The 144,179-nt window shown below is 36.9% G+C and overlaps 1 protein-coding gene across 1 annotated transcript; it reads left to right on the top strand.

The window, feature by feature from the left end:
• Window positions 1-49,025: 49,025 nt before the first annotated feature.
• On the top strand, window positions 49,026-106,736 carry LOC111178213 (sodium/hydrogen exchanger 2-like). The gene is given in 6 exon segments (XM_022580734.2): window positions 49,026-49,389; window positions 80,479-80,742; window positions 83,788-84,251; window positions 84,778-85,032; window positions 103,722-103,808; window positions 106,662-106,736. Coding segments are annotated over 6 exon segments (1,509 nt in total).
• The last annotated feature ends 37,443 nt before the right edge of the window (window positions 106,737-144,179 follow it).

Genomic DNA, 144,179 nt, shown 5'->3' with positions numbered 1-144,179 from the left:
ACTGAATCATTGCTATGGGCAGCTAATTCTTTGAATTGTTCTGCTATTTCTATTTAAAGCTGAGAAATTTCTAGCTTACAAAATTGCAGTATAGTTCTGGTTTTTACTTCCCCAAATGAATAGAGGCAGTTTATCATGGGAAACATAAATTGTCATAAGACGTTGGTTTAGCTGAGAGTGACTGAAGTTCAAAAGTAGGCTCTTTCCTGAAATTTATTTCTCTCTATCGTTGTAAACTGGACCCATATTTGCTAGATAGACTTTTGAGTGGAATTGAAAATGTTTAAGAAATAGGTCAGGATCCCAGTGACTTGTTGGGTTCTGCCCCTCTCCTTTAAATGTTCAGCTCTGCTTTAGGGAAGCCAGGTAATTGTAGAGCACCCTTGTATTCTTCTCCTTTGGTGAGGCTTAGGAATTGATATCCAAGAGTTCAAATGATAGGGACCAGTGTATGTCTTGAGCAGACCTCCAAGTCCAGTTCAAGATCAGAATTAATTCTCAGAGCTTTTCATCCTTTAGAACGATCTATCCCCAGGACACGACAGGCACTAGGAGAAGCTGACTGGCTCTTTATTCATTAAACAAATATTTATTAAGCACTGTGATAGGCAATCCTGACAAATGATGAACAAAATGATACCATTACTACTTTACAGATCAGTTGATATAGAACCAAAGAACAAAAGTAAGCCACCACAATCCAAATTTAGGGTCATGAACGTTATAACATATAGCTCTAGATAATCTCTGCTCATAGTTCTGCCTGCTTGGCCTATTCATACTCTAGTTTGAATCTTGTATCCAGGGCTGCTATTTGGTTGTCATCCAACAGTGTACCTCTGCTGATTATTAAACATGTTGAAATATTTCTGTACCAACTGGTATGAAGCTGCTACCCCTCCAAGTCCTACCGCCCCCATAATTACCTTAGTGACTCTGACTCTTCCCTCTGGACGCTTGTATCTCCTTATGATTCAGCAACTAAACAGACAAATGAAAGGCCTTTAATACTCAGCTCTAATACTGCCTACTACACTTCCTATTCATATGAGTTATTAAATATTTTGACCTTCACTTCTGCTTGTACCTACTTCAATATTGAGATTCCTGTTACAAAACCCACTCAGTAACACTATTATTCCTAGACTTGGGCTCTGCTTTTTTCTTGCAACTCTTAAGTAAGTGATGATATATTCATGAACACCGAATCTTTTGACTGGGCCTTCCTTACTGTTAGTCATTTTATTTGATTCTCTCTTGCCTTGCTTTGAATCTTTATTGTTGTGTTCTTCTCTAAGGTCATTTGCTTCTTCATATACTAACCAGATAGAGGGTGACTTATGAAATTATTGCTTGCCATCTGTTGACCAAATCAAGTGACTCAAGACACAAAAGAGAGGACCATGTCTTGGGTGTCAGATGTTGATTACCTTGAATATTCTACTTTCTATTACCCCAGTTTTATATGTTGTCTCAGACCTAAAAGCTACTGATACTGCATTGTGCGTCATAACAAAACAGCCATTTTTGTTTCAGACACGGAGGAGGTGTACTTTAAAGCTTAAATATAAAAAAGGTCTATGCCTTGAGAAGACTGGCTGTCTATGTGAAGTTCTCTAAATTTCTACTATAGAGCTTTATCCATGTAACTGAAGATTTTATTACCTGTTAAATGTCCATCTACCTAACAGGAAGAATGCTATTATTAGTTATTGTCATTTAGTAATATCAATGGCTACCATTTTGAGTATCTATTATATGATAGGCACTCTACTAAGAACTTTACTCACATATCTTATTTATTTCAACAATCTTATTAGATAAGTAATATCATTATCCTCATTTTAGACAGGAGGAAATTAAAGTTAAGAGATTTAAAACTTTTTTGCCTAAAATCCTACAGCTATTCAGAGTAAGAGTCATTATTCAAATCAAGTCATTCTGACATCAGAAACTCTTTTGTTAACCTATTGTTGCCAGATTTAGCATATAAAAAAATGTAAATGTCTAGTTAAATTTGAATTTCAGGAAAACAGCAAATTACTTTTTAGCATAAATATATTCCCGTGCAATATTTGGGACACACTTATATTAAAAACATTATTAATTTATCTGAAATCCAAATTTAGTTGGGCATCCTGGCATTCTGTATTTTACATGGCAACCCTACCTTAAACACTACCCTTTGCTTTTTCCAGGGTGATTAAAACAGCAGAGTGAAACGTTGAAAGTGGAGGGAGAGCAGTGGTGCAGAACATGATGGCAGCGGGAGAGAAGTGAGGGACACAAATAAGGGGGAAAAGACCAAGAATTCTGGAGGCTGTAAATGGAAGGTACCATTTTATAAAGTCATTACTTGAAGAAGAGCTGGGGAGAAAGTTTTGTCTCCTGAGGACTTTAAAAGGATTTTTCATTTATTGTAATTGTGTCGAGATAAAACTGTTTTAATTCTGTTACATGAGCAACTCATTCAGTAAAACAGGAAGAAAGAGAGCTAGAAAGAGCAGAGGATTTGCAATGAGAAGATTTGTGTTTTAATAAAGTTCCAACTCATCCACTCACTAAATGCCTGGCAAGGCACTTTGCTTCTCCGAGTATCAATGTCCTTACCTAGAAAATGAGGATAGCAACACTTGCTCCAACTATACCAGAGGACTGTTATGAGGATTAAAAGGAGGTGAAAAGATTTGGTAAGTAGTTAAAGACTCTACTATTATATGTCCTTTTTATTAAAAAATCAGCACAATTGTAAAAAATCAATCATCACGTATAACGTTGGGGTGGGGTAAAGATTTATTTTTTGCCAATATAGTTAACACTTGTAATAAATCCCTTCTGATTACTTAACAGGACCATTTAAATGTAAAATAAGAGATGAGAGTCCACACACACTGTTAGTGCTTACTGCTGGGAGGGGACAGTTTCGTGTTCTACATGGACATATTAAAAGAAGAAAAAGATTTGCCTGACTTTTTCCAAGTGCCTGAGAAACATTACAGCATTTTGATTTAATTTTTTATTTCTGATGGAGGAAATTATAGTAAATGCTTTTTAAAGACAAATCATGCTATAAATGTTGGATGAGAGAAACAGAAACTTTTTAAGCTTAATGCACAGTATCTCCTACTACAATGAAGTGTAGTGAGACCAGTGGGAGCTTTTGTGGAAGAGTCACTGAAGCGGTGTTAGGTTTCAACAGCAAATGCTGTAGATACAGTAGTTTCCCACCCCCACCCAAGAGAGTGTAATATTGGCAGAGAATAGGGTACTACCTGAAAGAGAGAGGTGACTCTATGCCGTTAAGGAAGTGTGACAGCAGGACTGTGCAGTAGGTGAAATTTGTTTCTCTAGTTTCCCCATTCTAGTCCCTTTCAATAATAATATTTGTAATGGTAATGAGAATAAGTTAGAAATAATGGAGTCCTTATAATTGCAATAGGTAATTCACCTACCTTATAAGATTGTTGTGAGAAAGAAATGAGGTAGCATAAGTCAAGTGTCACCTCAAACGGATCAGAATGGCCATCATCAAAAAATCTACACACAGTAAATGCTGGAAAGGGTGTGGAGAAAAGGGAACACTCTTGCACTGTTGGTGGGATGTAAATTGATACAGCCGCTATGGATAACAGTATGGAGGTTCCTTAAAAACGTAAAATTAGAACTACCATATGACCCAACAATCCCACTGCTGGGCATATACCCGGAGAAAACCATAATTCAAAAAGATACATGCACTCCAATGTTCGTTGCAGCACTATTTACAATAGCCAGGACATAGAAGCCACCCAGATGTCCATCAAGAGAGGAATGGATAAAGAAGATGTGGTACATATATACAATGGAATATTACTCAGCCATAAAAAAGAACAAAATAATGCCATTTGCAGCAACATGGATGTACCTAGAGATTGTCATACTGAGTAAAGTAAGTCAGACAGAGAAAGACAAATACCATATGATATCACTTATATGTGGAATCTAAAAAAAAGGTACAAATGAACTTATTTACAAAAGTAGAGTCATGGATGAAGAAAATAAACTTATGATTACCAGGGGATGGGGGGAGGGATAAATTGGGAGATTGGGATAGATATATACACACTACTATATATAAAATAGATAACTAATAAGAACCTGCTGTATAGCACAGGGAACTCTACTCAGTGCACTGTAATGGCCTATATTAGAAAAGAATCTTTAAAAAAAGAATGGATATATGTATATGTATAACTGATTCACTTTGCTATACATCTGAAACTAACACATTGTAAATTAATTATACTCCAATAAAATTTTTTAAAAAGCTTGATCTCAGACAAGTCTTTTCTTTCTTTTTTTCTTCCAGTTTTATTGAGATATAGTTGACAAAACTGTATTAAGATTAAAGCATACAGCATAATGATTTTATTTACATATATCATGAAGTGATTATCACAAGTTTAGTGAACATCCATCATCTCATATAGTTATAAAATTAAATAAATAGAAAAACTTTTTCCTTTTGCTAAGAACTCAGGATTTACTCTTTTAACAACTTTCATATATAACATGTTGTACAAGAGTCATTTCTAACTGACTGCAAATATGTCAGTGTTCGTTCTTCCATAGGGGTCAGCACGATAAGCCTAAATTCCCAGTGTGGAACAACAGGTTCTATTCTCTGGAAAAAAAAGACATTCAAGCTTCATCCATATACCTATGGGACAAGGATTTGACCCTCCTATCCTAGTTCCTCAAAATTTTACTACCTAGGCATCCCTGGATCTGTTTAGGTCTAAAGTAAGTCCTGTGGGGGCATCAGGGCCAATTTACAAATAGGAGCCAGTGCTCCTACCTTAGGCAATGTCTTAAGACTTCAGGCTCAGGAAGATGGAAATGGAGGGCTTTTAGAAGTATATGACAACAATAGCAACAAATGTGATAGAGGAAAAATAAGGGAGGATGCATTGTGAGCTCTTGGAAGGTCTTTGCTTTCTAAGTTTAGGTATTGTAGAATTCTAGGACATCATAAAATTCCACAGAGATAATCTAGATGGATTATCTAAAAACTCCAGAAAACTAAATACATATCTCCCTACTGTCTGTGCTGTCTCGCTCACACACACACACACACAAACACACACACACACTTACAATAGCTCAATATGTAAAACAAATATTTGAAGAGTTGCTCTGATTGAAAGAGGAAGAATAAAGATTCTCACCTTTTGCCCACATTAAGGCAACCCTTGAGGGGGCTTCTCATAATAGCTTGAAAATTCTTGATCTAATCCAGCACTCTTATTTTAAAGATTACAAATGATACCCAAAGACATGGAAAAATTGTTCAAGCAGTTAGTGAATGACAAACTTGGCACTGACACCTAGATATTCTGATTCCCAGTTAAGTTTACTTTCCTTTCCTTTTTTTTTAAACATCTTTATTGGAGTATAATTGCTTTACAATGCTGTGTTAGTTTCTGCTATATAACAAAGTGAATCAGTAATACATATACATATGTTCCCATATCTCTTCCCTCTTGTGTTTCCCTCCCTCACACCCTCCCTATCCCACCACTCTAGGTGGTCACAAAGCACCGAGCTGATCTGCCTGTGCTATGCGGCTGCTTTCCAATAGCTATATATTTTACGTTTGGTAGTGTATATATGTCCATGCCTCTCTCTGGCTTTGTCACAGTTTACCCTTCCCCCTCCCCATATCCTCAAGTCCATTCTCTAGTAGGTCTGTGTCTTTATTCCTGTCTTACCCCTAGGTTCTTCATGACATATTTTTATCTTAAATTCCATATATAAGTGTTAGGATACGGTATTTGTCTTTCTCTTTCTGACTTACTTCACTCTGTATGACAGACTCTAGGTCTATCCACCTCATTACAAATAGTTCAATTTCGTTTCCTTTTTATGGCGGAGTAATATTCCATGGTATATATGTGCCACATCTTCTTTATCCATTCATCCGATGATGGACACTTAGGTTGTTTCCATCTCCTGCCTATTGTAAATAGAGTTGCAGTGAACATTTTAGTACATGACTCTTTTTGAATTATGGCTTTCTCAAGGTATATGCTGAGTAGTGGGATTGCTGGGTCATATGGTATTTCTATTTGTACTTTTTTAAGGAACCTCCATACTGCTCTCCATAGAGGCTGTACCAATTCACATTCCCACCAGCAGTGCAACAGTGTTCCCTTTTCTCCACACCCTCTCCAGCATTTATTGTTTCTAGATTTTTTAACGATGGCCATCCTGACTGGTGTGAGATGATATCTCATTGTAGTTTTGATTTTCATTTCTCTAATGATTAATGATGTTGAACATTCTTTCACATGTTTGTTGGTTGTCTGTATATCTTTTTTGGAGAGATGTCTATTTAGGTCTTCTGTGCATTTTTGGATTGGGTTGTTGTTTTATTGTTTTTGAGCTGCATGAGCTGCTTATAAATTTTGGAGATAACTGCTTTGTCCGTTGCTTCATTTGCAAATATTTTCTCCCATTCTGAGGGTTGTCTTTTGGTCTTCTTTATGGTTTCCTTTGCTGTGCAAAAGCTTTGAAGTTTCATTAGATCCCCTTTGTTTATTTTGTTTTTATTTCCATTTCTCTAGGAGGTGGGTCAAAAAGGATCTTGCTGTGATTTATGTCATAGAGTGTTCTGCCTATGTTTTCCTCTAAGAGTTTGCTAGTTTCTGGACTTACATTTAGATATTAAATACATTTTGAGCTTATTTTTGTGTATGATGTTAAGGAGTGATCTAATCTCATACTTTTTCATGTAGCTGTCCACTTTTCTCAGCACAAATTATTGAAGATGGTGTCTTTTCTCCACTGTACATTCCTGCCTCCTTTCCCAAAGATAAGGTGACCATATATGTGTGAGTTTATCTCTGGGCTTTCTATCCTGTTCCATTGATCTATCTTTCTGTTTTTGTGCCAGTACCATACTGTCTTGATTACTGTAGCTTTGTAGTATAGTTTGAAGTCAGGGAGCCTGATTCCTCCAGCTCCGTTTTTCGTTCTCAAGATTGCTTTGGCTATTCGGGGTCTTTTGTGTTTCCATACAAATTGTGAAATTTTTTATTCTAGTCCTGTGAAAAATGCCAGTGGTAGTTTGACAGGGATTGCACTGAATGTGTAGATTGCTTTGGGTAGTAGAGTCATTTTCACAATATTGATTCTTCCAATCCAAGGACATGATATATGTCTCCATTTATTTGTATCATCTTTAAATTCTTTCATCAGTGTCTTATAATTTTCTGCACACAGGTCTTTTGTCTCCTTAGGTAGGTTTATTCCCAGATATTTTATTCTTTTTGTTGCAATGGTAAAAGGGAGTGTTTTCTTGATTTCACTTTCAGATTTTTCAACATTAGTGTATAGGAATGCAAGAGGTTTCTGTGCATTAATTTTGTATCCTGCTACTTTACCAAATTCATTCATTAGCTCTAGTAGTTTTCTGGTAGCATCGTTAGAATTCTCTATGTATAATATCATGTCATCTGCAAACAGTGACAGCTTTACGTCTTCTTTTCCAATTTGGATTCTTTTATTTCCTTTTCTTCTCTGATTGCTGTGGCTAAAACTTCCAAAACTATGCTGAATAAGAGTGGCAAGACTGGGCAACCTTGTCTTGTCCCCGATCTTAGTGGAAATGCTTTCAGTTTTTCACCATTGAGGATGAGGTTGGGTGTGGGTTTGTCATATATGGCCTTTATTATGTTGAGGAAAGTTCCCTTTATGCCTACTTTCTGCAGGGTTTTTATCATAAATTGGTGTTGAATGTTGTCGAAAGATTTCTCTGCATCGATTCAGATGGTCATATGGTTTTTCTCCTTCAATTTATTAATATGGTGTATCACGTTGATTAATTTGCGTATATTGAAGAATCCTTGCATTCCTTGAATAAAACCCACTTGATCATGGTGTATGATCCTTTTAATGTACTGTTGGATTCTGTTTGCTAGTAGTTTGTTGAGGATTTTTGCATCTATGTTCATCACTGATATTGGCCTGTAGTTTTCTTTCTTTGTGGCATCTTTGTCTGGTTTTGGTATCAGGGTGATGGTGGCCTCATAGAATGAGTTTGGGAGTGTTCCTCCCTCTGCTATATTTTGGAAGAGTTTGAAAAGGATAGGTGTTAGCTCTTCTCTAAATGTTTAATAGAATTACCCTGTGAAGCCATCTGGTCCTGGGCTTTTGTTTGTTGGAAGATTTTTTTTTTTTTAAACATCTTTATTGGGGTATAATTGCTTTACAATGGTGTGTTAGTTTCTGCTTTATAACAAAGTGAATCAGTTATACATATACATATGTTCCCATATGTCTTCCCTCTTGCGTCTCCCTCCCTCCCACTCTCCCTATCCCACCCCTCCAGGCTGTCACAAAGCACCGAGCTAATATCCCTGTGCCTTGCGGCTGCTTCCCCCTAGCTATCTACCTTACTACGTTTGTTAGTGTGTATATGTCCATGACTCTCTCTCGCCCTGTCAAAGCTCACCCTTCCCCCTCCCCATATCCTCAAGTCCGTTCTCCAGTCGGCCTGCGCCTTTATTCCTGTCTTAACCCTAGGTTCTTCATGACATTTTTTTTCCCCTTAAATTCCATATATATGTGTTAGCATACGGTATTTGTCTTTTTCTTTCTGACTTACTTCACTCTGTATGACAGACTCTAGGTCTATCCATCTCATTACAAATAGCTCAATTTCATTTCTTTTTAAGGCTGAGTAATATTCCATTGTATATATGTGCCACATCTTCTTTATCCATTCATCCTATGATGGGCGCTTAGGTTGTTTCCATCTCCGGGCTATTGTAAATAGAGCTGCAATGAATATTTTGGTACATGACTCTTTTTGAATTTTGGTTTTCTCAGGGTATATGCCCAGTGGTGGGATTGCTGGGTCATATGGTAATTCTATTTGTAGTTTTTTAAGGAACCTCCATACTGTTCTCCATAGTGGCTGAACCAATTCACATTCCCACCAGCAGTGCAACAGTGTTCCCTTTTCTCCACACCCTCTCCAGCATTTATTGTTTCTAGATTTTTTGATGATGGCCATTCTGACTGGTGTGAGATGATATCTCATTGTAGTTTTGATTTGCATTTCTCTAATGATTAATGATGTTGAGCATTCTTTCATGTGTTTGTTGGCATTCTGTATATCTTCTTTGGAGAAATGTCTATTTAGGTCTTCTGCCCATTTTTGGATTGGGTTGTTTGTTTTTTTGTTATTGAGCTGCATGAGCTGCTTGTAAATTTTGGAGATTAATCCTTTGTCAGTTGCTTCATTTGCAAATATTTTCTCCCATTCTGAGGGTTGTCTTTTGGTCTTGATTATGGTTTCCTTTGCTGTGCAAAAGCTTTGAAGTTTCATTAGGTCCCATTTGTTTATTTTTGTTTTTATTTCCATTACTCTAGGAGGTGGGTCAGAAAGGATCTTGCTGTGATTTATGTCATAGAGTGTTCTGCCTATGTTTTCCTCTAAGAGTTTGATAGTTTCTGGCCTTACATTTAGGTCTTTAATCCATTTTGAGCTTATTTTTGTGTATGGTGTTAGGGAGTGATCTAATCTCATACTTTTACATGTACCTGTCCAGTTTTCCCAGCACCATTTATTGAAGAGGCTGTCCTTTCTCCACTGTACATTCCTGCCACCTTTATCAAAGATAAGGTGTCCATATGTGCGTGGGTTTATCTCTGGGCTTTCTATCCTGTTCCATTGATCTATCTTTCTGTTTTTGTGCCAGTACCATACTGTCTTGATTACTGTAGCTTTGTAGTATAGTCTGAAGTCAGGGAGCCTGATTCCTCCAGCTCCTTTTTTCGTTCTCAAGATTGCTTTGGCTATTCGGGGTCTTTTGTGTTTCCATACAAATTGCTAAATTTTTGTTCTAGTTCTGTGAAAAATGCCAGTGGTAGTTTGATAGGGATTGCATTGAATCTGTAGATTGCTTTGGGTAGTAGAGTCATTTTCACAATGTTGATTCTTCCCATCCAAGAACATGGTATATCTCTCCATCTATTTGTATCATCTTTAATTTCTTTCATCAGTGTCTTATAATTTTCTGCATACAGGTCTTTCGTCTCCTTAGGTAGGTTTATTCTTAGATATTTTATTCTTTTTGTTGCAATGGTAAATGGGAGTGTTTTCTTGATTTCACTTTCAGATTTTTCATCATTAGTATATAGGAATGCCAGAGATTTCTGTGCATTAACTTTGTATCCCGCTACTTTACCAAATTCATTGATTAGCTCTAGTAGTTTTCTGGTAGCATCTTTAGGATTCTCTATGTATAGTATCATGTCATCTGCAAACAGTGACAGCTTTACTTCTTCTTTTCCGATTTGGATTCCTTTTATTTCCTTTTCTTCTCTGATTGCTGTGGCTAAAACTTCCAAAACTATGTTGAATAAGAGTGGTGAGAGTGGGCAACCTTGTCTTGTTCCTGATCTTAGTGGAAATGCTTTCAGTTTTTCACCATTGAGGATGATGTTTGCTGTGGGCTTGTCATATATGGCCTTTATTATGTTGAGGAAAGTTCCCTCTATGCCTACTTTCTGCAGGGTTTTTATCATAAATGGGTGTTGAATTTTGTCAAAAGCTTTCTCTGCATCTATTGAGATGATCGTATGGTTTTTCTCCTTCAATTTGTTAATATGGTGTATCACGTTGATTGATTTACATATATTGAAGAATCCTTGCAGTCCTGGAATAAACCCCACGTGATCATGGTGTATGATCCTTTTAATGTGTTGTTGGATTCTGTTTGCTAGTATTTTATTGAGGATTTTTGCATCTATGTTCATCACTGATATTGGCCTGTAGTTTTCTTTCTTTGTGACATCCTTGTCTGGTTTTGGTATCAAGGTGATGGTGGCCTCGTAGAAGGAATTTGGGAGTGTTCCTCCCTCTGCTATATTTTGGAAGAGTTTGAGAAGGATAGGTGTTAGCTCTTCTCTAAATGTTTGATAGAATTCGCCTGTGAAGCCATCTGGTCCTGGGCTTTTGTTTGTTGGAAGATTTTTAATCACAGTTTCAATTTCAGTGCTTGTGATTGGTCTGTTCATATTTTCTATTTCTTCCTGATTCAGTCTTGGCAGGTTGTGCATTTCTAAGAATTTGTCCATTTCTTCCAGATTGTCCATTTTATTGGCATAGAGTTGCTTGTAGTAATCTCTCATGATTTTTTTTATTTCTGCAGTGTCAGTTGTTACTTCTCCTTTTTCATTTCTAATTCTATTGATTTGAGTCTTCTCCCTTTTTTTCTTGATGAGTCTGGCTAGTGGTTTATCTATTTTGTTTATCTTCTCAAAGAACCAGCTTTTAGTTTTATTGATCTTTGCTACCGTTTCCTTCATTTCTTTTTCATTTATTTCTGATCTGATTTTTATGATTTCTTTCCTTCTGCTAGCTTTGGGGTTTTTTTGTTCTTCTTTCTCTAATTGCTTGGGGTGCAAGGTTAGGTTGTTTATTGGAGATGTTTCCTGCTCCTTAAGGTGGGCTTGTATTGCTATAAACTTCCCCCTTAGAACTGCTTTTGCTGCATCCCATAGGTTTTGGGTCGTTGTGTCTCCATTGTCATTTGTTTCTAGGTATTTTTTTATTTCCTCTTTGATTTCTTCAGTGATCACTTCATTATTAAGAAGTGTATTGTTTAGCCTCCATGTGTTTGTATTTTTTACAGATCTTTTCCTGTAATTGATATCTAGTCTCATGGCATTGTGGTCAGAAAAGATACTTGATACAATTTCAATTTTCTTAAATTTACCAAGGCTTGATTTGTGACCCAAGATATGATCTATCCTGGAGAATGTTCCATGAGCACTTGAGAAAAATGTGTATTCTGTTGTTTTTGGATGGAGTGTCCTATAAATATCAATTAAGTCCATCGTGTTTAATGTATCATTTAAAGCTTGTGTTTCCTTATTTATTTTCATTTTGGATGATCTGTCCATGGGTGAAAGTGGGGTGTTAAAGTCCCCTACTATGAATGTGTTACTGTCGATCTCCCCTTTTATGGCTGTTAGTATTTGCCTTATGAATTGAGGTGCTCCTATGTTGGGTGCATAAATATTTACAATTGTTATATCTTCTTCTTGGATCGATCCCTTGATCATTATGTAGTGTCCTTCTTTGTCTCTTGTAATAGTCCTTATTTTAAAGTCTATTTTGTCTGATATGAGAATTGCTACTCCAGCTTTCTTTTGGTTTCCATTTGCATGGAATATCTTTTTCCATCCCCTTATTTTCAGTCTGTATGTGTCTCTAGGTCTGAAGTGGGTCTCTTGTAGACAGCATATATAAGGATCTTGTTTTTGTATCCATTCAGCCAATCTGTGTCTTTTGGTGGGAGCATTTAGTCCATTTACATTTAAGGTAATTATCGATATGTATGTTCCTATTCCCATTTTCTATATTGTTTTGGGTTCGTTATTATAGGTCTTTTCCTTCTCTTGTGTTCCTTGTCTAGAGAAGTTCCTTTAGCATTTGTTGTAAAGCTGGTTTGGTGGTGCTGAACTGTCTCAGCTTTTGCTTGTCTGTAAAGATTTTAATTTCTCCATCAAATCTGAATGAGATCCTTGCTGGGTAGAGTAGTCTTGGTTGCAGGTTTTTCTCCTTCATCACTTTCAGTATGTCCTGCCACTCCCTTCTGGCTTGTAGGGTTTCTGCTGAGAGATCAGCTGTTAACCTTATGGGGATTCCCTTGTGTGTTATTTGTTGTTTTTCCCTTGCTGCTTTTAATATGCTTTCTTTGTATTTAATTTTTGACAGTTTGATTAATATGTGTCTTGGCGTATTTCTCCTTGTATTTATCCTGTATGGGACTCTCTGTGCTTCCTGGACTTGATTAACTATTTCCTTTCCCATATTAGGGAAGTTTTCAACTATAATCTCTTCAAATATTTTCTCAGTCCCTTTCTTTTTCTCTTCTTCTTCTGGAACCCCTATAATTCGAATGTTCTTGCGTTTAATGTTGTCCCAGAGGTCTCTGAGACTGTCCTCAGTTCTTTTCATTCTTTTTTCTTTATTCTGCTCTTCAGTAGTTATTTCCACTATTTTATCTTCCAGGTCACTTATCCGTTCTTCTGCCTCAGTTATTCTGTTATTGATCCCATCTAGAGTACTTTTAATTTCATTTATTGCGTTGTTCATCATTGCTTGTTTCATCTTTATTTCTTCTAGGTCCTTGTTAACTGTTTCTTGCATTTTGTCCATTCTACTTCCAAGATTTCGGATCATCCTTACTATCATTATCCTGAATTCTTTTTCAGGTAGGCTGCCTATTTCCTCTTCATTTGTTAGGTCTGGTGCATTTTTATCTTGCTCCTTCATCTGCTGTGTGTTTTTCTGTCTTCTCATTTTGCTTATCTTGCTGTGTTTGGGGTCTCCTTTTTGCAGGCTGCACGTTCGTAGTTCCCGTTGTTTTTGATGTCTGTCTCCAGTGGCTAAGGTTGTTTCAGTGGGTTGTGTAGGCTTCCTGGTGGAGGGGATTAGTGCCTGTGTTGAGGTGGATGAGGCTGGATCTTGTCTCTTTAGTGGGCAGGTTCACGTCTGGTGGTGTGTTTTGGGGTGTCTGTGGCCTTATTATGATTTTAGGCAGCCTCTCTGCTAATGGGTGGGGTTGTGTTCCTGTTTTGCTAGTTGTTTGGCATAGGTTGTCTAGCACTGTGGCTTGCTGGTCGTTGAGTGAAGCTGGGTGCTGGTGTTAAGATGGAGGTCACTGGGAGATTTCCGCCGTTTAATATTATGTGGAGCTGGGAGGTCTCTTGTTGACCAGTGTCCTGAAGTTGGCTCTCCTACCTCAGAGGCAGAGCCCTGACTCCTGGCTGGAGCACCAAGAGCCTTTCATCCACACGGCTCAGAATAAAAGGGAGAAAAAGTAGAGAGAATTAGTAGAAGTATGAGGAAAGAAAGAAGGAAAGGAGGAAAGGAAGGAAGGAAGAAAGAAGCAAAGAAGGAAAGAAAGGAGGGAGGGAGGAAGGAAGGAAGGAAGGAGGGAAAGAACTAAAAAAGACAGAAAGAAAGAAGATACAGTAAAAATAAAATAAAGTATAATATAGTTATTGAATTAAAAAATATTTAGAAAAAAAAAAGGGATGGATAGAACCTTAGGACAAATGTTGGAAGCAAAGCTATACAGAGAAAATCTTACACAGAAGCATACACATACACCTTCACAAAAAGAGGTAAAGGGGGAAAAATCATAAATCTTGCTCTCAGAGACCACCTCCTCAATTTGGGGTGATTCGTTGTCTAAAGGAGGGAAGGAAGGAAGGAAAGAAAGAAAGAACGAAGGTAAAGTATAATAAAGTTATTACAATTAAAATTAATTATTGAGAAAAAAAATTTTTTTAAAAAACCATGGACGGATAGAGCCCTAGGACAAATGGTGGAAGCAAGAGTATACAGACAAGATCTCACACAGAGGCATACACGTACACATTCACAAAAAGAGGAAAAGGGAAAAAAAATCATAGATCTCGCTCCTAAATTCAACCTCTTCAATTTGGGATCATTCCTTGTCTATTCAGGTATTCCACAGACGCAGGGTACATCAAGTTGATTGTGGAGCTTTAATCCACTGCTTCTGAGGCTGCTGGGAGAGATTTCCCTTTCTCTTCTTTGTTCTCACAGCTCACAGGAGCTCAGCTTTGGATTTGGCCCTGCCTCTGCGTGTAGGTCGCTGGAGGGCGTCTGTTTTTTGCTCAGACAGGACAGGGTTAAAGGAGCCACTGATTCGGGGGCTCTGGCTCACTCAGGCCGGGGGTGCGGGGGGTGGAAGGAGGGGCACTGCGTGCGGGGCGGGCCTGCGGCGTCAGAGGCGGCGTGACGTTGCGGCAGAGGCCGGCGTGACGTTGCACCAGCCTGAGGCCCGCCGTGCGTTCTCCCTGGGAAGTTGTCCCTGGTTCCCGGGAACCTGGCAGTGGCGGGCTGCACAGGCTCCGTGGAAGAGGGGTGTGGAGAGTGACCTGTGCTCGCACACAGGCCCCTTGGTGGCGGCAGCAGCAGCCTTAGCGTCTCCCGCCCGTCTCTGGAGTCCGCGCTTTTAGCCGCGGCTCGCGCCCGTCTCTGGGGTTCGCGCTTTTAGCCGCGGCTCGCGCCCGTCTCTGGGGTTCGCGCTTTTAGCCGCGGCTCGCGCCCGTCTCTGGAGTTCCTTTAAGCAGCGCTCTTAAACCCCTCTCCTCGCGCACCAGGAAACAAAGGGAAGAAAAAGTCTCTTGCCTCTTCGGCAGGTGCAGGCTTTTCCCCGAACTAACCTCCCGGCTAGTCGTGGTGCACTAACCCCTTCAGGCTATGTTCAAGCCGCCAACCCCAGTCCTCTCCCTGCGCTCCGTCCAAAACCGAAACCCGAGCCTCAGCTCGCAGCCCCACCCGCCCCGGCGGGTGAGCAGACAAGCCTCTCGGGCTGGTGAGTGCTGGTCGCACCGATCCTCAGTGCGGGAATCTCTCCGCTTTGCCCTCCGCACCCGTCTCTGTGCACTACTCCGCGGTCCCGAAGCTCCCCCCTCCTCCTCCCGCAGTCTCCGCCCGCGGAGGGGCTTCCTAGTGTGTGGAAACTTTTCCTCCTTCACAGCTCCCTCCCACTGGTACAGGTTCCGTCCTTATTCTTTTGTCTCTGTTTTTTCTTTTGCCCTACCCAGGTACGTGGGGAGTTTCTTGCCTTTTGGGAGGTCTGAGGTCTTCTGCCAGCCTTCAGTAGGTGTTCTGTAGGAGTTGTTCCACGTATAGATGTATTTCTGATGTATCCGTGGGGAGGAAGGCGATCTCCGCGTCTTACTCTTCCGCCATCTTCAAGGTCCCCCCTGTTGGAAGATTTTTAATCACAGTTTCAATTTCAGTGCTTGTGATTGGTCTGTTCATATTTTCTATTTCTTCTTGATTCAATCTTGGCAGGTTGTGCATTTTTAAGAATTTGTCAATTTTTTCTAGGTTTTCCATTTTATTGGCATAGAGTTGCTTGTAGTAATCTCTCATGATCTTTTGTATTTCTGCAGTGACAGTTGTTACTTCTCCTTATACATTTTAATTCTATTAATTTGAGTCTTCTCCCTTTTTTTCTTGATGACTCTGGCTAATGGTTTATCAATTTTGTTTATCTTCTCAAAGTACCAGCTTTTGGTTTCATTGCTCTTTGCTATTGTTTCCTTCATTTATTTTTCATTTATTTCTGATCTGATTTTTATGATTTCTTTCCTTCTGATAACTTTGGGGGTTTTTGTTCTTCTTTCTCTAATTGCTTTAGTTGCAAGTTTAGGTTCTTTATTTGAGATGTTTCCTGTTCCTTAAAGTAGGATTGTATTGCTATAAACTTCCCTCTTAGAACTGCTTTTGCTGCGTTCCATAGGTTTTGGGTCGTCGTGTCTCCATTGTCATTTGTTTCTAGGTATTTTTTTATTTCCTCTTTGATTTCCTCAGTGATCACTTCGTTATTAAGTAGTGTATTATTTAGCCTCCACGTGTTTGTATTTTTTGCAGATCTTTTCCTGTAGTTGTTATAGTCTCATAGTGTTGTGGTCAGAAAAGACACTTGATACAATTTCAATTTTCTTAAATTTACCAAGGCTTGATTTCTGACCAAAGATATGATCTATCCTGGAGAATGTTCCATGAGCACTTGAGAAAAATGTGTATTCTGTTGTTTTTGGATGGAATTTCCTATAAATATCAATTAAGTCCATCTTGTTTAATGTATAATTTAAGGCTCGTGTCTCCTTATTTATTTTCATTTCGGATGATTTGTCCATTGGTGAAAGTGGGGTGTTAAAGTCCCCTACTATGAATGTGTTACTGTCAATTTCCCCTTTTATGGCTGTTAGCATTTACCTTATGTATTGAGGTGCTCCTATGTTGGGTGGATAAATATTTACAATTGTTATATCTTCTTTTTGGATTGATCCCTTGATGATTATGTAGTGTCCTTCTTTGTCTCTTGGAATAGTCTTTATTTTAAAGTCTATTTTGTCTGATATGAGAATTGCTTCTCCAGCTTTCTCCTGATTTCCATTTGCATGGAATATCTTTTTCCATCCCCTCACTTTCAGTCTGTATGTGTCTCTAAGTCTGAAGTGGGTCTCTTGTAGACAGCATATATATGGGTTTTGTTTTTGTATCCATTGAGCCAGTCTGAGTCTTTTGGTGGGAGCATTTAATCCATTTACATTTAAGGTAATTATCGATATGTATGTTCCTATTCCCATTTTCTTAATTGTTCTGGGTTTGTTATTGTAGGTCTTTTCCTTCTCTTGTGTTTCTTGTCTAGAGAAGTTCCTTTAGCATTTGTTGTAAAGAGGGTTTGGTGGTGCTGAACTCTCTCATCTTTTGCTTGACTGTAAAGATTTTCATTTCTCCATCAAATCTGAATGAGATCCTTGCTGGGTAGAGTAATCTTGGTTGCAGGTTTTTCTCCTTCATCACTCTAAATATGTCCTGCAAATCCCTTATGGCTTTCAGAGTTTCTGCTGAAAGATCAGCTGTTAACCTTATAGGCATTCCCTTGTGTGTTATTTATTGTTTTTCCTTTGCTGCTTTAATATGTTTTCTTTGTATTTAATTTTTGATAGTTTGATTAATATTTGTCTTGGCGTTTTTCTCCTTGGATTTATCCTGTATGGGACTCTCTGTGCTTCCTAGACTTGATTAACTGCTTCCGATCCCATATTAAGGAAGCTTTCAACTCTAATCTCTTCACATATTTTCTCAGTCCCTTTCTTTTTCTCTTCTTCTTCTGGAATCCCTATAATTCGAATGTTGGTGCATTTAATGTTGCCCCAGAGGTCTCTGAGACTGTCCTCATTTCTTTTCTTTCTTTTTCTTTATTCTGCTCTGCAGTAGTTATTTCCACTATTTTATCTTCCAAGTCACTTATCCGTTCTTCTTCCTCAGTTATTCCGCTATTGATCGCTTCTAGAGTAATTTTTTTTTAAATTTTATTTATTTTATTTATTTATTTTTGGCTGTGTTGGGTCTTCGTTGCTGCACACGGGCTTTCTCTAGTTGTGTCAATGGGCTTCTCATTGCACTGGCTTCTCTTGTTGTGGAGCACGGGCTCTAGGTGCGCAGGCTTTAGTAGTTGTGGTGCATGGGCTCAGTAGGTGTGGCTTGCAGGCCCTAGAGCGCAAGCTCAGTAGTTGTAGTGCCTGGGCTTAGTTGCTCTGCAGCATGTGGGATCTTCCCGGACCAGGGCTCGAACCCGTGTCCCCTGCATTGGCAGGCGGATTCTTAAACACTGTACCACCAGGGAAGCCCTAGAGTAATTTTAATTTCGTTTATTGTGTTGTTCATCATTGCTTGTTTCCTCTTTAGTTCTTCTAGGTCCTTGTTAAATGTTTCTTGCACTTTCTCTATTCTATTTCCAGCATTTTAGATCATCTTTACTATCATTATTCTGAATTCTTTTTCAGGTAGACTGACTATTTCCTCTTCATTTGTTAGGTCTGGTGGGGTTTTACCTTGCTCCTTCATCTGCTTTGTGTTTTTCTGTCTTCTCATTTTGCTTATCTTACTGTGTTTGGGGTCTCCATTTTTCAGGCTGCAGGTTTGTAGTTCCCATTGTTTTTGGTGTCTGTCCCCAGTGGCAAAGGTTGGTTCAGTGGGTTGTGTAGGCTTCGTGCTGGAGGGGACTAGTGCCTGTGTTCTGGTGGATGAGGCTGGATCTTGTCTTTCTGGTGGGCAGATCCACGTCTGGTGGTGTGTTTTGGGGTGTCTGTGGCCTTATTATGATTTTAGGCAGCCTCTCTGCTAATGGTTGGGGCAGTGTTCCTGTCTTGCTAATTGTTTGGCATAGGGTGTCCAGCACTGTAGCTTGCTGGTCATTGAGTGAAGCTAGGCCTTGGTGTTGAGATGGAGATCTCTGGGATATTTTCACTGTTTGATATTATGTGGAGCTGGGAGGTCTCTTGTGGACCAGTGTCCTGACGTTGGCTCTCCCACCTCAGAGGCACAGCACTGACTCCTGGCTGGAGCACCAAAAGCCTTTCATCCAAATGGCTCAGAATAAACGGGAAAAATAATAGAAAGAAAGAAAGAAAGAAAGAGGATAAAATAAAATAACATTATTGAAATAAAAAAGAAAAAATAATTATTAAGAAAAAAAAGAAAACAAAATACGGACGGACAGAACCCTAGGACAAATGGTGAAAGCAAAGCTATACAGACAAAATCTCACACTGAAGCATACACATCCTCACTCACAAAAAGAGGAAAAGCAGAAAAAATAATATATCTTGCTCCCAAAGTACACCTCCTCATTTTGGGATGATTTGTTGTCTATTCAGGTATTCCACAGATGCAGGGTACATCAAGTTGATTGTGGAGATTTAGTTCGCTGCTCCTGAGGTTGCTGGGAGAAGTTTCCCTTTCTCTTCTTTGTTCTCACAGCTCCGGTGGTTCAGTTTTGGATTTGGCCCCGCCTCTGCATGTAGGTCACCTGAGGGCGTCTGTTCTTTGCTTAGACAGTACGGGGTTAAAGGAGCAGCTGATTCAGGGGCTCTGGCTCAGTCAGGCCAGGGGGAGGGAGGGGCGCGGATGCCCGGCCAGCCTGCAGCAGCAGAGGCCAGCGTGATGTTGCACTAGCCTGAGGTGCGCCGTGCGCTCTCCCGGGGAAGTTGTCCCTGGACCCCGGGACTCTGGCAGTGGCTGGCTGCACAGGCTCCCCGGAAGAGAGGTGTGGAGAGTGACCTGTGCTCGCACACAGGCTTCTTTGTGGCGGCAGCAGCAGGCTTAGCATCCTATGCCCGTATGTGGGGTCCGCGTTGACAGCCGCGTCTCATTCCTGTCTCTGGTGCTCCTTTAAGCAGCACTCTTAATCCCCTCTCGTCGTGCACCAGGAAACAAAGAGGCAAGAAATAGTCTCTTGTCTCTTCGGCAGCTGCAGACTTTTCCCAGACTCCCTCCCGGCTAGCCGTGGTGCACTAACCCATCAGGCTGTGTTCACACCGCCAACCCCAGTCCTCTCCCTGCGCTCCTACCGAAGCCCGAGCCTCAGCTCCCAGCCCCTGCCCGCCCCGGCAGGTGAGCAGACAAGCCTCGCGAGGTGGTGAGTGCTGGTCGGCACCGGTCCTCTGGGCGGGAATCTCTCCACTTTGCCCTGTGCACCCCTGTGGCTGCACTCTCCTCTGCGGCTCCGAAGCTTCCCCCCTCTGCCACTTACAGTCTCTGCCCATGAAGCGGCTTCCTAGTGTTTGGAAACCTTTCCTGCTTCACAGCTCCCTCGCACTGGTGCAGGTCCCGTCCCTATCCTTTTGTCTCTGCTTATTCTTTTGCCCTACCGAGGTACGTGGGGGAGTTTCTTGCCTTTTGGGAAGTCTGAGGTCTTCAGCCAGCATTCAGTAGGTGTTCTATAGGAGCAGTTCCACGTGTAGATGTACTTCTGATGTATCTGTGGGGAGGAAGGTGATCTCCGCATGTTACTCTTCCGCCATCTTCCTCTGCTTCTCCCTCCTTTTCTTAAATAAGTCAAAATACCAGTATTCTATATGCTGGGACCAGAATGTCATCATCATCATCATCATTCCTATTATCAACAACAACTATGAGAAATTTTACCAAGTGGCATGTGCTCCCATATAGTGGCATAAGGTCTTATTGCTGCTTCCAAATACTCCTCTCAAAGATGACATAAACTGCTGCTTCTGTACTGAATCCACAGCAGCAGTTGTTTGTCACACAGCCATTGGCAGTCACACATCATTTCTCATCCCCTACCCCCAGATCCACTAAGATTTAGGGATGATACACCATGTATTTTGTAAGCTTATTCTATTTTTTGAACGTCCTTTCAAAGAGAAATAACAGCATTGAATGTGACAATTTCCCCACTTGTTTAGTTTTGCTCCCTGGGCACTGGTGAGGAAATAATCAAATGAGCAATAGAGTATTCATAAAGTGGAAAGGATTTTAAAATGAAGTGACTGTATTTTCCTAAGAGGAAAGCAAATCCATTAAAAATGAGTCAAGCCACCATTATTTGTTTGAAAAAGCAGGAAAATATATTTGCTTTCTTCTCTGCTGCCATTGCAGGATATTAAAACTGCTCTTTAATATATAATTATATAAAGGACACATTATTCAGTGGTGCGAGTGTCCAGACAAAGTAGGACAAGATAAATTTCATTACTTTTTACCTTTAGGGATCTGGATAGACCAGGCTGTGAAAAGTAATAGCTGGCTGATGAAGTGCAGTTGCTGAACTAACCATTGTGAAGAGTCCTAGACTCAAAAAAAATCTCAAGAATTGTTAGAAAATATTTTCATGTGGTCTACAGAGAAATAATATATTTGTAGAATGGTACATTTCTTACAGCTTATTTCTCAACTTGGAGTATTCATCAAAACCATCTGAGGAACTTCTCTGAGATAAATTTTCTTGGCTTTCACCACTTATCTACCAAATCTGAATCTGAGGTTTGGGCTTGAAAATATTATCTAGGTTCTGATACAAACATTTGGTGAAGAACCTCTCATCTAGATTTAGATCAACTCCTTCACTGTAAAGATAAACCTAGAGTTAGAAAGGGTAAATGACTTGCTGAAGGTCACGTTTTTCTTTTCATCTCTATTTATGAACAGTGAATGTTGGGGGAGGGGGAAGTAAGTGATACCAAAGGGTGCCCCTATCTCAGAGAGGTTTACATATTCAGGGGTAAGAAAGGGTTAAGACACATTAAACAACTAGAGAACAATTCAATACAGCTTATATTTTTTTCCAGAAGAGGTTGGGGACAGTGAGAAATTCGTATACACACCCAATACTGAAAGATACAGATGGATACAGGGTGCTATATTTATTTCCCATGTAATACTGTATGAAGGGTCTTTGCAGAATCAGTCATATAGAATTTCATGGGAAAGACCAGAATCTGTTTAAGTGTGATTCCGAAATGCAGGTGCAATTTATAATGTTATTTACTTAGTTTGTTTACTGTTTTTCATTCCTTGGATATGGTCTACATAGTTCAGTTTATTGTAATAAAGAAGTCACAGTTGTAAGGCCACCTTCACTGGGAACATCTAACTTTAGTCATATGGGTTGCTGCTGCTTAATCATTAGTTTTTCAATTAGGAATATTCCTTTGTACTTGTACCTTGAGACTACTGTGATAATATCAATGGAGCACATTATATTCAGGGTATTAATATTATTTACTTGGGTTACATCATAGAGTAATTACACCAAAAAGAAAAAAGATGTTAGGTCATAATTTTCAGTATATTACTTTCAAGCTGCTGAAGATCTATCAATAAATCTTTCATCCAAGATAGTAGCTATTTTATCGTATTATTATTTAGAAAGTTATTGAGGAACAAACTTTCAGTTGTGCATTTTGGTATTCATCATTTAACTAGTGAAAAATTTTCCTCATAGACCTATTGCTTTTATAATTCTCCACCTAAGAATGACTATTCAGAGTGTCCTCTTAAAAGTCTTTTTTATCTTAGCCACAGCAGAAGAGTGATTTTTTAGCTTCATATTTAGCATTAATTAGATACAATGCAAGTGATATAAAATTTCAGATGATCCAAGGAATATCACATACCTAATACACTTAGAACACATTAGACAAAAATGTACCTAATTTTAATGGATTTTCTCTAAAATGGTACAAGACTTGGTGTTAAAGGAGCATAGTAGAAGACTGAAGATAGTATGTATTCTTTAAAGAGCAAGAAAGAGTTTTCTTCTCAAAGGGAGATGTTTCTGTTGCATAAAAGGAAGAACGGGATGTTGGGGTCTCATGTGTGGAAGGAACAACTGATCACAGGAGTAGCTCCTCAGATGAAAGGGACAGTAAGAACAGTTCTGAGGAACAGGTACAGAAAACAGTAGGTAAGCCAGGGAGAAGTCTTCCTTCCCTGAGGGAATTTTACAGAGTCATGAAGAAAGTAACAATAAGGTTCTGAATAATGATTTTAGACTTCCTGCTTTTCATTTTAACTTAGACTGTATGGAACCAATTCACTTTTTAAGGTTTCTTTATCAGTTCTATTAATATCAAGGGAGACAGTAGCAAATAGAGTACGAGACTTGAGGTGAGATGACTCAGGCTCACATCATAGCTTGCCTCTTATCAGAGCTTTTAGAAGTCACTTACTTCCCCATTCATAAAATCAGATTTGTACCTGTGCTACTTATACCTCACAGGAATACTGTAAAAATTAAAAAATAGATGTATATATAAAAACATGTTTGGGAGTGCTTTGTAAACTAACTATTAAGTCTATACAAATGTTAATAAAGTATTCATACAGTTTTTCCTAGCTTACAGTGATCCTTCCCCTCCAAAATTCTCAACGTTTTTTATGGTTCTTGTGACTCATTTCAGAGATTGAAATAAAGATAATAATAATAGTAATAATAATAGCAATAGTAATATATATTGAGTGTTTATTATGTGACAGGCAATGTTTTTAAGTGATTTACCAGAAATAACTCATTTATTCCTCACAACTATATAAAAGGTGGAAAAACAATATTTGAAGCTGTGTTTTTCACTGTAGATAAGAATATAGCTTCTAGGCTGGAAATGAATCTGTTAGATCAAGTTGCAATAATGACTAACTCTAGAGATGGTATTACTAAAGAGACATGCATACCCCCCAAAAAACATGTCAGCAGATCACAGAAGAGTGATAATAATTTTCTGCTATAAATTAGTGGAAATTCTTGTTGAAAACTATATAGCAGAAAATTATATAGCAGCAAAAATTTATTTTTTCCCTGGAATATGGATTTCATTTGTCCATTATCTACACCAGCTTCAGTAAAATAAATAAAATATATATTGACAAATAAATACTGGTTTACAGTGAAGATGTATCTCTCTTTTTTAAACTCAGCTCCATTGCATAAGAGGTGTGCAGACATACATTATTGTAAGTCATGGATGCTGCAACTGCCATTGCTGAGCAAACAATCACCTCAAGCTTGGAAGTCACTAAGCTCAGTGCTCATGCTCCTCATGAAAATTTTTGGGACTAATTTTTCATGCCTCTGATCTCTGTTTTAACATTCAGGACGTAAAGTAGTAATTCTGACCAGAAATTCTATATGAAAGTAGTTTTCAAAACAGTAAAAAAATAATTGAATATGAATGAACAATATAAATAGAAGCTCTAATAGTTTCTTTCCACACCTTAATGGATTGTATTATGTAGCTGCTTACCTCTCACCAAGCCCCCATCCTCTGGTTATGCAGACTCTACTTTGATGCCCAGTGTTCTAAGGCACCATCAAACTTATATTGTGCTGCATTTCTTTGCTTTTGATCAAGGTGCTTCTCTTCACCCAGCTTCCTATCACTGTACTCTCAGGAAATTTTACCCCATAATTGGCAAATTTACCCATATATTCAGCTCCTCTGGGAATGTTCCAGTCATCTCCTTGTCTTAACATTGTCTGAGTTCTCCTTTGAGAGCATTGCTTCTTCAGTATCAGGTGGGTTTTTTACTCACCTGTTCCCCATTGTCCCTTCCAGCCCAGTAGTTTCTCACTGTCTTAAAGAAATCCTCTGCTCCTTTGAGCCACATGGCATTCTTCTATACCACTCTCTCCTATGCCTTGGCTACTTCCCTCTTTTATAGAAGACTATGATACATGGCTCAAAGTCTTTCTACCCCAAATGCTCTCACTTTTTTTCTCCAGTGGCTTATTCTACATCAGCCATGGTCATTACCTCAAAATGCTCTAATCCACGTGAACATCCGATTTTCTCATTACAGTCTGCTATCTACCTTCCCAGATTGCTTGTTAACCACTCCCACTATAATTGTTTTTTTTTTAATTCTGGTCCATTGATATCTCTAACTTGCTCTTATCTAAATAACTTGCTCTTATCTAAGTAACCTCCTCCTATTTCTTACTTTCCTCCCCATCCATCTTTGATTCCATGAACCATTTCAATAGCTATTTTGACACTAGGTACTACCTATGAAAATGTTATCTGTTGTATTTGCTTTCTCCTGCATTCCTTTATAAACCAATGGCTTCATAGAAGCCAGGAAAAATCAGGGTGCTTGATCCATGGTTAATGTCTGCCTTACCCACTATACTGTTCCTGTCTTGTTTCCTGTTGCAACACCAGTGCCTAACATGGTCTCCATCACATATTTATTGAGTAAACACATTAATAAGACCAGAATTAAGACTAATTTTCAGACATTAGAGGTAGATTTTGGATCATTAAAAATCATTCTAACAATTAGAATGTCGAAGACAGAATAGGCTTTACAGTAAATTATGAATTTCTATGTCACTGGAGATGTTCCAGGAGGGCCTAGGTATAGTTAAGGAGAGTACAATGGAATAGCTGTTTCTGAAGTCTTATTTAAGTCTAGATTCTGTTATCTGGAAATAAAAATTACATAAGGGGCAGGAAGATCATTCGTGGAAGGAGGAAATATGCCTTTTTTTTTTGCGGTACGTGGGCCTTTCACTGCTGTGGCCTCTCCCATTGCGGAGCACAGGCTCCGGACGCGCAGGCTCAGCAGCCATGGCTCACAGGCCCAGCCACTCCGCGGCATGTGGGATCTTCCCAGACCGTGGCACGAACCCATGTCCCCTGCATCGGCAGGCGGACTCTCAACCACTGTGCCACCAGGGAAGTCCTATGCCTTTGATTATACATTTAAATTTAATAAAGTCTCTTCTGTTTATTTTTTGATCATATATTAGTACACTTTATGCAGCAAGTATGATTTTCATACACAATTTATTCGTGTGTTCCAAAAAGTCATTATTTTTCTATAACCAAACTTCCCTTCAACACTTAGCCTTGATTCCACCTACTGGCAGAAGCTTGCTATTAGTCAATTCTGAGTAAGTTCAGGTCATTTTCAGGTTTTCTCAGTTATTTTAGGGTTCAATTCAGTCTATGCAGAACTTGTCCTCATCTCATTGGTCTCCCCTTGGGGTGGCATATACATTTCCAGCTGCTCAAATATTACCACGGCATCTGGGAGAGGCACTTAGTCCTTAGTGTCTGCCCATGCTAGCATCCACTAAAGCATAGAAATCCTTCTCTCCTTGGTTAATATTTCCCCTCTATGCTGGCTGGCACCTGCTGAGATGGCTTCAGTTACATCTGTCTTTTATTTGTACTTCTTCTCAACCCCCACTCCTTGCTGTGATTACATCTCAAAATAAATCAAAATTACAATTCTTCATAATCCTTCAGGGTATTCTCTCTCTCTCTCTCTCTCTCAGCACACTTCATCATTTTCCTTGGTAGTATTAAAAATTGGAATTTCCCCTGTGTCACTCTGGGCAATGTGAAGTTCCTCCCATCCTTGATAATATATTGGTTCAGGGAATCTCTGTGAAGCTATTGTCTCCTAGGATTCTAAATGTAAAGAAGGACACAAATTCCCCAATTTCTCAGAGGTTCTGTTCTCAGGGCTCCTTCTAAGAAACCATATCTAGAATCAGACTCTATTCTTTTCTCTGATTCTTCTTCTCCCTTATGAAGTTTTTATGAAATATGAGGTAGAAATATGCCTTTTACACCATCTTTCATTATTCTCAAAACTATTATTTATAGCATAATTTTGTCTATTGATGCCTAGAGTACTTTTAATAACAGACTTGAGATATACTTCAAACTATAAATTATACCCATTTAAAATACATAATTCATTTGTTTTTAGCATATTCATAGAGTTTTGTCACCATCACCACTATCTAATTTCAGAATATTTTTGTCACCCCTGAAATAAACTCCATGTCCATTAGCAGTCATTCCTCATTATTCTTTCCCTCAAGTCCCAGACAGCCACTAATCTACTTTCTGTATCTACGAATTTGCCTATATTGGACATTTCACATAAATGGAATCAGATAATGTGTGGCATTTTATGATTGGCTTCTTTCACTTAGTAAAATACTTTCAAGGTTCATTCATGTTGCAGCATGTATTAGTACTTCATTCCTTTTATGGCTAAATAATACTTCATATTATGCACATACAACCTTTTGTTTACCCATTCATCAGTTGATGGACATTTGGATTGTTAACAGTTTTTGGCTATTATGAATAATGCTGCTATGAACATTGTTACACAAGTTTTTGTGTGGATATATGTTTTCATTCCTCTTGTGTATATACCTAGCAGTGGAAATGCTGGGTATTTTTAAAATTGAGATACAACTGAGATACAACGTTATATTAGTTTCAGGTGTACAATATATTGATTTGATACCTGTATATATTGTGAAATGATATATTGTGAAATGATCACCACAATAAGTCTAGTTAACATCCTCACCACAAATATTTACAATTTTTTTCTTATGAGAACTTTCAAGATTTACTCTCTTAGTAACTTTCAAATATGCAGTAGTTTGCTAACTATAGCTACCACTCTGTACATTACTTCTTCAGGACTTGTTTATTTTACAACTGGAAACTTGTCTCTTTTGACTACCTTCACTCTTTTCACTCACTGCACCCCTCAACCCCAGGCTCTGGTAACCACCAATCTGTTCTCTGTATCTATGAGCTTTTATTTTTTTTACACATTCCACGTGTGAGATCACACCATATTTGTCTTTCTCTATCCGAATTATTTCACTTAGCATACTGCTCTCAAGGTTCATCCATGTTGTTGAAAATGGCAAAATTCATTTTATATAGTTTAATAATATACCATTATGCACACACACACACACAAACATATATATATATATATATATATATATATATATCTCACACCTTCTTTATCCATTCATCTGTTGATGGACGCACATAGTTGTTTTTATGTCTTGGTTATTGTAAATAATTCTGCAATGAACATGGGAGTATCTGAACATATAGATATCTTTTCAAAGTTAGTGTTTTCATTTCCTTCAGATAAATACCCAGAAGTGAAATTGTGAGATCATACAGCAGTTGTTTTTATTTTTTTAATTAATTTATTTATTTTGGTGAAAGTTGCCCTCAGGCAGTGCTGGATATTTATTGCCAAACAAGGCAAAACCTACTCTCTGCATGGATAAGAATTGCAGGGATGTGGAAGTGTCCTGTGGATGTATAAGATATGGCGTGGGAGACACAGACTGGCTGTGATCACGCATTGTTACATCCAGCTATTTTTATTTTTTTGAGGAACCTCCACACTGTTTTCCATAGTGACTTTAGTAATTTAAATTCCCACAAACAGTGTACAAGAGTTCTCTCTTCTCCACATACTCTCCTACATTTATTTCTTGTCTTTTTTGATACTAGCCATTGTAACAAATGTGAAGTGATATCTTATTGTGGTGTGGATTCACACTTCCCTGATGATTAGTGTTATTGAGCACCTTTTCATGTACCTGTTGACCATCTGTATATTTAGAATATTGTCTATTCAGATTTTCTGCTCATTTATTAATCAAATTTCCTTTTTTTAAATTTCTCAGTTCTATACATCCTTCATATATTTTGACTATTAGCTTTTTATCAGATATATGATTTGCAAATATTTTTCCCATTTAATAAATTATCTTGGTCTCCCAGCTGCCAACAGAGCAGAAGGACTCTCCTCAGACAAGACCTTCCTCGTGGAGGGGTTGGAGCCATGGCAGATGCAGGCCTGGGCAACCCCTTCTCTGCCGCCTCTTTCCCTTCCTGAGGGCTCCCCAGTCCTCTTGTCCTCCGACGCTACCCAGAGTTTTAGGGCGCAAAAAGGAGACCCCAAACACAGTAAGATAAGCAAAATGAAAAGAGAAAAACACACAGCAGATGAAGGAGAAAGATAAAAACCCACCAAACCTAACAAATGAAGTGGAAATACGCAGTCTACCTGAAAAAGAATTCAGAATAATGATAGTAAAGATGATACAAAATCATGGAAATAGAATAGAGAAAATGCAAGAAACATTTAACAAGAAGAACTAAAGATGAAACAAGCAATGATGAACAACACAATAAATGAAATTAAAAATACTCTAGAAGGGATCAATAGCAGAATAACTGAGGAAGAAGAACGGATAAGTGACCTGGAAGACAAAATAGTGGAAATAACTACAGTAGAGCAGAATAAAGAAAAAGAATTAAAAGAACTGAGGACAGTCTCAGGGACCTCTTGGACAACATTAAAAACATCAACATTTGAATTACAGGGGTTCCAGAAGAAGAAGAGAAAAAGAAAGAGGGACTACAAAAATATTTGAAGAGATTATAGTGGAAAACTTCCCTAATATGGAAAAGGAAATAGTTAATCACATCCAGGAAGCATAGAGAGTCCCATACAGGATAAATCCAAGGAGAAACATGCCGACACATATTAATCAAACTGTCAAAAATTAAACACAAAGAAAACATATTAAAAGAAGGAAGGGAAAAACAACAAATAACACAAGGGAATCCCCATAAGGTAAACAGCTGAGCTTTCAGGAGAAACTCTGCAAGCCAGAAGGGACTGACAGGACATATTTAAAGTGATGAAGGAGAAAAACCTACAACCAAGATTACTCTAAACACCAAGGATCTCATTCGGATTTAATGGAGAAATTAAAACCTTTACAGACAAGCAAAAGCTGAGAGAGTTCGGCACCACCAAAGCAGCTTTACAACAAATGCTAAAGGATCTCCTCTGGGCAAGAAACACAAGAGAAGGAAAAGATCTATAATTACAAACCCAAAACAATTAAGAAAATGGGAATAGGAACATACATATCGATAATTACCTTAAATGTAAATGGATTAAATGCTCCCACCAAAAGACACAGACTGGCTCAATGGATACAAAAACAAAACCCATATATATGCTGTCTACAAGAGACCCACTTCAGACCTAGAGACACATACGGACTGAAAGTGAGGGGATGCAAAAAGATATTCCATGCAAACGGAAACTAAAAGAAAGGTGGAGTAGCAATTCTCATATCAGACAAAATAGACTTTAAAATAAAGACTATTAGAAGAGATAAAGAAGGACACTACGTAATGATCAAGGGATCGATCCAAGAAGAAGATATAACAATTGTAAATATTTATGCACCCAAAATAGCAGCACCTCAAAATATAAGGTAAATACTAACAGCCATAAAAGGGGAAATCGACAGTAACACATTCATAATAGGGGATTTTAACACCCCACTTTCACCAATGGAAAGACCATCCAAAATGAAAATAAATAAGGAAACACAAGCTTTAAATGATACATTAAACAAGATGGACTTAATTGATATTTATAGGACATTCCATCCAAAAACAACACGAAACATATTTTTCTCAAGTGCACATGGAATATTCTCCAGGATAGATCATACCTTGGGTCACAAATCAAGCCTTGGTAAATTTAAGGAAATTGAAATTGTATCAAGTATCTTTTCTGACCACAACGCTATGAGACTAGTTGTCAATTACAGGAAAAAAGCTGTAAAAAATACAAGCACATGGTTACTAAACAATACACTACTTAATAACGAATGGATCACTGAAGAAATCAAAGAGGAAATCAAAACAATACCTAGAAACAAAGGACAATGGAGACACAATGAACCAAAACCTATGGGATGCAGCAAGAGCAGTTCTAAGAGGGAAGTTTATAGCAGTACAATCCTACCTTAAGAAACAGTAATCATCTCGAATAAACAACCTAACGTCACCCCTAAAGCAATTAGAGCAAAAAAAAAAAAAACAAAACAAACCCAAATTTAGCAGAAGGAAAGAAATCATAAAGATCATGTCAGAAATAAATGAAAAAGAAATGAAGGAAACGATAGCAAAGATCAATAAAACTAAAAGCTGGTTCTTTGAGAAGATAAATAAATTGATAAACCATTAGCCAGACTAATCAAGAAAAAAAGGGAGAAGACTCAAATTAATAGAGTTAAAAATGTATAAGGAGAAGTAACAACTGACACTGCAGAAATACAAAAGATCATGAGAGATTACTACAAGCAACTCTATGCCAATAAAATAGAAAACCTGGAAGAAATGGACAAATTCTTAGAAATGTACAACCTGCCAAGACTGAATCAGGAAGAAGTAGAAAATATGAACAGACCAATCACAAGCACTGAAATTGAAACTGTGATTAAAAATCTTCCAACAAACAAAAGCCCAGGACAAGATGCCTTCAGAGACGAATTCTATCAAACATTTAGAGAAGAGCTAACACCTATACTTCTCAAACTCTTCCAATATAACAGAAGGAGGAACACTCCCAAACTCATTCTACAAGGCCACCATCACCCTGATACCAAAACCAGACAGAGATGTCACAAAGAAAGAAAACTGCAGGCCAATATCACTGATGAACAGAGATACAAAAATCCTCTACAAAATACTAGCAAACGGAATTGAACAGCACATTAAAAGGATCATAAACCATGATCAACTGGGGTTTATTCCAGGAATGCAAGGATTCTTCAATATACACAAATCAATCAACATGATACACCATATTAACAAATTGAAGGAGAAAAACCATATGATCATCTCAATAGATGCAGAGAAAGCTTTCAACAAAATTCAACACCATTTTATGATAAAAACCCTGCAGAAAGTAGGCATAGAGGGAAATTTCCTCAACATAATAAAGGCCATATATGACAAACCCACACCCAACATCATCCTCAATGGTGAAAAACTGAAAGCATTTTCACGAAGATCAGGAACAAGACAAGGGTGCCCACTCTCACCACTCTTATTCAACATAGTTTTGGAAGTTTTAGCCACAGCAATCAGAGAAGAAAAGGAAATAAAGTGAATCCAAAACGGAATAGAAGAAGTAAAGCTGTCACTGTTTGCAGGTGACATGATACTGTACATAGAGAATCCTAAGGATGCTACCAGAAAGCTACTAGAGCTAATCAATGAATTTGGTAAAGTAGCAGGACAGAAAATTAATGCACAGAAATCTCTGGCATTCCTATACAGTAATGATGAAAAATCTGAAAGTGAAATCAAGAAAACACTCCCATTTACCATTGCAACAAAAAGAATAAAATATCTAGGAATAAACCTACCTAAGGAGACAAAAGACTTGTGTGCAGAAAATTATAAGACACTGATGAAAGAAATTAAAGATGATACAAATAGATGGAGAGATATACCATGTTCTTGGATTGCAAGAATCAATATTGTGGAACTGACTCTACTACCCAAAGCAATCTACAGATTCAATGCAACCCCTATCAAACTATCACTGGCATTTTTCACAGAACTAGAATAAAAATTTCACAATTTGTATGGAAACACAAAAGACCCCGAATTGCCAAAGCAATCTTGAGAATGAAAAACGGAGCCAGAGGAATCAGACTCCCTGACTTCAGACTATACTACAAAGCTACAGTAATCAAGACAGTATGGTACTGGCACAAAAACAGAAAGATAGATCAATGGAACAGGATAGAAAGCCCAGAGTTAAACCCACACACATATGGTCACCTTATCTTTGATAAAGGAGGCAAAAATGTACAGTGGAGAAAGGACAGCCTCTTCAATAAGTGGTGCTGGGAAAACTGGAAAGGTACGTATAAAAGTATGAGATAAGATCACTCCCTGATACCATACACAAAAATAAGCTCAGAATGGATTAAAGACCTAAATGTAAGGCCAGAAACTATCAAACTCTTAGAGGAAAACATAGGCAGAACACTCTATGACATAAATCACAGCAAGATCCTTTCTGACCCACCTCCTAAAGAAACGGAAATAAAAACAAAAATAAACAAATGGGACCTAATGAAACTTCAAAGCTTTTGCACAGCAAAGGAAACCATAAACAGGAACAAAAGAGAACCCTCAGAATGGGAGAAAATATTTGCAAATGAAGCAACTGACAAAGGATTAATCTCCAAAATTCACAAGCAGCTCATGCAGCTCAATTACCAAAAAACAAACAACCCAATCTAAAAATGGGCAGAAGACGTAAATAGACATTTCTCCAAAGAAGATATACAGACTGCTAACAAACACATGAAAGAATGCTCAACATCATTAATCATTAGAGAAATGCAAATCAAAACTACAATGAGATATCATCTCACACCAGTCAGAATGGCCATCATCAAAATATCTAGAAACAATAAATGCTGGATAGGGTGTGCAGAAAAGGGAACACTCTTGCACTGCTGGTGGGAATATAATTGGTACAGCCACTATGGAGAAAAGCATGGAGGTTCCTTAAAAAACTACAAATTGAACTACCATATGACCCAGCAATCCCACTACTCTGCATGTACACTGAGAAAACCATAATTCAAGAGCCATGTACCAAAATGTTCATTGCTGCTCTATTTACAATAGCCCGGACATGGAAACAACCTAAGTGTCCATCATCAGATGAATGGATAAAGAAGATGTGGCGCATATATACAATGGAGTATTACTCATCCATAAAAAGAAACGAAATTGAGCTATTTGTAATGAGGTGGATGGACCTAGAGTCTGTCATACAGAGTGAAGTATGCCAGAAAGAGAAAGACAAATACCATATGTTAACACATATATATGGAATTTAAAAAATGTCATGAAGAACCTAGTGGTAAGATAGGAATAAAGACACAGACCTACTAGAGAATGGACTTGAGGATATGGGGATGGGGAAGGGTAAGCTGGGACAAAGTGGGAGAGTGGCATGGACTTATGTACACTACCAAACATAGAATAGATAGCTAGTGGGAAGGAGCCGCATAGCACAGGGAGATCAGCTTGGTGCATTGTGACCACCTAGAGGGGTGGGATAGGGAGTGTGGGAGGGAGGGAGATCCAAGTGGAAAGTGGTATCGGAATATATGTATATGTATAACTGAATCACTTTGTTATAAACAGAACCTAACACACCTTTGTAAAGCAATTATACTCCAATAAATATGTAAAAAAATAAATTGTCTTTTCATTTTGTTGATGGTTTCTTTTGCTGTGCACAAGCTTTTCCATTTGAGTAGTCTCACTTGTTTATTTTTGCTTTTGTTACCTTTGCTTTGGGTATCAAATCCAAAAAAATATTGTCAAGACTGATGTCAAGGACTTATTTTTCTTCTAGGGGTTTTATGGTTTCAGATCGTTCATTAAAATCTTTAATTCATTTTGAGTTAATGTTGTATATGGTGTAAGATTGTCGTCCAGTTTCAAACTAGACTAGCTCTCTAGTTTTCTCAACACCATTTATTAAAGAGACTGTTATTTCCCTATTGTATATTCTTGGTTCTTTAGTTGTACATAATTGAACACATATGCATAGGTTTATTTCTGGGCTCTCTATTCTGTTCCACTGATCTATGTGTCTGTTTTTTGTGCCAGTACCATACTGTTTTGATTACTGTAGCTTTTTAGTATAGTTTGAAATCAGGGAGCATGATTCCTCCAGCTGTGTTCTTCTTCCTCAAGATTGTTCTGTCTATTCATTGTATTTTGTGTTTCCATACAAATTTTACAATTATTTGTTTTATTTTTGTAAAAATTGCTGTTGGTATTTTGATAGGGATTGCACTGAATCTATAGGTTGCCTTGGATAGTATGGTAATTTTAACAATGTTAGTTCTTCCAGTCCATGAACATGGTGTATCTTTCCATCTGTTTGTGTTGTCTTCAAATTTTTCCTCAGTGTCTTATAACTTTCCAAGTACAGGTCTTTTACCTTCTTAGGTAAGTTTATTCCTAGGCATTTTATTGCTTTTGATACAATGGTGCATGGAGTCAGGGTCCAGAAGAACTCATGGGCTGTTGCATCCCCACTGGTGAGTGAAGCCAGGTCCTGGTGTTAGTGCCAGCTTACTGACAGGCAGAGCTGGGTCCTGGAGTCTCGTTGCAAGGACCAGGGATCCCAGAGCTGGTGTTGGATCACTGATGGAGGCGCCAGTTCCTGACACATTTGGGTACAGGATTTGGTGTTTCCTGAAGCTTGTGTAGGCTTGCTGGTGTGTAGGCCAGGTCTGCAGGCTGTGGGATTGTGATTTTCTTGTGTCTTGTTTCTGCACCCTGTCAGTTGAGGCTGGTCAGTAATAGTCTTCCTGGAGGGCAGGGTCAGGGCTCAGAAGATTTGGGGGCTGGTACCTGCCCACTGGTGGGTGGATCTGGGTCCTGGGCCCTCTGGTGGGCAGGGCTGTGTCTAGAGGTGGCTGTGGACTCATAGGGTCTTGAGGCAACCTGTCTGCTGATGGTTTGGGCTGTGTCCCCACCCAATTTGTTGCTTTGTCTTAGGCATTCTAACACTGACACATATAGGCTGTTGGGCCAGGGCAATGCTGGGTGCTGGGGCTAGTAAGCTAGAGGGAGGATTCCACAGGGGCGCTTGCTAGCACCAGTGTCCACATTGTAGAAGGAGCTCACATAAATGGTTGCTTCCAGTGTCTATGTCCCCAAGGTCAGCTGCAGTTGCCCCTTCCCTCTCCAGGATACTCTCCTACATAAGCAGATAAGTCTGACCCAGGCTTCTATCAAATTACTACTTCTGCCCTGGGACCTGGAGCTTGTGAGATTTTGTGTGTGCCCTTTGCCCTTTAAGAGTGATGTCTCTATTCCCCCATCTGAGTCTATTACAATGGAATCAGAAATTATCTAAATAACCTCAGCTCTAATATTTTGTAGGGCCTTAAGTGGTGATGTGGCTGGACAGGCTCTAAGTTGGTAAAGGCCGAGTCCTAGACATTCTGTCAACAACCAAATTACAGCATAACCCGTATCCAAGTTTTTCAGTCCATAGAATTGGGGTTTGTTCTGAACCCAACTATGTAATTTGTCTTGTTCAGCATTCTAGTTTTCTTCTAGGAAATGAATCTTTCTTAGGATCCCATCTCTTTGGGGTTTCCTGATACATTGTCTAGCTTGTGCTAATCCTTTCCTTGACTGAGGGGATGAATTCTATTCCTCATCTCTCATGCTACTTATTAGTTGGGAAATTTTCCCATGAGGACATTGGGAACCCTTCGATAACTAGTATATATCCATACTCCCACTGTGTTATTGCGTTACTTACCACATCTCCATTGCTGGACTCTATTCAGCAGAATGGATCCTCTCTGATAAAACACTATTTACATGCTCTTGCTTGGATCAGCCTTTGCAACTAACTTAGTTTCCAAGTTTTTTGCTACACACAGTTTCCACTTTCTCTACTACACTTTTGCCCTCTATATTGTATATATGGTTCCAAATTTCCTCAAGTCTGTATCTGCTCCAGGTACATCAGTAATGAATATTTAATGGTTCCTGATACATATTATCATATTGGTCTGAATAAAAATTGTACATATTTATAGTGCCACCAGCAATGTACCATTGTTACCCCAAACTCATAAAAGGTATTGGGTATTACTGACTTTTAAAAAAATACATCAGCATAATGAGTGTAAAATAACAAGGCATTATTTAAGTGTAAAGCAAAAAAAAATCTGAGAAAATTGTCTTCTTGGCATTTAGAGTCTGACTTATTTTATGTAGTAATCTTTATTATTTTTATGTATAATTGCAATATATTAAGCCTGTAATTTCTCCTCCAAGCACTTATGATAATACTGGAGATGGCTTAAAATGAATGTCACAAACATTGAATGTTACAAAGAAGCTTAAAAGAGATATAACAAAGAAAACAGAAAAAAGGAATGGGGATAGTTACTGCTATTAAATTTTGCTCTGAGCATTCTGGCAGCCAAATGATAAAGAGAAACATTTTAGATTACTAAAGTTTTATTATCTGGTAACATATTTTCAAACATATGTATGAAACACATATTCAAGAAATTTTGAAGTTATGATTTTTGTTGCTGTATGCTCAATTGAAAATCCACAAATACATGCCTAAAATATTTTGATTCCTCTCCTAATCTATATTAAGCAGACATTTTCTACTTTGCTTCTTCAAACTTTGTAGATTCACTAATTTGATTGTACCTTAAAGCTATGCATCTCTCTCTCTCTTTCTCTCTCCTTCTCAGATTTGACCCGATACCAGAAAATAATCTGGATGCACGCCTCACTTTAGGAAATATTGGCAAAATCACCATTCTATTTTACCCGCTAGTGTCATCTAGTGGAAAAAAAAGTGGAAATTGTGGGTTTGTACTTAAAATCCTTAGAAGCTAGTGAGTAATCTTTTATTCTTCTTTGTAAATTATTCATGATAAATATATATTACTTTTTAAATTCAGACAAATAAACCAAATAGGAATATAAATGAAGATAAATATATGACCTATTTTCACCAGTTCTGTTCCCATTAGGGTTTCCATTAACCATATGTTGAAACTGCATTTCATACGATTTATAGTATTCTCTGCTTTTCATAATGAAATCCACTCTTTGTCTCTATGAGTACACAGGGTTATACATGGTACACAATAATAGCTACAATTACTGTGTATTTACAATGCATCATCTTATCTTACCTTGTAAGGTAATACCATATGAAACCAAAGCTCTAAGGTAAGAAGTTGCAGTTCGAACATTTTTTTTTAACATCTTTATTGGAGTATAATTGCTTTACAATGGTGTGTTAGTTTCTGCTTTATAACAAAGTGAATCAGCTATACATATATCTCCATATCTCTGCCCTCTGGCGTCTCCCTCCCACCCTCCCTATCCCACCCCTCTAGGTGGTCACAAAGCACTGAGCTGATTTCCCTGTACTATGCGGCTGCTTCCCACTAGCTATCTATTTTACATTTAGTAGTATGTATAAGTCCATGCCACTCTTTCACTTCATCTCAGCTTACCCTTCCCCCCTCTCTGTGTCCTCAAGTCAATTCTCTACTTCTGCATCTTTATTCCTGCCTGCCCCTAGGTTCTTTATAACTTTTCTTTTAGATTCCACAAACATGTGTTAGCATACGGTATTTATTTTTCTTCTCTTTCTGACTTACTTCACTCTGTATGACAGACTCTAGGTCCATCCACCTCACTAGAAATAACTCAATTTCGTTTCTTTTTATGGCTGAGTAATATTCCATTGTATATATGTGCCACATCTTCTTTATCCATTCATCTGTTGATGGACTCTTAGGTTGCTTCCATGTCCTGGCTACTGTAAATAGAGCTGCAATGAGCATTATGGTACTTGACTCTTTTTGAATTATGGTTTTCGCAGGGTATGTGCCCAGTAGTGGGATTGCTGGGTCGTATGGTAGTTCTATTTTTAGTTTTTTAAGGAACCTCCATACTGTTCTCCATAGTGGCTGTATCAATTTACACTTCCACCAACAGTGCAAGAGGGTTCCCTTTTCTCCACACCCTCTCCAGCATTTATTGTTTGTAGATATTTTGATGACGGCAATTCTGACTGGTGTGAGGTGATACCTCATTGTAGTTTTGATTTGCATTTCTCTTATGGTTAGTGATGTTGAGCATTCTTTCATGTGCTTGTTGGCCATCTGTATACCTTCTTTGGAGAAATGTCTATTTAGGTCTTCTGCCCATTTTTGGATTGGGTTGTTTGTCTTTTTGATATTGAGTTTCATGAGCTGCTTGTAAATTTTGGAGATTAATCCTTTGTCAGTTGCTTCATCTGCAAATATTTTCTCCATATAGATCAAGGGAACAGGATAGAAAGCCTAGAGATAAACCCATGCACATAAGGACACCTTATTTTTGATAAAGGAGGCAAGAATATACAATGGAGAAAAGACAACCTCTTCAATAAGTGGTGCTGGGAAAACTGGACAGCTACATGTAAAAGAATGAAATTAGAACACTCCCTAACACTATAAACAAAAATAAACTCAAAATGGATTAAAGGCCTAAATGTAAGGCCAAAAACTATACAACTCTTAGAGGAAAACATAGGCAGAACACTCTATGACATCAATTCCAGCAAGATCCTTTTGGACCCACCTCCTTGAGAAATGGAAATATAAACAAAAATAAACAAGTGGGACCTAATGAAACTTAAAAACTTTTGCACAGCAAAGGAAACCATAAACAGGACAAAAAGACAATCCTCAGTTTGAACATTTGAATCTCTATCTTCCTGGCTCCAAAACAGATACTCTTAACAAATGGGCTATGCTCATTCCTTTCAGGAGTGTGCAAGGTTAGGGAGATAGAACAGGGGGCAATATCAGTCTTTAAGAGGGTGGAGAAGTAGAATGAAAAACGATATTAAACTTGTCATTTGTTGTAATGGAAATTTTTGGCCAAAAAAATCATGATTTTCAATCTCATTTTTATTTATTTATTATTTATTTATTTATTTGCGGTATGCGGGCCTCTCACTTTTGTGGCCTCTCCTATTGTGGAGCACAGACTCCGGACGCGCAGGCTCAGAGGCCGTGGCTCTCGGGCCCAGCCGCTCCGTGGCATGTGGGATCCTCCTGGACCAGGGCACGAACCTGTGTCCCCTGCATCAGCAGGCGGACTCTCAACCACTGCACCACCAGGGAAGCCCTCAATCTCATTTTTAAATTGAATTTTATTGGAGTATAGTTGCTTTACAATGTTGTTATTTCTGCTGTACAGCAAAGTGTATCAGCTATACATATACATATATCCCCTCTTTTTCGGATATCCTTTCTTTCTTGATCACTGTAGAGCACTGAGTTCCCAGTGCTATACAGTAGGTTCGCATTTAGTTATGTATTTTACACATAGTATCAATAATGTTTACATGTCAAACCCAATCTCTCATATCATCCCAACCCCCTTTCTCCCTGGTATCCATATGTGCATTCCCTGTGTCTGCATCTGTATTCCTGCTTTGAAAATAAGTTCATCTTATCATTTTTGTAGATTCTACATATAAGTGGTATTATATGAATTTTGTTTTTCTCTTTCTGACTTACTTCACTCTGTATGACAGTCTCTACATCCATCCATGTCTCTGCAACTGGCAAAATTTTGTTCGTTTTTATGGCTGAGTAATATTCCATTGTGTATATGTACCACATCTTCTTTATCCATTCTTCTGTTGATGGACATTTAGTTGTTTCCATGTCCTGGCTATGGTAAATAGCACTGCAATAAACATTGGGGTGCATGTATTTTTTGTATTATGGTTTTCTTCAGGTATATATCCAGGAGTGGGATTGCTGGATCAAATGGTAGTTCTATTTTTAGTTTTTTAAGGAAACTCCATACTGTTCTCCATAGTGGCTGTATCAATTTACATTCCCACCATAAGTGTAAGAGGGTTCCCTTTTCTCCACTCCCTCTCCAGCATGTTACTGTTTATAGATTTTTAATGATAGGCATTCTGAAAGGCATGAGGTGATAACTCCTTGTAGCTTTGATCTGCATTTCTCTGATAATTAGTGATGTTGAGCATCTTTTCACGTGTTTTTTGGCCATCTGTATGTCTTCTTTGGAGAAATACATATGTAGGTCTTCCACCCAGTTTTTGGTTGGGTTATTTGTTTGATATTGAGCTGCATGAGTTGTTTATATATTCTGGAGATTAAACCCTTGTCGGCTGCTTTGTTTGCAAATATTTTCTCCCATTCTGAGGGTTGGCTTTTCATCTTTGATTATGGTTTCCTCTTCTGTGAAAAAGCTTTTAAGTTTAATTAGCTCCAATTTTTATATTTTTGTTTTTATTTTCATTACTCTATGATGTTGGTCAAAAAAATCTGATGTGATTTATGTCAAAGAGGGTTCTGCCTATGTTGTCCTCTAAGAGTTTTATAGTATCAGGTCTTACATTTAGGTATTTAATCAATTCTGAGTTTATTTTTGTGTATGGTGTCAGGGAGTCTTCTAATTTCATTCTCTTATATGTAGCTGTCCAGCTTTCTCAGCACCACTTACTGAAGAGAACGTCTTTTCTCCTTTGTATATTCTTGCCTCCTATGTCATAGAGTAGGTGACCATAGGTCCATGGGTTTATCTCTGGGTTTCTATCTTGTTACATTTATCTATATTTCTGTTTTTATGCCAGTACCATTCTGTCCTCATTACTGTAGCTTTATAGAATGGTCTGAAGTCAGGGAGTCTGATTCCTCCAGCTCCATTTTTCCTTCTTAAGATTGTTTTGGCTCTTCAGGGTCTTTTCTGTTCTATACAAATTGTAAAAATCTTTTTTCTAATTCTGTGAAAAATGTCCTTGGTAATTTGATAGGGTTTGCATTAAATCTGTAGATTGCTTTGAGTAGTATAGTCATTTTCACAATGTTGATTCTTCCAATCCAAGAACATGGTATCTATCCATCTGTTTGTGTTGTCTTTGATTTCTTTCATCAGCATCTTATAGTTTTCTGAGTACAGGTCTTTTGTCTCCTTAGGTAGGTTTATTTCTAGGTATTTTTTTCTTTTGGTTGCAACGGTAAATGGGATTGTTTCCTTTTTTCTCTTTCTGAACTTTCTTTGTTAGTGTATAGGAATGCAAGAGATTCTGTGCATTAATTTTGTATCCTGTGACTTTACCAATTTCATTGATTAGCTCTAGTAGTTTTCTGGTGGCATCTTTAGGAGTTTTTATGTATAGTATCATACCATCTGCAAACAGTGGCAGTTTCACTTCTTTTCCAATTTGGATTAATTTTATTTCTTTTTCTTCTCTGATAGCCCAGGCTAGGATTTCCAAAACTATGTTGAATAATAGTGGCAAGAGTGGACATCCTTCCTTGTCTTGTTTCTGAGCGTAGAGGAAATGCCTTCAGTTTTTCACCATTGAGAATGATGTTTGCTCTCGATTGTCATATATGGCCTTTATTATGCTGAGGTCTGTTCCCTCTATGCCCACTTTCTGAAGGGATTTTATCATAAATGCATGTTGAATTTTGTCAAAAGCTTTAACTCCATCTATTGAGATGGTCATATGGTTTTATTCTTCCATTTTTAAATATGGTATATCACATTGACTGATTGGCATATATTGAAAACTCCTTGCAACCCTGGGATAAATCCCACTTGATCATGGTGTATGGTCCTTTAATGTGTTGATGGATTCTGTTTACTAGTATTTTGTTAAGGATTTTTACATCTATGTTCATTAGTGTTACTGGCATGTAATTTTCTTTTTTTGTGATATCTTTGTCTGGTTTTGGTATCAGGGTTGACTTGCAGAATGAACTTGGGAGGGTTTCTCCTTCTGCAATTTTTTGGAAGAGTATGGGAGAATAGGCATTAGCTCTTCTCTAAATGTTTGATACAATTCGCATGTGAAGCCATCTGGTCCTGGTGTTTTGTTTGTAGGAAGATTTTAAATCTCAGTTTCAATTTCATTACTTCTGATTGGTCTGTTCATATTTTTTGTATTTCTTCCTGGTTCAGTCATGGAAGGTTGTACCTTTCTAAGAAGTTGTCCATTTCTTCCAGGTTGTCGAATTTATTGACATATAGTTGTTTTTTGTAGTCTCGTATGATCCTTTGTATTTCTGCAGTACCAGTTTTAACTTGTTTTTAATTTCTAATTTATTGATTTGTGTCCTCTCTTTTTTCTTGATGTTTCTGGATAAAGGTTGGTTAATTTTGTTTTTCTTCTCCAAGAACCAGTTTTTAGTTTCATTGATCTGTGCTTATTGTTTTCTTCATTTCTATTTCATTTATTTATTTATTTATTTATTTGTTTTATATATTTTTTTACATCTTTATTCGAGTATAATTGCTTTACAATGTTGTGCCAGTTTCTGCTTTATAACAAAGTGAATCAGTTACACACATACATATGTTCCCATATCTCTTCCCTCCTGCATCTACCTCCCTCTGATCCTCCGTGTCCCAACCCTCCAGGTGGTCACAAAGCACCAAGCTGATCTGCCTGTGCTATGCGGCTGCTTCCCACTAGCTATCTACCTTACGTTTGGTAGTGTATATACGTCCATGCCTCTCTCTCACTTTGTCACAGCTTACCCGTCCCCTTCCCCATATCCTCAAGTCCATTCTCTAGTAGGTCTGTGTCTTTATTCCTGTCTTATCCCTAGGTTCTTCATGACATTTTTTTCTTAAATTCCATATATATGTGTTAGCATACGGTATTTGTATTTCCCTTTCTGACTTACTTCACTCAGTGTGACAGATTCTATGTCTATCCACCTCATTACAGAGAGCTCAATTTCGTTTATTTTTATGGCTGAGTAATATTCCATTGTATATATGTGCCACATCTTCTTTATCCATTCATCCGATGAAGGACACATAGGTTGTTTCCATCTCCAGGCTATTGCAAATAGAGCTGCAATGAATATTTTGGTACATGACACTTTTTGAATTATGGTTTTCTCAGGATATATGCCCAGTAGTGGGATTGCTGGGTCATATAGTAGTTCTATTTGAAGCTTTTTAAGGAGCTTCCATACTATTCTCCATAGTGGCTGTACCAATTCACATTCCCACCAGCAGTGCAACAGTGTTCCCTTTTCTCCACACCCTCTCCAGCATTTATTGTTTCTAGATTTTTTGATGATGGCCATTCTGACTGGTGTGACATGATATCTCATTGCAGTTTTGATTTGCATTTCTCTAATGATTAATGATGTTGAACATTTTTTCATGTGTTCGTTGGCAGTCTGTATATCTTCTTTGGAGAAGTTTCTATTTAGGTCTTCTGCCCCATTTTTGGATTGGGTTGTTTGTTTTTTTTGTAATTGAGCTGCATGAGCTGCTTGTAAATTTTGGAGATTAATCATCTGTCAGTTGCTTCATTTGTAAATATTTTCTCCCATTCTGAGGGTTGTCTTTAGGTCTTGTTTATGGTTTCCTTTGCTGTGCAAAAGCTTTTAAGTTTCATTAGGTCCCATTTGTTTATTTTTGTTTTTATTTCCATTTCTCTAGGAGGTGGGTCAAAAAGGATCTTGATGTGATTTATGTCATAGAGTGTTCTGCCTATGTTTTCCTCTAAGCGTTTGATAGTTTCTGGCCTTACATTTAGGTCTTTAATCCATTTTGAGCTTATTTTTGTGTATGGTGTTAAGGAGTGATCTGATCTCATACTTTTACATGTACCTGTCCAGTTTTCCGAGGACCATTTATTGAAGAGGCTGTTCTTTCTCCACTGTATATTCCTGCTTCCTTTATCAAAGATAAGGTTACCATATGTGTGTGGGTTTATCTCTGGGCTTTCTATCCTGTTCCATTGATCTATCCTTTATGTTTTTGTGCCAGTACCATACTGTCTTGATTACTGTAGCTTTGTAGTACAGTCTGAAGTCAGGGAGCCTGATTCCTCCGGCTCCATTCTTTGTTCTCAAGATTGCTTTGGCTATTCGGGGTCTTTTGTGTTTCCATACAAATTGTGAAATTTTTTGTTCTAGTTCTGTGAAAAATGCAAGTGGTAGTTTGATAGGGATTGCATTGAATCTGTAGATTGCTTTTTGTTGTAGAGTCATTTTCACACTGCTGATTCTTCCAATCCAAGAACATGGTTTATCTCTCCATCTCTTTGTATCATCTTTAATTTCTTTCAATAGTGTCTTATAATTTTCTGCATACAAGTCTTTTGTCTCCTTAGGTAGGTTTATTCCTAGATATTTTATTCTTTTTGTTGCAATGGTAAATGGGAGTGTTTTCTTGATTCCACTTTCAGATTTTTCATCATTAGTGTATAGGAATGCCAGAGATTTCTGTGCATTAATTTTGTATCCTGCTACTTTACCAAATTCATTGATTAGCTTTAGTAGTTTTCTGGTAGCATCTTTAGGATTCTCTATGTATATTATCATGTCTTGTGCAAACAGTGACAGCTTTACTTATTCTTTTCCAATTTGAATTCCTTTTATTTCCTTTTCTTCTCTGATTGCTGTGGCTAAAACTTCCAAAACTATGTTGAATAAGAGTGGGCAACCTTGTGTTGTTCCTGATCTTAGTGGAAATGTTTTCAGTTTTTCACCATTGAGGATGATGTTGGCTGTGGGTTTGTCATATATGGCCTTTATTATGTTGAGGAAAGTTCCCTCTATGGCTACATTCTGCAGGGTTTTTATCATAAAAGGGTGTTGAATTTTGTCAAAAACTTTCTCTGCATCTATTGAGATGATCATATGGCTTTTCTCCTTTAATTTGTTAATATGGTGTATCACATTGATTGATTTGCATATATTGAAGAATCCTTGTCTTCCTGGAATAAACCCCACTTGATCATGGTGTATGATCCTTTTAATGTGCTGTTGGATTCTGTTTGCTAGTGTTTTGTTGAGGATTTTTGCATCTATGTTTATCTGTGATATTGGCCTGTAGTTTTCTTTCTTTGTGTCATCCTTTTCTGTTTTGCTGTCAAGGTGATGGTGACCTTGTAGAATGAGTTTGGGTGTGTTCCACCCTCTGCTATGTGTTGGAAAAGTTTGAGAAGGATAGGTGATCTTTATGATATCTTTCCCTCTACTAACTTTTTTTTTTTTGGTCTTCTTTGTCTAGTTGCTTTAGGTGTAAGTTAAGTTGTTTCTTTGAGATTTTTCTTGTTCCCTGAAGTAGGATTTTATTGCTATAAACTTCCTTCTTAGAACTGCTGTTGCTGCATCCCATAGGTTTTGGGTCATTTCATGTTTTTGTTGTCCTTTGTTTCTGGGTAATTTTGATTTTCTCTTTGATTTCTTCAGTGACCTCTTGGCTATTTAGTAGCATATTTTTTACCTGCACATGTTTCTATTTTTTACATTTTTTTCCTGTAACTGATTTGTAATCTCATAGCATTGCTGTTGGAAAAGATGCTTGATATTTCAATTTTCTAAAATTTACTAAGGCTTGATTTGTGAGCCAAGATGTGTTCTACCTGGGAGAATGTTCCATCTGCACTTGAGAATAAAGTGTATTCTGCTGCTTTTGGTTGGAATGTCTTAGAAATATAGGTGTACCTGGTCTAATATGTCATTTATGTCTTTTGTTTCCTTATTAATTTTCTGTCTGGATGATCTGTCCGTTGGTGTAAGTGGGATATTAAAGTCCCCCACTCTTATTGTGTTACTATCAATTTCCCTTTTATGTCTATTAGCATTCCCCTTTATGGCTGTTAGTTTTGAAATGCTCCTATGATGGGTCAAAAAATATTTATAATTGTTTTATCTTCTTCTTGGATTGATCCCTTGATCATTATGTAGTGTCCTTCCTTGTTTCTTGTCATAGTCTTTATTTTAAAATCTATTTTGTCTGATATGAGTATTGCTGCTCCAGCTTTATTTTGATTCCCATTTACATGGAACATCTTTTTCCATCCCCTCACTTTCAGTCCATATGTGTCACTGGGTCTGAAGTGAGTCTCTTGTAGACAGCATATATATGTGTGTTGTTTTTGTGTTCATTCAGCCAGTCTGTATCTTTTGGTTGGAGCATTTAACCCTTTTATATTTAAGGTAATTTTTGATATGTATGTTACTATTACCATTTTCTTAATTGTTTTGGGTTTGTTTTGTAAGTCGTTTTCTTTTCCTGTGTTTCCCACTTAAAGAAGTTCCTTTAACATTTGTTGTAGAGCTGATTTGGTGGTGCTGAATTCTCTTAGCTTTTGCTTGTCTGTAAAACTTTTGATTTCTCTGTTGAATCTTAATGAGATCCTTGCTGAGTAGAGTAATCTTGGTTGTAGGATTTTCCCTTTCATGACTTTAAGTATATCATGCCACTCCCTTCTGGCCTGCAGAGTGTCTGCTGAGAAATCAGCTGATAATCTTATGAGAATCCCTTGTATGTTATTTGTTGCTTTTCCCTTGCTGAATTTAATATTTTTTCTTTGAATTTATTATTTTTCTTATTAATATGTGTTTTGGCATGTTTCTCCTTTTGTTTATCCTGTATGGGACTCTGTGCACTTCCTGGAATTGGGTGACTATTTCCTTTCCCATGTTAGGGAAGTTTTTGAATATAATCTCTTCAAATATTTTCCCAGACCCTTTCCCTTTCTCTTCTTCTTCTGGGACCCCTGTAATTTGAATGTTGGTGAGTTTGATGTTGTCCCAGAAGTTTCTGATACTGTCTTAATTTCTTTTCATTCTTTCTTTATTCTGCTCCTTGGCAGTTATTTCCACCTTTATATCTTCCATCTCACTTATTCTTTCTTCTGCCTCAGCTATTCTGCTATTATATCCTTCTACTGTGTTTTTCATTTGAGTTATTGTGTTGTTTATTACTCTTTATTCTTTAGTTTTTCTAGGTCCTTTTTAAACATTTCATGTATCTTCTGGATCCATGCCTCCATTCTATTTCTGAGATCTTGCATCATGTTTTTTGTTGTTGTTTTGTTTTGTTTTGTTTTTTGCAGTATGCGGGCCTCTCATTGCTGTGGCCTCTCCCGTTGTGGAGCATAGGCTCCGGACACGCAGGCTTAGCAGCCACAGCCCATGGGCCCAGCCACTCCGCGACATGTGGGATCCTCCTGGACCGGGGCACGAACCCACGTCCCCTGCATCGGCAGGCGGACTCTCAACCACTGCGCCACCAGGGAAATCCTTGCATCGTGTTTGCTATCATTACTGTGAAGTCTTTTTCAGGTAGATTGCCTATTTTCTCTTCATTTATTTGGTCTTGTGTAAAAACCTTGCTCCTTTGTCTGCAACATATTTCTCTGTCATCTCATTTTGTTTAACTTACTCTCTTCGTGGTCTCCTTTCCACAGGCTACAGGGTTGTAGCTCCTCTTACTTTTGGTGTCTGCCCCCTGGCTGGTGAGGTTTGTCCTGGGCCTTGTTTAGGCTTCCTGGTGGGAGAGACTCGTGCCTGTGCTCTGATGATTGGAACTTAGTCTTCTCCTTTGAATGGACAGGGCTGCATCACGGGGTGTGTTTTGGGGTGTCTGTGAGCTTAGTATGACTTTAGGGAGCCTGTCTGCTGATGGTTTCATTTGTGTTCCTGTCTTGCTTGTTGTTTGTTGTGAAGTGTCCAGCACTGGAGTCTGCAGGCAGTTGGGTGGAACCAGGTCTTGGTGTTGAGATGGAGAACTCTGGGAGAGCTCATGACGATTAATATTCCCTGAGCCCAGGAATTCTCTGGTGGTTCACTCTCCTGGACTGGAGTAGTCCCACCTGAGGCTCAGTCCCAACCCCTGGCTGGGGAACCAAGACCCCAGAAGCTGTGCAGCACAAAAAAAGAAGAAAAAAAAAGGTAAAGAAAACGGACAAAAATGTCAAGACAAATAAAAATTATAAAAACAAACAAACAAACAGCAGGAACAAAAAAAAATGAAAAGAAAACAAACAAACAAAACTCAAGACAAATGACAAAACACAACCAAAAACATACCAAAAAAGATAATAACAAAACAAAACATGGGGCTTCCCTGGTGGCACAGTGGTTGAGAGTCCGTCTGCCAATGCAGGGGACACGGGTTCGTGCCCCAGTCCAGGAAGATCCTACATGCCGCAGAGTGGCTGGGCCCGTGAGCCATGGCCACTGAGCCTGTGTGTCCGGAGCCTGTGCTCCGCAACGGGAGTGGCCACAACAGTGAGAGGCCCGAGTACTGCAAAAACAATCAAACAAACAATACAAAACAAAACAAAACATATCAAAGAACAGAAACAAAAACAATAAAAAACACAAAACAGTAGAAAAGTAGAGTAAAAATAGAAAAATAAAAAATATATTAAAAATTATAAATAGAAAAAATAAATTAAAAAATAATACAAAATAAAGCCACAACAAAACAAAACAAAGCAAAAATAATAGTTATTATAACACTTCCTGGGGCTTCTGTTATCACTGTGCTTACCCCCACAGTGAGCCACAGCCAATCCCTGTGTCCCCAGGAGGCCCTCCAATACCTCTAGGTAGGTCTCTGGACCTGCTATGGGCACTGTGGTTGCAGCTTAGACTCTGATCTGGCCCAACTCCCATGTGTACTTGCCTCCAAATTCCACAGCTGCTAAAGCTAGACCAGTCTCAGTTGTTAGAGCACTCGTCCATTCAGATATTCCACAGATACAGGGTCTACCAAGGTGATCACTGAGATTTAATTTATGTCTCATGCCGCTGCACAGAGAGATTTTCATTCCTCTTCCGTAGTCATAACCCCTGTGGCTCAGCTTTTGTTTTCACCCCACCTCTGCATGTGGGCCACCCACAGGCATCTGTTCTCCACCCAGACGAGAGTGAGTCAAAGCAGCAGCTGATTGGTGCACACTTACTCGTTCAGGCTGGGAAGGTTTAAGGTGGCCACAACTGGGGCATGTGCAAAGTGCCTGTGGTGGCAGGACTGGCAGGAATTTGCAACAGACTGGGGTGTGCTCACTCTGGTGGGAATCCCTCCCAGTGTCCATGGACACAGAAGTTGGCATGTGGGGAGAGAGTCGTGATGGCAGCCCCACCCATTTCATGACAATCAACAATGCTGCTTCTTTTCCAAGGCAGACCATGACTGCTCTAGGAGCATTCCTGGCCATGGAGCCCCTCACTCCCATCTCCTCAGGTTGTCTCCACACAACCAACAGCAGTCCTCTCCCTGGATCTGCTCTCCCAACCCCACACTTTAGCACTCAACCCTTGCCAGCATTGACAGGGTTGATTCCCAAGGAGGCTTTGGCATGGGTGGTGCACACAGGCCCATCGGGGTCTGCATGGCCAAAAGAGGCTTTGGTGGTGGTGGCCCTCATGACACTGGAGCCTGCATGGGTTGAGGAAGGTTTGGCTTGAAGGGTGGGTAAGCCTGCTCAGATGGATGCTCCTCCCAGGGCCTGTGGAATCAGGAGCCAGCGGGTGGGGAAGGGAGTTGCAAAGGCAGCCCCACCCCTTGTGCACTACTCAACAATGACACCTTGCTTCTATGGTGTCCCAGGCTTCTTCCACAAACATTCCTGGTTGCGGAGCTCCTTACTCCTGTTCCTTCAGGCTGTCTCTTCACAGACAATAGCTGTCCCCTCACTGGGTTGGCTCTCCAAATCTCACTTTCCAGCAGACAGGCCCCCTTCTCACCAGGAGACACAGGACTCAGCCTGGGGTGCACAGGGCTGTGGCACAGACCATGGGTGCAGTTCTTACTTTGTCCTGCCTTCCACAGACTGGTTGCTGTGTTCCCCTCCAATCCCCTGAAGGTCCCTTTCTGCCCCACCTGATTTCCCTGCTGTGAGGGGGCGTTTCTGAGTGCAGGAACCACTCCTCACTTTCAGGTCCCCACCAGGGGTGCTGGTTCCTTCCGGTTTCCTCTTTTCTTTTTTTCCTTTCTTTCATCCTACCCAATTGCGTGGGGATTTTTCTTGTTCTTTTAGGTGTCTGAGGTCTTCCACTAGTGTTCAGCTCTGTGAGAATTATTCCATTTGTAGATGTATGCTTGATGTACTTGTGAGGAGAGGCAAATTCTGCATCTTCCTATTCTGCAATCTTGACTCCTCTCCTTCAATCTCATTTTCAAGTGTTCTTTGTATGTTTCAGATAACAATCTTTTGTGAGAGATGTCTTTTGCAAATATTTTATCCCAGTCTGCCGCTTGTCTTATTCTCTTGACAATGTCTTTTGCATAGCAGATGTTCTTAAATTTACTTAAGTTCAGTTTATAAATCTTTTTCTTTCATGGACTGTGCCTTTGGTGTTATATCTAAAAAGTCATCACCATAACCAAAATTGTACAGATTTTATCCTATGTTAGCCTCTAGAAGTTTTATAGTTTTTCATTTTACATTTAGGTCTATGATCAATCTTGAGTTGATTTTTGTGAAGAGTTTAAGGTCTGCATCTGGATTCTTCTTCTTTTTTGTCATGAGTGTCCTGTTGTCCCAATACCTTTTGTTGAAAAAGTTATCTTTTCCCCATTGTATTGCCTTTGCTCCTTTGTCAAAAGATCAGTTGACTATATTTAGGTGGGTCTATATCTGGGCTCTCTATTCTGTTTCATTGATCTATTTGTCTATCCTTTCACCAATACCACAGTGTCTTGATTGCCATAGCTTTATATTAAGTCTAGAAGTCAAGTAGTGTCAGTCTTCCAACTTTACTCTCCTTCAATATTGTATTAACTATTCTGTATCTTTTGTCTCCATATAAACATTGGAATCAATTTCTGATATCAAAAAGCTTGCTGGAATTTTGGTTGGAATTGCTTTGAATCTATCAATCAGATTGGGAAGAGCTTGCAGATTGACAACATTGAGTCTTCCCTATCTATGAACATGAATTATATCTCCATTTATTTGGTTATTCTATGATATCTTTCAACAGACTTTTGTAGTTTTCCTCATATAAAACTTGTACATAATTTGTTATATTTATATGTATTTTTTTCATTTTTTAGGAAAATGGTATTGTGTTTTTAATTTCAAATTCTACTAATTCATTGCTAGAGTAGGAAAGAGATTGTTTTTTGTATATTGATCTTGTATCCTGCAACCTTGCTATGATCACTCATAGTTCCAGTAGTTTTTTCATCAATTCTTTTAGATTTTCTACACAGACAATTATGGCATCTGTGAACTGAAACAGTTTTATTTCTTCTTTCTCAATCTGTATACCTTTTATTTCCTCTTCTTGTCATATTGCATTAGATAGAAGTTCCAATAGAGTGTTGAAGAAAAGTGATGAGAGGAATATGCTTGCTTTGCTCCTGATCTTAGTGGGAAAGATTTGAGTTTCTCATGATTAAGTAGGATGTTAACTAGGTTTTTTGTAGATATTCTTTATTAAGTTAGGAAAGTTGCCCTCTATTCCTTGATTTCTGAGAGTTTTTATATGAATGGATGTTGGATTTGGCCAAATGAATTCTCCACATCTGCATTTTGTCAAATGATCATATCATTTGATTTTTCTTCTATTACCTGTTGACATGATGGATTACAGGCATACCTTGGAGATATGGTAAGTTTGGTTCCAGACCAGCACAATAAAGTAAATACTGCAATAAAGTGAGTCACATGAATTTTTTGGTTTCCTAGTGCATAAAAAATTATGATTATACTATACTGTAGTCTATTAAGTGTGCAATAGCATTATGTAGAAAAACAATGTACATCTCAATTAAAACCTACTTTATTGCTTAAAAAGTTAACCATCATATGAGCTTTTAATGAGTCATAATCCTTTTGCTGGTGGAGGATTTGCCTTGATGTTGATGGCTACTGACTGATTAGAGTGATGGTTGCTAAAGATTGGGGTGGCTGTGGCAATTTCTTAAAATAAGACAACAATAAATTTTGCTGCATTGATTGACTCTTCCTTTCATGAATGATTCCTCTGTAGCATGCAATGCTGTTTGGTACCATTTCACCCACAGTAGAATTTCTTTCAAAACTGTAGTCAATCCTCTCAAAACCTGCTGCTGCTTTATTAACTAACTTTATGTAATATTCTAAATCCTTTGCTGTAATTTCAACAATCTTCACAGTATCTTCACCAGGAGTGAATTCCATCTCAAGAAGCCAACTTCTTTGCTCGTCCAAAAGAAGCATCTCCTCATCCACTAAAGTTTTATCATGAGATTGCAGCAGTTCAGTCACATCTTCAAGCTCCACTTCTAATTCTAGTTCTCTTGCTATTTCCACTATATCTGCAGTTATTTCCTCCATTGAAGTCTTGAACCCTTCAAAGTCATCCATGAGGTTTGGAATCAACTTCTTCTAAACTCTGGTTAATGTTGACATTTTGACCACTTCCCATGAATTATGAATGTTCTTAATGACATCTAGAATAGTGAATCCTTTCCAGAAAGTTTTGAACTTGCTTCTCCCAGGCGCCTCAGAGGAATTACTTTATGTCAGCTATAGCCTTATGAAATGTATTTCTTAAAGAATAAGACTTAAAAGTCAAAATTATTCCTGGATCCATGGACTACGGAATGGAAGTTGTGTTTGCAGGAAGGAAAACAACATTAATCTCATTGTACATCTCCATCAGAGCTCTGGGGTGACTAGGTGCATTGTTGGTGAATAGTAATATTTTGAGAGGATTTTCTTTTCTGAGCAGTAGGTCTCAATAATGGGCTTAAAATATTCAGTAAATAAACCATGTTGTAAACAGATGTGCTGCCATCCAGCCTTTGTTGTTCCATTTATAGAACACAGGCAGAGTAGATATAGCATAATTCTTAAGGGCCTCAGGGTTTTTCATAATGGTAAATGAGCATTGGCTTCAACTTAAAGTTCCCAGTTGCATTAGCCCATAGTAAGCGAGTCAGCCTGTGCTCTGAGGCTTTGAAAGCCAGACATTGCCTTCTCTCTAGCTAAGAAAGTCCTAGATGGCATCTTCTTCCAATATAAGTTTGTTTCATCTGCATTTAAAATTTACCTTTGAGAGTAGCCACTTTCAGTAATTATCTTAGCTAGATCTGATGGATACTTGCAACAGCTTCTACATCTGCACTTGCTGCTTCACCTTGCAATTTTATATTTTGGAGATGGGTTATTTCCTTAAACCACATGAACGAACCTCTGTTATCTTCAAACTTTTTCTGCATCTTCCTCACTTCTCTCAGCCTTCATAGAATTGAAAGAGTTATGGCTTTTTAATTTTCTTCAAGAAATTTTTCTTGGCATTCACAACTTGGCTGTTTGTCACAAGAAGCCTAGCTTTCAGCATACCTTGGCTTTTTTTTTTAACATCTTTATTGCAGTATAATTGCTTCACAATGGTGTGTTAGTTTCTGCTTTATAATTAAGTGAATCAGTTATACATACACATATGTCCCTATAACTCTTCCCTCTTGTGTCTCCCTCCCTCCCTCCCTCCCTATCCCACCCCTCTAGGTGGTCACAAGCCACCAAGCTGATCTCCCTGTGCTATGTGGCTGCTTCCATAATAGCTATCTATTTTATGTTTGTTAGTGTATATATGTCCATGCCACTCTCTCACTTTGTCCCAGCTTACCCTTCCCCCTCCCCATATCCTCAAGTCCATTCTCTATTAGGTCTGTGTATTTATTCCCATCTTGCCCATAGGTTCTTCATGACCATTTCTGCAAAGAAGATATACAGATTGCCAAAAAAACACATGAAAGAATGCTCAACATCATTAATCATTAGAGAAATGCAAATCAAAACTATGAGATAACATCTTACACCAGTCAGAATGGCCATCATCAAAAAATCTAGAAACCATAAATGCTGGAGAGGGTGTGGAGAAAAGGGAACCCTCTTGCACTGTTGGTGGGAATGTAAATTGATACAGCCACTATGGAGAACAGTACGGAGGTTCCTTAAAAAACTAAAAATAGAACTACCATATGACCCGACAATCCTACTACTGGACATATACCCTGAGAAAACCATAATTCAAAAAGAGTCATGTACCAAAACATTCATTGCAGCTCTATTTACAGTAGCCAGGACATGGAAGCAACCTAAGTGCTCATCAACAGATGAATGGATAAAGAAGATGTGGCACTTATATACAATGGAATATTACTCAGCCATAAAAAGAAATGAAATTGAGTTATTTGTAGTGAGGTGGATGGACCTAGAGTCTGTCATACAGAGTGATGTAAGTCAGAAAGAGAAAAACAAATACCGTATGCTAACACATATATATGGAATCTGAAAAATAAAACAAAACAAACCGGCTTTTGACATACTTTCCTCACTAAGCTTAATAATTTCTAGTTTTAGATTTAAAGTGAGAGATGTGTGACTCTTCCTTTCACTTGAACACTTAGAGGCCATTGTAGCGTTATTAATTCGCATAATTTCAATATTGTTGTGTCTTAGGGAATGGGGAGGCCTGAGGATAGGAAAAGAGATGGGGGAAAGACTGGCCGGTGGAGCAGTCAGAACACATACCCCATTTATTATGTTTGTCAGCTTATATGGGCATGGTTCATGACACCCCCAAATAACTAAAATAGTAACATCAAAGATTACTGATCACAGATCACCATAACAAATATAAAAATAATGCAAAACTTTGAAATATTTTAAAATTTACCAAAATGTGACACAGAGATACAAAGTGAGCAAATATGTTGGAAAAATGGTATCAATAGACTTGCTTGAAATAGGGCTGCCACATATCTGCAAACACAGTAAAGTGAACACAATAAAAAGTGGTATGCCTGTACATTAACTGATTTTCCAATGCTGAACAAGGCTTGAGTATCTGGAAAAAATCTTGGTATTTTGTACTGTATATTTTTTAATACATTTTTGATTCAATTTGCAAATATTTTATGGAAGATTTTTGCATCTGTGTTTATGATATGTTGATCGCCAGTTTTGTTTTATTATAATGTCTTTTTCTGGTTTTGACATTAAGGTAATACTGGCTTCACAGCATGAATTAGGAGATATTCCCTCTGCTTCTATCCTCTAGAAGAGATTATAGAGAACTGGATATAGTTCCTTCTTTAAATATTTGGTAAAATTCACCTGTGAAGACAATTGGGCTTGGTGGTCTCTGTTTTGAAATCTTATTAATTATTGATTAAATTTATTTATAGATATAGACTTATTCAGATTGTCTCTTTCTTCTTGCATAAATTTTGGCATATTGTGTCTTTCAAGGAACTGGTCCATTTCAACTAGCTTATCAAATTTGTGGGCATAGAGTTGTTCATGTTATTCCATTATTATCCTATCCATAGGATCTGTAATGATGTATTGACTTTCATTTCTATTATTAGTAAGTTGTGTATTTTTTTTCTTAGTCTTTCTAGAGGCTTTTTCAATTTAATAATATTTTCAAAGTACCAGGTTTTTTTAAATTTACTATATTGATTTCTTTTTTTCCAATTTCATTGGCTTCTACTCCAACATTTAAAATTTATATATATATATGTATATTTTACTTTGAATTTAATTTGCTCTTTTATTTCTAGTTTTCTAAGGTAGAAGCTTAGGTTATTGATTTTAGAGCTTTCTAATTTTCTAATATATGCATTTGATGATATGAATTTTTCTCTAAGCACTGCCTTCACTGCATCCCACAAATTTTGGTAAGCTTATTTTCATAGTTATTTATTTCAAAAAATTTAAAAAAATTGCTCTTCAGAGTTCTTCTTTGACTCACATGTCCTTTCTTTCTTTCTTCCTTCCTTCCTTCCTTCCTTCCTTCCTTCCTTCCTTCCTTCCTTCCTTCTTTCCTTCCTTCCTTCCTTCCTTCCTTCCTTCCTTCCTTCCTTCCTTCCTTCCTTCCTTTCTTTCTTTCCTTCTCTTTCTTTTTATTGGGGTATAGTTTCTTTACAATGTCATGTTAGTTTCTGCTGTACAGCAAAGTGAATTAGCTATATGTGTACATATATCCCATCATTTTTGGATTTCCTTCCAATTTAGGTCAGCACAGAGCACAGAGTAGAGTTCCCTGTGCTATACAGCAGTTTTTCATTAGTTATCTACTTTATACATACTAGTGTACATTTAGTCCCAATCTCCCAATTCATCCCAACACCTACTTCCCCACTTGGTACCCATACGTTTGTTCTCTAAATCGGCGTCTCTATTTCTGCTTTGCAAACAGGTTCATCCATACCATTTTTCTAGATTCCACATATATGTGGTAATATACAATATTTGTTTTTCTCTTTCTGACTTACTTCACTCTGTATGACAGTCTCTAGCTCCATCCATGTCTCTACAAATGACCCAATTTTGTTCCTTTTTATCGCTGAGTAATATTCCATTGCATGTATGTACCACATCTTCTTTATCCATTCATCTGTCAACAGATATTCAGATTGCTTCCATGACCTGGTTATTGTAAATAGTGCTGCAATAAATATTAGGGTTCATGTGTCTTTTTAAATTATGGTTTTCTCAGAGTGGATGCCCAGGAGTGGGATTGCAGGATCATAGGGTAACCCTAATTTTAGTTTTTTAAGGAAACTCCATGCTCGTCTACATAGTGGCTATATCAGTTTACATTCCCAGCAGCAGAGTAAGAGGTTTCCCTTTTCTCCACACCCTCTCTAGCATTTATTGTTCATAGATTTTTTGATCATGGCCACTCTGATGGGTGTGAGGTGATACCTCTTTGCAGTTTCCATTTGCATTTCTCTAATAATTAGTTACGTTGAGTATTTTTTCATGTGTTTGTCGGCCAGCTGTATGTCTTCTTTGTAGAAATATCTATTTAAGACTTCTGCCAATTTATTAATGGTATTTTTTGATAGTGAGCTGCATGAGCATTTTGTATATACTTGGAGGTTAATCCCTTGTCAGTTGCTTCATTTGAAATTATTTTCTCCCATTCTGAGGGTTGTCTTTTCATCTTGTTTATGATTTCCTTTGCTGTACAAAATATTTTATGGTTAATTAGGTCCCATTTGTTTATTTTGTTTACATTTCCATTACTCTAGGGGATGGGTTAAAAATGATCTTGCTGCAATTTATGTCAAAGTGTTCTGCCTACATTTTCCTCTAAGAGTTTTATAATGTCCGACCTTACATTTAGGTCTTTAATCCATTTTGAGTTTATTTTTGTGTATGGTATTATGGAGTGTTCTAATTTCATTCTTTTACATGTAGCTGTCCAATTTTCCCAGTACCACCTATTGAAAAGGCTGTGTTTTCTCCATTGTACTTTCCTGCCTCTTCTTTCATAGATTAGGTGACCATACGTGTATGGGTTTATCTCTGGGGTTTCTCTCCTTTTCCATTGATCTATATTTCTGTTTTTGTGCCAGTACCATACTGTCTTGATGACTGTAGCTTTATAGCATAGTCTGAAGTTAGGGAGCCTGATTCCTTCTGCTCTGTTTTCTTTCTCAAGATTACTTTGGATATTCGGGGTCTTTAAATTTTTTGTTCTTATTCTGTGAAAAATTCCCTTGGTAATTTGATAGGGATTGCATTGAATCTGTACATTGCTTTGGGTGGTATAGTCATTTTCACAATATTTATTCTTCTGATCCAAGAACATGGTATATCTCTCCATCTGTTTGTGTCAACTTTGATTTCTTTCATCAGTATGTTATAGTTTTCTGAGTACAGGTCTTTGGCCTCCTTTGGTAGGTTTATTCCTAAGTATTTTATTCTTTTGGTTGCAATGGTAAATGGGATTGATTCCTTAAATTCTCTTTCTGATTTTTTATTGTTAGTATGTAGGAATGCAAGAGATTTCTGTGCATTAATTTCGTATCCTGCAACTTTACCAAATTCATTGAGGAGCTCTAGTAGTTTTCTGGTGATATCTCTAGGATTTTCTATGGATAGTATTATGTCATCTGGAAAGAGTGATGGTTTTACTTCTTCTTTGCCATGTTGGATTACTTTTATTTCTTACTTTTTTTTTGATAGCCTTGGCTAGGGCTTCCAAAACTGTGTTGAATTATAGTGGTAACAGTGGATATCCTTCTCTGGTTGCTGATCTTAGAGGAAATGCTTTTGGATTTTCACCATTGAGTATGATGTTTACTGTGGGTTTTGTCATACATGGCCTTTATTATGTTGAAGTAGATTCCCTCCATGCCCATTTTCTGGAGAGTTTTTATAATAAATGCGTGTTGAAATTTGTCAAAAGCTTTCCTGCATCTATTAACATAATCATATGGTTTTATTTTTCCATTTGTTAATATGGTGTATCACATTGACTGATTTGCACATATTGAAAAATCCTTGCCTCCCTGGGATAAATCTCACTTGATAATGGTGTATGATCCTTTTAATGTGTTAATGGATTCTGTTTGCTAGTACATTTTTGAGGATTTTTGCACCTATGTTCATCAGTGATATTGGTCTATAATTTCATTTTTTTGTGATATATTTGTCTGGTTTTGCTGTCAGGGTGATGGTGGTCTCATGATAAGCTTGGGAGTGTTCCTCCATCTGCAATTTTTTGGAAGAATTTGAGAAGGATAGGTGTTAGTTCTTCTCTAAATGTTTGGTAGAATTTGCCTGTGAAGTCATCTTGTCCTGGACTTTTGTATTTTGCAAGATTTTTAAAAAATTTTTATTGGAGCATAGCTGCTTTACAATATTGTGTTAGTTTCTACTGTAGAGCAAAGTGAATCAGCTATACATATACATATATCCCATTTTTTGGATTTCCTTCCCATTTAGGTCACCACAGATCATTTTTGTAGAGTTCCCTGAGCTATACAGTAGGTTTCAATTAGTTATCTATTTTATACAAAGTATCAATAGTGAATTGGGAGATTGGGATTGACATATACACACTAATATGTATAAAATAGATAACTAATAAGAACGTGCTGTATAAAAAATATAATAAAATAAAATTCAAAAAAGAAATAGTGTATACATGTCAATCCCAATCTCCCAATTCATTCTACACCCCCCCCTTCATCCTTGGTATCCATATGTTTGTTGTCTATGTCTGTGTCTCTATTTCTGCTTTGTAAATAACAACGTCTATACAATTTTTTTCAGATTCCACATATGTGAATTAATATATGATATTAGTTTTTCTTTTCTGACTAACTTCGCTCTGTATGACAGTCTCTAGGTCCATCCATGTCTCTACAAATGACCCAATTTTGTTCAGTTTAATGGCTGAGTAATATTCCATTGTATATATATATATACCACATCTTCTTTATCCATTCATCTGTCAATGAACATTTAGGTGGCTTCCATGTGCTGGCTATTGTAAGTAGTGCTTCTATGAACATTGGAGTGTATGTATCATTTTGAGTTATGAGTATATGCCCAGCAGTGTGATCACTGGGTCATATGATAGTTCTATTTTTAGCTTTTTAAGGAACCTCCATAGTTTTCCCCATAGTGGCTCTATCAATTTACATTTCCAAAAACAGTGTAAAAGTGTTCCCTTTTCTCCACACCCTCTCCAGCATTTATTTTTGGTAGAAATTTCTATGATGGTCATTTTGATGGGTGTGAGGTGATACCTCATTTTAGTTTTGATTTTCATTTCTTTAATAATTAGTGTTGTTGAGCAGCTTTTCAGTTTGTTGGCCAACTGTATGTCTTCTTTGGAGAAACGTCTGTTTAGGTCTTCTGCCCATTGCTTGATTGGATCACTTATTTTTTTTTTTGATATTGAGCTGCATGAGCTGTTTGTACATTTTGGAGAGTAAACCTCAGTTAGTTGTTTCATTTGAAAATATTTTCTCCCATTCTGAGGGTTGTCTTTTCATCAGATTTATGGTCTCCATTGTTGTACAAAAGCTTTTAAGTTTAATTAGGTCCCATTTTTATTTTTTGTTTTTATTTTCATTACTCTAGGATGTGTGTCAAAAAGGATCTTGCTGTGATTTATATCAAAGTATGTTCTGCCTATGTTTTCCTCTAAGTGTTATAGTTTCTGGCCTTACATTTTGGTTTAATCCATTTTGAGTTTATTTTTGTGTACGGTACTGGGGAGTATTCTAATTTCATTCTTTTATATGTAGCTGTCCAGTTTTCCCAGCACCACTCATTGAAGAGGCTCTCTTTTATCCATTGTATATTCTTCCCTCCTTTATCAAAGATAAGGTGACCATATGTACGTGAGTTTATCTCTGGGCTTTGTATCCTGTTCCATTGATCTATATTTCTGTTTTGGTGCCAATACCTTACTGTCTTGATGACTGTAGCTTTGTAGTATAGTCTGAAGTCTGAGAGCCTGATTCCTCCAGCTCCGTTTTTCTTTCTCAAGATTGCTTTGGCTATTTGGGATCTTTTGTGTTTCCACACAAATTCTGAAAATTTTTGCTCTGGTTCTGTGAAAAATGCCATTAGTAATTTGATGGGAATTGCATTGAATCTGTAGAATGCTTTGGGTAGTAGAGTCTTTTTCACATTACTGATTCTTCCAATCCAGGAACATGATATATCTCTCCACCTGTTGGTGTTCTCTTTGATTTCTTTCATCAGTATCTTTTAGTTTCCTGTGTGCTGATCTTTTGTCTCCTTAGGTAGGTTTTTTCCTATGTAATTTATTCTTTTTGCTGTAATGGTAAATTGGATTGTTTCCTTAAATTCTGTTTCTGATTGTTCATTGTTAGTCTATAAGAATGCAAGAGATTTCTCTGTATTAATTTTGTATCCTGTGACTTTACCAAATTCACTGATTAGCAGTAGTAGTTTTCTGTTGGCACCTTTAGGATTTTCTATGTAGAGTATCATATCATCTGCAAACAGTGACAGTTTCGAAGATTTTTAATCACAGTTTTAATTTCATTACTTGTGATTGGTCTCTTCATATTTTCTATTTCTTCCTGGTTCAGTCTTGGAAGGTTTTGTCTTTCTAAGAATTTGTCCATTTCTTACAAGTTGTCCATTTTATTGACATATAATTACTTGTAGTAGTCTCTTATGATTCTTTGTATTTCTTCAGTGTCTGTTATAATTTCTCCTTTTCATTTCTAATTTTATGATTTGAGTCCTCTCCTTTTTTTTCCTTGCTGAGTGTGGCTAAATGCTTATCAATCTTGCTTAACTTCTCAAGGAACCAAGTTTTAGTTTCATTGATTTTTTTGCTGTTGTTTTCTTTATTTCTATTTTATTTACTTCTGCTCTGAATTTCATAGTTTTATTCCTTCTACTAACTTTGGGTTTTGTTTGTTCTTCTTTCTCTTGTTGCTTTAGGTGTACTGATAGGTGATTTATTTGAGATTTTTCTTGTTTCTTGAGGTAGGATTGTATTGCTATAAACTTCCGTCTTACAACTGCTTTTGCTGCATCCTGTAGGTTTTGGATTGTCGTGTTTTCATTGTCATTTGTATCCATGAACTTTTTTGACTTCCTCTTTGATTTTTCCAGTGAACTCTTGGTTATTTAGTAACATATTGTTTAACCTCCATTTGTTTGTGTTTTTTACAGTTTTTTGCCTATAAATATTTTATAATCTCATAGCTTTCTGGTCAGAAAATATGCTTGATACAATTTCAATTTTCTTAAATTTACTGAGGCTTGATTTGTGACTCAAGATGTGTTCTATCCTGGAGAATGTTCTGAGTGCACTTGAGAAGAAAGCATATTCTGCTGCTTTTGGCTGGAATGTCAGAAATATCAATTAAGTCTATCTGGTCTATTGTGTCATTTAAAGTTTTGTTTCCATATTAATTTTCTGTCTGTCTGGTCTGTCCTTTGGTGTAATTGGGATGTTAAATTCCCACATTATTATTTTGTTACTGTCAATTTCCCCTTTTATGGCTGTTAGCATGTGCCTTAGGTATTCAGGTGCTCATAAATTGGGTGCATAAATATTTACAATTTCTTAGATTGATCCCTTGACCATTATGTAGTGTCCTTCCTTGTCTTTTGTAACAGTCTTTATTTTAAAGTATATTTTATCTGATATGAGTATTGCTACACCAGTTTTCTTCTGATTTACATTTGCATGGAATATTTTTTCCATTTCCTCACTTTCAGACTGTATGTGTCCCTGGGTCTGAAGTAGGTCTCTTGTAGACAGCTTATATATGTGTCTTGTTTTCGTATCCATTCAGCCAGTCTGTGTCTTTTGGTTGGAGAATTTAATCCATTTACATTCAAGGTAATTATCAATATTTGTGTTCTTTTTTTAAAACATCTTTATTGGAGTATAATTGCTTTACAATATGTGTTCTTATTACCATTTTCTTAATTGTTTTGGGTTTGTTTTTGTAGGTCTTTTTCTTCTCTTGTGTTTCCTGCCTAGAGAAGCTCCTTAGCATTTGTTGTAAAGCTAGTTTGGTGGTGCTGAATTCTCTTAGCTTTTGTTTGTCTGTAAAGTTGTTGATTTCTCTGTCTAATCTGAATGAGATCCTTGCTGGGTAGAGTAATCTTGGTTGTAGGTTTTTCCCTTGCATGACTTTAAATATATCATGCCACTCCCTTCTGGCCTTCAGAGTTTCTGCTGAAAAATCAGCTGATACCCTTATGGAAATCCTCTTGTATGTTATTTGTTGCTTTTCCCTTGCTGCATTTAACTTTTATTTTATTTTTTTATTAATATGTGTTTCAGCATGTTTCTCCTTGGGTTTATCCTTTATGGGACTCTCTGTGCTTCCTGGACTTGGGACATTATTTCCTTTCCCATGTTAGGGAAGTTTTCGAATATCATCCTTCACATATTTTCTCAGATCCTGTCTCTGTCTCTTCTTCTTTTGGAACCCATATAATTAGAATGTTAGTGCTTTTAATGTTGTTCCAGAAGTTCCTGAGACTGTCTTCTTTTCTTTTCATTCTTTTTTCTTTGTTCAGCTCCTTGGCAGTTATTTCCACCTTTCTATCTCCCATCTCACTTAATTCTTTCTTCTGCCTCAGTTATTCTGCTATTGATACCTTCTAGTGTATTTTTCATTAGAGGTATTGTGTTGTTTATCACTGTTTGTTCTTTAGTTTTTCTAGGTCCTTGTTAAACATTTCTTTTATCTTCTGGATCCATACCTCCATTCTATTCCTGAGATCTTGGATCATTTTTACTATCATTACTGTGAATTTTTTTCAGGTAAGTTGCCTATTTCCTCTTCATTTATTTGGTCTCATAGGTTCTTACCTTGCTCCTTTGTCTGTAACATAGTTTTTTTGTTGTCTCATTTTTTTTTATGGGTGGGGCCCTGTTCTTGTCTTGCTGGGTTTTTTCCCTGTGGCATCCAGCACTGAAGTTTGCAGGCAGTTGGGTGGAGCCAGGTCTTGGTGCCGAGATGAGGACCTATGGGAGAGCTCAGGCCTATTAATATTCCCTGGGGCCTTAAGTCTCTGTTAGTCCAACAGCTTGGACTCAGCGCTCCCACCACAGGAACTCAGGCCTGACCCCCCAGGGGTCAGGGGAGCTTTTAAAGAGCATAAAATTAACAAAGAATAACAAATAAAATAAATTGGAAAAATAAAAAAATATATTTGAAAAATAATGAAAATTAAATAACAACAACAAAACAAGACAGAACCACAGCAGCAAGAAAATAAAATTAAAAGGTAAGAATAAAAAAATAAAAATTTCCCTGGTGTCTCCAATATCAGTTTCCTTGCCTCCGTGGTGATCCAGTGCCAATCCCCACCTCCCCAGTATGTCCTCCAAGAACTCTAGGTAGGTCTCTGGACCCGCTGTGTCAGCCTCACCTCTGTGCTTGTTCCTCTCACCAGCGTCTGCTGCTGAAGGTGGCCTGGAGCACATGTGACTGTGCAGGCTAGCTGGGGCACATTCCTCCACAGGGATGCCTTCAGGGGCTGGTGTAGCCTGAGGAGGTCTCGGAGGGGGGAAGCACTCTACCCATCTGGCCCTGTGTGGCAGATGAGGCCCTGTCAGGGGCAGCCTTGGGCTGCCCGGACCCCTGCAGCCAGAGCAAGATTTGGCAGATGCAGGGCTCAGGCCCCAGACCTGTGCAGCCCTTGGAGGCATTGGCAGGGTTGGGTTTTATGCCCAGGACCTACGTGGCCAACAGAGGCTTTGGCAGGGCTGGGGCTTAGGTCCAGGAGCTGCAGAGCTAGAGGAGGGCTTGGGGTTGGGGCTCAGGCCCAGGACCTGCATGGCTGGAAGAGATGTTGGCAGGGCCCACGTTCAGGCCCAGGACCTGGGCGGCCAGAGGGGGCATTGGGGGTTTGGCAGGCTTGGGACCTGTGCGGCTGGAAGAGGCCATGGTGGGGGCAGAGCTCAGGCCTGAGGTCTTAGGCCCAGGACCCTAGCAGCCTCGCCAGAGCCCAAGTGGGCAGGGGAGACCCCAGCCATATTCCCTCTGATGCCCTGAAGGCTCCTCTTCATCCCTGCTGATCCCCCCTGCCATGAGTGGGCCCTTCTGAGTGTGGGAAATCCTCTTCTGCCCCAGCCAGCCCTGAGGGTCGCCAGTCTCATCCTGCTTCCACTTTTCACCCCCCACCTTCCCTCCCATGTCTTACCTGGTCACACAGGACTTTCTCTTGTCCCCTTCGGTGTCTGAGGTACCACACAAGTGTCCAGTAGGTGTCCTGTGAGAATTGCTCTGATGCATTCTTGTTGTACTTGTGTGGAGACGTGAACTCCGTGTCTTCCTACTCTGCCATCTTGACTCTGCCCCTGGCTTGTGTTATTTAGAAGTGTGTTGTTGAAATTCCAATTATTTGAGGATTTTCCACCTGTCTTTCTGTTATTGATTTCTAGTTTAACTCCACTGTGATTAAAAGCAGACATTGTATTATATATATTATTTTAAAATATTTAAGGTATGTTTTATGGCTCAGAATGTGGTTTATACTGATTAATGTCCCATATGAGTTTGAGATGAATGTGTATTCTGCTGTTGTTGGATGAAGTAGTCTATAGATGTCAATTATATTCAGTTGATTGATGGTGCTGTGGAGTTCAATTATGTCCATACTGATTTTCAGCCTCCTGGATCAGTTCATTTCTGGTAGAGGGGCGCTGAAGTCTTTAACTATAATAGTGAATTTTGCTATTTCTCCTTTCAGTTCTATCATTTTTTTTTCTTGCATATTTTGATGCTCTGTTGTTTGGTGCATATATCTGGATCTTCATTTTGGCCCACTCTCATAACCTCTATCTTTTATTTGGTGTGTTAGACCATTAACATTAAAATGATTATTGATATATCTGTGTTAATATTTACCATATTTAATATTGTTGTCTATTTATTGTCTTTGTTCTTTATTCTTATTTTTGTCTTTCACTCTTTACTCTTTTTCTGCCTTTTGTGGGTTTTAATTGAAAATTTTGTATGATTCCATTTACTTTCCTTTCTTAACATATTAATTATACTTCCTTTTTCACTTAAAAACATTCCTAATTCCTCCCTCTCATTTTTTGCATCATTGCTATTATTCATTTTACTTATACATAAAATACATAGGTATATAAATATACATAAGCATACAAAATTGAATACATTGTTATTATTATTTTGAACAAACTGTTACCCATTAGATCCATTAAGAATACGAAAAAAGGTTTTCTTTTATTCCTTCTCCAGTTTTCTTTCTTTCTTTATATAGATATGAGTTTCTGACATATATCATTTTATTCTCTCTGAAGAATGTCTTTTAACATTTCTTGCAAGACAGGTGTACTGGCAACAGTTTCTCTCAATTTTTATTTGTGTTAGAAATTATTTCTTCTTCAAATTTCAAGAATAATGTTGCTGGATATAGAATTTTAAGTTTGTGTGTGTGGTTGTTTTTTTTTTTCCTCTCAATACAATATTTTGCTCCACTCTCTTCTTGCTTGCATGTTTTCTGAGGAGAAGTAAGATGTAATACTCCTCTTATTTCTTTGCTCCTATATAGTTAAGATGTTTTATTCCTTTGGCTTCTTCCCAGATTTTTTCTTTATATTTGATTTTATGCAGTTTGAATATTCTATGCCTAGGTTTAGGTTTTGGGCATGTATTCTCCTTTGTATTCCCTGTGCTTCATGGATCTATTGAACTAATGTGTGATATTAATTCTTCATTATTCTTATTTATTCATTATTCATTCTTCTTCATTATTGTTTCAAAAATTCTTATGTTATTTTCTCTATTCTCCTTTTATTCCTGTTATGCATATGATACTTTTTTTTTTGTATCTGTCTTACAGTTCTTGGATATACTGTTCCATTTATTTCAGTTTTTGTACTTTTGCTTTTCAGTTTTGGAAGTTTCTATTGAGGTCATATCGGCAAGCTCAGAGATTCTTTCCTCAGCTGTGCTCATTCTACTAATTAGCCCATTAAATGCATCCTTCATTTCTGTTTTTTATCTCTATCATTTATTTTTGATTGTTTCTTTTAATTTTGATCTCTTTGCTTATACTGTCTAACTCTTCTTGCATGTTGTCTACTTTTTTCTTTAGCCCCCTTAGCAAAATAATAATAGTTGTTTTCAATTCTCAGTCTGATAATTCCAACATCCCTGCCACATCTGAGTTAGGATCTAATGTTTGCTCTGTCTCTTCAAACTGTGTTTTTGGCCTTTTAGTATGTCTTTTAATTTTTTTGAAAGCCAGACATGATATACTAGGGTTAACACATTGTGGTAAATAGGTTTTTGGTGGTACAGTGGTAAGATATGGGGGAAGGGAAGCAGTCTATAGTTCTATGATTAGGTCTCAGTCTTTCAGTGAGTGTGTGTCTCTGGGCTATGCACCTCACAAGTACTTATCAGTTTCTTCTCCTTACGTGGGACAGGATAACTAGCATGGGCAGAAGTTGGGTATTTCTCTTCCCCCTTGAGGAAGACTAGAGAGGACTCGAGTTTCCCCAGGTCAGTTAGTCTCCTAATAGCTTAGGCTTTGGTAAAATAGTTTCTCCTAAGGACAGGCTTTGTTTAAAAGAACAGAATGTTCTGGTGTATTTCAAAATGATTATTTTTCCCTTTCCCCCTGCAGGTAGCACAGGGGGATTTTTCTCTTCTTCCATATTCACTGTGAGAACCTTGTAGATCTTCTGGAGTTAAATCATGGGAACCCCTTTATAACTCCCCCCCAACAAGAGTTTTAAAATTTTAAACATATCCACACTGATCCTCTAGGAATTTGTCAATTGAAGTTTAAATTTTCCTACCCTGGTATTTGCCCCAGGAAAGTTTTCTGCTTGTGAATTTTTGCTCCAGAAGCTTGTGATACTCTGTATTCCAAGTCTAGAATACAGAAAGTAGTTTATCAAGAGTAGAGTACAGTGTATATTGAAAGTGATGGTACAGCATAAGTCTGGAGAGGTAGGTCACTTAACTATTTAGTTCAGTAAATATTGATAAACACTCCTATGTGCCAGGCACAATGCTAAGAACAAGAGATCTATAAATTAATAAGTTATTGCCCTGAATGTCCTCGCAGTATAGTGTAAGGGACAGTAGAGAATAAAAATAATTTCAACATAGCAAATAAAATACAGTGATAGAGGCATGGTGTCATATGGGACATTGAGGTGGGGTACTTAATACAATTTAATTTCCTGGAGAAAATGACATCTGAATTACATCTTGAAGGAGGAATAAAAAATATCCAGAGAAGAAAGGTAGGAATGGCTTTCTGGAAACAAATAACCATATGACCACAGCACAGAGGTGAGGAATACCATATTCTATGAAAGCAACCACAAATATTTTGGTGTCACTAAAGCATGAAATTAGAGAAAGAAATTGGTAGCAAATGAGAGTGGATAGTTGTGTATGAGTGAAGTAATGACCAATATTTTTCATATGTTTGAATTTTATTCTTTTCATTGTTGGGAGTCAGTGATGTGTTTTAGACAGGGATTGACGTTATCAATTTGATATTTTAGAAAGATAATTTTGGCAAGCAATATATTGAATGGTTTGGATGATGATGAGACCAGATATAGGAAGAGCTGTTAAGAGGCCATTACACTGGTCCTGGGAGAGATGTTGAGGTCACAAACTAATACAGTGAAAATAGAGAAGAGGATAAAGATATGAGAAAGGGATAGGAAATGAAATTAACAGGATTTGTAATAGGTTAGATATATAAGGTAAGGGAGAAATAGGTTAGATATATAAGGTAAGGGAGAAATGTAAAGAATAACTCCCAGGTTTCTAGCATGTTTGACATGGTGGTACTGCTAGCTGATATAGAGAATACAGGAAGAAAATCTGGGTTAGAGTAAGAAAATATGAGGTAATATATCCAATTCTGAACAGGTTGAGTTGGAGGGTGGAGTTTATAGACATTGTAGTATGTTTTAAGAAATGAGTATTTTTTTAAGTGATATAGCTCTCTGGATATAAATGTTTCCATTTCAGTCTTGATACTTTTTGAGGGGAACATTTGAATGCATTTAGACTTCTTTTTGGTCCATGTGGAAGGTTGGGACAGATGGGGTGTGTGTGTGTGTGTGTACAGAAGCGTGTTCACATGTTTGTAGAAACAGCATATATAAAGAAGGCCTAAGCCCTGCACTGAGCTAGGAGAGATATATAGCTGTGTGAAATTGCAAATACAGTCTTGGGCATGCCATAAATGTCACACTACTTACTTTAAAAAGTCAAACTAAAGTTGATTTTTGAGGACACATATTAATCAACTGGTGTTTCAATCTCAGTCACTGTGTTTTGCATATATGAATGCGTGTGTGTGTGTGTGTGTGTGTGTGTGTGTGTGTGTTTGAGGACCTTTCCCCCTCTTTAGAATCTCAGAAAATTCTGGAGGTTATATATGGTTCCTGGAAATCTTGTCTTTGCTGCAATGTTGATGTTATTGACTTGTTCATCGTCTGAATCTACATGATACCTTGAAGACCTGTTGCATTTGTGTCAAGATTTGGCCTGACTTTATTTGACAAGTTTGGAAGCTGTCCTGTCTAGGATACAGCTTCCCTAGATTGTTCTATCACACCGCTACTCCCAAGAAGTCGGCATCTTTCTAAGGCATCAGATTCAGGGCATAAGTCCTCTGCTTATAGAACTCCAAACCATAATTCCTTTCTGGTCTTGAGAAATTTTATTCTCTTTCACTGCTTATGCTTCTCTCTCCTCAAATTTATACATTCTATTTTTTGTTTCCAAGCCTACTTACCTCAGGTTACTTAGGCTTCTGGAAAACAAAAACTATGAATGTTATAATTTCTGAAAGCAACTTCTGTGTTTAACACTGAATTCCAACACTTCCCTGAGACTAGAAGGACCAAGAAAGGGAAAAATACAGCAAGAACGAAATACATATGCCTTATCCTGGGTTACCTTGAAAGCTGAGCCTGATTCAAAAGCTTTTTCATGCAGATAGTTTGTTTGGGAAGTGATTCTGGGCAGTGAGAATGAGGAACCAGAGAGAGTAAAACAGGGAAGGAGAAAAATCCAATTATGTGGAATCAAGTTGGTTACTACTGTGGATAGTTGATATTCAATCTAGATAGACCATTCTGAGGAGATATATAGAATGCACCTCAGAATGACCACCTGTCTAAGGGGTATCCTCTTTCCATTGACTCCTGGTCCTAATTTAGTTGAGCATTATGCTATTGAGATGAGTTATTGTCAGCATGAAGTGGGATCAAAGCTTGCAAAACACTTTTTGTCAGTATGTGGCTAGAATCAGACCTGAGGGTGAGATTCTGTGACATAGTGCTCAAGATGTGTCCTATAGAGTCCACCCTTTGCATTCTCTGTCTCTCCCTTAAGTTTTTAATGCAGTGGCCAACTGCATTCTCTAAAAGTGACAATACATGGGGGAGATTAATGGAACATGCTACTACTGTCCATGCCATTACAACTGGTCCCAAGTCTGTATTGATATTTACTGTCTCACTCCTCCACCTGCAGTCTATTTTCCCCTCACTCTCAGTCAGTGTTTTAGTTGGGATAGGTTGCTTGTCTGGTGAGATTATCCAAACTTTCAATCTTAAGAGGTCTGAATCCTTAGTTGACTTGCCCTTGCCTGGCTATAATAACTGTAATTGTCTACTAATCATTATTATGAGGTGTGGAAACACAAAGAGACACCCTAGTAAAATTCCCTGGGTTCTAGAAATTTCTCCCTACCTCACTCATATAAGAGTAACCTTAGCTCTTCATAGTAATATGGTCAATTTCCACCATTAATGTTAAATTCTTCCTTTGCCTGCTGGTCTACTTTTATCAGAAGTCCTAACTGACTAGGTGGGGGTTGTAGTTTCATGTTCAATGGCACCTTACACTCTCCTCTTTTTTAGAAGCATTGTTTCCCAGTTGAAACAAGGGTTTTGAACCTGGCAGAGCCTAAGAATTTAAGAACAGAAAGTCAGCCCACAAGGGTTGGAGAGAGGAGCCAATCCCATTATTCACTGGACCAATTTATTCTAGTATTGAGGATAAGAACCATATATCAGCTATTTGCTCAAGGAATATGCTTTATACTAGAGGATTGTGCCACAACCTTGTGTGGTGTAGTTTCCAAATGGAACATTCATTGAACACCTACTAGGCTTTTTAATTAGGCTGACTGATCTCAGATGATGTGACATACGGTAGAACTAGTAGACCTCAGATGGAAGAAGAATTATGTCATTAACCAACAACAGTGGCTGGCTGGTCTCTTTGAAGGGATCATACTATATCAAGAGTTCAATATCAGTCTCTGCTGCTGGTAGATTGGTTATTCAGAAGTAGAGGTAGCTATATCAGCCTTGGTTAAGAAAAGCCTTTGCCTAGCTCTCAGTGCTACTATTGTAGCCAATTTATTCATGGTTCCATTACAAGAGCACTGGGATAGCCTAGAAGAGAGGTTGGCTGATAGCTATAGGGTGAATTATCCAATTCACTTAAATGTTAAGGACATCCTCAACATTAATGTGTGTTACAAACTTTTTCATGTTTTGCCCATTCCTATGTGTCATTCACATACCTCTACCCTAGACTTCCTTGTCTCCAATATTTTAATCTTTCTATTTCCAGGCCTCTGACCAGCTTGCCAAGCCATTATCACTGCCCAGAAGTCCATGGATATCCATATTTCCATCTAGTTCTCCTTCCACATTGTATCAGTTAGCTATTGTTACATAATAAATCACCCCCAAATTCAACTGTTTAAAACAATAGACATATATTTTTGCTCATGAGATTTTGGTCAGCTGGATGATTCTGTTTTTCTAGATCATGCTTTTTTGATCTCAGCTGGGCTTGTTCATGCATCTGTGGTCAACTACTACATCAGCTGGGAGATGGCTGGTCTAAAAGGGCTTTTCTCACATGTATGGTAATTTGTTGCCTATTGGCTAGGATAATTGGGGGTCACAAACAACTCATCATCCAGCAAACTATCCTGGACTTGTTCATATAGCCATATAAGGGTTTTGAGAGAGAGGGGAAGCATAGAAAGCCTCTTGAGTACTACGCCCTGAATTGTTACTTAATGCTTCATGCAACGGGCCAAACAAATCACAAGGCCAGCCCATTCTCAAGGGATGGAGAAATAGACTTTACCTCTTAATGGGAGGAGTTGAAAAGTCAGGAAGAACAGGGTAAAGAATTGCAGACATTTTTATAATTAATGTATTATACACATCAAATTGATAACCAGGTATACTATATAAAACTTTGCCAAGTTGGAGGATTTTCATTTATTTCTCCCCTTTAAGGACATCTATATATGTGGCTGATAGATGCAGTAACAGGCTACTTTTGGTTTACAACAGTATACTGAGCCTACCATATGTGAACCAGGCCCTGGAATATTCTCTCTGTCTCTGTCTTTTTTTTTTTACAGCTGGTCATATGGTACCCTAGGCAAGGGAGAGACATCAGTGCAACAGAGATAAGTGACAAGAAGTCTAGGCCTTCTGTTTGTGCAACTTATTTTGGGACCAGTCTATTGAATGATGGATTGCTATTGACTTGGTGGATCTGATAATAACCAGCTCATGATGGTCAGCTCTAGTGGTAGTCACTGATGTCCCTTAGTCATGTGTTTAGTCTCTACTAGGGTTTAGTAGCACATCTAGGTCTTCTTTTCAAACATCAAGGAGTTATCTGCTGCAGAAGGCACGACCTTGTTCCATAACCCCTGGAGCCTGTGTTATAACTCTCTAATTGGGGCTATAGAGTGCACACAGCATCCCATCCACTACAGATACCTCTCACACCATCAAATCTGCTAGATCATATGACCTGAGAAAAGGGCTGCTTTCACCTGGATCTTTTTCATAGCTTCTGTGATATAAAGTCTAAAATTAAGGCCCAATATTATATGCTGCCTTGATATCTGAAACCAGAAAGGCCCCTTTGGCTTAAACGCAGAGTTCCCCTCTGTATTCTGCCTTGTGGATAAGGTCTCCTAGTTAGTCCACCCTCCTTATCAAGGGTGCCAGGCACAATTCCTGCTTATCCCTGGGTAGTGGGTTTCAGTTCTTCTCCAGCCTATAGAATTATTCAAACAAGCAAATTTCATCTTCTGACAGGAACTAGGCAGCACCTCACTCTCTTGACACTATAAAGCCTGTTTTCCACAGCCCTTTCTTGTTCACTCCATTCCAGATTGCAACACTCAGGTAGTCTTATGTGGCATATGGTGTCCTCCTCCCCTGGGCTGTGAGTATATATGACTCTTAAACTGCTGTTGATTTCATCTGTCCAGTGTTGGTTGTTGTATTTTTGGTCATTGCCATAACTCTAGGGTGTTTATCACTAATGGGGTGAATGGGAAACAAAACACCCTCTCTTACTGCTCAGAGCCCTACTCAAAACTGTGCCTTTTAAATCTCTTGATAAATGGGTAAGGACAATATTTCTAAGTGTGATATACTACTGCATCCAACGTTCAGTGAGGACCACCGATCACTGCATTGCTTTTATATTGGAAGGGGATCCAATATAAGATTTCTGCCAAATGTTGAATATCCCAACCCAATTATTACCCAGGGACTGGAGAAATAACAACAACGTAGGTCCATAGAACATTTGGACCCATTTTCAGATGGACTTAGGCCAGTACTCCACATATCATTCTGTTCTCCTTAAGCTACTGTCTTATTCAGAGAACAATGACAGTATTTCAGGTCTTTCAATATCAGTGTCATCTCCAGCTTTATATCAAATAGTTTTTTCCTTTAATCTCTTTTGTGAGATATTAATATTGCTATATTTCATTTTTAAAGCAATTTGATTTGTATATTTTCTCTATCTGTTTCTTTGCAACTTTTATTTGAGGTTTATCTCTTGTTAACAACATATAGCTGGATTTAGCAACTCCAATCTGAGAGCATCTGCCATTTAATAATGAGTTTATCCCACTTACATTGCCTATCATTATGATTATATTTAGACCTATTCCTATATGTTATTTTATGTCTTCCTATTTGCAGTTTCTAGAGTTTTTTCCTATCTTTTTTGATCTTTGTTATGTTGACAATCTTCATTAGGTTGACTGAGTTTTCTTTGCTCTATTTTTCTTCCTCTATTTTATTATCCTTATTACTTTTTAACTAAGCTCTCTAGAATATCCATATTCTGCTTATGGTTTATATCTTGGGCATATCTCATTGCTTTACTGGTCACTTTCAGGGAACAACAGTCTAATTTTAAGTATGACAAACATCAATCTAGTCTATTACTATATTTTTAATCTCTCTCTCTCTCTTCCTGTATTTGGGTCTGACTCATGATTGGAAGCCTGCAGTGAGAAGTGGTGGTAGAGAGGAGGTTATGTGTGGGTGGCTTCTTTCCTATTCCTTTAAATTCCTTTTTATGCCTTTCTTCCCTGCTTGTTTGGCTGCCTCTAGCTCATGCAGGAGGGTTGGTGTTTGAAGGGGAGTTGAGGGGAAGAAAATATATCTTACTGGAATGCTCCAGTGTATTTTGGCACCAAATGCCCTCATGATGTGTCATATGTGCAAATGCAAACTTTTTCTCCATGGTTATTCCCCTTTGTGACTTCTTGGGAAAGCTCATCTGCTTTAGAGATATTCCAGTGCCTGTACATTCCTATGTCTGGGATATGCCCCTGTGGGTGACTACTTATCAATTTCCTCTTCTTTTCTATTGCTGTCAGTAATAGATGCTCTATCTTATTTTCTTAGAAAAGAGTCATTTCTCCAGGCAGGAATATCTCTTGGTATAACAAAAGGACTCTGAAAAAGTACAGGCAGGGATTTTCTGATACTGACCTCTTTAATAATGTGGATGTTATCAATAAAAAAGTGTAGTGATTCTGAGTGTGTGTGCGCGTGCACGTGTGTGTGTAAGAGCATTCATCAAAGCTGGGGAGGCACTTCAAACTACACATAACCTCTGGAATACCTAATATTTCCATCTCCACTTCCTTGTTTGCAAATCACTACTCTGCTGAGCCACACATTTTGATGGGATGTGTCATATTCTTAACTGATTGGGTGTAGAAATAAAGATTTCAGTCTATGTGTGGGTACACTCAGGCCTCTCCTATTCAAAGAAGTGAAGAGATTGAAAGTTTTCACTTCTTGTGTGTTCGCTCTTTTTTTGATGTCTTCTCTTCTTTTGTCTCCTTTTTTTTCTCACATGCAGCTGGGATAGTATTAGTATTTGTATTTGTATTTGCATTAGTATATAGTAATTAAAACTGTGTGCCAGTCTTGGACCTGTTTGCTCTCAGATCCATTCCTTGACATTTGCTTGCTTTGCTCTGTTTGCAGAGTGGCAGACTCCTCTAGGTTGTGTTTCTCAGGCTCCTGTGTCAGCTGGCTTCCTGGTGGACTCGTACAATTGTAGGTATTGATGGGAATTTGGAGAGAGAGAAGAGAGAGGCCAGAGTATTTCTCTCTCTCTCTTATTTTCCTTGGGGAGGTCTCTGGCAGCAACTGTTCATGACTCTAGCTCTCGCTGAACATTACTGCTAATGTTTTAGCTTCTGCCAGGTTATTCTGGCCTCTGTGATAAGTTTCCATCTCCTCTCTTTGTCTCTTCAGCCTAGGGGTAGTAGCAGCTTCTTGTTGCTGCTAATCTTTCTAATCTGTTAACTTTATGTTTTCATTGTTGTGTCTCTATTTCAGGTTACTGTCATCTCCTAATCGGTCTCAAAGTCTTTATTCATGCCACTCAATTAAGATGCAGTTACACAATTTTTTTTCATTCCTGGAATTTGCCATGATCTTTCTCTGGTTGTTTATGTCTCTATTTTGCTTTGCTAGTGAAACACATCCCTTTTTGTCAGACTATCTCCAACTTTTCTTCCTTTGAGTCTCAGTTCAGATTTTTTCCAGAACGTTTTCTCTGTCTTCTTTCTTCTTTTAGTCTGGGTTAAGAACCTTGATTCTGTGCTCCCATGTGTTGTGTATTCCCCCAGTATCTAGTTGTACTACATTAGGATTGGATTTTTTAATTTGTATCTCCCATTAGTCTGTACCACAAAGGCCAAACCTATATTGGAAGTATTTAGCATCATATGCCAAATACCTAGCAGGAAATACAAGGTATACACTCAATAGATACCTATTGGTTATATTCTTATTGTTGAATGAACCTCACTTATTATATTCTAATGACCTTTCAGGTCGATGTGTCTATTTCTCCCACTAACTCATAAGCTCCTTGATTGCAGGGAATCAGTGTTACCCCTCATGTCTACAGCATCTAGTTCTATCCCCACATAGCATAATAGGTGCATAGAAGATACAAATGATTTAGAACACTAAACCTTATTTTTGAAGAGGAGTGAATAGAAGTTCACAAAAGTTAAGTAAACTGTCTAAGGTCATAGAACTGAGGTAGGAGATAGATGGGCTCCAGGCTAGGCATTTACAACTGGCCTCCTATTTACATTGACTGGGGTGAGAAAAAGATGGGTTTCAGGCCAGGCACTTACAACTAACCTCCTGTTTGCATTTCCTGAGACAGGAGATAGGTGGGTTCCAGGTTAGGCATTTACAATCAGCCTCCTGTTTGCTCTCTAAAATGGAAGTATCAACAGAAACAGAGTAAATAGCCAGCCTTTGTCTCCTGTGGACACCTTAAGATAACAGTCATGGCAGGGACAGAGAGGGGCTAAACCCCGTTTGAGTAAAGATCAAGAGGTTATATATTTCCCTTCCTTGAGATAAGAGAGACACTGCACATGTGCAGAAGGGGTCCTTGGGGATCAAAAGTCAGGGGACACTGCCAGGCCATGGTGAGTCTTGAATCTCCCAGACCCTTTCACGTCAAGATCCATCTTGGCTGAGAAGTGCGTGCACACCTAAGGGGAGGGTCCTGAGACAAATTAGCCAAGGGGGACAAAACAAGATGATTGGCCAGATGGGAGACAAAACCCCAGCAAACCGCCCCTTTATAAAGAATTTAAACTTCCCGAAGGGGCGACTCTCTCTCTCTGAGTTTGCCCGTGTGTCTTTCCACATGTACTCTACTTTTCCAATAAACTTTTAACTTTTCTCTTTACCTTCTGTCTCCTCGCCCAAATTCTTTCCTGACAAGGCAGGCAAGAACTGGGGGATTCAGGTGCTAGCCACTGGCCTCTGTGGTCTAGCAGTTAGGACTCCTGGCCCGGGAACTAGGATCTTGCTTCCAGCTACTACTCACTGCTGCTTGCTGCAAGCTGCTGCTTCCTGCTGCGTGCGTCCGAAATCAGAACTAGCACCTAATGGTGGCACTAGAATCGAGGTCTTCTAATTCATAGTTTATTGCACTTTTATATTTACCAAGTCCTCTGAGTTCAGTCATCTATCCCATACTATGAATTTTTAAAAATTAATTAATTAATTAATTTGTTTTTGGCTGCATTGGATCTTCATTGCTGTGCACCGGCTTTCCCTAGTTGTGGCAAGCAGAGGCTATTCTTCATTGTGGTGTTGGGGCTTCTCATTGTGGTGGCGTCTCTGGTTGCGGAGCATGGGTTCAGCCATGTGGACTTCAGTAGTTGTGGCGCGCAGGCTCAGTAGTTGTGGCTCACGGGCTCTAGAGTTCAGGCTCAGTAGTTGTGGTGCATGGGTTTATATGCTCCACGGCATGTGGGATCTTCCTGGACCAGGGCTTGAACCCATGTCCCCTGCATTGGCAGGCAGATTCTTAACCACTGCGCCACCAGGAAAGTCCACATATTATGAATTTAAGTTAATAATTATGTTCTTTACAGATTTACATTATATGTCTTGATAACAATGGGTTATAGAATTAAATATTTGTCTTGTATTTTTTAAAAGGAGAGAAATACCTATCAATTACATGCATAAACAATTACCCAAAATATATAAAAACATGTGTTCACACAAAGCTTGTTCAATAATATTCATAGCAGCCTTTTTCACAGTCGCCAAAACTAGTAACAACACAAATGTCCATCAACATAAGAATGGATAAACAAATTGTGGGATATTTGTACAATGGAACAGCACTTGACAGTAAAAAGGATTGAACAACTGATACATATAACAATGTGGATAATTACCACAGATACTATGATGATCAAAAGAAGCCAGACACAAGAGAGTAGATATTTTATGATTCAATTCATATGGAGTTCAATAATAGGTAAAAACTAATCTATTGAAAAAAAATCAGAACAGTGGTTGTCTGTGTGTTAAGGTGGGGATAAGCTGAAAAGGAGCATGAGACAAAGGTTCAATATCTTTCTTTGGGTAGTAGTTATGAAGGTGTATATAAATTGCCAAAACATCAAGTTGAACACTTAAGAACTGTGCATTTTATTAAATATAAATTATAATCAATAAAAAGAGAAAAGAATGGAGAGGTGTTTTTCTTTTCATAGAATAACCTTCCATAGATCCTAAAATCACATTATATGCCTCTTATATAAAAATCTAGACATAGATAATGATGGACACCAATATTGAATATTCCACACCTAATATGATTACTCTAGAACTTGGTCTAACATAAACCTGGAAAATAATTACTGAGAATAGTGGTTAGTGTCAAATTTGCAGTCTCTGATCTAAAAACAAAGTAAATAGCTAAATGCTGTGTACAGGATCATGGTAAATGAAATTGCAAATGGAGAAATTTACAGGGAAATTAAATTTTAAGTTGTCAGATTTTTAACTTATACCCAACTTTAAAAAATTAGATTTATTTTCAAGAAGATTGCTTGTTGACATATCAAAGGCTTATGCATTGGTGAGTTTGTGTCTCCAAATTATTCCTTTTTGTTGAAAAATGGGTCACTGATTTATCTTTAGCTGTTAGGATAGATGGTGTTTAAGCAACTAAGAAAAAAAATGGGTCATCGATTTATCTAATAGCCTAGGGCTCCCGCATTTTAATTACTTGTGTTCTCTGTGAATAGTCAAATATGATAGCAGTCCTACATCCTGTTTTGTGAAGTACTTATTTACTTATTTTGGCCTTCCTTAGTTTCTTCCTTCCTCCCTTTCTATGTGTGTATATGTATATATAGTTTTTGCTTTCTGTCAGAAAGGGAAGGATGATTACTATTAAAAAGAAGAATTTACCAGGAAAATACTTTTCTACTTTTACTGTGTAATTTTGCAGTATTTTGAGCACAAAGAAAACAAGAAAAAATAATTTTCCTTGGTATCACAAATATTTATATTTGCTATAATACTCAAAGTGTACATCATTTTAAAATAGACTTATCACCTTCCCCCATGAATTATTTTTATTGAGTAGCTATTGCAAGCTTTGTTATATAAACATATGTCTTTATATAAGCAATGTCTATAATGCAATGTCTTTACCCTGAGAAAATGGGGATCTATTCTGGTCTATTTAATTTCACAGGCTGAAAGTACAAAATATTTATAATTAAGAAACAATACTAATAAAGGATTTTATAATAATACAGAACAAATACAAAGATGTAGTTAAAAATGCAATAGTAGAGAAAATTCACCATCTTTATCAACTTGTCACAGGATTCATATGTATATTATTCATACTAACAGTTAGTTATATGGACAATGTGATGTGGATGCTTAGCATTGAAAGTTCAGGGAAAGAAATCACATGGAAATTTCAGAAAACTTTTTCTTTTTTTAGATTGGCTCTATTCTTTCTCTGAAACTAATAACACAATATATTTGTTGATGAAAATAATCAATAAGCAATTTATAATAGAAATTGAAAAGAGTTTTATTTGAGCCAAACTGAGGACTATAGCCCGGAAGACAGCCTCTCAGATAACTCTGAGGAAATGCTCCAGAGAAGCATGGTTTTCAGTACAATTTTATATCTTTTCAGAACAAAGAACATTAAACAAGTCAGGGATACATTCCTTCAAAGTTTCACAAAAGCAGATCTACACGTACACAGTGAGTCACTATGGCTTTGACACCTGGGTAGGGAGTCTTATCATCAAAGGAGTACCAGCATTAGTGTTCAGGAAAGGAGGCTAATGTTTATTTCTAACATGGACATTCTTTACTTCTGGTTAATGTGCCCTTTTCTTTAATAATTAAAGCAGATGTACAATGTATGTTTGATAGGCCACAAACAGCCTGTTTTAATTAGCATAAAATTCAAGTTTACTTATGTATAAGACAGAATGACTTCCCCATACCTCAATATGTGAAAATTTATTTCATCACATTTCACTTTTAATTACATTTTTCCCCAATTGCCACAAACAAAATAAATATGTAAGTATTAAATTTTTGATGCTATTCTATTTGGTAATCTATGTAACAAGATGTCCTCTAAAGAGTTTGACAAAGGACAGCAACAGAAAAGAAGACACCAGGTTTAAAATCATGCCTAATTTGAGGATAATAAAAATGAAAAGGGCACAATGATACAAAAGGATATGTAACTATTCTGGAGATTGGCCTCTCTAGTGAAATCTCACTGAGTTTATAAGCAATCAATACACGTTTTTTATGGTGAAACCTGAGAAAATTGATTAACAAGTAAAGTAGGCATAATTTACATGGAGTGGAAGTTGGAGTAGAAGGTGCTTGTCCTTTTTCAGAAGTTCTATTGAAAGATATCACATGGAAGATAGGAATTATGGTAAAAAAATAAAAATAGTATTTCTATTCCCCTCTTAAGTACTAGGCCATTTATTCAGAAAAAAGAAAAGGCTTTTCTCCTAGAATTTCCAGGAGCAGCTGATTTAATTTTGTTGACCCCTTCGCCTCTCTCTGTGGAAATAAGGAGCTCTACCTCTAGAGTTTTCCCTAAAAGACAGCTTGAATTTGGCATCCTAGTTAGGATTCTCGTACGCAGAAGTCTTGATAGTCTCTGGAGATTTAGGAATTATTCTTGAGTAGTTTTCCATATCCATTCTGAACTGGAGTTATCTTTAGTAAGAAAATAGATTGCTAAGTGGCCAGAATCCAGTTCCCAGTGAATTTCTTCCCTTGAGAGTTAGGACTGGGGGTAAAATCCTTTTCCATGTCAATCAATGAATTTGTCCCAGCTTCCTCCCTTTGCTGGCTCTGGCTCTAATTTCATTCCAGGGCATAACAGCCCAGCATTTCTCTTCTAGGACTCCATGGAGCTGCTGGAATTTTCACTGATCCATTAAATGCTAGACAGCAGGACTAAGGGTCAGGGACAGCAAACTGCATTTGTGAGCAACTGCAGCTGCGGGGGCCGGGGGAGGGGGAGATTAAGTACTTTAGCAAGCACAGCTGGCAGAGCTGGTGGTGGCCCATGGGCTGGGCCTCCTCTTACCTCTGCTACTGGGGCAGCTCTGCTCCCATCTTCTGGGCACCTCTGGGGGTAACATGCTGCACTACTGGGACCAGACGGCAAAAAATAGCAGCTGGGGACCCAAAAGAACACAGGAAAATGCCTCGATGGTGTCTGCTTACACACTCCTCTTTTCCCTGGATTACCAGCATGTGCAAATTCCTTTGGAGATCACACTCTGGATTATGTTAGCCTCTCTGGCAAAGATAGGTAAGTGAGTGGGCTTCCCTGGTGGCACAGTGGTTGAGAGTCCTCCTGCCGATGCAGGGGACACGGGTTCGTGCCCCGGTCCGGGAAGATCCCACATGCCACGGAGAAGCTAGGCCTGTGAGCCATGGCTGCTGAGCCTGCGCATCTGGAGCCTGTGCTCTGCAACGGGAGAGGCCACAACAGTGAGAGGCCCGCATACCGCAAAAAAAAAAAAAAAAAAAAAAAGGATAATTGAGGAACTTCCCAAGGCTCTCCCAGGGAGTTGCCTAATGGAGGAGGGGACTTTCAGGGCCTTTTCAGATGTTAAGAAAGGCACCTTTTCCTTAATAGACCAGAGAAAGGCAAAGTGGAATATTTGCCTCCTGAGCTCTGTCACAAGGATGTTTATCTTCATACCTCAAACCCTCTTTCAGTGATTATGTTCAAATGTTGGTGGTCTCCCAGCAGAAGGAGGTGGAATTAATGGGCTCAGCACAGGAACTTAGACTGCAAAGGGTCCCAGCTGTTCAAGGGTTGAGAAGATGAGGCATAACTTTAAAAGGGAGAACAGAGAAATCTTAATAGAATGATTCTAGCTGATCTGAGTCTTTAGGCAACATTTTTTCTTCACAGGATGCTTATTATAGTTGCCAGGTAGTGAGAAAGTGGAACAAGTCCATTTCCTATTTTTTAAAAGATAGACCTTTTTGTCACCACTCAGAATTTAAGTGGAAACACAAAGACTAAATCCAGCAAGAAAAGAAGAGCTGCTATGTTTTAACTATTTCACCTTTATGAACACCCTGATTTACTAGTGTTGTGATTCTCCTAAGGAGATTTATTATCATTTATTCCTCTTATGTTCTTTAATAATTTATCAGACCTTTGCCTTGGTGGTATTAAAATTATGAGAGTCCTTTAACAGTTCAAAGTATTTATGATGAAGTTAACATTTTTAAGTAGGTTGAGAACCAAAAACAATGCCAGGAAAACATAAAAGACTGTAGAATTTTGTCATTTTAAAATGAATTTATTCTAAAATAAACCATGTTCAGCATTTCAAAGTGTTATTTAAGTGACTTTATAGATACCAAAGCTTTATCATTCATGAAATGTAACATTTAATGATGACACAGAAAATCCATAGATTCATAGCACGATAGATTGTCAGAGATGGAAAAACCCTAGAAATCATTCTTATCCAGAGGCCCAGGGATAGAAGATGCTTTGTGAAGTTCAACAAACCAGAACTAGAATGCTAGTCTCATGCTTCCTTGATTAGAAATACATGCTGTTTTGGGTGATAGTAATTAGCACTTGTGGATTCTTTTAAATTATTAGGGTTAATAATTAAGGTTATTAGGGTTAGGTTTCTTTTAAAGTATTTTTTCAGTACTAGATATATTGATTGTAATAAATAGTCTAATTAAATGTTAATTTCAGGATAACAGGGCAAAGGGACTTCCCAGTAGGTCTTCCATCCCAATGTGTTTAAGTAGGACTTTATTGAGCCATCACTGACAATTTTTTGCTGTGACCTTGTAAGAGAATGTAAATTTTAAAAAAAATTCCTTGTTAGCATTCATTCAACAAATATTTTTTAGCACATTTTATGTGTGGAGCATTATATTGGGCCCATGGGCTACAGAGATGAATAAGACCCCATCTTTCCCATGAGGAGTTTTCAAATTATTTCAATGCCTAGAGGAAATAAGTGGTTCTGTAGAGGATAAAGAGAGACCTAGCATGGTTTAGTGGAAAGATAAGATTACTTTGAGCTATTTAATATTTGCTCAAATTTAGGAGCCAGTGCCTGGCACATAGGCAATCAGTATGTGTTAGATGATTGAAGTACTTCTTTGGCTTCATATTTATCATTTCTAATATGGGGATAACAGTATTTACATTGCTGTGTTGGTATGATGAGAAAATCAAATAGAAGAGTATATGTGAAAGCACTTTTGAAACTATTTAAAGTCTAGCTTAGGAACCAACTGACTTTCTTTTCTAAAAATATATTTATTATTTATTTGATAAGTATCTGTTGAGCTATTTCTATGTGCTATCAGTGTGCTAGGGGATTAATGTAAAACCTAGCTTCAATCCTTGAGAAAGTTGTAGTCAAATTAATTAACAAATATTTTAGAAAGGGATCTCAGCAGTGTATTAGTGGTGACTAGGGCAGAGAGGAAGGGGATGGATTAGCTCAGATGACCCTTTCTATAGCAGAGAGGATTGATGAAAATTAGAGTCGTTATTTATAGGCTTCATGTAAGCTACAACATGATGATGTGGCATATAATGTGGGCAAAGGTAAAAGAATACAGGATAAAACAGAGAACTGCTGCTATGTGGGTTGCTAGAGATGGCTGCATTTCCCTCATGGGATGAAAGACTCATATCATTGTATGAGAAAAAACTAACTTTATAGTTGGGATTGTATTTTGATAATTGAGTAGTATGCATTAGTGTTAAGTCCATATCTGTCAATCAGACCAAGTGACAGTTTGGGGTAATTATAGGAACACTGAGCTAAAAGTCAGGAGACCTGGCTGGGTTGTCACCTCAGTTCTGCCACATAATTACCATTTAGCCATGAAAAGTCACTTTACTTCTTTGGCCTCAATTTCCTTATAAGTAATTGTGATTCCTCATCAATGAAGAGTTAGTTATTATTACTAAAGCCCTTTTCAACTCTTATTATTCAAAGCAGACATTTGAATTATGGTTGTCATTTCTATATTTTTAAGTTTCTGATGCCTTTGACTATGATCATGAGAAGAACAGAAGAATATTGCCAGCTGATAAATGCATTGTTTCCATTTTAAAACATGTACTCACATTTGAAAATGATTCAGTGGACACTGAAAAAAAATATTTTCCATTATAAAGAAAATTGTCTCCACTCATGCATCTGCATCTTTATCAAGTCATTATTAAAATGTAAAATGCAAAATGACTGAGAAGCTATTTTCCTGAAATCATGAGGCTTGAGAAGAAGGCTGACATATAGAGATGACTAATAATAAAGATGTTATAACGGTCTATCTTTTTTCTCTTTTCTAGGATTTCACCTCTATGATAAGTTACCTGCAGTTGTACCTAAAAGCTGCCTCTTGATATTTGTAGGTCTCATCATGGGAGGACTAATTTACAGTTTAAATGACAAATCCCCACCAGTCATAAACAGTGATATATTTTTCTTGTATTTACTTTCACCAATAGTCCTTGATGCAGGATATTTTATGCCTAGTTGGCCATTTTTTGAAAACATAGGGACCATTCTGTCATATGCTGTAGTTGGAACCATGTGGAATGCATTTGGGATAGGCCTTTTCCTCTATGGCATATGTCAGGTGAAGTACTTCAAACTTCAAGATGTGTCATTGCTCCATAACTTTTGGTTTGGTAGTTTGATTGCTGCAGTAGATCCTGTGGCTGTACTCTCTGTATTTGAAGAAATTCATGTGAATGGAAAGCTTCATATTTTGGTGTTTGGAGAATCCCTCCTTAATGATGCTGTTACTGTTGTAAGTATCCGAAGCATGAGCTTTCATGGTAATTAATTAGGTTCTCTTATGGTCACCCTTGGAATTTAAATAAGAATTGAATTCTGGTTTAGACCATGATTGAGTAATTTAGTCTTAGGAATAAGTTTATGAATCGAGAGAATATGATTTACTGGTCATTAATATGTTTTCAAAAATAACCATGCTTTTTTGATACTATACTAATCTTGTATCAGTTTATTAAGTGAAAACTAGGATAAAACTTCTGGAGGCCACAGTCTTTCTAGTCATGTCAAATAAGAATATTTTAGCCATGAAGCATATATTCACAGCCCATCAGACAATTTTCAAACAGAATCATACATAATTTGATATTGACTTGTAGAAATATCTTTTGATGTAGGGAAGATTTCTAGGAACTCATGTTGGGAAGGAAATGGGGAGTTGGAGGACTTCAAAGTTGAGAAACCTCAAAATAGAAGGATACATAGGGCATAAGTTGAGACCTTTCTGATTGGTAAATTCACTCTAATCTTTTTTTATGAAGGTGCTCTATAAGTTGTTCAAATCTTTCTCTGAAATGCCATCTATCAAACCATTGGATATTTTGGCTGGGATAGGGAAATATTTTTTGGTTGGAATAGGAGGCATTTTCACTGGGCTCCTGTTTGGCATGGTTGCTGCCTTTACCACACACTTTACCAAGACCAGCTGGGTCATCGAACTTCTCTTTATCTTCTTATATAGCTATCTCTCCTGCCTGACAGCTGAAATGTTCCATCTCTCAGGGATTGTGGCATAAGTATCTGGAAAAGTCTTTGATTTATTGAATTTCTTTTAGGAATTGAGTCTGATTTCCGACTAGAAATCTAGGAAATTGCATTACCTAGATATGGGAGAAGGACCCTCCCTTTATGTTCTTCTAGGGTTTCCTGTTATCTCTAATAGTCACTTAGTCATAGCACTGCAAGTGTTATTGTGGTCAAGTTCATGGGCTCCCTGTAGAGACTAAATGACTACATCCCAACTACCTTGCCTATTTTGGGGTGGGGGTCAGTATGACTCTTTCATTGTATAACAAAAATGCTGAGAATTTGGCATGGGACTACCTAGGGCAGTTCTCTATCTTTGCAGGGGAGAATCATTTCTCCTAATGGATTAGTTATCTGAGCCCAGTAGCATTCCAGTGGTAAGTAATTAGATGGCCCAGCATATAAATAAGCTTGGCATTAGTCCTTGTATAGATGAACTTTCTGCCATAACAATTAAGTAATTTTATTACTTCTTTTGTAAACCATATGGCATGTTTTTTTTTTTTTTTCTTATCCATCACTGGCATTTAACCAATGATGATAGTACCTCATATCTAGTAATTAGCTTGTAAGGCTAAATGCCCACATGGTAAGTATTAACACCAAAATGCTTTTGTACTAGGGTTCAGACAGACCATCCCGTTCTGTGTTTTTAAAAGAAATAGAATGCTTTTTTTTTCAAATGTTGCATGTTTTCTGAAAGCTTAAAACGAAAAAGAGAAAAGATTGATTTTTTTTTTTTTTTTTTTTTTGCAGTACGCGGGCCTCTCACTGTTGTGGCCTCTCCCGCTGCGGAGCACAGGCTGCGGAGCACAGGCTGTGGACATGCAGGCTCAGCAGCCATGGCTCAGCGGCCATGGCTCACAGGCCTAGCTTCTCCGCAGCATGTGGGATCGACCGGGGCACGAACCCGTGTCCCCTGCACCGGCAGGCGGACTCTCAACCACTGCGCCACCAGGGAAGCCTGAAAAGATTGATTTTTAAATTAAGTTCTATAGAACTAATGCCATTTGATTTTAGGTTGCTCTAAGTTCTAAATGGAATTACTGTACATGATAAATGTCACAGTATAGTGCTTGAAATTAGTCTGTTTTAAATAAAATGTTCTAGGTTGAAAGCAAGGATTCTATCTAGGGTCTGGGTGATTGCATTTTAACTTGTTGAGGGATGTAGTTTGTGCTTAAATTGTCTTTGATTTTTATTGTTCGCATTACCTATTAATGAAAGACATGTTAAAAAAATCCAATAAAGGAATTGGATTAGGAAATTTAAATTTAATTCTTCTAATCCAGGGCATTTTCCAAAGTTTTGAATACAGTATCTTTTAAGTGGCTTCCTTCTTTTGAGCACCCTGGACTTTTAAAGAACTTTGCAATGTGGAGAGTATTGCCATGTCTGTGTTGAGTCCTGAAAGAAACAGGGGGTCTCTCAGGTTAGAATGAATCCCAGTCAATCTTTTTCCATTGTCCCTAAGAGACACTTTAATTAAAAAAACAGACAAGGGGCTTCCCTGGTGGCGCAGTGGTTGAGAGTCCGCCTGCCGATGCAGGGGACGCGGGTTCCTGCCCCGGTCCGGGAGGATCCCACTTGCCGCGGAGTGGCTGGGCCTGTGAGCCATGGCCGCTGGGCCTGCGCGTCCGGAGCCTGTGCTCCGCAACGGGAGAGGCCACAGCAGTGAGAGACCCGCATACCGCAAAAACAAACAAACAAACAAAAAAAAAACAGACAAGTATTTATGAGCTCCTGTATGTTTAGTGCTATTCTCATTGTTAGGAGTGATAAAAGTTACTTTTTAAAATAATTAAATTCTTGCTTTCAGAGATCTTATAATCTACTTAATGATGAAAAACATACACATGAAATAATAGGTTGACAAGAAAGAAGGATGGGAAATACTCAAATGTACGGTAACAATGAAGAGCACTTATCTGCTGTCATGCCTGGGCCTGGGCCAGAGTTCCTTGTGGAGAAGGGAAGGTCTGAGACCTAGGGGAAAAGCAAGAGTTGCGGGGGGGTCGGGGTGTAGAAAAGGGAGAAGAGGAGGCTGGCTTCATGGCTCTCTAAACACTGAAGACCTAGAGGCTATAGAATTTTCTGCCTGCTTCCTCCTTTTGCCTTCCATAATAACTTCTTTTAATCTTTAGTGCCATTAAATATTGCACAGTTTTTGATTCATATTAACTGCCTTAAGTGTGAGGACAATTTGTAACCAACTACTCATTAAATCTTCCAGAAAGTGGCCACAAGATACTTAATTATTTTTACCTTATGCATATGTGAGCATGTTTTATCCATCCCCACCTCCAAAGATTGTGAGCTCCTGTAAGATAGTGACAATATCCTCTGTACTTGTCTGTTTTAACTAATTAACTAGCATACCATAGATGCTAAATATTTATTGAAGATAAGTTTTATTAATTTATTTATTTAGTATTATTATTACTTTACTTTTGTGTGCCTCCTAGAGAAAAGTTAGACTGGTAAAATGCTTTGGGGACTGGTAAAAATATTGTTATTTTGTTACCAAACTCAAGTTCAGCTGCTTGCCTCTTGAAAGCTGATACTGGAGACACAAGTGTTGGTTGGAAAAGGAAAAGTTGCTTTATTCAGGAGGCTGGCAACCTGGGAGAAGGTGGACCAAGAACCAATTCCACAGATTCTGCTCAGCCATGAAAGTTTTTAAAGGGGAAAGGGGAAGCTAGTTGCAGATAATTATTTGGGGAGGGCGTCAGAATCTTGGTCATCTTTCACTGTGTGCAGACTTACTGACTCCTTGTGATCTTTCTTTAGATGCTATCTTGTTCATGCAGTTTGCTCGTGAGGTTACTGAAGGGGAAAATAGGGAAAAGATCTAGTCATCGGTTAATTACTTATTCTTCATTCCTACTTCTTCAGTCTAAGAAAAAAAAATCAACAGGTTAGACAAGGCATTATGTGATCAAAATATTTGAGAAATATGCTTGGGCCAGAGATTAGTGAAGCATGGGGGCACCTGGTGTAAGGTTAAGTTAAAATACAGCTGCTAAAGTGATGGGACAAAGGGCCTCCTGCGAAGAGCTGCTTCCTGCAAAAATCTGTTTCCTGCAAAGAGCTGCTTACAATTTGATAGGTGTATTAAATACCTAGTAGCCCAAGTTACAGTGCTAGGTGCTACATACAAAATTTTTGTACAGAGATACCACCCCTTTTTTAATTATTAGAGCTTGCTGTTACTTCAACACTTTATATAGTAAGGGTGAAAGCAAATAAGTGGTTGAAATTGATAGTCTAAGTGGTCTAAAAAGAAAGCTGTTCTCACCTTAAAATCCTTGTTATAATATTCTTTTTAAAAAAGAACTAGTATTAGAATTTGATTCCTAAGTGGCTGTACTTCAAAAAAATACTATTTGTCTCCCCTTTTTTAAATGTTTTGCTGAATTAAAACTTTGGATTTGTACAGTGAAAAGAGAAAGAAATGAAAAGGAAAAAATGGGTGACCAAAAGTCTGTTGGGTGACAGCTGATAGTGAAGGGAAAAGAAATAAAAGAAGTAGGGACAGGAAACCTTATAAAGTAGGTGAGAATTATTGCCAAATTAGCACATGGGGTGTGCCAGACTATCAATACAAGAACACAAATTTAACTTATGTAGGCAGGCTTGATTTGTTTTGCATGGAGAGCTACAGGAACCATATCTGATTATTACTGGTAAAAGTCTCACATGGATCTTTTTTGACAGGTGTACTAAACTGTAAATTTTAGTCCTGGCCATTACCCAAAAAGGTGAATAGTTACAACTTAATTTTATAGTAATTTACTATTGCACCATATACAGTTTGTTATGTAAAGAGAAATCATAAGGTATGCAGAGTTATGAAGTAAAAAATACCTGAAAATTTTTGAGTTTAGTACAGGCATATCTCACTTTATTGTGCTTCATTTTATTACACTTCACAGTTATTGCATGTTTTACAAACTGAAGGTTTGTGGCAACCCTGCATTGAGCAAGACTATCAGTGCCGTTTATTCAATAGCATTTGCTCACTTCATGTCTCTGTGTCACATTTTGATAATTCTTGCAATATTTTAAACCCTCTACCAGCAGAAAGATTACAACTCACTGAAGGTTCAGTTGATGGTTAGCATTTTTAGCATTAAAGACTTTTAAAATTAAGGTATATCCATTGATTTTCAGACATAATGCTATTGTACATGTAATAGATTACAGTACAGAATAAACATAATTTTATGTGCACCGGGAAAACAAAAACTTCATATGACTTGCTTTATTGCAATATTCACTTTATTAGAGTGATCTGGTACAGAACCTGCAATATCACTGAGGTATGCCTATATTCCACCTAGATTTTGTTGTGTTTGGGATCTTTGGCTTTTCTTCCTTATAAAGCACAGTCTTGGGGTGCTTACAGTAACTTTTTTTTTGTATGAGAAGGATATTAATAACATTTTACTATATGAAAAATAAGTGATCTATGCAGGATAATTTTTTCTATTTTAACATGGTGTGGCATTGGGTGATAGAAAGGCCATAAGTACTGGAATTAGTCAGAGTTGGGTTCAAATATATGCTCTGCAACTTACTAGTTGTTTAACATTGGGCCAGTTAGTTAACTTATTTACATTTTGTGTATTTTGTGAGTTTATGAAGATTAAATGGAATAATTCATGAAATGTGAGTATCATGTAGTAGACACTCAATATTAGCAGTTCTAACCATTTTATTAGGAATGTGTTATATTTAATAGTTAATAAATGAAAATGTATTTTAATCCTGCTTTATCTCCAAATTTTACTTAAATAGCTTTTCCTTTACCTGATATTGCCACCTTCATTAGCTCTTCTTACCCTAGCTAAAAGAAATGACCAAATTATAGTTCTGGTTTTGCATAATTGATCTTTCACTCTCACCTCTCTTTATACCTTCTTTTTGGTGTCATTTCTAAAAAACAATTAGAAATGACCTAAGTGTTGTGGAGGGGTACTTTAAAACCACAGCTACTTCATTCATCTTTTATCTGGTTATTGTCTTTCTTTATGAGATGTATGTTTTTCTATAGTTAGAAAACAGAATAGAAAGAAAAATTACAATCAATCTTTGAAAATAATCAGTTTATATGCAAATTGTATTTCTAGCTTAATGTATATACTGTCAGAGTGACTTCATGTTACCTATGATCATAAAGTGATTAAGAGTAGGAACCATGTCTAAAAATAGAATTAGCATATGACCCAGCAATCCCACTACTGCGCCTATACCCAGAGAAAAGCATAATTCTAAAAGACACATGTACCCCAGTGTTCATTGCAGCACTATTTACAATAGCCAGGTCAGGTCATGGAAGCAACCTAAATATCCACTGACAGATGAATGGATAAAGAAGATGTGGTACATATATACAATGGCATATTACTCAGCAATAAAAAGAAGAAAATTAGGTCATTTGTAGAGATGTGAATGGACCTCGGGACTGTCATACAGAGTGAAGTAAGTCAGAAAGAGAAAAACAAATATTGTGTATTAACACATATATGTGGAATCTAGAAAAATGTTACAGATGAACAGGTTTGCAAGGCAGAAATAGAGACACAGATGTAGAGAACATACATATGGGCACCAAACGGGGGAAGTGGGGTGGTGGTGGTAGTGGGATGAATTGGGAGACTAGGATTGACATATATACACTAATATGTATAAAATAGATAACCAATAATAACCTGCTGTATAAAAAAATAAATAAATAAAATTCAATTAAAAAAAAGAGTAGGAACTATGTATGGGGGAGAAATCACACAATGCACCATACTGATCAGAAAATATTAAGCAGTATCAACTGGGAATTGCCTTAGATGTGGTCATAGTGCATGTCTGGTGGCAATAATATATTCTGGGTAATACTTTAATTAGTTACCACGTCTAAGATCCTCAAAGATGCAAATGTAGAACTCTCTTGTGCTGAAAGACACCAGACAGCATGTAGTATTTCAGGAATTTCAGCAGATGCTCTATGTGAATCTTACTCCCTGAGGATTTCATTATTCCATTTCTCTCAAACAATCACAAATTGACCCAAGAGAATGGACATTTGTGGTTATAGAGCTGCTTTCTTTTTTTTTTTTTTTTTTTTTTTTTTTACAGAATAGGATATGAGAATAAAACCTGCATGTAACAGGTTGGAAAACAAGAAATTTATGATAATTATTAAGTAACCAAATGCTATTTATTGGAAGAAATTATTAAACATAGTGAAAATAAAAAGGAAATATATTCTCTGGAGATTAATTAGCACTTGAGAGTTCACTTTAGGCTTTTGATGCCCAATTATTTTTAGATGTTTTTTAAAATGAATTTTTATTGGAGAATAGTAGCGTTACAATGTTGTGTTAGTTTCTGCTGTACAGCAAAGTGAATGAGCTATATGTATACATATATCCCCTCATTTTTGGATTTCTTTCCCATTTAGGTCACCACAGAGCACTGAGTAGAGTTCCCTGTGCTATACAGCAGATTCTCATTAGTTATCTATTTCATATATAGTAGTGTATATATGTCAATCCCAATCTCCCAATTAATCCCACCCCCCTTATCCCCCTTGGTATCCATAAGTTTGTTCTCTATGTCTGAGTCTCTATTTCTGCTTTGCAAATAGATCACTTATACCATTTTTCTAGATTCCACATATATGTGTTAATATACGTTATTTGTTTTACTCTTTCTGACTTACTTTGCTCTGTATGACAGTCTCTATGTCCATCCACGTCTCTGCAAATGACACACTTTTGTTCCTTTTTATGGCTGAGTAATATTCCATTATAAATATATACCACATCTTTATCCATTCATCTGTTGATGGGCATTTAGGTTGCTTCCATGTCATGGCTATTGTAAATACTGTTGCAATGAACATTGGGGTGCATGTATATTTTTGAGCTATGGTTGTCTCAGGGTATATGCCCAGGAGCAGGATTGCTGGATAGTATGGTAACTCTATTTTTAGTTTTTTAAAGAACCCCCATACTGTTCTCCATAGTGGCTGTATCAATTTACATTCCCACCAACAGTGTAAGAGGGTTCCCTTATCTCCATACGCACTCCAGCATTTATTGTTTGTAGATTTTTTGATGATGGCCATTGTGATTGGTGTGAGGGTAATACTGCATTGCAGTTTTGATTTGCATTTCTCTAGTAATTAATGATGTTGAGCATCTTTACATGTGTTTGTTGGCCATCTGCATATCTTCTTTGGAGAAATGTCTATTTAAGTCTTCTGCCCATTTTAGGATTGGGTTGTTTGTTTTTATGATATTGACCTGCATAAGCTGCTTGTAAATTTTGGAGATTAATCCTTTGACAGTTGCTTCATTTGCAAATATTTTCTCCCATTCTGAGGGTTGTCTTTTGGTCTTGTTTATGGTTTCCTTTGCTGTGTAAAAGCTTTTAAGTTTCACTAGGTCCCATTTGTTTATTTTTGTTTTTATTTCCATTTCTCTAGGAGGTAGGCCAAAAAGGGTCTTGCTGTGAGTCATGTCATAGAGTGCTTGTTTTCCTCTAAGAGTCTTAGTGTCTGGCCTTACATTTAGGTCTTTACTCCATTTTGAGTTTACTTTTTGTCTGTGGTGTTAGGGAGTGTTCTCATTTCATTCTTTTACATGTAGTTGTCTAGTTTTCCCAGCACCACTTATTGAAGAGGCTGTCTTTTTTCCATTGTATATTCTTGCCTCCTTTATCAGAAATCAGGTTACCATACATGTGTGGGTTTATCTCTGGGCTTTCTATCCTGTTCCATTGATCTATATTTCTGTTTTTGTGCCAGTACCATACTATCTTGACTTCTGTAGCTTTGTAGTACAGTCTGAAGTCTGGAAGCCTGATTCCTCCAGCTCTGTTTTTCTTTCTCAAGAATGCTTTGGCTATTTGGGGTCTTTTGTGTTTCCATACAAATTGTGAAATTTTTTGTCCTAGTTCTGTTATAAATGCCATTGGTAGTTTGATAAGGATTGCATTGAATCTGCAGATTGTTTTAGGTAGTATAGTCATTTTCACAATGTTATTATTCCAATCTAAGAACATAGTCTATCTCTCCATCTGTTTGTATCATCTTTAATTTCCTTCATCAGTGTCTTATAGTATTCTGCATACAGGTCTTTTGACTCCTTAGGCACAACTGAGGAGTGTGCACTTGCTCCAATGATATCCCCCTCTACTTTCTCCAGCAGCAACATGGATTGGTTTAGAGATTATCATACTAAGTTTAGTAAGTCATAAAGAGAAAGACAAATACCATATGATATAATTTATATGTATCATCTAAAATATGATACAAATGATCTTATTTACAAAATATACTCATGGACATAGAAAACAAACTTACGGTTACCAAAGGCGAAAAGGGATAGTGGAGGGATTGGGGTTAGCAGATACAAGCTACTATATATAGACTAGGTAAACAAGAAGGTCCTACTGTATAGTACAGGGAACTATATTCAATATCCTGTAATAAACCATAATGGAAAAAGATATGAAAAACAATATATATGTATACATATAACTGAATCACTTTGCTGTATACCAGAAATTAACACAACACTGTAAGTCAACTATAATTCAACTGAAAAAAAGAAAGAGTAGTAATATGTTAAGACCTAGCAAGAGCAAATGTTAAAGATGAATGCCAGGATTTCTCTAGATTTGTATGTATAGTTTCGTGTGAAAATTCATGAGATGAAACAAATCCTCTTCCCAATACCATTTTATTTCTAAATTATAATGTGTAGATAACCACTACATCTGGTATGAGAAAAGGAAAAAGATCCTTATCACAAAATAGTCAATGAGGTATCTGTACCTCTTTTAAGCCTGGCATCACAATTTAGTTTAATTTTGTGCCTAGATATACATAGGAAAGATGAGCTGAATACAGACCATATGAGGCTAGGAATTTTTTCCCTTTGGATTTTAGCCATATTAAATGATATATTTATTTGCAATTCTGTTAAATTAGATTTCTGTAGAATATTCTCATTCTTTTGATTTGGGGACCCACTTAGGATAAGTAATAAACAAAACTGAAAAGTCAGCATTCTAGCAATATGTCAATATTGCTGAAGCAATACACCTAAGCTGGCCAAAATGCAGTTTGACTCAAAGTATTCTGGATGAATTTCCATTTAGCCAAATGGTAATTTGGCCTCAAATGAATATCCTGTCACTAACTTTGAGTTCTGGTAATTTTAATACAGCATAAGAATGATTAGAAATTTGATTATACATCTTTAGGCAGTATTGGAACAACTTAAATGTTCAACAGTGGGGAAGTAGTTATTATTAGAAAAATAATAATATAAAGTCATGTGTGGCTTTGGAAGGTTTTGTTCCAAAGTGTTAGCAATAATTTTCTCTCTGGATGGGTGGGATTATGGGTGTTATATGCTTCCTTTGCATATTTGTATTTTTCTCTAAGAGCTTCCTTTGCTTTTGTAGTAATAAGAAAGAAAATTAAAAGGGTAAAGAAACTTAGTTTTTAAAAAAAAATTAAAAGCTCTAAAATTTTCAGTGGATTTAGCTCTCAATTATTTTAATCATACTGCTCTAATAGTTTGACTAAGTTTTCATTTTCTGGCACTGTGTAAAATATTTAAATTGAATTAAAATGTTTTTAAAAACAGTAATATGGACCAAAATTCTTAGTCATATACAGAGGCTGCCAGACTACTCCCACGGCTCTCCAAATTGCCATATATATATATTTTCCAAACAAATCAATTTTGGCTAAATTGTCTGTTAGCCAACTTATTTCAGCTCTAATTTTGTGTAAGAATCCCCACTTTCAGCCCATCTGTCAAGGAACCTTGCATTCTCTTTCTGGTCTTGAAGTAAATTATCTGATAAACTCATTCACAGTAAGATGTTCGAAACATAATCACTGGGAGTAAGATCTATGGGACAAAGGTTTAACTGGTGCCCTTCAAATAGTACTAGTACCTGAGCAAGCACTTCTCTCGTGGTTAAGGCTCGTTTTTGAGACTACAGACAAATGTGAGGAGTAAAAAGCTTTGGCTGAGGCTTGAGTCTCAGAACTCTAGACTCTGGGTGACAGGAGTAAAAAGAAACCTTTTTTCAAAGCCTTGAAGAACATGGAATCCTGGCTCATCAAAGATTAAAACCAACACAGGTCACATTACTTAACTTTTAGTTCACCAGCTTGGGTCACCTCACTAGTATTTATAAGACTGAAGAGAAGTTACATTCTGTTTGTAGAGACTATTTTTGCAGAATGCCCCAGATTAGTCCACATGGGCCTAAGGAAGGGAATTGCACTGCTTTCATCCTAAAAAACAGAAAAATCAAAGGAAAAACCAAAGCACAACCAAAATAAAATGTAACTATTTAAAGAAATCTCTCTGAGGAAATAAACCTTTAAATAGTTTAGTTAGTTTAGGCTTTTAAACTATTCATTACAAATCCTTAGAATTCCAATCTAGTTTAACACTAATTTATTATAACATATTTGTAGCATTTTCCTTCTGTTGATTACTCAAGTATTCTACTTATTGGAAAATTTAGGAGTTCTTGTGCTGATTTTCTTCGTGAACAAATGTCATGTGAATACAGTCACCAGAAAGGACCAATTATTATAGCCTATGGAGGACTGAGGGGAGCAATCTGTTTCTCCCTTGATTTTCTGCTCCCAGAGTTTTCCAGAAAGAAGCTCTTCATTGCAGTAACCACAGTTGTTATCCTCTTTACCGTTATTGTTCAGGTAAACAAAACAAAGTAGTGCAATTTGAAACCTTACACTTAGATGGATATGAATGGGCCAACATTCTCCTTCAGAAACTTGAAATGAGTGTATATTTAGGAGAGACAATTATAGCATGTGAAATAGTCTCTACCATAACTCAAACAGAACATTTGCAAAACTTGAGATTTATTTTTAAATCAATAGAGGAATGGAAGAATTGCCATTTATTCAAGTGGTTGACACCAATAGCTTTACAGCAAAGACTGCATTTTAGCTACTTAAAAAGGTAAGGTTGAGGTTGAGAACAGAAGAGGAAATAAATATAATGCTTTAGGAGTTTTTCATTCTAAGGCAGCTTTTCTCTTGAATTATCTCTTTATCCTCTCCATATCACCATTTCCCTCTAATTGCCATTTCACTTCAGTTTTATAAAGCTGGGCAAAAGAATATTGAAATAATGTCTAAAAACCTATTCAGCAACTTAATGAGATAGTATTTCAAATTTTGGCTAAAATGTTTTAATGAGCCTAATGATGGTGGATATTTGTGTGTGTGTGTGTGTATGGTGGAATAAGACAAGTCAGAAGATGTGAATCTGGCAGGCTTCCCTTAAACAAAATAATTATTTCTCTAGAATGGGTGCAATCGTTCCTTAGGCTTTGAATTTTTTGTTTTGTTTTATTTTGTTTGTAAATGACTGATTAAGGTTGAACATTTATTTTCTTCTCATTTAAAACTTAATGAATTGTATCAAACCAGTCCCAAATCAAATTGTGTTTTTATCTAAGCACTAGCTAATTTTCACTTTAATATGTGTCATGTAGCGCAATGTTACTTCAAAATGCAAAGTCATTTTAAAGAATTAACTTTCAATTCCTATATCTTTTAGAATTCTTAATGTCTCTGATAATTTATCAGTAACACTCATGTTCTCCTTTAATTTTACATTTCTTCCAGGTGTTCAAATGCATCTTACTCCTAGAGACTTCATCATTTGATATTTACATTTTCCCATTGATTAATACTCTAATCCATTTAAGACCCTGATTGGGGAGTTTAGGTGTTTGGGGGAGGTATTGTTGGATGATTGCAATTGTAGACAGATTGTACAATAACGTCTCATGTCATTCTAACACCATCTAGTGGTTAAAATATTTTCAGAAATTTAAATTTTATTTAAGAATTAAGACCCATTGGGGGGAAAAAAAAACTCAAAGTACAATGTTATATTTTACTTATTGGAGATTGATAAAATTGCCATGATGTGCTTCAAGCAAATGAGTGCCTGGTCTACCATCAGTAGAACATGTCTTTCAAATTTTTTCTGTGATACACTGGACATGCTCTGTAGTGATCTGGCCATTTTTACCCCTTTATTCTTCTTGAGGGGAAAAGAGGACTAGAGTTAAAATCAGAAGACCTGGGTGCTATTCACAACTTTATTCCAGATGAGTTTTCTATCTTGGACATTTTACTGATTACTCAGTATCTCTTTTTTTGTAGAAAGAGGATACAGGACCTATCTTTCAGGGTTGTTTGTTATAAATATCAAATAGTAATATAAGTTTAAAAGCATTTTGTGTTTATAAGGTATTATTTTTATTATTACTATGACTGAGCACACTCAAGAAATTTATCTTCACATGCTGTGTCAGCTTGTCAGTTTCACTTAACTACAATTTGGATTCTGCCCTCACTGTTCCACGAAAATTATTCTTGCCAAAATGTCTCTGCTGGCCTCCTTAGTGGCAAGTTAGGACACATTCTTTTGTCCTAACATTATGAAACTTGTCAGCACAGTTTTATACAGTGGGCTACTTCTTTCTTGAAATGCTTTTTTTTTTTTTTTTTTTGCTTTTTTTGACATCATACCCTGCTAGTATTTCTGTCTTTCTGGGCATTTCATAGACATCTTTGCAGGCTGATCCTTTTCTATTGGGTCTGTAAATGTAAGGGTTCTCCAGTATTAGGTCCTGAATATTCTGTTCTCCCTATACTTTTTCATTAGGTGTTTATATTCATTTTCATGGCTTCAAGCGCAATATAAATTCTGATGACTTCTGTTTACGTGTAGTCCAGCTATCTACTCTGAGATCTAGATGTTTACATTCAACTGTTACTTCATACTTACACTTGGATGTCTCACAAAAATATCACAGCTGTTAACTGAAAAAAAAAGCACAACCTAAAAGTTGTGAGTTATGTTTTATTTGGGCACCTTACTGAGGACTATAGCCTGGGAACAGCCTCTCAGATAACTCTGAGGAACTATTTCAAAGAGGTAAGAGAGGAGCCAGGATATATAGGAGTTTTTGCTGAAAAAAAATGTAGTCAAACATCAAAACATTACTGCTAATCACAAAAAGCAGACATCCCAAGTTAATGATTTTAGTGCTTTTCTATGTATGGGAAGATGCAAGGGTCTGAGCTCATTGAAATTATTCCTTAGACATGCATCTTAACTTTCTAGGGCCACTGTACTGTTTTTCTCCATCCTGAATTCCTCTCAGGGCATACCTTTGGGGGTAGCTGCAGTGGCTGATGGCTTGATGGCAGGCAACATTCATTGTCTATGGGAATGGCAGGCAACATTTGTTTTCGTCCACACAGGCAATATATCTACAGAGGATAAATCTGATCCTCATCTGTTTTGCTTCTGTCTTAGTAAATGGCTCTGATATCCATCCATTTACTAAGGCTAGAAATGTAGAATACATCTTTGATTACTTCCTTTTACTTATCTTTCACATCAAACCCTGTGGTTTCTAACTCCAAAATAGATCTTCAGTATATGTATTTAACTTTTAAAAAGTTTCTAGATATACAAAATTGTATTAATAATATATTTTGATTTATGACACACTAGAATCATTGGCCCATACATGGCATTTATTTATTCATTCATTCATTCTTTCATTCTTTCAGTTAATACTTCTAACAGTTGTGAGCCCAGTAGTAAATTTGAGAAAGTTAACAATAACCCATGCAATGCATTCCTATCCTGTTTTCTTTCATCTCTCTCTCTCTCAGGTAACTGATATCCTGAATGAATCATTTACCAATCTCTTGTCTTTTAAAAAATATTTTTTGAAATCACATATTACACACATAGACACACATAAACAATATACTGATCGGTTTAAATTGTATTCTAACTTTATGAAAGTGTGTATGTGGGGGGGGTGTATGTGTATGTTTTGCATGTAGCCTTCTGGAATTTTTTGGTCTATTAACATTTTATTACTAATACTTATTCACATAGTTGTGAGTAGTTGTAGCTCATTCATTTTCAGTGTTCTACAATACTGCATTTTATGATTATACACCAATTTATTTATTAATTGTCCTTTCAATTGATATTTTTTTCTTTTTTGCTTTTACAAATGGTGTTGTCTAAAATATTCTTGTATCTGTCTCCTTGTAGAAACTCTATGCTATTCTCCATTACTATTGCCATTATCTTAGTCCAAGCTACTATCATCTGTTTCCTGAACTGCCTTAAAATTTTCCTTTCCCCTTTCAATCTGTTATCCCCACAGAATCAAAAGCAATATTTTTAAAACACAAATTTTATTACTTTCCAAAATTCTTCTATTGTTTCTTTTTGAACTTTTAATAAATTCCAAAACACTTAACATGACTATAAGCTGTGACAAATATGGCTCATGTCTACCTTTGAAGCCTCACGTATTTGGGCCATTCTCCCTCTTGATCACTGTGTTTTAAAAGACTCTTTAACTGCTTCAAATTGACAAACTTTTTCTCAATTTGGGGTTTTCCAAAAGGTCATTCCTTCTCCCTAAAACACTATCTCCTAAGTTCCTTGCATATCTGTCTTCCTTTTATCCTTTAATCCTCAGCTATATATGACCTCCTCAGAGAAGCCTTCCCAGACCTTCTATGTAAGTGCGTTTGATTTTATTTCTGGGAGAGCCGAAACTGTAATTAAACTATGTCTTGTTTTGATGGTGTAGGGCTTAGTATAAGCATCTCCATTTTGGGCCTATTGTTTTGAACACTTTCATAGAATGTATCACTATATGTATGTATGTATCTATCTATCTATCTATCTACCTATCAATCTTTTAGTTATTTTCTTCTCCACTTGGGTGATGTCTGTCTCCTCTACTAGGCTGAGTTCCATGAATGCAGAAAACATATATGATTTATTCTCCACTATATACTCAGAGTCTACTAGTGTGGGCTCCAATGAAATGTGCAATAAATATCTGTGAAATAAATGGATAAATAGTAAATAAAAGTTAATTTGGAGTATGAATATAAATTATGAACATATATAGTAGAGCTTTGAACTTGAGACCATTTTTTTTAAAAAACATGATTTTTATTGGTTTACTCAAGACTTCATTTAACCAGCTATGCTACAGAGATTCAAAATGTGGAATAAAATTTTGTCTCTCACCTATATTTTACATCTTCAAAAGACCAGAATATAATAGTACAAAATACATAAAATGGGTTATAAGAGGATATGTCACTGGGTCAGGTTGGTTTGACATCTTTATTTTAAAAGCATTAATTTTGATCTATCCATGGTAGACTGAATGAAATGAATTAAAGTAAGTGAAGATGGAGAGTTGCATGGATGGGTTTAAAAATGCAAATATGGAGTCAGCCTTTCAAAATGCCAGGTCATTAGACAGACCTGCTCACACTAGGAAGCTTTTTGCCTGTGATAAACACTGTTAAAGGATGTAGTTCTATCCCATGAAAGCATTGTATGATGATTTTTCAAATGTCAGAATGAATTTAGAGGAATCGCACAACTCAAATGTCATCTAAAAAGTGGGAATTACACAAAATTACTTATGAAAACCATATGAATAGGACGATCTCCTGACTTTGGGCAATTCAGGTACATTTGCAAAAAATTACAGCGTTCCAAATTGTAAAGGAAGCTTTTGGGGTGACATGCTCATTTGGTGTGTTAAAGAAACCAGGGCCTAAGTAAGACATTTTTGTTATTTAACAGTGATGAAGAGCTGATGAAGAGCTAGGACACCCTGAGTTTCTTTTAAGTTTCAACCTTAACATTAATGGGAATTATTACCTGCTTCTTTCCACATCTCTGAAATAAGGTGAAAATAGAAACCTTATGGGGATGCATTTTCAAAGTGTTTTGAAAATGACTAAGTAGTGTGGAAGTTCATTGAAAGCAATAGATTTTGTTGTTTATTTGCAGCCAGTTTTTTTCCATATTCCACCTCATGTTTTATACTTCAGTTGACAGCTTTCCTTCTTAAAGTCCTTGTTCCCACGTGTAAATGTTAGAGCAAATCTCAACTTCTCTTACTTTTCATTCAAGCATACTTTTGTTTAAAAAGACAAACAAAACTAAGAAAAGAGTACTCTGCAAAAAGCAACTTGTTTTATAGTAGTCATCCATGGAAGCTCCTTCAACATCCCAACATAACTGCATCTGCTCCTAGCCTTTTCTTTCTTCTTATTACAGAGCTGGGGTCTCCTATCTCAAGCTATGCTCTGTAATCTATTCCTTTCTTGTCTTGCATTTTCAATCATTTATTTTGTCTCATGTATATTCACACTCTTCTTTTCAACTAGATCCTTCCCATCAACTTTAAACAGGCTCAAGTCACTCCTATTTAAAGCACAACACAGGGCTTCCCTGGTGGTGCAGTGGTTGAGAGTCTGCCTGCTGATGCAGGGGACATGGGTTCGTGCCCCGGTCTGGGAAGATCCCACATGCTGTGGAGCAGCTGGGCCCGTGAGCCATGGCCGCTGGGCCTGTGTGTCCGGAGCCTGTGCTCCCCAACAGGAGAGGCCACAACAGTGAGAGGCCCGCGTACCACAATAAAAAAAAAAAACACAAAAAAACACAACTACAAATCTAAAGTAATTCTCTCTTTTGACCTCATAAATCTTTGTTGCTCCCATCTCTTTTATTAAGGTTACTAATGGCATTTGCAATCCTCATTTCACTTGAGCCTTCACAGGGATTCCACATGAGTCAAACTTCCACCTTCTTGAAATATTGTCTTTTTTGTGCTTTGTGACAACTCACTTTCTGATTTTCCTCTTACCTCTCTGGTTCCTCTTTCTCTGTCTCTTTTGCAAGCTTATTCTTATTGTTATATCACTAAATATCAGAGTTCCTCAAAGATTGCTGTACAGCCTTTCCTCTTCTCACTCTTTACTCTTTCCCTAATGATTTCATCCATACCCACATAACGTCTTCATTTACTGACTGTATACATACGACTTATGAATTTATATCTCCAGCCTAAATATCTGAGTTCTAGAACACACTGTTTTCTTGACATCCTCACTTGGCCATCTCACAGGGATCTTAAGTTTTGTATGTTTAAAATTAAACTTTTGATTTTCCCTGTCAATCTGGTTCCTACGTCCTCATTTAGATTAGTGTTACCATCCTCTACCCCTTTTGCTCAAGCATGGAATCTTAGTGTCATCCTTTCTGTCATACTGCCCTTTTCTATGTCTATTTGGTCACTAAGTCAGTTTCTTTGTATCTGCTCTGCCATCATCTTTGTCTAAGCTATCACCATCTCTAACATGGAATACAAAAAATGGTCTCCTAAACCGTCTCCTCATATCCATTATGGCTCATTTTCAACACATTTTCCACACTGCAGCTAGTTATCTTTTTAAAGCACAAATCTGGTCAAGCCATTTCAATTTTCAATTAGTCTTAGAATTTTTAAAAAATGGTTAACACAGCCTGGAAAGCTTTGCATTGTCTAACCCCAGCCTCTCTCTCCAGTCTTAATAATAATATGATCTCCCTTGTACTCTACAACCCAACTACACAAGGTTTTCATTTTCTCTAATATGCCATGCCAAGGAGCGTTATCAGTGTTATTATTCCCTGAGCCAGGAATGGTTCTTTCCCCTTCATATAGCTAAAGTCTGCTCATCCTTTAGGTTTTAGTTTAGGAAAAACTTATCCTTCAATTTAAACTATGTTACTCTGTCATAAACCAGCTTCATTTCCTTCAGAACACTTATCTCAAGTTGTAGTTGTTCATTCATTAATGCAATTATTAAACTAATGGCTCTCTCCCTGAGACATACTACACTGTAACCTCCATAAGGCTATGGGCCCTTTCGACTTTACTTTCCCATTGTAACTCCAGTGCCTAATATAGAATTTGGCAATAATACATGTTCAATAAATATTGTGGCACAACTCGATGAATATTTATTAATATAGAATGTTTGCTTCTTTTATTATCCCTCTTAAGAAAAATTTAAAGTAACATGTGGAGAGGACTGTAATCCCATATATAATGGATGATGAATAATAAAGACAAAATGATATATCTGAGGTATTTGGCAATAATTGAAATGAAAATCTCTTGTAGCACTTTGGCTCTGTGATTTGACTACTTCTTTCTGTTTTTGAAATATAGTGGTAGATTTTTTATGTGTGTGGTACGGGGGCCTCTCACTGTTGTGGCCTATCCTATTGTGGAGCACAGAATCCAGACGTGAAGGCTCAGCGGCCATGGCTCACGGGCCCAGCCGCTCTGCGGCATGTGGGATCCTCCCGGACCAGGTCACGAACCCGTGTCCCCTGCATCGGCAGATGGACTCTCAACCACTGCGCCACCAGGGAAGCCCCAGATTTTTTTTTTTTAGGATTCATTAAATGACCCACATATTTGTAAACAATACATATATATATATATTCCCCATTGATCTTTGTGAGAGAAAACCACAGCACGTCTCTCTGGTGTTAGACCAATGTTGCCTCTGAATTTTAAGAGAATATTCTAAATTCCTATCATGGCCAGATTAAGAGAGATGTGCATATGCACCCACACATAGACACACAGACACGCAGAGAGACACACACACACAGACACACACACACCAGGGAAATATTCAAGCACTAATTTCATATGAAAGAAATTCAGCTTTCTGTTTTTCATTTTGTAGGGGATGGCCATTCATCCTCTTGTTGACTTATTAGATGTGACTAGAAGAGAGACTTCTCCAACTGTGAGCGAACAAATTCTCATTCGGGTAAGATGTCTATACATCACGTAGGTCATTTTGTTGACTGGAACTAACCCTTGTATATTAGGTCCTTACGTGTTAGGTCTTCTTATACTTGAATTTCTCTAATAAAAGGAGATGTGATTTTATGAATTCTGAACAGGTATTTGTTATATTGTGACAATCTGTAATTTGAAAATCAATAACTCTGTTCTTCTGGTAAGAGGTAAGAACAATGGAAGTCTGAATTCTAGCATTTGCTCTGTTACTATCCAGCTTCCCTCATTATCTTAGAAAAGTCTTTTAACTTTTTTGTGACCTTGGTTTCATAATCAGTCAATTTAAATGGCTGTTTAAATGATCTCTGAAGTCCTATCCAGGTTGAATAATCTATGAATTATGAGTTATTTTACTTCAAATTATAACTGTTTTTGGTTTGTTTAACATATTAATTCTTAATACTAGACTAAATTATCCAGTAACTTAGTTAATTCTCTATTTGATATCATAAAGCAATTGCTTATAAGATGACCTATGTAATCCTTATGTAGTTGGAAAATTTTTCTTGGGGTATTTTAGTCTTTGGTGGAGTTTTTTTTGTACCATCGAGTATTGAGGAAGTTAAAATTTCCATATTCAAATTTCAAAATATACTCTTTGAAACAGGGTTTCAAAATTATACAGAGTTTAGAAGAAAATGACTCATTTCTACGTTAGAAGTAAGGAGAAGTTCAGAGAAATTTAAAGATGTGACCTCTATATCACTTGGTTTTATCTTCTTATAGAAATAGAATTTGAATTGTTGCTTATCCCAAGTGGGCTTTTATAAAATATAGCAATAGTAGTATTGAAATATAGAGAATGTTAAGAATGATTTCAAGATACCCTTAGATTTATTAATGTAGAAAAAACTCTGGGAATTTTAGTCAAAAAGGAGAAGAGCTAGCTTGTCTACCTTGCTTCTAACTTCAATGTGACCCAGTTCATAATTTTCTGAGATACATTTTCAGCACATGTAATGGCTTTCTATACATAAAACACTTGTTTTATTAATAACTATGTGCCTAAGAATGTGTACAGATAAGCATGACTAATTCAACATTTTATGTTATTTTCTTCAAATTTTAATACTTAATTGCCCAATTTGTAAAAAAAAAACATATGTTGGGGTTTTTATTATAATGGAATTACATTTTTAGGCTATTTTGGGGAGAAATCATATTTTTTACTGTATTATGTCTACTATATGGATGACTTTTAATGACTGTATAATATATATTATATTGATAAGACATAATTTAATTTATTTAACCAATTTATAGGACAGAGTCAAACTTTATTTTCTTTTTTCCAACTTTTTATTTTTAAAATGTCAAGCATACAGATTTCAAAGATGGTTCAATGAATATGTATATACCCTCTACCTGGATTCAGTGTAACCTTTGCCATCTTTGCTTTACCACTCTGTCTATATATGTATATATTATTATTGTCATTTGCTGAATAATTTGAGATTAAGTTGTAGACAGCTGACTATTCACTGCTAAATATTTCAGCATGTATTAATATTTCCGAAGTAAAAGGACGTTCTAGTACATAATCACAATTTTTTAAATCAAATTCAGAGTTTAAAACTGAAACAATAGTGTAATCTAATATAACTCCATATTCAAAATTTTTCCAAGTGTCCCAATAATGTTTTTATAGTAGTTTTCTCCTGATCTAGGATCATACATTGTATTTAGTTGTCATATCTTTTTAGTTACCTTTAATCTAAAACTATTTTTCAGCGTTTTGTTGTTTGTTATGACACTGGCATTTTTGAAAAGTGCATGAAGTTACTTTGTAGAATATCACTCAAATTGGGTTTATTATTTCCTCATAAATATATTCAGGTTATTTTTTGTGATGTTATATCAAACTTTATTTTATTTATTTTTTTTATTGCGGTACACAGGCATCTCATTGTTGTGGCCTCTCCCGTTGCAGAGCACAGGCTCTGGACGCGCAGGCTCAGAGGCCATGGCTCACGGGCCTAGCCACTCCGCGGCATGTGGGATCTTCCCGGACCGGAGCACGAACCCGTGTCCCCTGCGTCGGCAGGTGGACCCTCAACCACTGTGCCACCAGGAAAACCCCAAATTAAACTTTTAATCTTAGTATTTAAAGTCCTTTGTTAACTATTTTCTCTTCCCCACCCTTGACCTACATCTATCCAACCTTGTTTTTCTCATAAATCTCTTATGTAGTTCCTTGTTTTCTCCCATACATTTTACTCACAATATTCCCATTACATAGAATGATTTATTTTTTCCATATGTAACCCCATTTCTTCAGGGCCAGCTCACAATGCACATTTTCATATAAGCCTTCTCTAACTCCATCTTTTTCTATTTCTTTCCTAAATTTTCCTTTTCTTGTTGCATTTATACATGTACACATGCCAAGTTTGAACTGTATTATCATGCACATGCTTTGATCCCTGTCCACTTCTTTAAGTCTTGCCTCTTCAATTTGGTTCTATGTCCTTCAAAGGCAAGGGTCATGCCTTTTACTACTTTTATTTCCTTCACTTTACCAGGCCCAGATTTCTGGTAGATGAATGAATCTATCATATGATACTGATTGATATGTGCATTTTCAATTTTAAATGGAGTGTCTCCAATGCTTATACTAGAATTACTGCAGATATTCTTACATATATATATAGATGCTCCTTTTTATGCTTACCCTGAAAAGAGCTTAAGATTAAAAAAATAAGCAAGTGGGATGAAATCAACAGTTTCGAAGACACTTTTGATGGATTCTTTTATTTGGTAGTAATTGACCAAGTTCCTCAAGCATACTGTATATTTAGACATATGTTTTGTTCTATTGCAGTTATTTGATCATTTGCTGGCTGGCATAGAAGACATATCGGGACACTGGGGACAATATTACTGGAAAGACAAGTGAAAATTTGCCAAAAGTATGCTTATGTACATGTATAGAAAAGTGGAAGTGAGCCTGTATCTCTTTCTGTATGTTTCTCTTGGGTATAGTTGAGATTTATTCATCCACATGTTATAAAAAAGATGCAGCTAAAAAACAAAGACAAAGATCTTTCTTTTTCTTTTTATAATGAAGGACATGACTGATGCCAAGTCCAGACCCCAAAACTAAATTTTGTGCCATAAAATTCTCAGACCTCCCTTTTTTGGAGATAGGGGATATTATGCCCAGTTCCAGCGAAAGGGATTTTACAACAGATCATGTTACTATCCTAATTAAGGTTTCTATTATCTTGTCACTTAAAAAATATCCAAACTTTTTACCTCAGTTTACGAATCTGGCTACTGTTAGCTTTCCTTCCACATCTCATTCTGTTCTCTCTGCCACATACTACACTGTAGCCATGTTGTCCTTCCTAACACATTAAGTTCAGCACATTTCTAACTTAAAGCCTTTATGTAATGTTCCATCCATCTGGCATGCTCTTCTATCTGATCTTTGCATGCCTAGTAACTTCGTGTCATTTAAGCCTTGGCTAAAATTTCATTTCCTCAAAGAGTTCTTCCCTTGCTACTCAATAATTCTCTATTATATTAATGTACTGTAATTATCTGAATAACATATAACTCTCTAATATTTTAATGCCTTATCTTGTTTATTAAATAAAATTTTATTTTAATTTGGAAAAATATAATTCTTATAAATATATCATTATTCTTATTGTATGTTTCTCTCCAACTAAAATGTAAGTGGCAAAAGGGCAGAGACTTTGTCTGCACTAAGTTCTGTAACTGCAGCACTTAGAAAAGTTCCTTCCACATAGTAAGTACCCAATAAATATTTTTGAATGAATGACTAAATGAATTATAAAAGGGATATTTTTAATGTTGATATTAAATCTAGTCCTAGATTTTAAATCCAAATGTTTAAACTATTCTAAATTATGATCTATTCCTAAGTGCCCTGGTAGCAACCCTTATTAAATCTGCTGCTTCAGTCTAGATTCCTTGAAGGAGCTGTGTAAAACAACAGATACTTTTTTTTTTAACATCTTTATTGGAGTATAATGGCTTTACAATGGTGTGTTAGTTTCTGCTTTATAACAAAGTGAATCAGTTATAGATATACACATGTTCCCATTTCTCTTCCCTCCTGCGTCTCCCTCCCTCCCACCCTCCCTATCCCACCCCACTAGGCGTTCACAAATCACCTAGCTGATCTACCTGTGCTACGCGGCTGCTTCCTACTAGCTATCCACTTTACGCCTGGCAGATACGGTTTTAGCAGCAAACCCTTGGCACAAGCGGTAGAGTTGATACTTTGTCAACATCCTTTTATGCCACCATCCAGGAAAGGTGTTTTCTAAGGTGAAGTTAATGTCAGAGAACCAAGATAAATTATAATAGTGGTCACCCCCAAAGCAACTTTATTTTAAACTCTGATAAAGAATAGATTAATTTAACCTTCTTATAAATGCAAAAGATCTAACAAAAATCGGTCTTTTCCACATGTTTGATTTGGATGTTTGTTTTTGATCACAGAGAAGGAATGTAAACCATGAATGGGACTATTTACACTTATTGTCTTGTACTTCCTGATAATTCAAACGGCCAAACAATTAAATATTTTTTACAGTAAACAGTTTGAGCTAATTACTTGGCTTTCTGTTTATGTTCCATGTGGTTTTATGCAGTGACTTTTGTCTGTGGAAGAGCTACACACACAGACTTTGAAAACTTCATGAATAACCTAGGGGAAAGACAGGAATAAAGGCACAGACCTACTAGAGAATGGACTTGAGGATATGGGGAGGGGGAAGGGTAAGCTGTGACAAAGTGAGAGAGTGGCATGGACGTATATGCACTACCAAACATAAAATAGATAGCTAGTGGGAAGCAGCTGCATAGCACAGGGAGATCAGCTCGGTGCTTTGTAACCACCTAGAGTGGTGGGATAGGGAGGCCGGGAGGGAAGGAGATGCAAGAGGGAAGAGATATGGGGATATATGTATATGTATACCTGATTCACTTTTTTATAAAGCAGAAACTAACACACCATTGTAAAACAATTATACTCCAATAAAGATGTTAAAAAAAAAAAACTTCATGGTTACATAGATTTGGGTCATCTCCTTTCCTTCTTCTTCCCTTTGCTCTCACCTATTCTCACAAATATCCTCTTCCTCTAAAATAGCATCTCTACCAAGCTCCATAAATTTCTGGGTCCGATTTTTTTCATTGATAAAAATTGCTATTTAACATTCTACAGTTTTTTTGTTTTGTTTTTCTGATACTGCCAACTATTGTCTTCTTGAGCCAATTTCAGGTTGACAACTTGAGCATAGAGTCAAGGTGACCTTAAACTCCTGGAGCATCAGAAAGTGCCTTTTTTTAAATGTAATACAGTTTACTTTTCCCTTTATAGAAATAAAATATGATTTGTTGTTTTAAATGTTAAAAATTCAGAAAAGTAGAAAATATCATCTTATTTTTAAGTAACAGTCACTTGGTATACTTCCCAGTCTTTTTGCCTATGCTTATTTTATTATTATTATGCTCATACCATATATATAATTTTGCTTTTCCTTTTCACTTAGAATAGTTATGCACATTTTGACAAATTCTTAAAACTCTTAATGAAAATCATTTTAAATGGTTTTAAAATATTTCCTGACATGAAGGAATTGTAGTGCACTTAATTAACCACTTTTTATTGTTAGGCATTATGAGTGTTTCCAATTTTTCTGTTTTTATAGAATAAGAGTGCAGAGAAAGTGCCTTTTAATATGTAAACATTTGAAAAAGAAGTAGACCTCAGGAAAGTATTCAAGATTATGGTGCATGTTTTTTTAAAATATCAACTTATTGACAATAAATTTATATTTAGCTGAACATTTTCACTCAGGTGTTATGAAACTGTGGTTTAACATGATTTATTTTTCATTTTGTGAGTTTACTGTGTGAGTTTAAATTCAGATTCCCTAAACAAACATTTAACACAGTTGTTCTATTCCTTTTCCCATTCATTGACATGAACTATATAAGCCCTCTTCCTTCAATGGTCTTCTCTGAAATATAGACCCTACTTGGCCAATATTTCTGTCTTTGGTGCAAAGGTTTTATCTTCATAGTCTGTGTTACCCTTGGCTTGGTTGACATTAATGGGATAAACCTAAAATTTCAATTTCCTATTAAAGACGTATTTGAAATTAAGTAAAAATTTCTTATATTTTCTCTTTACACCATAGATTATTTTTTCCATTTAAACAAAGCACACTTGGAATAGGCAGTGGGTGAACCACTTCTGGGACCTTCTAGCTAGAGTATAAAAGTACTGAAAAAAATGGCAGTAATTTTTATTTTATATGCTTCTTGAACTGATTGGAGTATTTCAACAGCAAGTATCTGCAGAAGATATTGCTCAGATAATATGACCAGCCCAAATCAAGCATTGTGCTTCTTTATGAAAAGCTTGAAAGAAAACATGCCATTGAGCTAGCAGAAGCAGGCCAGTTAATATACACACCATCTAGTACATCTTTTCTGCAAGTGTGTTTGTGTGTATATGTGCACACCCATGTGTTTGTGCATGTTTGTGTGTCTTCATTTGTTTAATGAGATATCACAAAAAATTACAGAATTATTTAAAGTTCCTTCCCTTTCAAGCACAGTTGTCTTTCCTTGCATCACCTCCTGGGAAAATATTAAGAAGAGCTTAGATAAGATGGAGAACATTTCTTTGAGTACCATAGGCTGCATTGTTTAGCATACAGTGGTGAACAAAGCTTAATGAAATAAACTCTGTCTGTGAAACTTAAATAAACTCTGTCTATGAAACTTTAGTTTCTAAAAGTTTAAAAAAGTTATCTATCTTCCAAGAAGTACATTTGTATTTTTATTTCATTTAAAGACTCATGTTAGGTAAAATAATTTATCATTAACTTTTGTTGATTAAGGACTGAGCTGAGTATTAAAATGTATTTAGTTTTTTTATTGTTATTTTGCTGGGGAAAGTCAATAGACAAAAATATAATTTGGAGTTTTCCTTGATGTAGGTCTTCAGACAATTGTTAGGAGACAATTGTAGAGAGATCTTGGAAAGGGAAAATATAACAAAGGGAAAGTAATAAAGGAAGAAAAATTGTTACTATAAATAATTATTTACTGTATTTGGTGTTTGAGTAGGAATTGGTGTTTTCCTGCATCATGAGATTTTGAGGCAGGGAGGTTCTTTTTATTAAATTTTTATAGAATTTTAAAAATCCTTCCAGAAAAATTTGTTTTAATGGGTAAGAGGTAACAGTAGTTGTGTATTTAGCCTAGGACAAAAGGATTAACTAACTTATGCTTGGACCCATCATTCTCAATCAGCAAGTGCTTGATTTGACAGGAATACATTTCACCAGCGGATAACTCGTTTCTCTATTCTACATTCAGAAGTCAAGGCCTCAAAGTTTAGCCGTTGTTTAATAGTAATTAGCTAGAACACTATTGCAGCCCTTAGATATATATGGTATGTGTTGACATGGAACTATATCCAGGACACAATGTTGATTAGAATAAGAAGGTTGAAAAATAGAAAGTATAGCATGATCATTTTTTGTAGAAAATATAATTTATATACCTCCATCTGTATATGTGCATAAAAATTCTAAAAATGTATACACCAAGAGTTAATTGTAATTGTCTCTAAGTAATTACTTGAGTTTTGTATTATCTTTATATTTTCATATATTTTTTGTGTATGTATATATTAATTTTATAACCAGAAAAAAAATGTAAAGGCATCCAGGAAAGGAAATTCAAAATCAAAAGCAAAACAGAACTTAAGGTAAAAAAAAAAAAAAAAAAAAAAATCCCAAACTCCGCAGTTGAAGAATGCGAATCCTCTGGGTTCCAAACAATTGACTAAAGTTAAGGGATGCCTTTTCAAGAATAAGTTAGCAAATAAACACTGGAATAGGATATCAAAATATAGTACAAAATAATTTTGTTTTAAAAGATTATTAATTAGAGGGCTTCCCTGGTGGCACAGTGGTTGAGCGTCCGCCTGCTGATGCAGGGGACACGGGTTTGTGCCCCGGTCCGGGAAGATCCCACGTGTTGTGGAGCGGCTAGGCCCGTGAGCCATGGCCGCTGAGCCTGCGCATCCGGAGCCTGTGCTCCGCAACGGGAGAGGCCACAACAGTGAGAGGCCCGCATACCAAAAAAAGAAAAAAAAAAAGTTTATTAATTAGAACATATTTTTTTGTTGTTTTTGAGTTTTTGACTTGCCTTTTTAAAGTGAACTGCACCAGATGACCTCCTGAAGTATTTTCTGCTATAAAGTATTTCTGCTATTAGCTGGATCTTCTGTATCAGGTAAGGGTATACTGGCTACAGAGAAGGACAGATAGATGGGTAACAATTTTATGCTGTAAATCCTTGAATAGAGTAGGCTTTGGACCTATTAGGGAAGTTAGTAATTTTTTATTAAGCCAGGTATATGTAATCAAAACAAAGTTGAGAGCTAAGTATAAATTTGATATATTTGAGTTATATATATAGCAATTCTGATGAATTCATGACCCTAAATATGAATTTCATTTTATGTAAATCACACAAACTGGCTTTCATCATTGTCTGAAATGACCACAGAAATATTGACATTTCCCTTTGATGTAATAGTATAAATCTGGCATTAATATTAGGATAAGAAGTATACTAAATATTTAGGAATTTATAAGCCTTTATTAATGATAATATGTCAGAATTTAGATGGAGACTAATGTTTTAATTGCACAATTATCATAAAAATATTGTTGTAGTCTTGTATATATAGGAAAAGTCAACTCAATTATTAATAGATGGTAGCATACTTAAGAAAAATCTCAAGCCACTTTATGCCCATTAGGATGGCTATTTAAAAATAAATAAATAAATAAACAGAAAATAGCAAGTGTTGGCCAGATTGTGCTGAGATAGGAACACTTGTACATTCCTGTTGGGGATGTAAAAGGTGCAGCTGCTGTGGAAGATGATACAGTGATTCCTCAACAAAATTAAACATAGAATTACCATATGATCTAGCAATTCCACTTCTGGGTATTTACCCAAAAGATGTGAAAGCAGAGACTTGAACAGATGTTTGTACACCCTCGTTCATAGCAGCATTATTTACAGTAGGCAAAATGTAGAAGTGACCTAAGTGGATATTGACGAATGGATAAACAAAATGTGGTATATGCATACAATGGGATATTATTCAACCTTATAAAGGAAAGAAATTTTAACAATGCTACAACATGGATGAACCTCAAAGACATTGTGCTAAGTGAAATAAGCCAGTTACAAAAAGATATATACTGTATGATTCCACTTATATGAGGTACCTAAAATAAGTAAATTCATAGAAAGCAGAATGGTGGTTTCCAGGGCTAGGGGAAGGTGAGAATCTGGAGTTATAATTTAATGGGTACGGTTTCAGTTGGGGAAGATGAAAAATTTCTAATGATGGATGGTGATGATGGTTGCAGAAAACTGTGAATATATTAAATGCTACTGAACTGTACCTTTAAAACTGCTTAAAATGAAAAAAGTAAAAGAAAAATCTCAAAAGCCATTTGAAATGCTAGTATGAAACAGCATAATTCTGATGCCTAGTTTCAGTCATCATAGCTAAACTGATTTACCATTTTCCTTGCATAATGATTGAATAAGTACTTTAACTTAAATTTCAACAGGTATTCAATCTATATCTTTATTAAAGCCATTTTGAGGAAGTACTATCAATACTGCATAAATACTTATGTAGTTGTATATAGAGTAAACAGAGGTATGGATTATAAAAATTTTAGTACTCAAAAAGAGAACTGTCCTTTGAAATATTTTTAGCCCAATATTGAGATAAATGGACTTAAACTTAGAAATTCCCTGAATGTCTGAAGTTGCTACCCTTAAAGTTCAGATTTCTTCTTTACAATGAGCCTTTCTACACTCCTCCCTCTCCACTCCACCTTCAATTAGCCTTTCAGACCACCTTCATAATGCATCTATTGATAGTTTAGCTTTCATGAATTCATTTATGGAATTTCTATATTTATGTGTTGCATGCACATAATAAATCCAGGTACATTTTTTTGAAGCCACAGTCATGGAACAGCCAAGTCAACCCCATCCCCAACACCTCTGGATCAAGATCTTATGTATAATATTCAAGAAATACTGACCACAAACCTTTATAAAATCAAGGAGTGGTAAGATCTTTTTCAGTACATACTACTTTATTTGTCACACAAATGGAATAAATCTATATTCTTTTCATTTTATAGTTCCAAATGAAACTTGCCCCCATATATGTCACAGAAATATTAGCAGGGTAAATGAAATGACAGGTCAGTGTTTAAGTCACATTCTAACTTGTTATTCATAGGAAAGTGCTTTAACATTTTCTATTTAATTGCCAGTGCAGTGCATTACATGATGTCCAAGAGTCCTGAGAGATGATGGCATTTTCTTAAGTATACTTTTTTTTTTTGACAGTAAACCCTATTCTATTTAGCATATTACAAAAATGGGGTATTTTAGTTAGCAAATTATTTTTGGTTACTAGAGTGCTGCCAAATTCCAAATTTTAAAAAATTTAGACATGATAAAATAGACCTAATACATCTAGATTGAGAGTATGTAATATTCCTTGAATAATTCAGAAATCTGAAAATTTCTAAGCACATTAGAATCCTATCTTTTTTCCTTATTCAATGAAAAAAAATCTTGTCTGCAGATTAGTATGTGCAATCTCATTTTGAAATGTAAAAGTTGGCTTTTAGGTTAGAAACAGCCCAATTTAAACTTGTATATTTTTAAGTCATTGATGTTAAAACAATTTTCTGCCTGTGTGCATTTTGCAACCCTGTAAAAAGAAATGTAATGGAAATGCCAGTTAACATAAATGTCAAAAGCATTCTGTTTAGTAATATGCTGGATAACAGAGTTACTGTGTGGTGGAGAGTCTTAGAGAATAAAGCTCAATAGATATGAAAAGCACTTTGAGCTCTTGAGGAAAAAGCTGGAAAATAATTAGAGCAATAAATGTCTAATAATAACAAATGAATATTACTCTTTTAACACAAGCTTGCACATGATCCAAATTATTTTCTCAAATTGGCATATCAATGTAATATCTTTGTTCCCTGGGTTTCTTATTTTTAAATACTACCTATTACATTAGAGTATGAAGTAATTACAACGTTCAATGTGTTGTAAACAAATTTGTCTATATTCTTCATTAAGTCAGACTCATTTTAAAGAATTGTGTATAGTTCTTTTTCCAGTTTTATTGAGGTATAATTGACATCCAGCACTGAATAAGTTTAAGGTGTACAACATAATGATTTGACATGTACATCATGAAATGATTAGTGCAATAAGTTTAATGATCCATTATCACACATAGATACTACATTAAAAATAGAAAAAATATTTTTCCTTGTGATGAGAACTCTTAGGATTTAGTCTCTCAGCAACTTTTCTTTATAAGGTACAGCAGTATGTATGTATCATGTTGTACATTACATCCCTAGTACTTATTTATCTTACAACTGAAGTTCCTACTTTTTGACTGCCTTCATCCAATTCCCCCTCCTCCCACCTCCATCTCTGGTAACCACAAATCTGATCATTTTTTCTATAAGTTTGTTTGTTTCTGAAGTATAATTGACTTACATCACTATGTTAGTTCCTGATACACAAATTAGTGGTTTGATATGTGTATACATTTCAAAAAAACTTACCATTATAAGTCTAGTTACCATCTATCACCATACAAAGATATTACATACTATTGTCTATATTCCCCACACTGTATATTTCATACCTATGACATTTATTTTGTAACTGAAAGTGTGTACCTCTTAATCTCCCTCATCTATTTCTCTCCTCCCCCCATCTCCTTCCCCTCTGGCAACCACCACCTTGTTTTCTGTATCAATGACTCTGTTTCTGTTTGGTTATGTTTGTTCATTTGTTTTGTTTTTTAGATTCCACATATAAGTGAAATCATACACTGTTTGTCTTTCTTCATCTGTCTTATTTCTCTTAGCCTAATACACTCTAGGTTTGTCCATGTTGCCACAAATAACAAGATTTTATTCTTTTTAATGGCTGAGCAATATTCCATTATATATATATATATATATATATATATGTATTATTGTATATAATGCTGCAATGAACATTGGTGTGCATATATCTTTTTGTATTCGTGTTTTATTTTTCAGATAAATACCCAGAAGTGGAATTTCTGGATCATATGGTTGTTCTATTTTTAATATTTTTTAGGAATCTCCATACTGTATTTCATAGTGGTTGCACCAATTTACAGCCCCACCATCAGTGCTAAAGGATTTCCTTTTCTCCATATCATCACCAACACTTGTTATTTGTTGTCTTTTTGATAATAGCCATTCTGACAGGTGTGAGGTGATATCTCATTGCAGTTTTGATTTAGATTTCCCTGATGATTAGTGATGTTGAGCATCTTTTTCATGGGCCTATTGGCCATCTGTTTGTCTTTGGAAAAATGTCTATTCAGGTCCTCTGCCCATTTTTTTAATTGGGTTGTTTGTTTTTATGATGCTGACTTGCATGAGTTCTTTGCATATTTTGGATATTAACCCCTTGTCAGATATACCATTTTGTTTGGTATAGTCCAATTTATTTTGTTATAATCTTCTAGTTTTATTTCCTTGTTGTCAGAAAAGACACTTGAAAATGAATTCCATGTTCTTAAATTTGTTGACATGTTTTTTTTATCTAGCATGTGATCTAGCCTTGAGAATATTTCATGGGCACTTGAAAAGAAGTTGTGTTCTACTACTCTTGTGTGGGATGTTCTGTATATATTTGTTAGGGCCATTTGATTTATAGTATTTTTCAAGTCTGCTGTTTTGTTATTGATTTTCTGTCTCAGTGATCTGTCCATTATTGTAAGTATTGAATTGAAGTTTCCTACTTTTCTTGTATTGCTGTCACTCTCTCTCTTCAGGTGTGTCACTGTTTGCTATATATATATATGTGCTTTGATGTTGAGTACATATATATTTATAATTGTCATATCTTCTTGTTGAATTGACCCTTTTGTCACTATGTAATAAACTTCTTTGTATCTGTGACAGTTTTTTACTTAATGTCTATATTTGCTGATATAAGTAAGACCACCTCATATCTCTTTTGGTTAAGAGTTGCAATATATATTTCCATCCTTCCACTTTCAGCCTATATGTGTCCTTAAATCTAAGGTGGGTCTTTTATAGACAACATATAGTTTGGTCTTTTTTTTTACACATTGAGCCACTCTATGTCTTTTGATTGGTGAGTTTAACCCATTTACATTTAAAATAATTATTGATAGTTAAGGACTTACTATTGACATTTTGTTAATTATTTTCCATCTGCTTTGTAGTCCTCTTATTCTTCTTTTGCTGTCTTTATTTGTGGTTTGACAATTTTTTGTAGTGATATGATTTGATTCTCTTCTCTTTGTCTTTTGTGTATTTGTTATAGTATTTTTTCTTCGTTGTCACCATGAAACTTGCGCCAAACATCTTATAGTTATAATAGACTATTTTACGCTCATAACAACTCACCTTCAATTACCATAGAAAGCTCTACACATTTGCTCTTGTCCCCACACTCCGTATTACTGATGTTAGAGTTTAATTATTTTTATATAGTGTATCCATTAACAAATTTTTGTGGTTATAGTTATTCTTAATACTCTTGTATTTTAATTTTGTACTAGTAATAAAAGTGATTTACATACAGCCATACTCTCAAAAGGAGTGATTTTATCCTTTCCTAACAGTGCTCCATGATATATCAGGGTTGTTGTCAGGATTATGCTGTCACTCAGGGACTGAAAGCAGGACTTCAGAGTTAGGTGAGTTGGCTGCATGGGCTTCCTGGTCACGTGTGGCCACTAATAGAGCTCCACGAATGGGTAGGTAATTATGGATGGGAAGAGCCTACTGGCTGGTTTCTGTAGTCAAGTGGGGATTGTTGGGCTTTACAGTTGCATGGGGTAACTGGCAGGGTCTGTGGTTTTGTGATGCCACTCGTGGGGCTCCATGGTCAGGCAGGTGTGGTAGGCTTGGTTCCAAATTTGGGTGTAGCTGACTGGCTTGTCTCTACAGTTTCGTGGGTCACTCTACAGGGACCACTGTTGCATAAAGCTGCTGGTGGTGATCCAGTGTTGGGCTATGCTACTGGGAGCCTCTGCTTTTGGGCAGGTCTATGTGGCACTGTTCTGTGGTTAGGCGAGGTTGTTGTTAGAAGTCAACATCTGACCACAGATCTCAGTAACAGGCCCAGCCCATCTGCAGAAACTGGCAGCCGTTCTCAGCTACTAGCAGACCCTGGGAGAATGCACTGCCTGCCTATGGACAGAGCCAGTTGGCGTTCTCAGAATCCAAGTCTCTGATGATTAATAACTATCTTGTTCTGCTGAAGTCAGCCTGTTAGACTAGAAGAGGTGACCACATCTTCAAATGTTCAAATGCCAACTCAAGTATGCAAGGATCACAAAGAATCAGGGAAACATGATATTGCCAAAGGAAACTAATAAAGCTCCAACAAATAATCCTACAGAAATGGAGATCAATGAACAACCTGACAAATAATTCAAAATAGTCAACTTAAATAAGTTTAGTGAACTAAAAGAGAACACAGGAAAAACAACACATGAACAAAATCAAAATTTCTACAAAGAAAAGAAAGCATGGGGAAAAAACCCACAGAAATCCAAGAGCTGAATAATATAATTACTGAAGAGAAGAATTCAATACCAAGCTTCAATATCAAATTCATTACAAAAAACTCAATTTCGTTTCTTTTTATGGCTGAGTAATATTCCATTGTATATATGTGCCACATCTTCTTTATCCATTCACCTGATGATGGACACTTAGGTTGTTTCCATCTCTCAGCTATTGTAAATAGAGCTGCAGTGAACATTTTGGTACATGACTCTTTTTGAATTATGGTTTTCTCAGGGTATATGCCCAGTAGTGGGATTGCTGGGTCATATTGTAGATCTATTTGTAGTTTTTTAAGGAACCTCCATACTGTTCTCCATAGTGGCTGTACCAATGCACATTCCCACCAGCAGTGCAAGAGTGTTCCCTTTTCTGCACACCCTCTCCAGCATTTATTGTTTCTAGATTTTTTGATGATGGCCATTCTGACTGGTGTGAGATGATATCTCATTGTAGTTTTTTTTTTTTTGTGGTATGTGGGCCTCCCACCGCTGCACCCCCCCCCACCACTGTGGAGCATAGGCTCCAGATGCGCAGGCCCAGTGGCCATGGCACACGGGCCCAGCCGCCCCGCGGCACGCGGGATCTTCCAGGACCGGGGCATGAACCCGTGCCCCCTGCATCGGCAGGCAAACTCCCAACCACTGCGCCACCAGGGAAGCCCTCATTGTAGTTTTGATTTGCATTTCTCTAATGATTAATGATGTTGAGCATTCTTTCAGGTGTTTGTTGGCAGTGTGTATGTCGTCTTTGGAGAAATGTCTATTTAGGTCTTCTTGTCATTTTTGGATTGGGTTGTTTGTTTTTTGTTATTGAGCTGCATGAGCTGCTTATAAATTTTGGAGATTAATCCTTTGTCAGTTGCTTCATTTGCAAATATTTTCTCCCATTCTGATAAAGAAGATGTGGCACATATATACAATAGAATATTACTCAGCCATAAAAAGAAACGAAATTGAGCTATTTGTAATGAGGTGGATGGACCTAGAGTCTGTCATACAGAGTGAAGTAAGTCAGAAAGAGAAAGACAAATACCGTATGCTAACACATATATATGCAATTTAAGGGAAAAAAATTCATGAAGAACCTAGAGGTAAAACATGAATAAAGACACAGACCTACTAGAGAATGGACTTGAGGATATATGGGGCGGGGGAAGGATAAACTGTGACAAAGCGAGAGAGTGGCATGGACGTATATACACTACCAAATGTAAAATAGATAGCTAGTGGGAAGCAGCTGCATAGCACAGGGAGATCAGCTCGGTTCTTTGTGACCACCTAGAGGGGTGGGATAGGGAGGGTGGGAGGGAGGGAGACGCAAGAGGGAAGAGATATGGGAACATATGTGTATGTGTAACTGATTCACTTTGTTATAAAGCAGAAACTAGCACACCATTGTAAAGCAATTATACTCCAAGAAAGATGTAAACAAAAAATCAAATTCATTCAAGAAATAAAAGACTTAGTGAACTTGAAGCCAGTTTATTTTAAATTACATAATCAGAGGAACAAAGAGAAAAAAGAATAAAAAAGAGTGAAGAAAGTCTATGGGTCTTATCAGAAGCCATCAAGTAAAAAATATATGCATGAGAGGGGTACCAGAAGTAGATAAAGGATAGAGGCTTATTTAAAGAAATAATGGCTGAAATATACAAATATTGAGAGATAAATGGACATTCAGATTCAGATGAACCCCCAAATATGTTAAACCTGAAGATGTCTATATAAGACACATTATAATTAAATTTTCAAAAGACAAAGAGAATTTTGAAAGTAGCAAGAGAAAAGTGACTCATCACAAATTTAGGAGGGCCACTATAAGAATATATACTTTTTCTCAGCAGAAATCTTGCAGGCCAGGAGAGAGTGGGATAATGTATTCAAAGTACCGAAAGGAAAATTATGACCAAAGAAGCATACTGTGGATGGCAAAACTGTTCTTCAAAATCAGAAAGAGAGACAAATACCTTTCCTAAATAAACAAAAATTGATGGAGTTTATCACCACCATACCTGCCCTAAAAGAAATGCTAAAGGGAGTTCTTCAAATTAAAATGAAGAGACACTAAGCAGCAAAATGAAAGCATATGAATGTATAAATTTCACTGGTAAAGGTAAAAGCATAGACAAACAGAGAATATCATAATACTGTAATGGCTGTATGTAAATCACTTTTATTACTAGTACAAAATTAAAATACAAGAGTATTAAGAATAACTATAACCACAAAAATTTGTTAATGGATACACTATATAAAAATAATTAAACTCTAACATCAGTAATACGGAGTGTGGGGACAAGAGCAAATGTGTAGAGCTTTCTATGGTAATTGAAGGTGAGTTGTTATGAGCGTAAAATAGTCTATTATAACTATAAGATGTTTGGCGCAAGTTTCATGGTGACAACGAAGAAAAAATACTATAACAAATACACAAAAGACAAAGAGAAGAGAATCAAATCATATCACTACAAAAAATTGTCAAACCACAAATAAAGACAGCAAAAGAAGAATAAGAGGACTACAAAGCAGATGGAAAATAATTAACAAAATGTCAATAGTAAGTCCTTAACTATCAATAATTATTTTAAATGTAAATGGGTTAAACTCACCAATCAAAAGACATAGAGTGGCTCAATGTGTAAAAAAAAAGACCAAACTATATGTTGTCTATAAAAGACCCACCTTAGATTTAAGGACACATATAGGCTGAAAGTGGAAGGATGGAAATATATATTGCAACTCTTAACCAAAAGAGATATGGGGTGGTCTTACTTATATCAGCAAATATAGACATTAAGTAAAAAACTGTCACAGATACAAAGAAGTTTATTACATAGTGACAAAAGGGTCAATTCAACAAGAAGATATGACAATTATAAATATATATGTACTCAACATCAAAGCACATATATATATATAGCAAACAGTGACACACCTGAAGAGAGAGAGTGACAGCAATACAAGAAAAGTAGGAAACTTCAATTCAATACTTACAATAATGGACAGATCACTGAGACAGAAAATCAATAACAAAACAGCAGACTTGAAAAATACTATAAATCAAATGGCCCTAACAAATATATACAGAACATCCCACACAAGAGTAGTAGAATACAACTTCTTTTCAAGTGCCCATGAAATATTCTCAAGGCTAGATCACATGCTAGATAAAAAAAACATGTCAACAAATTTAAGAACATGGAATTCATTTTCAAGTGTCTTTTCTGACAACAAGGAAATAAAACTAGAAGATTATAACAAAATAAATTGGACTATACCAAACAAAATGGTATATCTGACAAGGGGTTAATATCCAAAATATGCAAAGAACTCATGCAAGTCAGCATCATAAAAACAAACAACCCAATTAAAAAAATGGGCAGAGGACCTGAATAGACATTTTTCCAAAGACAAACAGATGGCCAATAGGCCCATGAAAAAGATGCTCAACATCACTAATCATCAGGGAAATCTAAATCAAAACTGCAATGAGATATCACCTCACACCTGTCAGAATGGCTATTATCAAAAAGACAACAAATAACAAGTGTTGGTGATGATATGGAGAAAAGGAAATCCTTTAGCACTGATGGTGGGGCTGTAAATTGGTGCAACCACTATGAAATACAGTATGGAGATTCCTAAAAAATATTAAAAATAGAACAACCATATGATCCAGAAATTCCACTTCTGGGTATTTATCTGAAAAATAAAACACGAATACAAAAAGATATATGCACACCAATGTTCATTGCAGCATTATATACAATAATATATATATATATATTGCAGCATTATATACAATGGAATATATATATATATATATAATGGAATATTGCTTATCCATTAAAAAGAATAAAACCTTGTCATTTGTGGCAACATGGATGAACCTAGAGGGTATTAGGGTAAGAGAAATAAGACAGGTGAAGAAAGACAAACAGTGTATGATTTCACTTATATGTGGAATCTAAAAAACAAAACAAATGAACAAACATAACCAAGCAGAAACATTCATAGATACAGAAAACAAGGTGGTGGTTGCCAGAGGGGAAGAAGGTGGGGGGAGGGGAGAGTTAAGTGAAGGAGGCAAGATCTTGCCACCCAGCTGTCAGGGATTGCAGGGCTACTTCTAAGATCTGTGCATGTTTACTCCTGAGATTCCCTGCCCCTTTTAGTTTTTATCTAGGTGTCCCCAGGTAGTCTACCTGTACTAATTACTTCAGTGTTCTGCATGAGGTGTCACAGTAATGGACCTCAGAGGCATTTTCCCAAATGCTGGCAAAGTTCAGTGTCCACTTCAGTTTATCTTTTGCTCCACAGAGAATTTGCAAACTGTATATATCCTTAGATGTACTGTGCTGATTTGGGGGAAGAACAATGTGAAAAAAGTAAATATTTTTTCTTAACCTCTTTGGATGCATTTTTCTCATTTTTTAGTGTTCTACTAGAGTGCTGTCATCTCTCTCCTGGAGTTTGGAACACTCAAAAGGCATTCTCATCTATGGATAGCTAATAATCAGTGTTTCTGTAGAGGTCAAGGGATGGGCACTTCCTATTCTGCCATCTTTGCTGATGTCACTCCAGGGTGGACTGCTTTATCATTGTTAATTGACACATTTTATTCCAGGCCTCCTCACCCTGCATCAGAGCATGGGGGCTCTCTCAAGGCAATTAGCTGAGACAATTTCATGGCTTATCTCTTTAGCTGCCCATTTTTCTGGCTTCACTCTCCTACATTGCTTGATTTACAGCATTTTGCACATCCTTGTTTCCTATAGTTTTTTATTTGTTTGTTTCAGGGGAGAATTTAAATCTGATCTCTATTACTTCATCTTGGCTGTAACCCAGTATGTTTTCAATTTTTTTCCCTTTTTAATATTTTTAAAAGATTATGTAAAACATTTACTTGGTTCTACAGTTGAATGTATAGTGCAGGATACATTCAGATAAGTCTAGTTTTCATCGCTATCTCCTCCTACACTGTTTTTTCCTTCCACCTAAATATAATGAGTTTTTAATTAGTTTGTGGTTTGTAATTCCATTTTTTCTTCTTGGAAAAAGAATCAAAATTATTTTTTAATGGTGATCTAATTCTGTCATCAAAATTGGGATATATACTCAGTTTCAAAAGTATCACTCAAAATCTCTAAAGGTGCAATATGGTTATAAAATAAATATGGTTTAAATGTCGTTAAATGTAAGTTTTTGTTCTGTTACATTTTCTGAGCTCTTTTAACTGAAGACATTCTGAATATTTTTAGCTTGAGAAATATGCCTCACTCCTTAGCTCAGTGGAGACTTATAAAAAAGGGTAAAAAGAAGTTTCATATTTTCTTGAACTTCTTTGATGAACTCTAATGCCCTTCACACATTAACAGTTATAATAATTTTATTTATGTATAGATTGTGTTTATTCATTAAAAATCATATTCTTGGAACTTTAATTCTGGAACCTCTGTGTTGTATATTTTAACCAGTCTCCAAAATATAACAGGTATACCCTTCTGGGAGAAGCAGGAACAGCAGAACAAGGAAAGGAAATCCTCATTCACTGACACAAGAGTCTGAAACCAAGTCTTTCTCAAAGTGACTCTAATCAGTTTCAAAAGGAGGTATATATAAAGTTGTTTTCTCTTTCTTCTAGCTGTTCTGTTGTAATTACTTCTTCTTTGGCATCTTCCGTCCCCTGTACTAGAAATAGGATTACCTGAACTTTTTCTAACAGCTTCTTTGTAGTCAGGCCTTAACAGAGGAAGTGAAAGGTCTGATTTACACTTGTCACAAATTATTATTGATACAGTTCTGGAAGACCTCAGTTTGAATATTGGAATTAAATATGACCATATAGCAGGGCCTTGGGATCTGGGTCCCAAATAAACAATTCATTAATACTCTTGGTATAGGGCTATATTTTCTATCTCCTTATTTAGAAACACTACCTGTTGCTACCATATTAATTTAGGATGGACATAGGGGAGGAAGATTGGTAGAAAGGGAGCCCTGTGGTCCCCCAGGCAATGCTAGTGGCAAAACTTGGTGATGAAGTCTAAGGTTTGGATTTTCTAAGTAGTAATCCAGCTAGTAGGAGGTAAAAATTGGGGAAAAAGTTAGGCAGTTTGTGATTGGCTTCAATGTATGTAGTCTTTGTGGGCTAGATTCTAAATTTCATAAAATAGTGGGCTATGATTTTCTTGTTTACAACTCTGTCTCCAGCATGTGGCAATAGTGCCTAGCATGTAGCAATGACTAATAGTGGTGTTGATATCATAAGTAACATTAACTAACTTTTTACTATCTATTCAGTAACCATTTGAAACATTTTATATTATCTCATGTAAACTTCACAATTCCCTTTGATGTAACTATCATTATGCCCGTTTTACAAATGAAGAAACTGATGAGTAAGGAAAAGTGGATAACTGATCCAAGAATCAGAATTCAAATGCATTCACTGTAGGTGCTCAAATTCTGTGATGAAAACATGCATTTGTGCATGAATGAATTGATTTACTAGGTTACACTCTATACCAGGAGTGAGTAATGTGAGCTAGTGGTCATGCTAAAGCTGGACTTGATTTATAGAACTACCTGATATCCCTGAATATACCAGGGTGTGAACTTGCCATCCTTGGGACAAAGGTCAGTTGTTTCCTTTGCTATGGAACTGAAGCTTAGGTTGCAATGAGAGAACAGGAGACATTTGTTGTCCAGTTTCTTCCTTAGTGGATTAGGTGGTATTAGAGCAGTAGGAATGATATTGCCCAGATGGAGCACCTACAACAAATGTAGTCTGTCTTACAGATAGAACTACCATAGTTTATAGTTTGCCCATTCTGAGATTCTCAGACATGAGTAGATGTAAACAGTGAACACCAAGCTCTATTATAATTTAGTTCCAAGATGGGGGGGTCAAGAGTGAAGTTATTATATGACTGCATAAAAATAATGGTAGCAGATGCACATATTTGGGACTGGCCATGGAATATAGGGGAAAAATAGGCATCTTTTGAACCAACTCCTGATCCAAAAGTTAATTAAATGTCAATAATAAACAGTAGTTCACAACATAGAGCTTAGGTTCAGATCACTTAAATTTAAATCCTAGTTCTCACAGGTACTGGTTTTGTGAATTTGGGCAATTTATTTTCATACTTTAAATCTCAATTCATTTATCTGAAAAATAGAAAAATAATTTTACTTGGAGTACTGTTATTGTTTTGAGGATTAAATATGATAATGTATGTGAAGTGCTTAGTGTCTGATACACCAGTGCTCAATACAATCTTAACATGGTTAGTATTATTTTTATTAATATTATTATTATCACTGTGTACCCAGAGTCTGAAAAATTAACACATATTTGCTTGATTTCTAGAAATCAATTTTTTAAAGTTTATGCATTTTATTATTTTATTTATGTATTTATTAAATTTTTATTTTATATTTGATTAATAATGTGTTAGTTTCAGGTGTACATCAAACTGATTCTGTTATACATATACATGTATCTATACTTTTTCAAATTCTTTTCTTATTTAGGTTATTACAGAATATTGAACAGAGTTCCCTGTGCTATACAATAGGTCCTTGTTGGTTACCTATTTTAAAAATAGCAGTGTGTACATGTCAAACCTAAACTCCCAACCTATCCATCCACTGCTGCCCTTCCCTGATGGTAACCATAAATTCATTCTCTAAGTCTGTGAGTCTGTTTCTCTTTTGTAACTAAATTCATTGTAACACTTTTATTTTTTAGATTCCAAATATAAGCAATATCATATGATATTTGACTTCCTCTGAAATACTTCACTTAGTATGATAATCTCCAGGTTCATCCATGTTGCTGCAAATGACATTATTTCATTCTTTTTAATGGCTGAGTAATATTCCATTGTATATATGTCCTACATCTTCTTTATCCATTCATCTGTTGATGGACATTTAAGTAGGTTTCTTCTATGTCTTGGCTATTGTAAACAGTGCTGAAATGAACACTGGGGTGCATATTTCCTTTCAAACTATGTTTTCCTCCAGATACATGCCCAGGAGTGGGATTGCTGGATCATATAGTAGCTCTATTTTTAGTATTTTAAAGGAACTACATACTGTTCTCCATTGTGGCTGTACCAATTTACATTCCCATGAACAGTGTAGGAGCGTCCCCTTTTCTCTACACCCTCTCTAGAATTTATTGTTCGTACATTTTTGTTGATATCAATTCTGACTGGTGTGAGGGGTTATCTCATTGTATTAGTTTTGACTTGCAATTCTCTAATAATTACTGATGTCGAGCATCTCTTCATTTGCCTCTTGACCATCTGTATGTCTGTTTTTGAGAAATGTCTGTTTAGGTGTTCTGCTCATTTTTTGATTGTGTTGTTTGTTTGTTTGTTTGTTTGTTTTTGATATTGAGCTGCATGAGCTGTTTGTATATTTTGGAGACTAATCCTTTGTCAGTCAAATTATTGGCAAATATTTTCTCCCATTCTGTGGGTTGTCTTTTTGCCTTGTTTATGGTTTCCTTTGCTGTGTAAAAGATTTTGAGTTTAATTAGGTCCCATTTGTTATTTTTGTTTTCATTTTCATTACTTTAGGAGACAGATTCAAAAAGATATTGCTGTATTGCTGCAACTTATGTCAAAGAGTGTTCTGCCCATGTTTTGCTCTAAAAGTTTTATAGTATTTGGTCTTACATTTAGGTCTTTAATTCATTTTGAGTCTATTTTTGTGTATGCTGTTAAGGAAAGTTCTAATTTCACTTTTTTGCATTTAGCTCTCCAGTTTTGCCAGCACCACTTATTGCAGAAAATGTATTTTCTCCATTGTATACTCTTACTTCATTTGTTGTAGATTAATTTACCATAGGTGTGTGGGTTTATTTCTGGGCTCTCTATCCTGCTCCATTGATCTATATTTCTGTTTTTGTTCCTGTACCATACTGTTTTGATGACTGTAGATTTGTATCATAGTCTGAAGTCAGGGAGCCTGATTACACCAGCTCCGTTTTTCTTTCTCAAGATTGTTTGGCTATTCAGGGTCTTTTGTGTCTCCATACAAACTGAGAGTTTTTCTTCTAGTTCTGTGAAAAATGTCATTGGCAATTTGACAGGGATTGCATTGAATCTGTAGATTGCCTTGGATAGTAACTTGACTCAAAACGTTGACTCTTCCAATCAAAGAACATGGTATATCTTTCCATCTCTTTGTTTCATCTTTGACTTCTTTCAACAGCTTCTTATCACTTTAGGAGTACAGGTCTTCTGTCTCCTTAGGTAGGTTTATTCCTAGGTATTTTATTCTTCTTAATGTGACGGTAAATGGAATTGTTTCTTTAATTTCTCTTTCTAATCTTTTGTTCTTAGTCTATTGAAATGCAACAGATTTATTTGTATTAATTTCATATCCTTCAACTTTACTGAATTCATTGGTGAGTTCTCCTAGTTCGGAGGTAGCATTTTTAAGATTTCTTATTTATAGTATCATGACATCTGCAGAGACAGTTTTACTTCTTCTTTTCCAGCTTCAATTTCTTTTATTTCTGTTTCTTCTCTGATTGCTATGGCTAAGACTTCCAAAACTATGTTGAATAAAAGTGGCAAGAGTGGACATCCTTGTCTTGTTTCTGATCTTAGAGGAAATGTTTTCAGTTGAGTATGGCGTTAGCTGTATTTTTGTCATATATGGCCTTTATTATGTTGAGGTAGGTTCCCTCTATGCCCACTTTCTGGAGAGTTTTTATCATAAATCGGTCTTGAATTTTGTCAAAGGCTTTTTCTGAATCTATTGAGAAGATCATATGGTTTTTATTCTTCAATTTGTTAATATGGTGTATCACATTGATTGAGTTGCATATATTGAAGAATCCTTGCATCCCTAGGATAAATACACTTGATCATGGTGTATGATCCTTTCAATATGTTGCTGGATTTGGTTTGCTAGTATTTTGTTGAGGATATTTGCATCTAGATTCATCAGTGATATTAGCCTATAATTTTCTTTTAGTGTGATATCTCTGTCTTGTTTTTGTTTCAGGGTGATGGTAGCCTTGTAGAATGAACTTGAAAGTGTTCCTCTCGCTGAAATTTATTTGAAGAGTTTGAGAGGGATAGGTGTTAGCTCTTCTCCAATTGTTTGATAGAATTTGCCTCTGAAGCCATCTGTCCTGGACTTTTGTTTGCTGGAAGATTTTAATCACTGTTTCAATTTCATTACTGGTGATTGGTCTGTTCATATTTTTTATTTCTTCCTGGTTCAATCTTGGAAAGTTGTACTTTTCTAAGGATTTGTCCATTTCTTCCAGGTTGTCCATTTTATTGTCAAATAGTTGCTTGTATTACTCTCTTATGATCCTTTGTATTTCTGCGGTGTCAGTTGTAACTTCTCCTTTTTAATTTCTAATTTTGTTCATTTGAGTACACTACCTTTTTTTCTTGATGAGTCTGGCTAAAGGTTTATCAGATTTGTTTATCTTCTCAAAGAATCAGCTTTTAGTTTCATTGATCTTTCCTACTCTTTTCTTCATTTTTATTTCATTTATTTCTGCTCTGATCTTTAGGATTTCTTTCCTTCTACTCACTTTGGATTTTGTTTGTTCTTTTTCTCTAGTTGCTTTAGGTGTAAGGTTAGGTTGTTTATTTGAGATTTTTCTTGTTTCTTGAGATACCAGTGTATTGCTACAAACTTCCCTCTTAGAACTGCTTTTACTACATCCAATAGGTTTTGGGTCATCATATTTTCATTGTCATTTGTTTCTAGGTATTTCTTGATTTCCTTTTTGATTTCTTCAGTGATCCATTGGTTGTTTAGCAACATATTGTTTAGCTTCCATGTGTTTGTGTTTGTTACAGTTTTTTTCTTGTAGTTGATTTCTAATCTCATAGTATTGTGGTCGGAAAAGATGCTTGATATGATTTCAATTTTCTTGAATTCACTGAGGCTCTGTTTGTGGCCCAGCATGTGATCTATCATGGAGAATGATCCATGTGCACTTGATAAGAATGCGTATTGTGCTGGTTTTGGATGGAATGTTCTATAAATATCAATTAGTCCATCTGGACTAATGTGTCATTAAGGCCTGTGTTACATTATTGATTTTCTCTCTGGATCAACTTTACTTTGATGAAAGTGGTGTTTTAAAGTCCCACACTATTATTGTGTTACTGTTGATTTCTCCTTTTATGGCTGTTAGTATTTGCCTTACATATTGAGTTGCTCCTATGTTGGGTGCATATATATTTACAATCGTTATAACTTCTTCTTGCATTGATCGCTTGATCATTATGTAGTGTCCTTCTTTGTCTGTTGTTACAGTCTTTAAATTAAAGTCTATTTTGTCTGAGTCAAAAAAGATCTTGCTAAGATGTATGTCAAAGATTGTTTTTCCTATAACAGTTTGATAGTGTCCGGTCTTAGATTAGGTCTTTTTTTTTTTTTCTTTTTAACATCTTTATAGGAGTATAATTGCTTTAAATTGGTGTGTTAGATTCTGCTATATAACAAAGTGAATCAGTTATACCTATACATATGTTCCCATAACTCTTCCCTCTTGCATCTCCCTCCCTCCCACCCTCCCTATCCCAACCCTCTAGGTGGTCACAAAGCACTGAGCTGATCTCCCTGTGCTATGCGGCTGTTTCCCACTAGCTATCTATTTTACGTTTGGTAGTGCATATGTGTCCACACCACTCTCTCACTTTGTCACAGCTTACTCTTCACCCTCCCCATAACCACAAGTCCATTCACAAGTGCATCTGTGTCTTTATTCCTGTCTTGCTACTAGGTTCTTTATGACCTTTCTTAAATTTTTTCTTAGATTCCATATATATGTGTTAGCATACAGTACTTGTTTTTCTCTTTCTTACTTACTTCACTCTGGATTACAGACTCTAGGTCCAACCACCTCACTACAAATAACTCAATTTTGTTTCATTTTATGGCTGAGTAATATTCCACTGTATATATGTGCCAGATCTTCTTTATCCATTTGTCTGTTGATGGACACTTAGGTTGCTTCCAATTCCTGGCTATTGTAAATAGAGCTGCAATGAACATTTTGGAGCATAACTCCTTTTGAATTATGATTTTCTCAGGGTATATGCCCAGTAATGGGATTGCTGGGTCATAAGGTAGTTCTATTTTTAGATTTTTAAGGAACCTCCATACTGTTCTCCATAGTGGCTGTATAAATTTACATTCCCACCAACAGTGCAAGAGTGTTCCGTTTGCTCCACACCCTCTCTAGCATTTATTGTTTCTACATTTTTTGATGATGGCCATTCTGACTGGTGTGACATGATATCTAATTGTAGTTTTGATTTGCATTTCTCTAATGATTAAAGATGTTGAGCATTTCTTCACGTGTCTTTTGACAATCTGTAAATCTTCTTTGGAGAAATGTCTGTTTAGGTCCTCTGCCCATTTTGGATAGGTTGTTTGTTTTTTTGTTATTGAGCTGCATGAGATGCTTGTAAATTTTGGAGACTAATCCTTCCTCAGCTGCTTCATTTACAAATATTTTCTCCAATTCTGAGGGTTGTTTTTCAGTCTTGTTTATAGTTTCCTTTGCTGTGCAAATGCTTTTAAGTTTCATTAGGTCCCATTTGTTTATATTTGATTTTATTTCCATTTCTCTAGGACGTGGGTCAAAAAGGATCTTGCTGAGATTTATGCCATAGAGTGTTCTGCCTATGTTTTCCTCCAAGAGTTTGATAGTGTCTGGCCTAACACTTAGGTCTTTAATCCATTTTGAGTTTATTTTTGTGTATGGTGTTAGAGAGTGTTCTAGATTCATACTTTTGCATGTACATTTCCAATGTTCCCAGCACCACTTATTGAAGAGTCTGTCTTTTCTCCACTGTATATTCTTGCCTCCTTTATCAAAGATAAGTTGATCATATGTGCATGGATTTATCTCTGGGCTTTCTATTCTGTTCCATTGATCTATATATCTGTTTTTGTGCCAGTACAATGCTGTCTTGATTGCTGTAGCTTTGTAGTATAGTCTGAAGTCAGGGAGCCTGATTCCTCCAATTCCATTTTTCTTTTGCAAGATTGCTTTGGCTATTCGGGGTCTTTTGTGTTTCCATACAAATTGTGACATTTTTTGTTCTACTTCTGTGAAAAATGCCAGTGGTAGTTTGACAGGGATTGCATTGAATCTGTAGATTGCTTTGGGTAGTAGAGTCATTTTCACAATGTTGATTCTTCCAATCTAAGGACATGGTATATCTCTCCATCTATTTGTATCATATTTAATTTCTTTCATCAGTGTCTTATAATTTTCTGCATACAGGTCTTTTGTCTCCTTAGGTAGGTTTATTCCTAGATATTTTATTCTTTTTGTTGCAGTGGTAAATGGGAGTGTTTTCTTGATTTCACTTTCAGATTTTTCATCATTAGTGTATAGGAATGCCAGAGATTTCTGTGCATTAATTTTGTATCCTGCTACTTTCCCAAATTCATTGATTAGCTCTAGTAGTTTTCTGGTAGCATCTTTAGGATGCTCTATGTATACTATCATGTCATCTGCAAACAGTGACAGCTTTACTTCTTTTCTGATTTGGATTCCTTTTATTTCTGTTTCTTCTCCGATTGCCATGGCTAAACTTCCAAAACTATGTTGAATAATAATGTTAAGAGTGGGAGGCTTGTCTTTTTCCTGATATTAGTGGAAATGGTTTCAGTTTTTCACCACAGAGGACGATATTGGCTGTGGGTTTGTCATATATGGCCTTTATTATGTTGAGGAAAGTTCCCTCTATGTGTAGTTTCTGCTGTGTTTTTCACATAAATGGGTGTAGAATTTTGTTGGACGATTTCTCTGAAGCGATTATGATGATCATATGGTTTTTCTCCTTCAATTTGTTAATATGGTGTATCACATTGTTTGAATTATGTGTATTGAGAATCCTTGCATTCCTGGAATAAACACCACTTGATCATGGTGTATGATCCTTTTAATCTGCTGTTGGATTCTATTTGCTAGTATTTTGTTGAGGATTTTTGCATCCATGTTCATCAGTGATACTGGCCTGTTGATTCCTTTCTTTGTGACATCTGTGTCTGGTTTTGGTATCAGGGTGATGGTGGCCTCATACAATGCGTTTGGGAGTGTTCCTCCCTCTGCTATTTTTTGGAAGAATTTGAGAAATGTAGGTGTTAGCTCTTCTCTAGATGTGTGAATATAGGTGTTAGCTCTTCTCTAGATGTGTGAAAGAATTTGCCTGTGAAGCCATCTGGTCCTGGGCTTTTGTTTCTTGCACGATTTTTATCACAGTTTCAATTTCAGTGCTTGTGATTGGTCTGTTCATATTTTCCATTTCTTCCTGGTTCAGTCTTGGCAGGTTGTGTATTTTTAAGAATCTGCGCATTTCTTCCAGGTTGTCCACTTTATTGGCATAGAGTTGCTTGAAGTAATCTCTCATGATCCTTTGTATTTCTGCAGTGTAAGTTGTTACTTCTCCTTTTTCATTTCTAATTCTATTGATTTGAGTCTTCTCCCTTTATTTCTTGATGAGTCTGGCTAATGGTTTATCAATTTTGTTTATCTTCTCAAAGAACAAGCTTTTAGTTTCATTGATATTTGCTATCATTTCCTTCATTTCTTTTTCATTTCTTTCTAATCTGATTTTTATGATTTCTATCCTTCTTCTTTTTTATTTATTTTTTTTTCCGGTATGTGGGCCTCTCACTGTTGTGGCCTCTCCCATTGCAGAGCAGAGGCTCCAGAGGCAAAGGCTCAGTGACCATGGCTCATGGGCCCAAACACTCCATGGAATGTGGGATCTTCCCAGACTGCGGCACAAACCAGTGTCCCCTGGATCGGCAGGCGGACTCTCAAGCACTGTGCCACAAGGAAAGCCCAATTTTGTGGGTTTTTTGTTCTTCTTTCTCTAGTTGCTCTAGGTGCAAAGTTACATTGTTTATTTGGGATAATTCCTGTTTCTTAAGGTAGGATTGTATTGCTATAAACTTCCCTCTTAGAGCTGCTTTTGCTGCATCCCATAGGTTTTGGGTCGTCGTGTCTCCATTGTCATTTTTTTCTAGGTATTTTTTGATTTCTTCTCTGATTTCTTCAGTGATCACTTGGTTATTAAGTACTGTATTGTTTAGCCTCCATGTGTTTTTATTTTTTACAGATCTTTTCCTCTAATTGATGTCTAGTCTCATAGCATTGTGGTCAGAAAAGATACTTGAAATGATTTCAATTTTCTTAAGTTTACCAAGGATTGATTTGTGACCCAAATATGATCTATCCTGGAGAATGTTCCATGAACTCTTGAGAAGAATGTGTATTCCGTTGTTTTTGGATGGAATGTCCCATAAATATCAATTAATTCTATGTTGTTTAATATATCATTTAAAGCTTGTGTTTCCTTATTTATTTTCATTTTGGCTGATCTGTCCATTGGTGAAAGTGGGTGTTAAAATCCCCTACTATGATTGTGTTGTTGTCGATTTCATCTTTTATTTCTGTTAGTATTTGCCTTATGTATTGAGGTGCTCCTATGTTGGGTGCATAAATATTTACAATTGTTATATCATCTTCTTGGATCAATCCCTTGATCATTATGTAGTGTCCTTCTTTGTCTCTTGTAATAGTCTTTATTTTAAAGTCAATTTTCTGTGATATGAGAATTGCTACTCCAGCTTTCTTTTGGTTTCCATTTGCATGGAATATCATTTCCCATCCCCTCACTTTCAGTCTGTATCTGTTCCTAGGTCTAAAGTGGGTCTCTTGTGGACAGCATATACACGGGTCTTGTTTCTGTATCCATTCAGCTAGTCTCTGTCTTTTGGTGGGAGCATTTAATCCATTTACATTTAAGGTAATTATCAATATGTATGTTCCTATTCCCATTTTCTTAATTGTTTTGGGTTTGTTATTGCAGGACTTTACCTTCTCTTGTGTTTCCTGCCTAGAGAAGTGCCTTTAGCATTTTCTGTAAGCTGGTTTGGTGGTGCTGAACTTTCCGCTTTTGCCTGTCTGTAAAGATTTTAATTTCTCCATCAAATCTGAATGAGATCCTTTCTGGGTAGAGTAATCTTGGTTGTAGGTTTTTCTCCTTCATCACTTTAAATATGTCCTGCCAGTCCCTTCTGGCTTGCAGAGTTTCTGCTGAAAGATCAGTTGTTAACCTTATGGGCATTCCCTTGTGTGTTGTTTGTTGTTTTTCCCTTGCTGATTTTAATATGTTTTCTTTGGTTTTATTTTTTGATAGTTTGATTAATATGTGTTTTGCCTGTTTCTCCTTGGATTTATCATCTATGGGACTCTCTGTGCTTCCTGAACTTGATTAACTATTTCCTTTCCCATATTAGGGAAGTTTTCAACTATACTCTCTTCAAATATTTTTTCAGTCCCTTTCTTTTTCTCTTCTTCTTCTGGGACCACTATAATTCAAATGATGGTGCATTTAATGTTTTCCCGGAGTTCTCTGAGACTGTACTCATTTCTTTTCATTCTTTTTTTCTTTTTTCTGCTCTGCAGTAGTTATTTCCACTACTGTATCTTCCAGGTCACTTATCCGTCCTTCTGCCTCAGTTATTCTGCCGTTGATCACTTCTAGAGAATTTTTAATTTCGTTTATTGTGTTTTTCATCATTGTTTGTTTGCTCTTTAGTTCTTCTTGGTCCTTGTTAAACTTTTGTTTTATTTATTCTATTTCCAAGCTTTTGCATCATCTTTACTATCATTATTCTGAATTCTTTTTCAGGTAGTCTGCTATTTCCTCTTCATTTATTAGGTCTGGTGGGTTTTTACCTTGCTCCTTCATCTGCTGTGTGTTTTTCTGTCTTCTCATTTGGCTTAACTTAATGTGTTTGGGGTCTCCTTTTTGCAGGCTGCAAGTTCGCAGTTCCCGTTGTTTTTGGTGCCTCTCCCTGGTGGCTAAGGTTGGTTCAGTGGGTTGTGTAGGCTTCCTGGTGGAGGGGACTAGTGTCTGTGTTGTGGTGGATGAGGCTGGATCTTGTCTTTCTGGTTGGCAGGGTCATGTCTGTTGGTGTGTTTTGGCATGTCTGTGGCCTTATTATGATTTTAGGCAGCCTCTCTGCTAACGGATGTGGCTGTGTTCCTTTCTTGCTAGGTTTTGTCATAAGGTGTCTGGCACTGTAGCTTGCTGGTTATTGAGTGAAGCTGGGTCTTGGTGTTGAGATGGATATCTCTGGGAGATTTTTGTCCTTTGATATTCCATGGAGCTGAGAGGTCTCTTGTGGACCAGTGCCCTGAAATTTGCGCTCCCACCTCAGAGGCACAGCCCTAACTCATGGCTGGAGTACCAAGAGCCTTTCATCCATACAGCTCAGAATAAAACTGGGAAAAATTAGAAAGGAAGAAATAAAGAGGATACAATAAAATAAAATAAATTTATTAAAATAAATTAAAAATAGTTATTAAGAAATAAATTTTAAAAATTTAAAAAAAAATGGACGGACAGAACCGTAGGACAAAAGGTGAAAGCAAAGCTATACAGACTAAATCACACACTGAAGCAGACACATACACACTCACAAAAGGAGAAAAAGTGGAAAAAATAATATATCTTTGGTCCCAAAGTCCACCTCCTCAATTTGGGATGATTCGTTTTCTATTCATGTATTCCACAGATGCAGAGTACATCAAGTTGATTGTGGAGATTTAATCCACTGCTCCTGGGGCTGCTGGGAGAAATTTCCCTTTCTCTTCTTTGTTCGCACAGCTCCAGGGTTTCAGCTTTGGATTTGGATCCGCCTCTGCTTGTAGGTCGCCTGAGGGTGTCTGTTCATCACCCAGATAGGATGGGATTAAAGGAGCAGCTGATTCGTGGGTTCTGGCTCACTCAGGCCGGCGGGAGGGAGGGGTACGGATGCGGGGCAAGCCTGCAGTAGCAGAGGCCGGTGTGATGTTGCACCACTCTGAGGCTCACCATGCATTCTCCTGGGGAAATTGTCCCTGGATCACGGGACACTGGCAGTGGTGGGCTGCACAGGCTCCCAGGAGTGGAGGTGGGGATAGTGACCTGTGCTTGCACACAGGCTTCTTGGTGGCTGCAGTAGCAGCCTTAGAGTCTCATGCCCCTCTCTAGGGTTCGCGCTGATAGCCGCAGCCCACACCTGTCTCTGTAGGTCCTTTAAGCAGTGCTCTTAATCCCCTCTCCTCGCACAGCAGGAAACAAAGAGGGAAGAAAATGTCTCTTGCCTTTTTGGCAGTTCCCAACCTGTTCCTGTAGTCCCTTCTGGCTAGCCATGGTGCACTAGCCCTCTTCAGGCTGTGTTCATGCCACCAACACCTTTCTTCTTCCTGCGATCCGACTGAAGCCCAAGCCTCAACTCCCAGCCCAGGCCCACCCTGGTGGGTGAGCCGACAAGCCTCTCGAGCTGGTGAGTGCTGGTCGGCACTGATCCTCTGTGTGGGAATCTCTCCGCTTTGCCCTCTGCACCCATGTTGCTTCACTCTCCTTCGTGGCTCCAAAGCTATGCCCTCCGCCCCCCATAATCTCTGCCTGTGAAGGGGCTTCCTAGTGTGCGGAAACCTTTCGTCCTTCACAGCTCCCTTCCACTGGTGCAGGTCCCATCCCTATTCTTTTGTCTCTGTTTTTTTCTCTTTTCTTTTGCCCTACCCAGATACGTAGGGAGTTTCTTGCCTTTTGGGAGGTCTGAGTTCTTCTGCCAGCATTCAGTAGGTGTTCTATAGGAGCAGTTCGACATGTAGATGTATTTATGATGTACCAGTGGGGAGGAAGGTGATCTCCATGTCTTACTCTGCAACCATCTTTATGCTCTCTCCTTATATTAGGTCTTTAATCCATTGTGAGTTTAATTTTGTGTATGGTATTAGGTAGTGTTCTAATTTCATTCTTTTACATATAGGTGTCCAGTTTCCCCAGCACAACTTATTGAAGAGACTATCTTTTCTCCATTGTATATTCTTGCCTCCTTTGTCATAGATTTGGTGACCATAGTTGTGTGGGTATATCTCTGGGCTTTCTATCCTGTACCACTGATCTATATTTCTGTTTTTATGACAGTACCATACTCTCTTGATTACTGTAGTTTTGTATTATAGTCTGAAATCAGGGAGCCTGATTTGTCCAACTCCGTTTTTCTTTCTCAAGGTTCCTTTTGTTACCATTTCCTAGAGTAACGAAAATAAACACAAAAGTACAGAAATGTGGCCTAATTAAATTAAAATCTTTTGCATAACAAAGGAAACCATAAATAGGATGACAAGACAACCCTCAGAATGGGAGAAAATATTTGAAAATGAGGCAGCTTTCAAAGGATTAATCTCCAAGATATACAAAGAATTCATGCAACTCAATATTAAAAAAACAAATAACCTAATTAAAAAAATGGATGGAAAACCTAAATAGACATTTCTCCCAAGAAGACTACAGATGACCAAGAGGCACATGAAAAGATGCTCAATGTCACTAATTATTAGAAAAATTCAATCAAATCTCCCATGAGGTATCACCTCACACTGGTCCAAATGGCCATCATGAAAAATCTGCAAACAATAAATGCTGGAAAATGTGTGGAATAAAGGGATCCCACTACCTGTGTTTGTGTGTATGTAAATTGTTACAGCCACTATGGAGAACAGTATGGATTTCCTTAAAAAATTAAAAATAGCACTACCATATGACCCAGCAATCCCACTACTGGGCATATACCCAGAGAAAATCATAATTCAAAAAACACATGTACCCCAGTGTTCATTGCAGCACTATTTACGATAGCCAGCACTATTCACAACAGCCAGTACAATAGCAAAACAACCTAAATATCCATCCACAGATGAAATGATAATGAAGATGTGGTACATATATACAATAGAATTTTACTCAGCAATAAAAATGAATGAAATTCGGTCATTTGTAGATTTATGGATAGCCCTAGAGTGTGTCATACAGAGTGAAGTAAGTCTGAAAGAGAAAAACAAATGTCGTATATTAATGCATATATGTGGAATCTAGAAAAATGTTACAGATGAACCTATTTGCAGGGCATGAATAGAGATGCAGACATAGAGAACAGACATGTGGACACAGGGTGGAAGGGGAGGGTGTGATGAATTGGGAGATTAGGATTGACATGCATACACTACCATGTGTAAAATAGATAGGTTGTGGGAACCTGCTGTATAGCACAGGGAGCTCAGCTTCGTGCTCTGTGATGACCTAGATTGGTGGGATATGGGCGTGGGAGGGAGGTCCAAAAGGGAGGGGATATATGTATACATATAGCTGATTCACTTCATTTTACAGCAGAAACTAATACAACATTGTAAAGCAATTATACTCCAATAAAAATCAAAAGTCTATTTTGTCTGATATGAGTATTGCTACTCTAGCTTTCGTTTGATTTCCATTTGCATGGAATATTTTTCCATCCCCTCACTTGAAGTCTGTATGTGTCCATAGATCTGAAGTAGGTCTCTTGTAGACAGCAGATTATATATATATATATATATATATATATATATATATATATATATATGTCTTGTTTAGTTGTTCTTCTGGGGTTTTAACTTTTTTTCCTTCATCTGGGACATATTTCTCTGTAATCTCATTTCCACAGGCTGCAGGATTGTAGTTCTTTTTGCTTGTTGTCTGTGCTCAGGTGGATGAGGTTGTCTAAAAGGCTTGTGTGGGTTTCCTGATGGGAGGGATCAGTTCCTGACCATTTGTGGTTGGAGTTGTGTCTTGTACCTCTGGTGAGCAGAGCTGTGCTCAGGAAGACTTTAAGCAGCCTGTCTGCTGTTGGGTGGGGCTGTGTTCCCACCCTGTTGGTTGTTTGGCCTGATGTATCCCAAAACTGGAGCCTACAAGCTGTTGGTTGGGGCTAGGTCTTGGGGAGGAAATGGCAGGCTCCAGGAGGGCTCACACAATGAGTACTCTCCAGAAATACTGCTGCCCTTGTCTTTGTCTCCACAGTGAGCCACAGTTTCCCTGGCTCTGTAGGAGACTCTTCAGTATTAACAGGTAGGTCTGACCCAGTGTCTCACGAGGTTGCTGCTTTTTTCCCTGGGTCCTTGTGTGCACGAGAACTTGTGTGCATCCTCCATGAGTGGAGTTTCACTTTTCCCCCAGTCTTGTGGAATACCTGCAATCAATTCCCACTGGCATTCAAAGTCAGATTCTCTGGGGTCTCCTCCTCCTGTTGCCAGATCCCCAGGCTGGGAGTCCTGACGTGGCACTCAGGACTTTCACTCCTGTGGGAGAACATCTGTGGTTTAATTATTTTCTGGTTTGTGGATTGTCCACCTGGTGGGTATGGGATTTGATTTTATCGTGATTTCCCCCTTCCTACCATCTCATTATGGCTTCTTCTTTATTTTTGGATGTAAGGTATCTCTTTTGGTAGGTTCCAGCGCTTTCTGTCAGTGGTGGTTCAGCAGTTAGTTATGGTTTTCATGTTTTCATAAAAGGGGTGAGCTCACATCCCTCTGCATTTCCATCTTGAGACCAGCCTCCAACAAAGTTTATGCATTTTAACTAAACAATCTTTTAGTCATACTTTATGCACTTTTCTGTGATGTTACACAATTTTATTCATCCAGTGACAGTGAGGTACTTTGGCTTGACTCCAAAATGCCTCAAACGGAATACAGGTTAATGAATGAAAGACGTTGAGATGTGAGCTTCATTGTTTCCTCATATGAAAGAGTTTGATGACCATATGAATCTCAGGGTATGAAGATTCAGAGTGGCTTATATGTTTGTGTAATTCATATTATTATTGGACCCTTATATTTTGAGAATAAAATATTTTTCTATACAACTTTCTTTCCCCCATCCTTGTCACCCCACACATTCACATATTTTTCCTCCTAAAATGAGATGGAATTTACTGTTTGTAGAATGAACCATTTTAAGAGAAATATCCACACAGAAATTTGTAAAATACCTTTTTTTACTGGATTCAATCTGTGTGTTTTAATAACTTTTCATCCCCTCAATTTCATTAGACAAATTGAGATAGATTGCCAGGCTTATTAGCAGTAAGCTGTGAGGTTTGAGCTGGCTTTTCTAGTAAAGTTAAGATTTGGATTTGTGCTGAAGGAAGGCAGAATGCTGGGCATGTTGGAACAGGATATGTGAGAAATGGCATCAAATAAAGACATAGAGATGGGAAGACTGTGACATGTGTATGGGGCAACAAGGTGTCTGGTGTGATGTGGGCATAAGATTTGTTTCAAACAATAGGAGAGAGAAGCATTGGTAAAGAGAGTGAGGGTGGGAGGGAGGGAGAAGGAGAAAGAGAGTGGAAGAGAGAGTGGGGGGAGATTGAAGGAATAGGAAAGTAGAGGAAATTGACTGAGGGCATTGAAGGCCAGAGTAAAGATTATAAACTTGATCTGATAAACAATAAAGAGTGCTTCTAAATTCTTAATCTAAGAGTGAAGGCTAGTGTTGGCCATGATGAATGTATGGTTTTGGAAGATTAATCTAGTCTCAATGTGCAAGATGGATAGAATAGGAGAAATACCTTGGTGGCAGAGAAATTGATTTATTTGTTATTGTAGTAATCCTTTTATTGTCTTAGACTATTATTAATTGCCAATCTTCTTTTTGATTTATAAGAATTCCAGTTTAAGTTGGCTGATGTGTGGCTCACATTCCTTAGGGAATATTCGGACTCAGGGTATTGTCATTTTTGTGACTTTGAACATTTGAGAACTTGATCAGTGTTAGGAAGTGAAGAGTGATATAATGGGAAACATAGGATCCTTTATTTATGTAGAAAGAAGCACTCCTATTTGGCCATTGGGAAGTGATATGATGCCAGTTAGGATTCCATTTAATATACAGAGTGAAATTAGAAAAATAAATATTAAAAAAAATAAACCCTGTATTCTAGTCGTTTCTATTTTTAAACCTGGAAAATTATAAAGGAAAGATAAAAGACCCATATCATTCCATTTAAAATTATTAATGGCTTTAGAGATAATATAATAAATGATGATAGTTCTTATTAGATGTAAACTCTATCTTCCTAGAATTAGCAATACATTTGATGTTTTTAATATTAATTTCAACAGAAAATTGGCAATATATCAAGTTTTTTAATCAGAAAAGTGTATTTGGAAGTAAATGTTGAAAAACTTAATCACATTTTAAGAAATTAACACAAAGATATCTATGTAAGAGAAACTTCATCTATACTTCAGATGGATGAGATTTATAGATGTAAAGTCACCTATAAAGAGTCTGAGAGTGAGAGCTTCCCTGGTGTCGCAGTGGTTGAGGGTCCGCCTGCCAATGCAGGGGACACGGGTTCGTGCCCCAGTCTGGGAGGATCCCACATGCCGCGGAGCGGCTAGGCCCGAAAGCCATGGCTGCTGAGCCTGCACGTCTGGAGCCTGTCTTCCGCAACGGGAGAGGCTGCAACAATGAGAGGTCCGCGTACTGAAAAAAAAAAAAAAAGTCTGAGAGTAAGCATTGGATAATGGCATTTTATTGCATGTCAATAATTTCTTATCAGATTTCTTCAGAAGGTATGCTAATAATTTTAAAGTTTTAATTATTATTCCTCAGTACACAGTACCTACTAACCTGGAACTAGAAATGTGTAATTAACAGTTTTCAATACACCTATAAGATTGTAATAAGGATAATTCATCTTACAAATGATGAAATACTTTATTGACTCTCTTGTACATTTAAAGCTTGGAAAGAAAGTTACACTATTCTAACACTTCAAGATTGTGTCTCAAAGCACTTAAAGGAAAATGCAGCTGGACCTGGAATATGTTTCCATTATTTTCTCACCTCATCTAAGTTGTGGGTGATGGCCTGTGAGGCACTATTAGTATCATTTATTAGAAGTAAAATAAAGCAAGGTAAAATGTTCAAAATATGGAGATTATATAACATCAGTATAGTTTTAGTAGGAATAAAAGTGAAATTGGCTATCTTTTTAAATGAGGTTCTTAATGAAGTCTTTGAATAAGAAAATAATGCAAACTTTTGGCTTTAGTCAGTCCTCTTGAGCTATGATACAAGGGAGTATTCCTTCCCTTGTGAGGCTACTGTTTTCAATGCTTTTTACTTTGACAGGGAAGACACGCCTCCATGTCTTTATTCATGCTGTTTCTTGTGCTTAGAATGTCACCCAACTTACTTCTTTAAATATACATTTTTACATTAAAATATCATGAACTACATTTTAGACACAAAAGATGAAGAATAATAATAAAAGGAGCAATAATGTACCAAACACCTAGTTAAGAAATAGAATATTACAAGTACCTAGAAGTCCTTCATATGACTCTATCTAATTGAAACCCTTTTCTTCCCTCTCAGATGAAATAAGAACTCTTAATTTTTTTTAACACCTTTATTGGGGTACAATTGCTTTACAATGGTGTGTTAGTTTCTGATTTATAACAAACTGAATCAGTTATACATATACATATGTTCCCATATCTCTTCCCTCTTGCGTCTCCCTCCCTCCCACCCTCCATATCCCACCCCTCCAGGAGGTCACGAAGCACCGAGCTGATATCCCTGTGCTATGCAGCTGCTTCCCACTAGCTATCTACCTTACGTTTGGTAGTGTATATATGTCAATGCCTCTCTCTCGCTTTCTCACAGCCCACCCTTCCGCCTCCCCATATCCACAAGTCCATTCTCCAGTAGGTCTGTATCTTTATTCCTGTCTAACCACTAGGCCCTTCATGACATTCTTCTGCCTTAAATTCCATATATATGTGTTAGCATACGGTATTTGTCTTTCTCTTTCTGACTTACTTCACTCTGTATGACAGACTCTAGATCTATCCACTTCATTACAAATAGCTCAATTTCCTTTCTTTTTATGGCTGAGTAATATTCCATTGTATATATGTGACACATCTTCTTTATCCATTCATCCAATGATGGGCACTTAGGTGGTTTCCATCTCTGGACTGTTGTAAATAGAGCTGCAACGAACATTTTGGTACATGACTCTTTTTGAACTTTGGTTTTCTCAGGGTAAATGCCAAGTAGTGGGACTGCTGGGTCATATGGTAGTTCTATTTGTAGTTTTTTAAGGAACCTCCATACTGTTCTCCATAGTGGCTGAAACAATTCATATTCCCACCAGCAGTGCAAGAGTGTTCCCTTTACTCCACACCCTATCCAGCATTTATAGTTTCTAAATTTTTTGATGATGGCCATTCTGACTGGTGTGAGATGATATCTCATTGTAGTTTAGATTTGCATTTCTCTAATGATTAATGATGTTGAGCATTCTTTCATGTGTTTGCTGGCAGTCTGTATATCTCCTTTGGAGAAATGTCTATTTAGGTCTTCTGCCCGTTTTTAGATTGGGTTGTTTGTTTTTTTGTTATTGAGCTGCATGAGCTGCTTGTAAATTTTGGAGATTAATCCTTTGTCAGTTGCTTCATTTGCAAATATTTTCTCCCATTCTGAGGGTTGTCTTTTGGTCTTGTTTATGGTTTCCTTTGCTGTGCAAAAGCTTTGAAGTTTCATTAGGTCCCATTTGTTTATATTTGATTTTATTTCCATTTCTCTAGGAGGTGGGTCAAAAAGGATCTTGCTGAGATTTATGCCATAGAGTGTTCTGCCTATGTTTTCTTCTAAGAGTTTGATAGTTTCTGGCCTTACATTTAGGTCTTTAATTCAT

This window comes from Delphinapterus leucas, chromosome X, assembly GCF_059928025.1.
Source record: "Delphinapterus leucas isolate spDelLeu-1000000601 "Yukka" chromosome X, BTC_Dleu_Yukka2, whole genome shotgun sequence".
In the NCBI taxonomy this organism is placed as follows: Eukaryota; Metazoa; Chordata; class Mammalia; order Artiodactyla; family Monodontidae; genus Delphinapterus; species Delphinapterus leucas.
Note: the sequence above shows the minus strand (reverse complement) of the source record. Positions and strands in the feature narration are given on the sequence as shown.